This window comes from Ranitomeya variabilis, chromosome 5 (genome assembly GCF_051348905.1).
Source record: "Ranitomeya variabilis isolate aRanVar5 chromosome 5, aRanVar5.hap1, whole genome shotgun sequence".
Taxonomy (NCBI): domain Eukaryota; kingdom Metazoa; phylum Chordata; class Amphibia; order Anura; family Dendrobatidae; genus Ranitomeya; species Ranitomeya variabilis.
In genome coordinates, this window is record NC_135236.1 from 272,019,421 (window position 1) to 272,163,599 (window position 144,179).

General features: G+C 46.1%; 3 protein-coding genes across 10 annotated transcripts in view; 1 reads left to right on the top strand and 2 right to left on the bottom strand.

The window, feature by feature from the left end:
• Nucleotides 1-42,652: 42,652 nt before the first annotated feature.
• Nucleotides 42,653-56,925, bottom strand: RABL2B (RAB, member of RAS oncogene family like 2B). Of its 4 annotated transcripts, none has more exons than XM_077264315.1 (9): nucleotides 56,788-56,925; nucleotides 53,141-53,341; nucleotides 51,328-51,357; nucleotides 47,449-47,528; nucleotides 47,045-47,124; nucleotides 46,230-46,341; nucleotides 44,759-44,856; nucleotides 44,295-44,378; nucleotides 42,653-43,098 (listed from the first exon to the last, which is right to left on the bottom strand). In XM_077264315.1, exons 2-9 carry the CDS (start codon nucleotides 53,245-53,247, stop codon nucleotides 43,018-43,020), a joined length of 672 nt encoding a protein of 223 aa, XP_077120430.1. In that variant the 5' UTR covers nucleotides 53,248-53,341; nucleotides 56,788-56,925; the 3' UTR covers nucleotides 42,653-43,017. The 4 variants fall into 4 exon arrangements, with proteins under 4 accessions (XP_077120430.1, XP_077120428.1, XP_077120429.1 ...); XM_077264313.1 differs by lacking the exon at nucleotides 56,788-56,925 and adding an exon at nucleotides 56,659-56,745; XM_077264314.1 differs by lacking the exon at nucleotides 56,788-56,925 and adding an exon at nucleotides 56,599-56,721.
• On the top strand, nucleotides 56,886-120,261 carry NME6 (NME/NM23 nucleoside diphosphate kinase 6). Of its 4 annotated transcripts, none has more exons than XM_077264316.1 (7): nucleotides 56,886-57,021; nucleotides 85,709-85,801; nucleotides 113,657-113,759; nucleotides 115,169-115,208; nucleotides 117,231-117,391; nucleotides 119,355-119,499; nucleotides 119,577-120,261. In XM_077264316.1, exons 2-7 carry the CDS (start codon nucleotides 85,715-85,717, stop codon nucleotides 119,611-119,613), a joined length of 573 nt encoding a protein of 190 aa, XP_077120431.1. In that variant the 5' UTR covers nucleotides 56,886-57,021; nucleotides 85,709-85,714; the 3' UTR covers nucleotides 119,614-120,261. The 4 variants fall into 4 exon arrangements, with proteins under 4 accessions (XP_077120431.1, XP_077120435.1, XP_077120434.1 ...); XM_077264319.1 differs by lacking the exon at nucleotides 56,886-57,021 and adding an exon at nucleotides 57,086-57,135; XM_077264318.1 differs by lacking the exon at nucleotides 56,886-57,021 and adding an exon at nucleotides 57,093-57,221.
• A 2,175-nt stretch (nucleotides 120,262-122,436) lies between these two features.
• Nucleotides 122,437-144,179, bottom strand: part of CIMAP1B (ciliary microtubule associated protein 1B) — a 22,941-nt gene continuing 1,198 nt past the window's right edge. The window contains exons 1-7 of one of the 2 annotated variants that reach the window (XM_077264311.1): nucleotides 135,282-135,340; nucleotides 133,497-133,654; nucleotides 129,931-130,134; nucleotides 126,034-126,135; nucleotides 125,208-125,329; nucleotides 124,982-125,122; nucleotides 122,661-122,885 (exon numbers count right to left, since the gene is read on the bottom strand). In XM_077264311.1, coding sequence (XP_077120426.1) covers nucleotides 122,793-122,885; nucleotides 124,982-125,122; nucleotides 125,208-125,329; nucleotides 126,034-126,135; nucleotides 129,931-130,134; nucleotides 133,497-133,605 — 771 coding nt within the window. In that variant the 5' untranslated portion in view covers nucleotides 133,606-133,654; nucleotides 135,282-135,340 and the 3' untranslated portion in view covers nucleotides 122,661-122,792. Of the gene's footprint in view, nucleotides 122,886-124,981; nucleotides 125,123-125,207; nucleotides 125,330-126,033; nucleotides 126,136-129,930; nucleotides 130,135-133,496; nucleotides 133,655-135,281; nucleotides 135,341-144,179 lie in introns of those variants that run through there. The other variant, XM_077264310.1, reaches the window with a different exon arrangement.

Here is a 144,179-nt window from a genome sequence, read left to right on the forward strand (position 1 = left end):
GATTACATTTACGGTTGGGATTAGGGGTGTGGTTAGGGTTATGGTTGGGATTAGGGTTAGGGGTGTGTTTGGGTTAGGGTTTCTGTTAGAATTGGAGGGTTTCCATGGTTTAGGCACATCAGGGGCTCTCCAAACACGACATGGCGTCTGATCTCAATTCCAGCCAATTCTGCGTTGAAAAACTAAAACAGTGCTCCTTCCCTTCCGAGCTCTCCCGTGCGCCCAAACGGTGGTTCCTCCCCACATATTGGGTATCAGCGTACTCAGGACAAATTGGACAACAACTTTTGGGGTTCAATTTCAACTGTTACCCTTGGAAAAATACAAAACTGGGGGCTAAAAAATAATTTTTGTGGAAAAAAAAGGATTTTTTATTTTCACGGCTCTGCATTATAAATTGTAGTGAAATACTTGGGGGTTCAAAGTTCTCACAACATCTATATATATAATTGTCTAAGGGTTTTTCTGTCTGTCTGTCTGTCCTGGAAATCCCGCGTCTCTGATTGGTCGAGGCCGCCAGGCACAGCATGGCGACGATGATGTCATAAAGGTTGCCTCGACCAATCAGCGACGGGCACAGTCTGCTGCGAATTTGCCTCGCCCAGTCAACGACAGGCACAGTATCGACTTAGATGTCATAATGGTTGCCATGACGACGATGATGTCATAAAGGTTGCCTCGACCAATCAGCGACGGGCACAGTCTGCCGCGAATTCTGGAATCATCATTGTCCATATACTACGGGGACATGCATATTCTAGAATACCCGATGCGTTAGAATCGGGCCACAATCTAGTATCTAGATAAGTTCCTTGGGGTGTCTAGTTTCCAATATGGGGTCACTTGTGGGGGGTTTCTACTGTTTAGGTTCATCAGAGGCTCTGCAAATGCAACGTGACCCCTGCAGACCAATCCATCTAAGTCTGCATTCCAAACGGCGCTCCTTCCTTTCCAAGCTCTGCCGTGTGCCCAAACAGTGGTCCCCCCCCCACATATGGGCTATCAGCATACTCCGGAGAAATTGGACAATAACTTTAGCATCCAATTTCTCCTGTTACCCTTGGGGAAAAAAAATGCGGGCTAAAAGATCATTTCGTGGAAAGAAAAAATGATTTTTTAATTTTCATGGCTCTACATTCTAAACTTTAGTGAAATAATTGGGGGTTAAAAGTGCTCACCACACATCTAGATAAGTTCCTTAGGGGGTCTTCTGTTGTGGATTCTGTTTGCGGGCTCCCTCTGGTGGTTACTGCTGGTACTGGGTGACTTTGGTGGGTTGCGGCCTTTGGTTTCCATCTGTCCATCAGAGGCTGGGTGTTTCCTATTTTACCTGGCCTTTCTGTCATTTCCCTTGCCGGCTATCAATGTGTTCAGATGTGCTCTGTTTGGTTCCTGCCTACCTGCTCCCAGATCTTTCAGGATAAGCTAAGTGCTGATTTTCAGTTGTTTGGTTTTTTGTCCAGCTTGCTTAGAATGTCTCTTTGTTAGCTGGTTGCTCTAGTGGACTGAGGTTCTCCCCATGTGCCATGAGTTGGCACATGGGTTCTTGTAATCTCAGGATGGTTTTTTTGATTAGGGTTTTTTGCTGACCGCTCAGTCCCCTTTTGTATCGTTCTGCTTTCTAGTTTTTAGCGGGCCTCTATTTGCTAAAGCTATATACATCATCTCTATGTGTGTGCCTTCCTCTCATTTCACCGTCAATACATGTGGGGGGCAACTATACCTTTGGGGTTAATTCCTCTGGAGGCAAGTGAGGTCTTTGTTTTCTCTGCAGTACTAGTTAGCTCTTAGGCTGGTGCGTGGCGTCTAGAACCAACGTAGGCACGCTCCCTGGCTATCTCTAGTTGCGTTTGTCAGGCGTAGGGCAGCGGTCAGCCCAGGTTCCATCACCCTAGAGCTCGTCCGATATTTATTATTCTTTGCTTATCCTGTGCTATCCCTAGCCATTGGGGATTCATGACAGTATAGCCGGCCCACAAAGTGTTAATTGTTTGGGCTGAAGCAGGAGAAAAAGAAGTGTCAAGGGAAATTTTTTTTTTTTTTTTCCTTCAGAGTTTTGCTGCCTAGCCCTTAATTGCTGTCTAGCTGCTTCTTACCTCCTCTTAACCCTTGAATGGCTCTGATCTTAGCTGTTTATCATGGATGTCCAGAGTTTGGCTTCCAGCCTGAGTAATCTCGCGGCAAAGGTTCAAAATATACAGGATTTCGTTGTTCACACTCCCATGTCTGAACCTAGAATTCCTATTCCAGAGTTTTTTTCTGGAGATAGATCTACCTTCCTGAATTTCAGGAACAATTGTAAATTGTTTCTCTCTTTGAAATCTCGCTCCTCTGGAGACCCTGCTCAACAGGTCAAGATTGTTATATCGTTCCTACGGGGCGACCCTCAGAATTGGGCATTTGCATTGGCACCAGGGGATCCTGCATTGCTCAGTGTGGATGCGTTTTTTCTGGCATTGGGATTGCTCTATGAGGAACCTAACCTAGAGATTCAGGCTGAAAAGGCTTTATTAGCCCTCTCTCAGGGGCATGATGAAGCGGAAATATATTGTCAGAAATTTCGGAAATGGTCGGTGCTTACTCAGTGGAATGAGTGCGCCCTGGCTGCAAACTTCAGAAATGGTCTTTCTGAGGCCATTAAGGATATTATGGTGGGGTTCCCTGCGCCTACAAGTCTGAATGAGTCTATGGCTATGGCCATTCAGATTGATCGGCGTTTACGGGAGCGCAAACCCGTGCACCAGTTGGCGGTGTCTTCTGAACAGGCACCTGAGACTATGCAATGTGATAGAATTCAGTCCAGAAGTGAACGGCAAAATTATAGGCGGAAAAATGGTTTGTGTTTTTATTGTGGTGATTCAGCTCATGTTATATCAGCATGCTCTAAACGCACAAAAAGGGTTGATAAATCCTTTGCCATTGATACTCTGCAGTCTAAGTTCATTTTGTCTGTGACTCTGATTTTTTCACTGTCTTCCATTTCCGTCGATGCCTATGTGGATTCAGGCGCTGCCCTGAGTCTTATGGATTGGTCATTTGCTAAACGCTGCGGTTTTAGTCTAGAGCCTCTGGAAGTTCCTATTCCTCTGAAGGGAATTGATTCTACACCATTGGCTATGAATAAACCGCAGTTTTGGACACAAGTGACCATGCGCATGACTCCCGTTCATCAGGAGGTGATTCGCTTCCTTGTACTGTATAATTTACATGATGTACTAGTGCTTGGTCTGCCATGGTTACAAACTCATAATCCTGTCCTGGACTGGAAAACAATGTCTGTGCTAAGCTGGGGATGTCAGGGGGTTCATGATGATGCACCTCCGATTTCTATTGCTTCATCTACTCCTTCGGAGATCCCTGCGTTTTTGTCGGATTATAGGGATGTTTTTGAGGAGCCTAAGCTCAATTCGCTCCCTCCTCATAGAGAGTGTGACTGTGCTATAGAATTGATCCCTGGCAGTAAGTTCCCTAAGGGTCGTTTATTTAATCTGTCACTGCCAGAGCATACTGCTATGCGGAATTATATTAAGGAGTCCTTGGAAAAGGGACATATTCGTCCATCTTCGTCCCCTCTGGGAGCAGGTTTTTTTTTCGTGGCAAAGAAAGATGGTTCCCTGAGGCCTTGTATTGATTATCGCCTTCTGAATAAGATTACAGTCAAATACCAGTATCCATTGCCATTATTTACTGATTTGTTTGCTCGCATTAAGGGGGCTAGGTGGTTCACTAAAATAGATCTTCGTGGTGCGTATAATCTGGTGCGGATAAAACAGGGTGATGAGTGGAAAACCGCATTTAATATGCCTGAGGGCCATTTTGAGTATTTGGTAATGCCTTTTGGACTCTCCAATGCTCCGTCAGTCTTTCAGTCCTTTATGCACAATATTTTCCGTGAATATCTGGATAAGTTTATGATTGTGTATTTGGATGATATTTTGGTGTTTTCTGATGACTGGGAGTCTCATGTTCTACAGGTCAGGAAGGTGTTTCAGGTTTTGCGGGCCAATTCTCTGTTTGTGAAGGGCTCAAAGTGTCTCTTCGGAGTCCAGAAGATTTCTTTTTTGGGGTACATTTTTTCTCCTTCTACTATTGAGATGGATCCCGTTAAGGTTCAGGCTATTTGTGACTGGACACAACCTACATCTGTTAAGAGCCTTCAGAAGTTCTTGGGGTTTGCTAATTTTTATCGTCGGTTCATTGCCAATTTTTCCAGCATTGTTAAACCTTTGACTGATTTGACTAAAAAGGGTGCTGATGTTGCTGATTGGTCTCCTGCGGCCGTGGAGGCCTTTCGGGAACTTAAGCGCCGGTTTTCTTCTGCTCCTGTGTTGTGTCAACCAGATGTTTCACTTCCTTTTCAGGTGGAGGTTGATGCTTCCGAGATTGGAGCGGGGGCGGTTTTGTCACAGAGAAGTTCTAATGGCTCGGTGATGAAGCCATGTGCTTTCTTCTCTAGAAAATTCTCGCCCGCCGAGCGCAATTATGATGTGGGTAATCGGGAGCTTTTGGCCATGAAGTGGGCATTTGAGGAGTGGCGTCATTGGCTTGAGGGTGCTAAACATCGCGTGGTGGTCTTGACTGATCACAAGAATCTCATTTACCTTGAGTCTGCCAGGCGTTTGAATCCTAAACAGGCTCGTTGGTCGTTGTTTTTTTCTCGTTTCAATTTCGTGGTTTCATACCTGCCAGGTTCAAAGAATGTGAAGGCAGATGCTCTTTCCAGGAGTTTTGTGCCTGACTCTCCTGGAGACACTGGGCCTGCTGGTATCCTTAGGGATGGGGTAATATTGTCCGCCGTATCCCCAGACTTGCGACGCGCATTGCAGGAGTTTCAGGTGGATAAACCGGATCGATGTCCACCAGAAAGACTGTTTGTTCCGGATGATTGGACCAGTAGAGTCATCTCCAAGGTCCATTCTTCTGTGTTGGCTGGTCATCCTGGAATATTTGGTACAAGAGACTTGGTGGCCAGGTCTTTTTGGTGGCCTTCCTTGTCTAGGGATGTGCGTACCTTTGTGCAGTCTTGTGAAGTGTGTGCTCGAGCTAAGCCTTGCTGTTCACGGGCTAGTGGGTTGTTGTTATCCTTGCCCATCCCGAAGAGGCCTTGGACGCACATTTCCATGGATTTTATTTCTGATCTCCCGGTTTCACAGAAAATGTCCGTTATCTGGGTTGTGTGTGACCGCTTTTCTAAGATGGTTCATTTGGTGCCCTTGCCTAAGTTGCCCTCCTCCTCTGAGTTGGTTCCTTTGTTTTTTCAGAACGTGGTTCATTTGCATGGGATTCCGGAGAATATCGTTTCTGACAGGGGATCCCAGTTTGTGTCTAGATTTTGGCGGACGTTTTGTGCCAAGATGGGCATTGATTTGTCTTTCTCGTCTGCATTCCATCCTCAGACGAATGGCCAGACGGAGCGAACTAATCAGACCTTGGAAACTTATTTGAGGTGTTTTGTTTCTGCTGATCAGGATGACTGGGTTGCTTTTTTGCCACTGGCCGAATTTGCTCTTAATAATCGGGCTAGTTCGGCCACGTTGGTCTCTCCTTTTTTTTGTAATTCGGGGTTTCATCCTCGTTTTTCCTCTGGTCAGGTGGAGTCTTCGGATTGTCCTGGAGTGGACGTGGTGGTGGACAGGCTACATCACATTTGGAATCAGGTGGTGGACAATTTGAAGTTATCACAGGAGAAGACTCAGCAGTTTGCTAATCGCCGTCGCCGCGTGGGTCCCCGACTTCTTGTTGGGGACTTGGTGTGGTTGTCTTCTCGTTTTGTCCCTATGAAGGTCTCTTCTCCTAAGTTCAAGCCTCGGTTCATCGGTCCTTATAGGATCTCGGAGATTCTTAACCCTGTATCTTTCCGTTTGGATCTCCCAGCATCGTTCGCTATTCATAATGTGTTCCATCGGTCGTTGTTGCGGAGGTATGAGGTGCCTGTTGTTCCTTCGGTCGAGCCTCCTGCTCCGGTGCTGGTGGAGGGAGAATTGGAGTATGTTGTTGAAAAGATCTTGGATTCTCGTGTTTCCAGACGCAAACTCCAGTATTTGGTTAAGTGGAAGGGTTATGGTCAGGAGGACAATTCCTGGGTGGTCGCCTCCGATGTTCATGCGACTGATTTGGTTCGCGCCTTCCATAGAGCTCACCCTGATCGCCCTGGGGGTTCTCGTGAGGGTTCGGTGACCCTCCTCAAGGGGGGGGTACTGTTGTGGATTCTGTTTGCGGGCTCCCTCTGGTGGTTACTGCTGGTACTGGGTGACTTTGGTGGGTTGCGGCCTTTGGTTTCCATCTGTCCATCAGAGGCTGGGTGTTTCCTATTTTACCTGGCCTTTCTGTCATTTCCCTTGCCGGCTATCAATGTGTTCAGATGTGCTCTGTTTGGTTCCTGCCTACCTGCTCCCAGATCTTTCAGGATAAGCTAAGTGCTGATTTTCAGTTGTTTGGTTTTTTGTCCAGCTTGCTTAGAATGTCTCTTTGTTAGCTGGTTGCTCTAGTGGACTGAGGTTCTCCCCATGTGCCATGAGTTGGCACATGGGTTCTTGTAATCTCAGGATGGTTTTTTTGATTAGGGTTTTTTGCTGACCGCTCAGTCCCCTTTTGTATCGTTCTGCTTTCTAGTTTTTAGCGGGCCTCTATTTGCTAAAGCTATATACATCATCTCTATGTGTGTGCCTTCCTCTCATTTCACCGTCAATACATGTGGGGGGCAACTATACCTTTGGGGTTAATTCCTCTGGAGGCAAGTGAGGTCTTTGTTTTCTCTGCAGTACTAGTTAGCTCTTAGGCTGGTGCGTGGCGTCTAGAACCAACGTAGGCACGCTCCCTGGCTATCTCTAGTTGCGTTTGTCAGGCGTAGGGCAGCGGTCAGCCCAGGTTCCATCACCCTAGAGCTCATCCGATATTTATTATTCTTTGCTTATCCTGTGCTATCCCTAGCCATTGGGGATTCATGACAGTCTTCTTTCCAAAATAGTGCCACTTGGGGGTTTCCACTGTTTAGACACATCAAGGGCTCTCCAAACGCTACATGGGTTCCGATTTCAATTCCAGCCAATTTTGCATTGAAAAGTCAAACGGCGCTCCTTCCCTTGCGAGCTCTGCCATGCGCTCAAACAGTGGTTTACCCCCATATATTGGGTATCAGCGTACTCAGGACAAATTGAACAACAGCTTTTGGGGTCCAATTTGTCCTGTTACCCTTGGGAAAATAAAAAATTTGGGGCGAAAAGATCATTTTTGTGAAAAAAAGATTTTTTTTTTTTTACGGCTCTACATTATAAACTTCTTTGAAGTACTTGGGGGTTCAAAGTGCTCACCACACATCTAGATTAGTTCCTTAGGGGGTCTACTTTCCAAAATGGTGTCACTTGTGGGGGATTTCCACTGTTTAGGCACATCAGGGGCTCTCCAAATGCGACATGGGTTCCGATCTCAATTCCAGCCAATTTTGCATTGAAAAGTCAAACGGCGCTCCTTCCCTTCCGAGCTCTGCCATGCGCCCAAACAGTGGTTTACATGCACATACGGGGTATCAGCGTACTCAGGACATATTGCACAACAACTTTTTGGGGGTCCAATTTGTCCTGTTACCCTTGGGAAAGTAAAAAATTTCGGGCGAAAAGATAATTTTTTGTGAAAAAAAATCTGATTTTTATTTTTACATCTCTACATTATAAACTTCTGTGAAGCACTTGGAGGTTCAAAGTGCTCACCACACATCTAGATTATTTCCTTAGGGGGTCTACTTTCCAAAATGGTGTCACTTGTGCGGGTTTTCACTGTTTAGGCACATCAGGGGCTCTGCAAACTCGACATGGTGTCCGATCTCAATTCCAGCAATTTTTGCATTGAAAAGTCAAATGGCGCTCCTTCACTTCCGAGCTCTGCCATGTGCCCAAACAATGGTTTACCCCAACATATGGGGTATCGGCGTACTCAGGACAAATTGTACAACGACTTTTGTCCAATTTTTCCTGTTACCCTTGGTAAAATAAAACAAATTGGATCTGAAGTAAAAATTTTGTGAAAAAAAGTTAAATAGTCAATTTTTTTTAAACATTCCAAAAATTCCTGTGAAGCACCTGAAGGGTTAATTTTTTAATGTGGTTTTGAGTACCTTGAGCGGTGCAGTTTTTAGAATGGTGTCACTTTTAGGCATTTTCTGTCATATAGACCCCTCAAAGTCACTTCAAGTGTAAGGTGGTCCCTAAAAAAAATGGTTTTACAAATTTTGTTGTAAAAATGAGAAATTAGCCAAATTTCCATTTTTTTCATAAATACATGCAAGTCAAATCGAAGAAATGTTACCACTATCATAAAGTACAATATGTCACGAGAAAACAACCACAGAATCACCAGGATCCGTTGAAGCGTTTCAGAGTTATGTCCTCATAAAATGACAGTGGTCAGAATTGAAAAAAATGGCCTGGTCAGGAAGTTGAAAACAGGCTTCGGGGTGAAGGGGTTAACTGGGAAACAGAGACCTGCATAACCCATAAAGGCAACAGGTTTCTGCTAATAACCAAGAAAAATTATCTTTCGCAATTGGTGCAGAATCCAACCAGAGGAGGATCACTTTTAGACCTAATATTATCTAATAGACCTGACAGAATAACAAATCTGCAGGTCGTCGGGCATCTAGGAAATAGCGACCACAATATTGTACAGTTTCACTTGTCTTTCGCTAGGGAGACTTGTCAGGGATTCACAAAAACACTGAACTTTAGCAAGGCAAAATTTGACCAGCTTAGAGATACCCTTAATCTGGTTGACTGGGACAATGTCCTCAGAAATAAGAATACAGATAATAAGGCTGCCGTCACACTAGCAGTATTTGGTCAGTATTTTACATCAGTATTTGTAAGCCAAAACCAGGAGTGGGTGATAAATGCAGAAGTGGTGCATATGTTTCTATTATACTTTTCCTCTATTTGTTCCACTACTGGTTTTGGCTTACAAATACTGACCAAATACTGCTAGTGTGACGACAGCCTAAATGGGAAATGTATAAGAACATCCTAAATAGACACTGTAAGCGGTTTATACCTTGTGGGAATAAAAGGACAAGATATAGGAAAAACCCAATGTGGCTAAACAAAGAAGAGGGGCTATTAACAGTAAAAAGAAAGCATTTAAACTACTAAAGCAGGATGGCACTGTCGAAGCTCTAAAAAACTATAGGGAGAACAATACTTTATCTAAAAAACTAATTAACCCCTTCATGACACCAGCTTTTTTCGGTTTTGCATATTCGTTTTTCGCTCCCCTCCTTCCCAGAGCCATAATTTTTTTTATTTTTCTGTCAATATGGCCATTTGAGGGCTTATTTTTTTGCAGGACAAGTTGTACTTTTAAATGACATCATTGGTTTTAGCATTTTGTGTACTAGAGAACGGGAAAAACATTCCAAGTGTGGTGAAATTTCAAAAATAGTGCAATCCCACACTTGTTTTTTGTTTGGCTTTTTTGCTAGATTCACTAAATGCTAAAACTGACCTGCCATTATGATTCTACAGGTTATTACAAGTTCGTAGCAACAGAAATCCCATATACATATTTGAGAAACAGGGGTAGCGACACAAATTGTCCGCAACCCCTGTTCAAACAACCTTAGCTCCAATAAACATCAGACAAAAATAGGAGAAAAAGGAGCAAACTGATTACATCCGGTGAAAATAGTCATATAACTTTATTAATTCGTAGAAAAGATAAAACATCTCAACAGTACATAAAGAGCCATAAACAATGCAGATTGCTATATACCCCACCCCCCACCTATCACCACCTCACATTGCACATGAGTCCCTGAAAAAATAACATAAAGGTCCAAAGACCATAACCCTGAGGGAGCAGTGCATCCAAAAGTGGACACCTGGAGGTCAGCATGCATCCATAAATGGACTAAGGATAAAGTAACACCTGTCTATCTTTCATATAAAGTGCGGAAGTAACTAGCAAAAGGTGCAATGCTTACCAGCAGATGAGTGGGAACAAGGGGGGTCGGATGGAGGGTCCCGACGCAAGTTTCGCGGCTACTTGGGGCCGCTTTCTCAAGGGAATATACCTCAGGCCCTTACAGAACCTTCAAATAACCCGGTGAACTTGGTCACATGACCAAATGTGGCCAATCAGGATGGCTTTAGTCGGCACATGCACACTGCGGCCGCCAGGTCCTGGAGTGCAGGGAAGGCGTCATGGAAAGTGCGCACGTGCCGGGGAAAGATCCACGGAGTGATGCGCACACCATAAAGACGCCCACCCGCAGACAGGAAACGGCAAGTCACAGCGTGATGCGCACAACCATCCAAACATGCAAGTGAGCAACAGCCAGAATGGCAAACAGAGGAACCACCACACATAATATAGCATCACAGATAACATTAACAGATGGCAAATATTCAGTTCATCCGCAATCGCTGTGGTGGCTGTGCTTTTCCCATATAACATAATGGAAGTCCAGGGTCATTTTCTGGTCCAAAGGAAGGGCTGGATAAAGAAGTATAAGAAAGCGCTATAGATCAGCAGAGTCACAACCACTAGATAAACAAAAAGACAATCATATTAAAATAAAATTAAAATCACGAAAACACATCCGCGGGGTTAATAGACATGGGGGCATGTGAGAACAGGAGGCTGAAAAGCCAAGAGATATGTATTGGGAACACTATAAAAAAGGGGCAAAACTCAAAGATTCATTGAGACCTTTCGGTGTCATGGTATCTAGTTGGACGATTCACCTTGTCTCAATTTGTGCAAGGAGTTTTTTATTGTCACCTCCTCTTATGCCCAAGTGAAGGGCATCGATCCCCCTCACCTTCAAAATTCTTGCGTCACTATTGTGATATAACTTAAAGTGACGGGGGATTCTTTTCAACTCCGAAATATCGGACACTGTCTTGGCCGCGCCAATGTCCCGCACATGCTCACGCACCCATATTCTCAGTTCTCTTGTGGTAAGTCCCACGTATATCTTGGGGCACGAACAAGTGGTGTAATATACAACATTAGAAGTACCACAAGAAATACGTTGTCTGATTTTAAATTTCTTCGACCAATCTGATGAGACAAAGGAAGAGCAGCGTAGAACATTGGCGCAGGCAAGACAGTGCCCGCATGAAAAAGATCCAACCTGAGGACCACTAGTGCCAAAGGGATTGCACGAAGCCGGAACATAGTGGCTCCTAACCAGTAAGTCACCAAGATTTTTGGATTTTTTGGGAGTCATCAGGGGAGAGTTACCCAGGGAGACCCTCAGGGTGGAATCAGCCCCCAAGACGGGCCAGTGTTTATTAAGAATAGCACGCATACTGTGCCATTCATGGTTGTAGGTGGAGATGAACCGGATTGGTCCATCGCCACCCACATCCTTACACCTCTTCACTGGATGTAACAAACTATTATGTGAGGTTTTTCTTGCACGATCATACCCAGTTTTGACACATCTGTGACTATAGCCACAGGCCAAAAAACATTGTTGAAGGTCCGACGCCTGTACCTCAAATTTGGAGTCAGTGGAACATATTCGTCGCATCCTAAAGAACTGTCCCAGGTTATTACAAGTTCATTGACACCAAACACGTCTAGGTTATTTTTCATCTAAGTGGTAAAAAAAAAAAATTGCGCAATTTTCTGATACCCCTAGCATCTCCATTTTTTCGTGATCTGGGGTCGGGTGAGGGCTTATCTTTTGCACGCTGAGCTGTCGTTTTTAATTATACCATTTTGGTGCAGATACATTCTTTTGATCGCCCATTATTGCATTTTAATGCAATATTGCGGCGACCAAAAAACGTAATTCTGGCGTTTTGAATTTTTTTCTCACTACGCCGTTTAGTGCTCTGGTAAATCCTTTTTTTTTTTTATAGATCGGGCGATTCTGAACGTGGCGATACCAAATATGTGTAGGTTTGATTTTTTTATTATTTTATTTTGAATGAGGCGAGTGATTTAAACTTTTTTAGATTTTTTATTTTTTCATATTCTTTCAAACATTTGTTTTTACTTTTGCCATGCTTCAATAGCCTCCATGGGAGGCTAGAAGCTGGCAAAACTCGATCGGCTCTGCTACATAGGAGCGATGCATAGATCGCTCCTATGTAGTAGATTTAGTGCATTGCTATGAGCGCCGACCACAGTGTGGCACTCACAGAAATCCGGCAGCAACAACAACAACTTCAATAGACCTTTGGTTGTCATGCCGACGCATTGCTGACCCCCAATCACGTGAAGGGGGTCAGGGATGCGCTCATTTCCGGCCTGATGGCCGGAAGTGCTAGTTAATAGCAGTGGGTGGATCGCGATTCCACCTACCGCTATTGCGGGCACATGTCAGCTGTACAAAACAGCTGACATGTCCCAGCTTTGATGCGGGCTCACCGCTGGAGCCCGCATCAAAGTGGGGGTTCTGACCTTGGACGTACTATCCCGTCTGAGGTCAGAAAGGGGTTAAGGCTGCCAAAAAGGAAACAGAGAAGCACATTGCTAAGGAGAGTAAAACTAATCCCAAACTGTTCTTCAACTATAGCAATAATAAAAGAATCAAAAGTGAAAGCCCCTTAAAAAATTGTGAGAAAGAATGGTTGTAGATGACGAAGAAAAAGCTAAGATATTAAACACCTTCTTCTTCATGGTATTCACGGTGGAAAATAAAATGCTAGGTGTATTGCTGAGAGACAAAGAAAACCTATATTAAGGGTCACCAATCTAATCCAAGAAGAGGTGCGAAACAGGCTAAATAAGATTAAAATAGATAAATCTCCAAGTCTGGATTGCATACACCCAAGAGTACTAAGAGAACTAAGTAATGTAATAGACAAACCATTATTTCTTATATTTAGGGACTCTATAGTGATGGGGTCTGTTCCACAGGACTGGCGCATAGCAAATGTGGTACCAATATTCCAAAAGGGCTCTAAAAGTGAACCTGGAAATTATAGGCAGAGGCGGAGCAAAGATCAGAACTGCAGGAGGTGGAGCAAAGACCAGCACAGAAAAAGATGGAGGAAAGAGCAGAATCACAAGAGGTGGAGCAAAGAGCAGAGCCACAGGAGGTGGAGCTAAGAGCAGAGCCACAGGAGGCAGAGCTAAGAGCAGAGCCACAGGAGGTGGAGCTAAGAGCAGAGCCACAGGAGGCGGAACTAAGAGCAGAATGAGTGAATAAAGAAACACATAGCAGAATAGGAAAGGCTACAGACAGGGATACAAACGGACACAGGTATAGGACTAGGTTAAGACAGGGTCAGGAATGGGAAAAGGCACAGAAACAAGGACTGGGACCAGGGTACAAAGCCCCACTGGGTGACAGTAACGAGAAACACAGGATACAAGTACAGGCCAGGGTACGAAGCTCCTCTGGGTGGCTGACAGGGCCGGACTGGCCATCGGGTACTTCCGGCAAATGCCAGAAGGGCCGGTGCCAGGAGTGGGCCACTGCCACTATCAACGGCGCCAGGGCCGACTCTTCCCACCAGCGCAGACTCACCCCCCGTGATAGCCCGCCCCGCTGTCGCTCCCTCTCCCATCATTCCCCGCTCTGCCTCGCGCTGACACTGCAGGTGCGCGATGACATCATATCATCGTGCACCTGCTGTGTGGCCGGGCAGAATGCAGCTGCTGAGACCAGAGCCGGGAGCAGTGCGGGGCACGAGAAGAGGTGAGGAGAGTGTTTTGTTTTTTTAAATATATCAGTGAGTGATAACTGGATTGTGGGGCAATTGGGGGGGCTGTATTACATTTTATGGGGGCTGTGCTGTATTACATTCTATGGGGGCTGTGCTGTATTACATTCTATGGGGGCTGGCTGCATTACATTCTATGGGGGCTGGCTGCATTACATTCTATGGGGGCTGGCTGCATTACATTCTATGGGGGTTGGCTGCATTACATTGCTGTATTACATTCTATGAGAGGGCTTTAATACATTCTATGGGGGCTGGCTGCATTACATTTTATGGGGGCTGGCTGCATTACATTCTATGGGGGCTGGCTGCATTACATTCTATGGGGGCTGTGCTGTATTGCATTCTATTGGGGGGCTTTATTACATTTTATGGGGGCTGGCTGCATTACATTCTTATGGGGGGGCTTTATTACATTCTATGGGGGCTGGCTGCATTACATTCAATGGGGGCTGGCTGCATTACATTCTATGGGGGCTGGCTGCATTACATTCTATGGGGGCTGGCTGCATTACATTCTATGGGGGCTGTGCTGTATTACATTCTATTGGGGGGCATTATTACATTCTATGGGGCTGGCTGTGTTACATTCTATTGGGGGCTGGCTGCATTACATTGCTGTATTACATTCTATGGGGGCTGTTCTGTATTACATTCTATGGGGGCTGTGCTGTATTACATTCTATGGGGGGCTGTATAAAATTCTATGGGGGCTACATTATATTCTATGGGGGGCTGTATTATATTCTATGAGGGGTGATTGCATCATATTCTAGGAGGGGCTACATTATATTCTATGGGGAGCTGCATTATACTCTATGAGGGGGCTACCATATATATGCAGGGGCTGCATTATACTATATGAGGGGGCTGCATTATATTCTCTGGGGGGTTACATTATACTCACGGGGCTATAATATATTCTGTGGGGTGGCTGCATTATACTTTGGAGTGGCATCATTATACCATATGTGGGCTGCATTATACTGTATTGAGGACTATGGGGAATACATTATACTATATGAAGAACTATGGGGTGCATTATACTATGGGAAGTGAATTGTACTACATGGATGACAATGGCGGTGCATTATACTATATGGAGCACTATGAGGAGTGTATTATACTATTTGGAGGACTGTGGCAGTACATTATACTATATGGAGGACTGAGGAGTGTATTATACTATATGGAGGACTGATGAGTGTATTATACTATATGGAGGACTGAGGAGTGTATTATACTATATGGAGAACTGAGGAGTGTATTATACTATATGGAGGATTGAGGAGTGTATTATACTATACGGAGGACTGAGGTGCACATTATAATATATGGAGGACTATGGGGTGTATTATACTAAACAAGCAAAATGCTGCCTATTCATCCAGTGATTAGATTGTTTATGTGGGAACAGAAATCCTTATTCTCAGCAGCACATCGCCGGTGTAAACTGTAGATGTGCTGCTGATAACATGATACTGTATGGGGACAGATTGATCTAATTGTGATTGTTCTGTCCCCATCATTCTTTCTCAGTTGGTGTAAAGAGGCCGGGAAACAAGCGAACGACTTCAGTATTGTCGATCACACCCGTTTAGCGGTCTGAGATCAGTGCATGTAAATACAGCAGAAATGTTTCGCAGGCAGATGAGGCAAGGATGATGACAGTTGTAGTTAGCACCCGACGCCTGGGAATAGCGTTAACTCTACTGCTTTTCCCAGCCACCAAAGCATTTAATTCTGGTATGTGTAGTGTTGAGCGATACCGTCCGATACTTAAAAGTATCGGTATCGGATAGTATCGGCCGATACCCGAAAAGTATCAGATATCGCCGATACCGATACCCGATACCAATACAAGTCAATGGGACACCAAGTATCGGAAGGTATCCTGTATGGTTCCCAGGGTCTGAAGGAGAGGAAACTCTCCTTCAGGCCCTGGGATCCATATTAATGTGTAAAATAAAGAATAAAAATAAAAAATATTGATATACTCACCTCTCCGACGCAGCCTGGACCTTACCGATGTAACCAGCAGCTTCCGTTCCTAAGAATGAGCGCTTGAAAGACCTTAGATGACGTCGCGGCCTGTGATTGGTCGCATGAGCGGTCACGTGACCGCCACGTGACCAATCACAAGCCGCGACGTCATCTAAGGTCTTTCAAGCGCTCATTCTTAGGAACGGAAGCTGCCGGTTACATCGGTAAGGTCCAGGCTGCATCGGAGAGGTGAGTATATCAATATTTTTTATTTTTATTCTTTATTTTACACATTAATATCGATCCCGATACCGATTCCCGATATCACAAAAGTATCGGATCTCAGTATCGGAATTCCAATACAGCAAATATCGGCCGATACCCGATACTTGCGGTATCGGAATGCTCAACACTAGGTATGTGTAATGATTTTTAGGGTTGATGTCAGCTGCTATCAATCCCTGGTGTAAGTAATGGGGAGGTGTCTATCAGACACCCCCACTACTAGCCCAGACCTGGTGAGACCCAGCAACTCTGAAGAGCGGTGATGGTAGTAACAGTACCGCTCTTCACAGTCGCCGCGCTCAGCGCAAGACCCGGAATATCTGAAGAGCGGTGATGTTACTGATGTCACCGCTCTTCAGAGTCACCGGGTCTCGTGCTGTGCAGCAGAACCAAAAGTGGCTGTAGGCAAAGTTTATGGAGTATCAGAATGAGGTTCCATAGCCTTTGGTCGTCTCCATCCCTTCATTAGCTACGAGATCCAGTTATGTAGGTAAAGTAGCTGCTTTTCTTGGTACTGCAACTAAAAGCAATAAGTAGGACTGAGCTGTAATGCTGGATACAGCTGTGATTATATGTTATATAGTCGTGTTACACTCCCCTCACTTCTTGTAACCTACAAGTGCACAAAGATATTATACAGTCACAATGTGGCAAGTGGGCCTGTGTAACTTCAGTCGGGAAGGAATTTTTTTCCCCCATGTGGAGCTTACTCTTTGCCACATGGGTTTTTTTTGCCTTCCTCTGGATCAACATGTTAGGGCATGTTAGGTTAGGCTATGGGTTGAACTAGATAGACTTAAAGTCTTCCTTCAACTTTAATAACTATGTAACTATGTAACTATGGAAATGCCAGGGCTGAATTTTAGTCAGCCTGGTGGCTGACACAAGAGAAATAGCAGGACAGGACCTGGCACCTCAGCAGCAAGACACTAACTGAGGAAGGAAGTTGCTCAGGCATTCCCCTAGGGGTGGGAATGCCTTAAGTACCTGATGCCTCTTGGCAATTGGCTGGGGACAACTTAGGATAATGCACACAGTCTCAATAAGAGTCAGGGAGAGCCGGTGCCGCTTCCCTATGCACACAGCCAGGAAGTATACAGAGAGCAGGCAGGAGACAAGAGGCACACAGGATGGAGCTGGCAGAAGACAGAACTCACAGCATGGCCCAGAGTAGTGAGTAAGTTGGTGTGTAAGGCAGGTGGGGGATGGGAGGCCATGCAGTGATGCCGGCAGGGTTGTTACACCATTGTTTCAAAAAGGTTTTAAAAAGTCACTTTTTATGGATTGTGTGTGATTATTGACTGCAAGGAATGATTGCGTGGAAGAAGTTATGGTTGTGCTCCCACATGACCCAAAGTGCGAAAACAAGCAGAAAAGTCCCTTCACTTGAAAACTTTTCAGTATGGGGGGCAACTTCTATCAGCTCTATCCTTAACTTAGAGTTCTATAGACAAAAAATGACAAAAAACCTGGGATATGTGTAACGGCTATAACCTAATGTTCATCTAACTGACCATTCTTGATAGATTCCCATCATCAATGATACCTGGGGTGAATAAATACTTTTGTAGCTCTTGTGTAATCAGTGTTAGAAGTTTTCAGTTAATGAGATGCCCGTGCTCCAAGGTGGGACTGTAAGCAGAGTCTTATCTTTCTGCTGTAAGCCAGAGAAACCAAGGAAAGACCTGCTCACATGCCCCTCCAAAGCACAAACAGTCTGTCTCTATTAGGAACATGTTTGTGCTTCGAGGTGTCCTGTAGTCAGGTCTTTCCTTGGTTTCTCTGGCTTAGAGCAGGAAGATAAAATTCTATAATAAAAATGTAGATCAGCTCACCAATAGACTTGTTTGGGGAAATGGAACGTTGTCCGGATCCTGAAGCAACAAAACAAATGGGAAGAAATTAAGTAGTTCCAGCTTCTATGAAAATTTTTAAAAATTAAATCTTTATTGAAAAAAATGCTAAAATAGCAAGGCACTAGGGCTGTGGTCAGGTACGGATTGAGGATGAAATTCAGCCCTGGCATTTGAAATCACACAGGCCCATGTTGTCCCCGTCCCCAAGCACCAGATGGGATATATTACTAATATTACCCTGGATGGAGGAAAGCAAGATTTACTATAAGGGCTCATACTCACATGCGAGAAACTCGGATGAGTCTTGCACGTCAATACCCGGCACTGCACCCGGCACTCAGGAGCGGAGCGTGCGGCTGCATGTATTGCTATGCGGCCGCACGCTCTGATCTGAGTGGCGGCAGCAGCGCTGGGTATTGACGTGCGAGACTCATCTGAGTTTCTCGCATGTGAGTATGAGCCCTAAGACATATATTTCTAATAATACCCATGGCCTGCTGGGGTAAGTGATTGAGTCAGCGACTTTGTGCTCCGTCACAACTCTTAACAGTATGAGAGTCTTGAGAACACCGATTCTGTTAACAATGTAGAAGTCAAGATGGCCCTTGACCAGACAGGCCCTTCTGGCATTTGCCAGAATTGCCAGATGGCCAATCCGGCCCTGGCTGTGGTAGCTAGTACATGTGGGCAAAAAACGCACAGAGACCAGAGATAAGAGGTAATGCGTTTCAACCAAAACTGCGGCTTTGTCCCAGCTGAGTCAAAATGCATTGCCTCTTCTCTATGGATTCTGTGCATTTTTTGCCAACATGCATTTGCTACCACAGCCCTATTGCCTTGTTATTTTAGCATTTTTTGCAATAAAGAATTCATTTTTTAAGATAAAACTCTGCCTACAGTCCTGCCCCAGAGCACGGGCATCTAATTAAAGGGAACCTATCACCCCCAAAATGGAAGATGAGCTAAGCCCACCAGCATCAAGGGCTTAACTACAGCATTCTTGAATGCTGTAGGTAAGCCCCCGATGTATCCTGAAAGATGAGAAAAAGAGGTTAGATTATACTCACTCAGGGGCCGTCCTGCTGCGGTCCGGTCCGATAGGCGTCGCGGTCCTGTCCGGGGCCTCTCATCTTCTTACGATGACATCCTCTTCTTGTAGTCATGCTCCAGCGCAGGCGTACTTTGTCTGCCCTATTGAGGGCAGAGCAAAGTAATGCAGTGCGCAGGCGCCAGGAAAGGTCAGAGATGCCCGGCGCCTGCGCACTGCAGTACTTTGCTATGCCCTCAACAGGGCAGACAAAGTACGCCTGCGCCGGAGCCGCAGCATGAAGACAAGAAGAGGATGTCATCGTAAGAAGATGGGAGGCCCCGGACGGCCCCTTGGTGAGTATAAGCTAACCTCTTTTTCTCATCTTTCAGGATACATCGGGGGCTTATCTACAGCATTACAGAATGCTGTAGATAAGACCCTGATGCTGGTGGGCTTAGCTCACCTTCGATTTTGAGGGTGACAGGTTCCCTTTAACTAAAAACTTATAACACTGGTTACACGAGAACCACAAGACGAATTTCTTCACCCCAGGTATCATTTTAATCAGTTTAACACTGCCAACCTGACAGTGTCTGTAGTTTACTTAGTAAAATCCTGCTGACGGGTTTGCTTTAAAAATGTTACTGTGACAAAAAAATTATTTAAAAAATTTTCTATTTTATGTAAATTATATAGATCTTGGCAATTTGAATTTAAAGGCAATGGACACAATAATGGCTACATTTAGTTAATAGCTATGAGTTTCAGTCTGCAATCTCATTCATTCATTGATCTTCATACCCCTGAAGCCATATAATAATAATAATAATAATAATAATTATCTTTATTTATATAGCGCCAACATATTCCGCAGCGCTTTACAGTTTAACAGTTTCAAACACAACAGTCATAGGTAACAACGTTAACAATACAGTAATAAAGCAGAATAAAACAAAATACGACGACCCTGCTCGTGAGAGCTTACAATCTACAGTAAAGGTGGGGAGATACAAAGTACAGGTGTGTATTTACAATGATGTATTTACAATGATGGTCCAGCCATCTTCAGGGAGTGGGGTGTAGATGGATATAGCGAATGGGCTACACACACACAAACATAAAATGAGTTTGATTAGGGAACGTGATAGGCCGCTCTGAACAAATGTGCTTTCAGGGAGCGCCTAAAACTATGCAAGTTGTGGATGGTCCTAATATCTTGGGGTAGAGCATTCCAGAGGATTGGTGCAGCACGGGAGAAGTCTTGGAGTCGGGAGTGTGAGGTACAGATTAGTGCAGAGGTTAGTCGAAAGTCGTTTGCAGAGCGCAGCGGTCGGCTAGGCCGATAGAGAGAAATGAGGGAGGAGATGTAAGGCGGTGCCGCACTGTGGAGAGCTTTGTGGGTGAGAACAAGTACTTTGAATTGTATCCTGTAATGAATGGGCAGCCAGTGTAATGACTGGCGAAGAGCTGACACGTCCGAGTAACGATTAGCCAGATGGACGACCCTGGCTGCTGCATTAAGGATAGACTGGAGAGGGGAAAGTCAATTAATAGAGAGTTGCAGTAGTCCAGACGGGAGTGGATTAGGGCGACAGTGAGAGTTTTTGTTGTCTCCATGGTGAGAAAAGGGCGGATTCTAGAGATGTTCTTTAGGTGTAAGCGGCACGAGCGGGCAAGAGATTGTATATGGGATGTGAAGGAGAGATCGGAGTCAAACATAACACCCAGACAGCGCGCCTGCTGCCGGGGTGTTATTATGGTGCCTTCCACGGAGAGGGAAATGCCAGATTTAGGGAGATTAGTAGAAGGCGGGAGCAGAAGAAGTTCAGTTTTGGAGAGGTTGAGTTTCAGGTAGAGAGCGGACATTATGTCAGAGACTGCGGACAGACAGTCAGTGGCGTTCTGTAGTACAGCGGGGGTAAGGTCAGGGGATGACGTGTATAGTTGTGTGTCATCAGCATAAAGATGGTACTGAAAGCCAAATCTGCTGATGGTCTGTCCAATTGGGGCCGTGTAGAGGGAGAAGAGAAGGGGGCCAAGGACTGAGCCCTGAGGTACCCCGACAGTGAGAGGAAGAGGAGATGAAGTGGAGCCGGAGAACAGAACACTGAAGGAGCGTTCAGAAAGATAGGAAGAGAACCAGGAGAGAGCAGTGTCCTTGATGCCTAGTGACTGGAGCCTAGAGAGTAGGAGAGGGTGGTCAACAGTGTCGAAAGCTGCAGAAAGATCGAGGAGAATGAGCAGAGAGTGGTCACCGTTACGTTTTGCTGTCAGAAGGTCATTGGTCACCTTGATGAGTGCAGTTTCTGTCGAATGTAGGGGGCGGAACCCGGACTGTGAAGGGTCTAGGAGGGAATTAGTGGAGAGGTAACGGGTAAGACGGGAGTAGACTAGGCGCTCCAGGAGTTTTGAGATGAAGGGGAGATTGGAGACCGGTCTGTAGTTGTTTGTGCATGATGGGTCAAGGGTTTGTTTTTTTAGTAATGGAGTAATGATAGAGTGTTTGAAGGAGGAGGGAAAAATGCCAGAGGAAAGGGAGAGATTAAAAATTGTAGTTAGGTGAGTTGTGACGACTGGAGAGAGAGACTGGAGGAGGTGTGAGGGAATGGGGTCAGTGGTGCATGTAGTCGGACGAGACTACATATGAAAACTTTTTTATTTCCAACCCTAGCCTAACACTATCCAATCAGCACTGACAGTATCAGATTGCGCAGTAAGGTGACATTAAGCCTAGTTAATAATGGAGAGATGTCAATAAGACACCTATCCATTATTAATCCAATATTAGTAAAGGGTTAAAAATACACACACACACACACACATTAAGAATAAAGTATTTTAATGAAATAAACACATAGGGTTCTATTATTTTTATTGTACACGCAATCCAACTGAAGACCCTCGTTCTCCTGTAATAAAAGGAAAATAAAAAAGCAACAATATCCCATACCTGTCCGCCGTACAGTCATGTCCCACGATGTAAATCCATCTAAAGGGGTTAAATACAGTTACAACCAGGAGCTCTGCTAATGCAGCCGCTCCTGTCTGTAAAAGACTGGGGAATGAATGAAATGAAGGTAGTAGCTTCGGTGACTAGTGGTGCCGTCACCGAAGCTGTGCCCCATGTGGTATAAACTCATTTGAACTGTAGCGTGGGAACTTCTCTGAATATTTTCTCACGCTACAGTTCAAATGAGTTTTTAGATGTAGAATGCAGCAGAGCTGAGAAAGTTAACTTTGCCCACACCAGGCTCTGTATGTACATACTCTGTAGACAGTAAGGTGCTTATCACAGGAGGGGGCCGAGTAGGGCATTCAAGCATGCACCTTCTATTCACAGCAATGATAATGTTCTAGTGATAAAACCTTCGATGTAAGTAAACAACAGCACACAGCTTGATAAGTGAGACATAGTTTAATTCTGTGTTTTAACCCCTACTTCATGGTGTCCTTAGATTACATAGCAAAACCCAGTTGACAGACTCCCTTTAAAAAAACCTCCTGTTATGAAATGTATCACTATTAAATTACCCCTATTGCCATATAGGTTTTGTGACATGTATCCCTAACATGTAATTCTAAATCCACAAAAAAAAATAAAACGGATATATACCACAAGGTAGCTTGACATGCTACATATTTTAAAAATGCACCATGTGACGACACAGGATTTAATCTTAATTATCCAGACCTCTATTTTCAGTAGGCCAGGAGACATAGGCTATTGTCTGAATGTTGACTGTTGAATTTCTGTGTTTTTCTCCGATGGCTCTAGAAACATGGACTATTGTCATATGAATCTGAATGTTGACACTAGAATTAATGTTTGTGAAATTGTTGAATGGCTGCTATTTACCTCTCATATTACATATAATATTGCACTTAGAGCCACAATGTGAGTGATCTCTCTTAATGTCACCGGAGAGGTCAGATTGTTAATGCAATGTGCCTCCTGTGAACTTAATACAGGTAGTGGCACTGGTATTGTATAACTAACCAGAAGTCCGGTATTCTAAAGGTTCTATTTTACATTGCATATATGGAGCATCCTAGCAGAAAATTAGCAAAAACATGAAAAAACTAATTGAAATATAAATAAAATCACATTCACTAAAAACCTCTCAAGTTTCTATTTGAAATCTCCCACGACCCCAATTTCTAAAAACCGCCAAAGATGTCAGCAATAATCTAAAGTAGTTAAATGTATTGAACATATGTAACCATATGAGATATAGATGGAGTTACCATTACTGCTGAAAGTATCCCCTTGTTGAGCAAGCAGTCTGAGCTGCGGATGTATGATGGAAACTTGGTTATGCCGGTAATTAGAAACGATGAGTGATGGCAGCTGCAGGGAAAATGTATCAGGAGGTAATGGACTTGCTCGGCTGTCAGCAAAAATCTGATGGCTAAACTGTGTGGTGGCCTGTGTGTCAGTGCGCCTTCCTGTGCCGCTTTGTGTGAATGAAAGGGCGTGTGAGTGGAGAACACTGCGCGTAAGGAAGTATTGACAGTTGCAAGGAGAGATATGGCAGGAAGTAACAATCTCACTCAGCTGTTAGCTCGGATCCGGTGGTAGGACTAAAGTGCAACATGCACGTCAGTGCGCCTACCTGTATCACTTAATGTGAATGAATGAGCGTACGTGTGAGAGAAGTCAGGCACGAGGAGAGGTGAGATCTACAGGTCTCCGTGAATCTATGTGTAGTAGGTGAATAGTGAATGGAATAAGGTAGAGAAATTAAATACTCAAAACAATGAGATGAGCCCCTTCCACTCCCCCCTGACCTGTGGATGATGCCTGAAGGACAGTTGTGAGCTATAAAAGAGGGACTTTACAAAGCTACAGCCAGGAACACTCTACTGGACAGCTGCCAGGACACCATGGCTCCATCCAGAGGGACACAGATGTAACAGTCTGCAGGATGCCAGCTTAAGGATCGCAGCACTAGCGGAAAGGATACAGATGTGCTCCATTGACCATCACTGAACGCATGGATACATTTGGAGAATCCAGGTTGGGACCCTCCGGTAACCTAGCTCATGGAGATGTATGGAGAAACCAGGTTGTGACACTCCGGTCACCTGGCACCATGGAAATATTTGGATAAACTAGGTTGCAACCCTCCAGTCACCTGGCCACGGGCCTCAATGGAATGTCAGCTTCGTAAGCTGGTTGTTACCACCTCTCTGCTGGTGCCCGCCAAAAGCTGGGTGCCACTGGTGGGAGTAGTCGGCTCTGGAAGCCCCGAAGTCGCAGCTGCTCTAATTCCCGTTAGTCAGAAGAAGGGTGAGACTCTAATTTGGCACCATCTTGGGTATTTGCTGGCACTGTTCTGTATGTTATTGTCTGGCGGTTCAATGAAGTATTGCAACAATGTTTACTCTGTATAGTAGGAATATTACTATGCCCATGGGTAAAGGAGAGTTGGTGTTCAGTGGGATGAGCCCAAGTCCATGCTGTCTTGGGCCAGTGTACGAGAGAACCCACTGATTCCCTGTATCTCCACACAGCCCAGGTCAGTTTATGACTTGTAAAAAGAAAGCAGAGTGGGCATGAGATTTCTATAAATCCCATTCACTTTGCTGAAACTGTAATATTCTACATTTACTGAGCAGTGAAAATACTCATCATGGGAACCTCTCCATGGTATTAAATATTTTTATATTGTTGTTTTCTTTGTTGTGTATGGCATTTCAACAAATAATTCCAATTCATTATATTTTGAGTGATTTCTTCAGTGCAGGTATATTGTTTCTTTTTCCTTTCTAGCTTTTACTCCAGGAGTATTGGAGAACATAATACCACTTTACCTCATTGCGTCTGCCCATTTTACAATACAGTTGTTGTCCTATCCCCTAATTTGTACAATTTTAATATAGAAATGTATTGGTATTAGCTCTGTAAATAATCTATTTCCTTAAATTGTAAGTGTTCTTCCTGAGTACTGCACAAAGCATGGTCTGTTCTGCTTCCTACACTCGCAGATGGAAAGCCAGCATGAAAGGACATTTACATTAAAAATATTCTAGTTTAAGAGAGAACAGATAAGGGAGAAGTTGGAACATTCACATTTTGGAACAGATTCTGACAGTTAATATTTATGGACGAGTGGATATCAGGGTCAATATTTTATTGTGGTGGATACATGTGATTTCATACCAATTGTGTCAATTGTTCAATATTAAAGTGGATCTATCACCAGCATTTTACACTGTTTTAAAAACTGCATTATTTCTCAAATTTGATGAGAATGGTGTATTTACTTAAAAAAAAAATACATGTAACAATGGCTGTAATGACTGATAATTTAAACTAAGTTTCCTCCCAAATAGCTTAATTAGCATCTCTCTAGTGTCCCTCCTCCCCCTGCTGTTCAGATCTCACACTGCTCAGTACATGCTGCGCCTGTCAATCAGGCTGGATGAGCAGAGATTAAATGCGCTTGGACTCATAAACTCCTTTAGCTGAAATGATAAAAAGATCATTTTAATGTCAGGATTTGGGGCATGCTCAGACTGGTGTATAGTCAGCATATAATGTGGACAAGCGCTATCCAATGTTTCAACGGATAGCACTCGCTCTGTTATACTACGGAGGAGTGCCAACTACTGATTATTTTCTCATGCTCAGTCAGCATGATAAAAAATGGCTACATGTCAATAGGTGCGTGTGACACATCGGACTGCACTCAGATGTCATCCGAGTGCAGTGCGATTACCGCGGCCCTGGCAATGGAGGAGATGGAGAAATTACTTTTGCCGTCTTCTCCACACCTGTGCTGCGATTCCCTCATACGAGACTATAGGAGCACAGTAACAAGACACTCGTCTCACGATCACAACAGAGATTAAGCCAAGTGTCATTAGCATATTGCATCTGATTCTCTTGCATCGGATGCTATACGCTAATGTGACCCTGGCCTTATACAGCCATTATGACATGTATTTTCAAGGTAAATACACCAGCCTCATCGGACCCAAGAGCCCCACTTTATAATGCATGCAGTTTGTATTGTAAAGTCTGATGACAGATAATTTTTTAATTTCTTTCAAATTCTTTTAAATTAATTTTTTTTGTAACCAAGGTCTGTAAAGGCCTGGGGCAAGTACGAGGGGTGCTGTGGTCCTTTTTACTAGCAATCTGGCTCTTTTAAAAGTGGATTCTTGGTCCATCGGCATGTGGCTGAGGCATACTTATGGTGGAAATGTTATTACATTTCAAGACCACTAGACGAGGAATTAAATTTAAAAATAAGTACAATCATGTCCCAGTAATTAATTGAGTCCCTTGAAACTTATTATAAAATATGTAGTAGTTTTGTAGATTAATACTTTTTTGAGCCTTCACCATACATGGCAGATATTGGTTGTGTCACGCAGCTATGTAAACAGGAAAATCCATCAGTCCTGGATTTCAGAGTGCTCGGAAAGGGTCCAACTCGTAAGAAAAAATGGCAGGAAATCCGGCAATCCCATAAATGAGCTTACAGTAAGTGAAGTTTATGTAGATCACGCTCTTGGCCTCAATAACGACAGCATTCGCTTTCCTTATTGTGTGATTGAATCTATCCTTTAGATGGCAGGTCCGATACATTTTGTGCTTATTTGATAAAGGTCACATAGACCGAAGCATCACGTTTTTATGCACCTTATTGGACCGTGTGATCTAAGTAAGCTTCACTTAAAGGGAACCTGTCACATTATTTGTGGCATGTAAAGTGGGAAATAAAACCAGCTTCATTGCTCACGTGCCGGGAGCCCCTCGTCACAGCGGATCGCCGATGGACAATGCGCAAGCGCGGGTCAACAATTACATTTTGCAGAAGCTTGACTTCTCCAATAGATACTGAGCAAGCCGGGGTCACACTAGCGTAGAATACGGACGAGTGCTGTGCGATAACACATTTCATAGCACTTGGACCACTGTTAATCTATGGGTAAGTTTACATCACCGTTTTTTTTTGTCGGTCGTATTCAGCGTGCGATTGAATTCGCTGCATGCTGCGATTTTACGCGTATATCAGCCAAGTCTCGCCAATGCAAGTCTATGGATGCAAGAAAAAATCGGACACCACACGGACCATCAGTGTAGCTTGTGAGAAATATGCAACCATTTTCCAGGTGACAGGAAATTGCCTCATCCATTATCAGGAAGCTTTAGCATGCAAATTTCTCTGGAAACCTCTCAAAAAAGCCCGGAACACGCCTCCACAGATACCAGCAACATGGACAGACACATTAATGTGGAAATGCGGATAGTTCTGGTGCAGGAGAGGACGAAAATATGGGACCAACGTGATGCCCATTATGTAGACTGCAATCGAAAGGATGCAGCTTGGAGACGAATATTAAGCCAGACGTTCCCCAATTATGAGGAAAGCCCACATGAGGTGCAGCAGGAAATTAGTAAGTAAAACAAAAAATACACAATTATGATTAAGTAATAATGCAGCAACAAATTAACATACCATCATCATATCTGGCCTGTTTCTCACATTACACTTGGCAAGAAGCATGCACTTTACACTCTAAGGCTGCCGTCACACTAGCAGTATTTGGTCAGTATTTTACATCAGTATTTGTAAGGCAAAACCAGGAGTGGGTGATAAATACAGAAGTGGTGCATATGTTTCTATTATACTTTTCCTCTGATTGTTCCACTCCTGGTTTTGGCTTACAAATACTGATGTAAAATACTGACCAAATACTGCTAGTGTGACGGCAGCCTAACGGTTAGAGTCTAACCTATATTTAGAAAAGCAAACACGCTGATTAAATTTATAAAAATTTATTGTGTTACTTTGCAGTGTGTGATGCCACTAGACGGTGGCGCAGCTGCCGTGTTCAGTACCGCCATGAGTGCCAGCAGTGGACCAGGAATGGTGCAGCAGCCACTAAAAAGCTCAAATATACTGTATCTATAATGACCGATTGAATTTCCTTGCTCCCATTATGGATCTACGTTCATAAGTGCATGTGTGAGCCCACATTTTACACATGGTAAGGTGCAAGATTAATGTTTTTCTCTTTTTTAACTTTGTGAAAATAAACAGAACTGACTCCAACCTTACTGAACGAGAAACAGCATCTGACTCCGAGGTGAACTTGGACCCTGTTGTTGAAGTTGAAGAAGTGGTTGGACCTTCTTCTACAGCATCATCAACAAACCAACCACCACCAGCACGATCTTCTGCTGGACATGAGACCAATCAAGAAGAAGAGGAATGTAGGCATAGTAGTAGTCCTACACTACCCTTTGATACTTCAACACAGGCTGTGGCCATCCCACGGCGGGGCAGGCGCAGGAGGGAGCTTTGCACAACCGGTAACAGGGGCTAAGTTGACACTGGTGTTTCAGATTATCTATCACGCCCTGTCAACGATGATGGTGAGGAGGAATATGCACGGAGTCTTGCACGGTATCTGCGCACAATTCCCCATGAGGTGAGGCTGCGGGCCAGAGGTGCCATACAAATTTTGATAGATTCATGCACTGAACCTAATAATCCTAATCAGCTGTTCTTGTGCCTAGAAAGATGGCAGATGTCCAGCGACAACCACCTACGCATGCCTGGAAGCCAGGATGACCATACAATAGCACTCACAGAACCACCTCCACCACGTTTCCAATCACCACATCAAGTCCCATACCAACAACGACCACAACATGTGCATTTTACACCTCCAGCTGCACCTGCTCAATATGGCCTCTTGAACATATCCAGTGTAGGAGAGTGAGGATCACAATCAGTTAGCCACTAAATACCCAAACCACTCATGCTGGCTTCCCGCCATCACCTCCACCTACATACCAAAATTTGTAAACAAATGTCCCCTAACGAGTATATATATTTTTTTAAGTTTGTTTGCCCTGTAATAGTTGCTAAACTTGCCATATGTTTTCAATAAGTTTTTGAGTGCAACAAACCTTTTATGAGTAAAAAATGTTACTTAAATGTGTGGTTTGTGCTTTAACAAATATGTAGACGATGTGTTTAATTACCCATTTCGAAAATAATTATGCAAAAACATCATACAATTAATTAACATAAGTTTATTTTTTAACAAAAAAAATCACTTTCTCCACAAAAATGGCTTTTAGCCCCAAATTTTGCATTTTCACAAGAGTAACAAGAGAAATTGCACATAAAATTTGTTGTTTAATTTCTCCTGAGTATGCCTAAACCCCATATGTGAGTGAAAACTACTATTTGAGCACACAGCAGGGCTCAGAAAGGAAGGAGTGGCGTTTTGGAATGCAGACTGAGGCTACATGCACACGTTGCGGATTAGGCTTAGGAATTTCTGGTGCGGATTCTGTCTCTCCTGGCAGAAAACGCACCTGCGTTTTTTTGTGCGGTTCCGCAGCGTTTTTTCGTGCGTTTTTGCTGCGGTTTTCTTGTGGATTTGCTGCGGTTTTTACCCCTGCGGTTTTCTATAATGGAGTGGGTACAAAAACGCTGCAGATTCACAAAAAAGAAGAGACATGTTACTTCTTTTAAACCGCAGCGTTTCCTGTTATGACCCCAATGGCGAGGGTCTCAGAGATATCAGCAAGTCTGCGAAGTACAAAAATCCAGCTCATAGGGCAGTGGTAACTGGGTTGACCATATATCTACTCCTAACGCCAACACTAGAAGTAGCCGGGGAACATGCCTACGTTGGTCGCTAGATGTCTCGCGCCAGCCGGAGGACTAACTACCCCTAGAAGAGGAAAACAAAGACCTCTCTTGCCTCCAGAGAATAGACCCCAAAAGTTGGATACAAGCCCCCCACAAATAATAACGGTGAGGTAAGAGGAAATGACAAACACAGAGATGAACTAGGTTTAGCAAAGAGAGGCCCACTCACTAATAGCAGAATGTAGTAAGATAACTTATATGGTCAACAAAAACCCTACAAAAATCCACACTGGAGATTCAAGAACCCCCGAACCGTCTAACGGCCCGGGGGGAGAACTCCAGCCTCCCTAGAGCTTCCAGCAAGGATAGGATACAGATTATGTACAAGCTGGACAAAAATGCAAACAAAAACAATAGCAAAAAGCAAGAAAGCAGACTTAGCTTAATCAAGCAGGAACCAGGATCAGTAGACAAGAGCACTACAGATTAGCTCTGATATCAACGTTGCCAGGCATTGAACTGAAGGTCCAGGGAGCTAATATAGCAACACCCCTGACCTAATGACCCAGGTGAGCATACAAGGGATGATAGACATACCCAGAGTAAAAACACTAGTAGCCACTAGAGGGAGCCAAAAGGTAAATTCACAACAGTACCCCCCCCTTAGTGAGGGGTCACCGAACCCTCACCAAGACCACCAGGGCGATCAGGATGAGCGGCGTGAAAGGCACGAACTAAATCAGCCGCATGCACATCAGAGGCGACCACCCAGGAATTATCCTCCTGACCATAGCCCTTCCACTTGACCAGGTACTGAAGCCTCCGCCTGGAGAGACGAGAATCTAAGATCTTCTCCACCACATACTCCAACTCGCCCTCAACCAACACCGGAGCAGGAGGCTCAGCAGAAGGAACCACAGGCACAACGTACCGCCGCAACAAGGACCTATGAAATACGTTGTGAATGGCAAACGACACCGGAAGATCCAGGCGAAAGGATACAGGATTAAGGATCTCCAATATCTTGTAAGGACCAATGAATCGAGGCTTAAATTTGGGAGAGGAGACCTTCATAGGAACAAATCGAGAAGACAGCCATACCAAATCCCCAACACGAAGTCGGGGACCCACACCGCGGCGGCGATTGGCAAAACGCTGAGCCTTCTCCTGTGACAACTTCAAGTTGTCCACCACATGATTCCAGATCCGCTGCAACCTATCCACCACAGAATCCACTCCAGGACAGTCAGAAGGCTCCACATGTCCCGAGGAAAAATGAGGATGGAAACCGGAGTTGCAGAAAAATGGCGAAACCAAGGTGGCAGAACTAGCCCGATTATTAAGGGCAAATTCAGCCAACGGCAAGAAGGTCACCCAATCATCCTGATCAGAAGAGACAAAACACCTCAAATACGCCTCCAGAGTCTGATTAGTTCGTTCCGTTTGTCCGTTAGTCTGTGGATGAAAAGCGGACGAAAATGACAAATCAATGCCCATCCTACCACAAAAGGATCGCCAGAACCTGGAAACAAACTGGGATCCTCTGTCCGACACAATATTCTCAGGAATGCCGTGCAAACGAACCACGTTCTGGAAGAACACAGGAACCAGATCAGCCGAGGAAGGCAGCTTAGGCAAAGGAACCAGATGGACCATCTTGGAGAAACGATCACATATCACCCAAATGACAGACATGCCTTTAGACACCGGGAGATCCGAAATGAAATCCATAGAGATGTGTGTCCAAGGTCTCTTCGGGACAGGCAAGGGCAAGAGCAACCCGCTGGCACGAGAACAGCAAGGCTTAGCTCGAGCACAAGTACCGCAGGACTGCACAAATGACCGCACATCCCTTGACAAGGAAGGCCACCAAAAGGACCTGGCCACCAGATCTCTGGTGCCAAAAATTCCCGGGTGCCCTGCCAACACTGAGGAATGAACCTCGGAAATGACTCTGCTGGTCCATTTAGCAGGCACAAACAATCTGTCAGGTGGACAAGAGTCAGGCCTACCAGCCTGAAATCTCTGCAACACACGTCGCAGATCTGGAGAAATCGCTGACAAGATAACTCCTTCCTTAAGAATACCCTCAGGTTCAGCGACTCTAGGAGCATCAGGCACAAAGCTCCTAGACAGAGCATCGGCCTTCACATTCTTAGAACCTGGTAAATACGAGACCACAAAGTCAAAACGGGAGAAAAACAATGACCAGCGGGCCTGTCTAGGATTCAGGCGCTTAGCAGACTCGAGATACATCAAATTTTTGTGATCAGTCAAGACCACCACCCGATGCTTAGCACCCTCGAGCCAATGACGCCACTCCTCAAATGCCCACTTCATGGCCAATAACTCCCGATTGCCCACATCATAATTTCGCTCTGCCGGCGAAAACTTCCTAGAGAAAAAGGCACAAGGTCTCATAGTAGAGCAACCAGGGCCTCTCTGCGACAAAACGGCCCCTGCCCCAATCTCCGAAGCATCCACCTCAACCTGAAAGGGAAGTGAGACATCAGGCTGGCACAAAACAGGCGCCGAAGTAAACCGGCGTTTCAACTCCTGGAAAGCCTCCACGGCAGCAGGAGCCCAGTTAGCTACATCAGAGCCTTTCTTGGTCATATCCGTCAGCGGTTTAACAACGCTAGAGAAATTTGCGATAAAACGACGGTAGAAGTTAGCAAAACCCAAGAACTTCTGAAGACTCTTAACTGACGAGGGTTGAGTCCAATCATGAATAGCTCGGACCTTGACTGGATCCATCTCCACAGCAGAAGGGGAAAAAAATGAACCCCAAAAAGGGAACCTTCTGTACACCAAAGAGACACTTTGAGCCCTTTACAAACAAAGAATTCTCACGCAAAATCTCAAAAACCATCCTGACCTGCTCCACATGCGAGTCCCAGTCATCAGAAAAAACCAGAATATCATCCAGATAAACAATCAAAAATTTATCCAGATACTTCCGGAAAATGTCATGCATGAAGGACTGAAAAACTGAAGGTGCATTAGAGAGCCCAAATGGCATCACCAAGTACTCAAAATGACCTTCGGGCGTATTGAATGCGGTTTTCCATTTATCGCCCTGCCTAATGCGCACAAGGTTGTACGCACCACGAAGGTCTATCTTGGTGAACCACTTGGCACCTTTAATCCGGGCAAACAAATCAGACAACAACGGCAAAGGATACTGAAATTTGACAGTGATCTTATTTAAAAGCCGATAGTCAATACAAGGCCTCAAAGATCCGTCCTTTTTGGCCACAAAAAAGAATCCCGCACCAAGAGGGGAAGAAGAAGGACGGATATGCCCCTTCTCAAGAGACTCCTTGATATATGAACGCATCGCGGTATGTTCAGGTACCGACAGATTAAACAGTCTCCCCTTAGGAAACTTACTGCCAGGGATCAAATCTATTGCACAGTCACATTCCCTATGAGGAGGCAGTGCACTGGACTTAGACTCGCTGAAGACATCCTGATAATCAGACAAATACGCTGGAACTTCCGAAGGCGTAGAAGAAGCAATAGACAAGGGCAGGGAATCTCCATGAATTCCATGGCAGCCCCAACTTGACACTGACATAGCCTTCCAGTCCAAGACTGGATTATGGGTCTGTAACCATGGCAAACCCAAAACAACCAAATCATGCATTTTATGCAGAACAAGAAAACGTATTACCTCCCGATGTTCGGGAGTCATGCACATGGTAACCTGTGTCCAAAACTGCGGTTTATTTTTTGCCAATGGCGTAGAATCAATACCCCTAAGAGGGATAGGATTTTCCAATGGCTCAAGAACAAATCCGCAGCGCTTGGCAAATGACAGATCCATAAGGCTCAGGGCCGCACCTGAGTCCACAAACGCCATGACAGGATACGATGACAGTGAGCAAATCAAAGTTACAGATAGAATAAATTTAGGTTGCAAATTACCAATGACGACCGGACTAACAACCTTAGTAAGACGTTTAGAGCATGCTGAGATAACATGTGTAGAATCACCACAGTAGTAACACAAGCCATTCTGGCGTCTATGAATTTTCCGCTCATTTCTAGTCAGGATTCTATCACATTGCATTAATTCAGGTGCCTGTTCAGACAACACCATGAGGGAATTTGCGGTTTTGCGCTCCCGCAACCGCCGGTCGATTTGAATAGCCAGGGCCATAGAATCATTCAGACCTGTGGGAATGGGAAAACCCACCATCACATTCTTAATGGCTTCAGAAAGACCATTTCTAAAATTTGCAGCCAATGCACACTCGTTCCACTGGGTCAGCACGGACCATTTCCGAAATTTTTGGCAATACACTTCAGCCTCGTCCTGGCCCTGAGACATAGCCAGCAAGGCTTTTTCTGCCTGAATCTCAAGATTGGGTTCCTCATAAAGCAACCCGAGCGCCAGAAAAAACGCATCAATATCAGCCAATGCCGGATCTCCTGGCGCCAGCGAGAAAGCCCAATCCTGAGGGTCGCCCCGTAAAAAAGAAATAACAATTTTCACTTGCTGAGCGGAGTCTCCAGAGGAACAGGGTCTCAAGGACAAAAACAATTTACAATTATTCCTGAAATTTCTAAACTTAAATCGGTCTCCGGAAAACAGTTCAGGAATCGGTATCTTAGGTTCTGACATAGGATTTCTGGTAACATAATCTTGTATGCCCTGCACACGAGCAGCAAGCTGGTCCACACTTGTAATCAAGGTCTGGACATTCATGTCTGCAGCAATCACAAGCCACTCAGAGGTAAAGGGGAAAAGAAAAAAAAAATGAGAGAGAGAAAAAAAAAACTCAGAACTTTCTTTCTTATAATCCCGCTTCTGCAATGCATTTAACATTTAATACTGGCCTGGCAAACTGTTATGACCCCAATGGCGAGGGTCTCAGAGATATCAGCAAGTCTGCAAAGTACAAAAATCCAGCTCATAGGGCAGTGGTAACTGGGTTGACCATATATCTACTCCTAACGTCAACACTAGAAGTAGCCGGGGAACATGCCTACGTTGGTCGCTAGATGTCTCGCGCCAGCCGGAGGACTAACTACCCCTAGAAGAGGAAAACAAAGACCTCTCTTGCCTCCAGAGAATAGACCCCAAAAGTTGGATACAAGCCCCCCACAAATAATAACGGTGAGGTAAGAGGAAATGACAAACACAGAGATGAACTAGGTTTAGCAAAGAGAGGCCCACTCACTAATAGCAGAATGTAGTAAGATAACTTATATGGTCAACAAAAACCCTACAAAAATCCACACTGGAGATTCAAGAACCCCCGAACCGTCTAACGGCCCGGGGGGAGAACTCCAGCCTCCCTAGAGCTTCCAGCAAGGATAGGATACAGATTATGTACAAGCTGGACAAAAATGCAAACAAAAACAATAGCAAAAAGCAAGAAAGCAGATTTAGCTTAATCAAGCAGGAACCAGGATCAGTAGACAAGAGCACTACAGATTAGCTCTGATATCAACGTTGCCAGGCATTGAACTGAAGGTCCAGGGAGCTAATATAGCAACACCCCTGACCTAACGACCCAGGTGAGCATACAAGGGATGATAGACATACCCAGAGTAAAAACACTAGTAGCCACTAGAGGGAGCCAAAAGGTAAATTCACAACAGTTTCCGCGGCGGATTTTCCGTAAAGTGTGCACAGCATTTTTTTTTTTCTCATTGATTTACATTGTACTGTAAATCAATTGCGGATCTGCAGCGTTTCTGCACCTCAAAAAAACGCTGCGGATCCGCAGCAAATCTGCAATGTGTGCACATACCCTGATGGAATGGCTTGCAAGAGTTATGTTGCATTTGGAGAGCCCCTGATGTGCTTAAACAGTGGAAACTCCCTACAAGTGACACTATTTTGGAAACTATACCCCTTAAAGATTTTATCTAGATGTGTGGTGAGCACATTGAACCCCCAGATGCTTTACAGAAGTTTACAGCATAAAGCTGTGAAAATAAAAAAACATTTTCCCCACAAATATTACTTTAGCCCCAATGTTTTTTTTTATTTTCACAATTCACAAGGGTAACAGGAGAAAATGGAACCCAAAATTTGTTGTGCAATTTCTCCTGAGTACACTGATAACCCATTTGTGGTTGAAAATTACATTTGAGGCACAGTGTAAAGTTCAGAAGGGAAGACGCGCCATATTGGAGTTCAGCTTTTGCGGGCGCCATGTCACATTGGCAGAGCCCTTGAGGTGCGAGAACAGCAGAACCCCACCCCCCATAAGAGACCCCATTTTACAAATTACACCTCAATTAATTCATCTAGGGGTTCAGTTATCATATTAACACAACAGGTGTGTCACAGAATGTTATACCTTTTGGCCAGTGAAGAAAAAAAATTACATTTTTTACAATCAAAATTTTTGTTTTAGCCCCAGATTTTATATTTTCACACTGGGGAACGAATAGAAAATGGCACCAAAACTTGTCTTACAATTTCTGCTGAATGTGGAAATACCCCATGGCTGTACAGTCCTGCTTAGCCATATGTCGGGATTCGGGAGGGATGGAGCGCTATTTGCCTCCTGGAGCGCAGATTTTCCTATACTAGTTTGCGGTTTCTATATTAAGAGACCCTAAGTGCTAGAAGAGCAGAATCCCCCCTCAAATGACCCCATTTTGAAAATTATACCCTTTTGGGAATTTATCTACAGGTGTAGTGACGATTATGACTTTATGGGTGTTTTCCAGAAACAAGAAACAGTGGATATCGCCGAGTGAAAATTGCAAACTACCGTTGTACTGACCAGTACGCTGTAGTGACCAAAACGTTGTAGTGCCCTGTACGTTATGCCCAGCTCATGCTTCCGGAGACACAAACCCGTAAATTAGGTGGGCTCTCATCGCTACAGAAATGCGAAACATGTGGACACTAAATGTGGTTTAGGCAAAGTGTGACGCTCAGAAGGGAGGGTGGCACTTGAATGTGGGAGTGCAGAATTAGTTGAATTTCTTTTGGGGGGCTAGGGCTTTTTTGCTTTTCCAGAGCCTTTGTGCTACCAGTAACATGGAAGCCCCCCTAGATTTCCATTGACAGATGAAGGACCTGAATGGGGACTTGATTTTTTTTTGCACTGACGTGACGCTTTTGTTAGGGCCATGTTGCATAACATTTGGGATCACGTTTATCTGGCGCTCTACGCTGAGGTTTCCATCTAAATCTCCAAGTGACATGATTCAGAGGAGGGATCCATTCACTATAATGAGGCAGAAGTTACTCTGGATTCTGTCTGGCCTCTCTTAAGTGGGGTCCTTTTTTTCAGAAGTGCACAAAACTGTAGTGGATCACGCTTTTATGAACACTTGTGTAAGTGCTCAACATAGAGCACAGGATAAATGTGAACTGAGCCTCACTGCGATTTTTGGGAGGCAGAATGAACAAATCAACTGCAGGTGAAGAATTGGTTTTATTTTTTTACACCGTTTCTCGTGCGGTATAAGTGATTAGATGACTTAATTCTTGCGTCGATTTGATTACAGTGATACCAGACTTATATTTTTTCATGTTTGGCTGCTGTCACACACCAAAAGATGCTTTTTTTGTTGTTGCAAAAAATAGTTTTTGCACTGCCATATTTTGAGAGCTATAATTTTTTCATATATCAGCTAACAGAGTCATATGACGGCTTGTTTTTTGCAGGACAAGTTGACTGTTTTATTGGTATCATTTTCAGGCACACAACAATTTTTTTTATCACTTTATATTTAAACTTTTGGGAGGCAGAATGAACAAAAACCAGCAATTCAGGATTGTTTTTCTTTTTGTCATCCCTTGTTTGGTAAAATTGATAAGGCAGCTTTATTCTTCAGGTCAGTACATTAGTGATTCCCCATTTATATTGTTAATTTATGGTTTAGTGCTTTAACGCAATAAAAACTATTTCATAGTAAAAAATTATTAGTTTCGCATCACTTTATTCTGAGAGCTATAACTTTATTTTTCCGTGGACAGAGCAGTATGGCAGCTTGTTTTTTGCAGGACAAGATGACATTTTCAGTTAAACCAAATGTATTTATATTTTTTTTTTTATAGCGTTTTATTCCACCTTTTGGTCAACAGTATGATAAAAAAAGTAAGCATAAAACAATTTTTTTTTTTATGGTGTTCGCTAAAGATAACGCTTCCCTTTGTCCCATATTGTCAGCTGGAAGTTGTATATTTAGGAAAAGGTTAATTGCAGATTAATTAGCCATGAAACCTGGTCCGGGTGGACTATTATAAATTTAATTCCGGAAAGTCTGTTAGATAAAACTATGGCTAAGATTTTTTTAATGTCCACTGTTAATTAAATAAGCCTGTATGGCTCAGATAATTGAGGTATTTTGCCTTTGTTTTGGGAAGTACAGTAATTATCGCCTCTTGCTTAGAAGGTGGAAGGGAACCCTCCAAATAAAGAATATTAATAGTAAGTTAGGAAGCAATATATTACTGTAGCGTTTATAGACTTCAGCTGGGATTCTATCTACTCCAGGAGCTTTATCTCCTGGCATATCTGATGAGGCTTTCTCTAATTCCAAGAGTTAGGGTACTGTCACACAGTGCAATTTTGATCGCTACGACGGTACGATTCGTGACGTTCTAGCGATATCGTTACGATATCGCAGTGTCTGACACGCAGCAGCGATCAGGGACCCTGCTGAGAATCGTACGTCGTAGCAGATCGTTTGGAACTTTCTTTCGTCGCTGGATCTCCCGCTGACATCGCTGGATCGTTGTGTGTGACAGCGATCCAGCGATGTGTTCGCTTGTAACCAGGGTAAACATCGGGTAACTAAGCGCAGGGCCGCGCTTAGTAACCCGATGTTTACCCTGGTTACCAGCGTAAACGTAAAAAACCCAAACACTACATACTCACATTCCGGTGTCTGTCCTCCGGCGTCTCAGCTTCTCTGCACTGTGAGCGCCTGCTGGCCGGAAAGCGAGCACAGCGGTGACGCGGTGACGTCACCGCTGTGCTTTCCGGCTATGGCGCTTACACAGTGGAGAGAAGCAGAACGCCGGGGGACAGACACCGGAATGTAAGTATGTACTGTTTGTTTTTTTTACGTTTACGCTGGTAACCAGGGTAAACATCGGGTTACTAAGCGCGGCCCTGCGCTTAGTAACCCGATGTTTACCCTGGTTACCCGGGGACTTCGGCATCGCTCCAGCGCCGTGATTGCAACGTGTGACCGCAGTCTACGACGCTGGAGCGATAATCATACGACGCTGCGACGTCACGAATAGTGCCGTCGTAGCGATCAAAATTGCACTGTGTGACAGTACCCTAAGGCCATGTGCACACGTTCAGTAATTTTCGCATTTTTTCGCTATAAAAACGTGATAAAAACGCGAAAAAAAACGCTTACATATGCCTCCCATTATTTTCAGTGTATTCCGCATTTCTTGTGCAAATGTTGCATTTTTTTCCGCGAAAAAAATCGCATCGCGGAAAAAAAAAAGCAACATGTTCATTAAATTTGCGGAATTGCGGGGATTCCGCACACCTAGGAATGCATTGATCTGCTTACTTCCCGCACGGGGCTGTGCCCACCATGCGGGAAGTAAGCGGATCATGTGCGGTTGGTACCCAGGGTGGAGGAGAGGAGACTCTCCTCCACGGACTGGGCACCATATAATTGGTAAAAAAAAAAAAGAATTAAAATAAAAAAGTCATATACTCACCTTCGATGGCCCCCGGAGTCTTCCCGCCTCTCATCGGTGCATGTTGCCGCTTCCGTTCCTATAGATGGTGTGTGAAGGACCTGCGATGACGTCGCGGTCACGACCGCGATGACGTCGCGGTCACGTGACCGCGACGTCATCGAAGGTCCTGCACACACCATCTATAGGAACGGACGCCGCTGAGGAGATGGGCTGTCTGCAGGTGAGTATAACCATTTTTTTATTATTTTTAACATGATATCTTTATACTATTGATGCTGCATAAGCAGCATCTATAGTAAAAAGTTGGTCACACTTGTCAAACAGTATGCTTGACAAGAGTGACCAACCTGGCAGTTTTCCAAGCGATGCTACAGATCGCTTGGAAAACTTTAGCATTCTGCAAGCTAATTTCGCTTGCAAAATGCTAAAAAAACCGCAAAAAAACCCGGAAAAAAAACGCAAAAAAAAATGCGGATTTCTTGCAGAAAATTTCCGGTTTTCTTCAGGAAATTTCTGCAAGAAATCCTGACGTGTGCACATACCCTAAAGGTCTATCTAGAGAACATTTATCATCTTCAGACAATAAGCGCAATTTGGCTAAATCCAGAGATTTCCATCTGCAGATTGAGTCTCTGCACATGGCCTTACTGTCATGCTCTTAATCTTCACACGTTGCGGTTTTTACCGCGGAACCGCAGCGATTTTAATGCTGCGGGTCCGCAGCAGTTTCCATTGCGTTTACAGTAAACATGTAAACCAATGGGAAACCGCAAACCGCTGTGCACATGCTGCGGGAAAAACCGCGCAGAAGTTTACAACCCGCAGCATGTCACTTCTTTGTGCAGAATCGCAGCGATTCTGCACACATAGAAATGCATTGATCCGCTTACTTCCCGCATGGGGCTGTGCCCACGATGCGGGAAGTAAGTGGATAATGTGCGGTTGCTACCCGGGGTGGAGGAGAGGAAACTCTCCTCCAGGCCCTGGTAACCATATTTGTGGTAAAAAAAAAAGAATTAAAATAAAAAATAATGCTATACTCACCTCTCAGAGCTGCACGCGGCCGTCAGGTCTCAGGTTTGCTGTGCGAGCAGGACCTGCGGTGACGTCGCGGTCACATGACCGTGACGTCGTGGTCACATGACCGTGACGTCACGAAGGTCCTTCTCGCACAGCATCTTTGGAAACGGACCGCCACGTGCAGCGCCGAGGAGATCGGGACGTCAGAGGGTGAGTATAAACCATTTTTTTTTATTTTTAACATTACTATTGATGCTGCATATGCAGCATCAATAGTAAAACCAAAACCCGCAGCGGAAACCGCAAGACAAAACGTGATAAATCTGCAGGGATAACCGCAGCGGTTTTGCCCTGCAGATTTATCAAATCCGCTGCGGGAGAACCCGCACCTACGTGTGCACATGGCCTAAACTTCTAAAATCTCACCTGTAGATGTTACCAGTACACCATTATCCAAACATAAACTAGAGATATGGGAGGAATCCCTTTGGGAAGCTTTTACAAGCGATAATAAAATGCCCAGTCTTTCCCTGCATACTCGTACTTACCTGGGTAATCATATTGCCAGGTCACAATTAGCATATAGTGAACATGGTAAATAAAGAAAATTGTGGAATTCCACTTTTTTGCAATTTCAATCAGTGTTGTGGAAACAATGTCCATTTTGTTGGAGTCGGTATAAAATGGCCCTACTCCAAAAATATATAATAAATTGGGTGCAGTAGTACAATGTAGGATGTACTGTAAATGTGTTCCTATGAATTTGGGAAAGTTATGAAATGTCCTAAAAATATCTGTTCTGTATCTAAGGATCTCGGCTTTTAGTGGAGCTGAGCTGTGCTGCACTTTATGTACATGACCAGTAGTGAGTCAGTGCTGTGGAGTCAGATATTGAGGAATCAGAGATTTTGCTTACTGACTACACAGCCCCGATTTCAACACACTTGGAATTTTTTCTCCCTTGTTTTCCAGTACACTATGTGGTTAAAAATAATGATGGTGCATTCAAAAGTACAACTCATCCTGCCAAAAAAAAAAAAAAGTCGAATGAGGGCTTTTTACGGAATAATTTAAGAAAGTTACTGCTCCAGAAAGAAGGGGTGGGGTGGGGGTGGAGTCGAAGAAAAATATAAAAAACCCAAAACTCAGCTTTTCTACATGTATCTAGCACGGCCCAATTTAGCAGTTGTTATACATAGTATTTATTGTAGCTTCAGAAATTGTCATTATGCACCAGTGATCGACATCAATCTAAACCTTCATGCAAAGATGTCATCTAATCCTCTAGATATTAGCAGTAAAGTGTTAAGGCAACTTAACCCCTACATTTCCCTAGACCATCAATAATTCCTACGAATTCCCCACCACCGGTTTTCTGCTATTTATATCTGGGTGCACTAGTCCAGTACGGCTCCTTCCCATCTACTATATAATTGTCTAAGGGTCACTTCCGTCTTTCTGTCTGTCTTTCTGTCACGGAAATCCCAAGTCGCTGATTGGTCGTGGCAAAACAGCCACGACCAATCAGCGACGGGCACAGTCCGGCGGCAAAATGGCCGCTCCTTACTCCCCGTAGTCAGTGCCCACTCCATACTCCCCTCCAGTCAACGCTCACACAGGGTTAATGGCAGCGTTAAAGGACCGCGTTATGCCACGGTGTAACGCACTCCGTTAACGCTGCTATTAACCCTGTGTGACCAACTTTTTTTACTATTGATGCTGCCTATGCAGAATCAATAGTAAAAAGATCTAATGTTAAAAATAAAAAAAATAGTTATATACTCACCGTCTGTCGGCCCCTCAGATCCAGAACAGGCCTTTTCCGCTCCTCGTGACGCCCTCATGACCGCTCCATGCATTGCGGTCTCGCAAGATGATGATGATGATGTAGCGGTCTCGCGAGACCGCTACGTCATCATCTCGCAAGACTGCAATGCACTCTTGGGACCGGAGCGCGCGAGGAGCATCGGTAAACGCTTCGCCTGGATCCGGGGGCCAACGGAAGGTGAGTATATCAGTATTTTTTATTTTCTTTTTTTTTTTTTTTTTTTTTTTTTTTTTTTTAACAGGGATATTATGCCCACATTTCTATATACTCCATGGGCTGTGCTATATACTACATGGGCTGTGCTATATACACTATGTGGCTGTGCCCGAACAATCAGCGACAGGCGCAGTCCGGCCGCGAACTGGCGCGGGATTTGAACCACGCTTCGCTAATTGGTCGCGGTTAGCCGAATCCTGTGTATTCAATGTATTATTCTAAAATCTTCATAAATAAACTACATACATATTCTAGAATACCCGATGCGTTAGAATCGGGCTACCATCTAGTAATGGTATAAGCACAATGTGGTCTTTCATGTGGTCCAAGTCCTTGAACTGTGGTTTTCCAGGAGGACAGCAGAGGTCAAGAAATACTGTGTGTTGTATGGACACACTACCACCTACAGGTGTCTGACAGCAGTGCCAAAGAAGCGAACCATACCAAAAACCACTGCAAGTGCAAAATACTAAAGAGACACGACAGGTTATGAATAATAATTTAATAAGATGCCTAAAGATCTAATAAATGCAGATACAATATCAAATACAGAAATCAGATAAAGCATCACATTTCTGAAAGTCTAAAATGTTACATTCTAATGTGATCACATTGTAGGTCATGGAGCAGATTGTCGAGTCACTGGTATAATGTAAGTCTAATGTGATCAGCAGCTACCGCTGCTCACAGGAGGTAAAGTGACCAAGCTTCAGAGTATTTGGTTCCAGTTGTCTATTATGTCTCCCATTATTATTCCAAATAACATTGTAAAAAAAGCGCAGGAGGCTCAGTTTCCTCAGATTCTCATAAATAAGTGGTAAAAAGTTTTTTTGCGTCAAAACTGGTGTTAGCTCAGACAGTTTTTGGTGACTCTGTGCCCTCAGATATTTCCTCTTTATCGGATGCATCCTCAGGTTTCTCCAGCTCAAAGTTCTGTTCAGAAAAGAAGAGATGTTCAGTTTAAGATCATATACTGTAAATCAATAACCAAGCACCATAAGACTAGTCCAAGAGGCAGGTCCTCAGCAGCTTCTCTCACCCCCTCCCCGAATGACAGATGTAGGGAGAGAAAGTCAGTCTAGCTCAGTGGGCAGACACCTGCCTCTTGGACTAGTCACCTCATCCCCGGCTGCTTCTTCAATTATCACATTCTGTGGAGCTTCAAAGGAAAACAGAGGTCTGTAATACACAAGATGTTCTCTGATTCATGGTTCGGGCAGCATGAATGACATGAGGTTTCCTTGAAAAGATAAAAAGTAAATAGCCGGACAAAACATAGTCATGCAACAATGACAGGACTGGAAATAAGTTAAAATGTGATACTTTATGGAGTTGGTTACAGTAACTCAGTCTTCATATGCACTATTAGAATGCTCCTACGTCTGGAGGAAAGAAGGTTTAAGCATAATAACAGACGCGGATTCTTTACTGTAAGAGCAGTGAGACTATGGAACTCTCTGCCGTATGATGTTGTAATGAGTGATTCATTACTTAAATTTAAGAGGGGACTGGATACCTTTCTGGAAAAGTATAATGTTACAGGGTATATACACTAGATTCCTTGATAGGGCGTTGATCCAGGGAACTAGTCTGATTGCCGTATGTGGAGTCGGGAAGGAAGTTTTTTCCCCAATGTGGAGATTACTCTTTGCCACATGGTTTTTTTTTGCCTTCCTCTGGATCAATTTTTCTGGACTCCACATTTGGGTGAGACAGTTCCATTTATTATCATTTTCTGAATATTGGGACCCATTTACATAACCAACTAGGTTTGATATGTCCGACCAATTTATGGTATATATAAATGAATATGCATAGCTTATGAACACATTATATTGCATTGGGGCATTTAGGAGACCTGTTATCCTACATATCCATATACCACCAATGCATATGAATTGTTATGCGTTTTTCTGTTTTATGTATTGTGTGTCTTATTGTTCACCATTATTTTAAATAATATTATTATTATTATTATTATTAAGAGTTACTTTTTAACGATTACCTCTAGCTTGCTTCATACAATAATTGATTGGTAGCCCTACACCTTTTTTCAAAAAATGGATTTACACACATGCCCAAGCAAACAGGAGTAGCAGGGACCACATTAATACATCGGGGGCCCATACCTCTAACTCTCGCATCACTTCATCCAAAAAGTCCCTGGAGTTCTGCTTGTACGATACAGCTAGCCTTATAGCATCTGAAAATAGCTGCATAGTAGAAGGAACAGTATAGTTAACAGAAAGCATAACTGGTCAATAGAAGAAAAAAAAAAAAAAAAAAAAAAAAAAAAAAAGGGGGGAGGGAGAGGGAGATATACACACTTCCCCTCCTGCAATCATTAATGCTACTGTACTGAAGTGGCAATGTGTTAAAAAGATCTTAGTAAGTCGGTGTGTTATTAGGTTAATCACGTAAATTAGGTAGAGGTAGGAGGAACAAGAAAACCCATAGCAAAAAAAAAAAAAAAAAACAATCAGTGCAAGGTATTTCTTGGTGTCATAGGTGGTACAAACTGCGCTCAAATTAGATCTGGTCATCCCTGGTATAAATACATATAATAAAAAAAAGTTAACATTTTGTATATTACCTTTACTACGTTAGTGCCATCAGCAGCAGAAACAAAGTAAAATGGCAGGCTATGCTTCTTGGCGAAATTAAAGCCCTTCTGTGTCACTCGATGATCAGCTAGAACGAGAATGAACACAAATGACAATATCAGCATGAACTAGTAGTGGGCAGGACGGACAGAGATACAATAAAACGTTTACAGGGACAGAGTTGAAGTGGTTTAAAATAGACAGAGCAATTGTTCACTCCGAGTCCAGTGCTGCCTCTTTGATCAGTTCTTTGTTTACATGCTGAAGCGGTGATGCCACAACGACAGAGTAACTGCTGCAGCCAATCAATGGCGCCGCCGCTGTTCTGGCCATTGGTTAAGAACCACTGAGCCCAGCGATTGGCTGCAGATGCGATGTCACTGCTGCAGACAGTAAACAAAGACCAGAGACCTGGACCCAAGTAGGGCAAGCTTCATTTTAAACCTTTGCAACCCTAAAGATACAACATTTTAAAAAAAAGGACAATCCCTTTAAGAGCATTTCTGCTTTGCTGAATCAACATATATTTGTTTAAGGAAGATCAGTGACAAAATGCACTTGATACTTTTTTTTTGCGCACATTTGTGCAGAAGTATCAGATGGTAGTAGAGCTTTATAAAGGGCTGTTTTCTACAATGAACCATGAACAATAATTTTTTGCAACCCTGACTAATGGCCGGCGTTTGTAGCAGACAGACACTGCTCGGGCCTGAACGCTGAACACAGACTTTCTGCTGAAGTTCGGTGCAGCGTTTGTCCGTTGGAGAGACAGACAGAATTCGTCTTGTTTTTTTCAGCAGTTCAGGAAGCCATTATTTTCAATGGGGTTCAAGTTTTGATGAAGCTCGGATACCCGAACCAAACTTGTTAAAAAGTTCAGGTACCAGAACATCCACCGGTCTGCCCATCACTGATCATAAATGATAATCCTTTCAATATACTAACACTGTAAAAAGAAGTTAAACTCTTTAATTGAGTATTCCCATTGCCAGGAAGGTAATACCTGCTTCTAAGTCCTGGCCACAAGAAGTTGCAGAAAAAGCCTAGCAACATGAGCTACAGTTGATGTAACTCTTGGGTTGCGGTAACAAAGTAGCCAGCTGTGCTAAGCAGTTTATGTAACCCCCATTTATCGCTACAGCAGAGCACAGTTGAGCTCTACACACTTCTGGTGGCCGAGACCTAAATTTAATCTTGGCATGTGAGGCAGGAATGGGAATAGTCCTTTAATCTTTGGTCCCCTTTCTATGTTTCTTTTCATCCCACAATTTCTCAAATTACCCTCATTCCCAAGAATATTGGGAGATGATCTTGGAGCTTCTCTATCATGGGGGACCATAGGGAATTCCAATAGCAGGATCTCTTATAGTAGTCTCCTTTTCCACCATATATTAGGAACACTTGTTGTTATACTCTTTTATAATTCTCACTTTCCAAAAAATAAAAATGTAATTGCCTCACCGTCAATCTTATTTGCCACAACAATACAGGGGATTTCTGGTCGGTACTCCCGCAGCTCTTGGTACCAGTTAGACAGGTTTTTATATGTAACTTTTCGCTGCACATCAAACACCTTTAAAAAAATAAAGACATAAAAGAAGTTGAGGCTAGAACACACACACAAAAAAGTTATGTCTAGAGACTAAAGCTGCCGTCACACTAGCAGTATTTGGTCAGTATTTTACATCAGTATTTGTAAGCCAAAACCAGGAGTGGAACAATTAGAGGAAAAGTATAATAGAAACATATGCTCCACTTCTGTATTATCACCCACTCCTGGTTTTGGCTTACAAATACTGATGTAAAATACTGACCAAATACTGCTAGTGTGACGGCAGCCTAATAAGGCCACGTTTTGTAATCCAAAACCAGGAGAGGAACAATCAGTGAAAAAGTATAATAGAAACTCCTCACCACTTCTGTATTTATCACCCACTCCTGGTTTTGGATTAGAAATACTGATGTAGAAAAAACCCTCAAATACAGAACATGTGAATGTGGCCTAAGAGTGTTCTCCCTATAATAGTAAATAATATTCTTAAAGCATGTAATACAGTTTAGCATTTTCCTACTAGAATACATTACTGCGCCAGTCATTCAGGGGTCTTGGCAGGATGCGTGATAATATTACAGCGCAGTGGCGGCCATAATGACTGTCACACAGATGTCACCCAATTGGCTACAGATTCAAGACACCTGAACAAAAGGCTCCACAGTAGGTCAATTTCAAGAAGTGCATGGTAGGGTTAGAGCCAAGTGTGATCGGTGATCCATACCATGATACAAGCATGCGCCTTGTGGTAGTAAGAGGCATGCATGCTCTGGAATCGCTCCTGCCCCGCTGTATCCCAGAAATCTGAAACACACAAGAAGTAGATCAGCTGACAGAGCTTTAGACGAGACTTTCCACATTTGCGCTTGGCTGTTTGTCAGCCCCATAGACATCCAATAGGGTGCCATGCTTGAGTGCAGCGAGGAAGAGCAGGGACTCGGGACCTCTGTTCTAGCATATAATGGGGATCCCAGTGATCATACATTTATCACTCGTCCTGTGGATACAGAAGAAATCTTATTTATCAGAAAACCCATTTAATTAAATAAATACAGGTTCTATATTAACCAGTCCAGCATTAACCCATCAGGCTCTGAAACTAGAGTAAGATTCTTAGGCGTTACTCACCAACCAAGATGGTCTTGTCATCCACAGTCGTGGTGTATTTATACAGGGTTAGAGCAAAAGTTGAAAGCTGCTGAGGACGACTGAGAAAGGTTAAGGTTTCAACACATTGCATCTCATAAATAAAAGTTCTGGAAGTATCCAAAGGGTCTACCGAGACAGAACCAAAGCAATGTCATCAATTAAAATACAGAGAAATTTATATATATATATATATATATATATATATATATATATATATATATATATATATATATATATATATATATATATATATATATATATATACACACACACACACATACATACACACACACTGTATAATCTCCTGAAACTATTTTTTAGGCATGTGTTGATTTTGTTGAGGACTTGAGCAGATTTCACTATTGAATTGCAATTTTCATACCTACATCGTGGCTAAAAGTTGTAGGGATTTTCCACTCTAGTTGTATAATCAGATTTCATAGTGCAAACTGCATAAATTGCTGAATAGATTATTTACACCTGGTGAGGTTGATATATTTAACCCCTTTCTGCCAGCTGACGGAATAGTACGTCAGCTGGCAGATCCCCTGCTTTAAGGTGGGCTCCGGCGGTGAGCCCACCTTAAAGCCACGACATGTCAGCTGTTCTGTACAGCTGACATGTTCGCGCAATGAGCGCGAGCGGAATCGCGATCCGCCCGCGCCCATTAACTAGTTAAATGCCGCCGTCAAGCGCTGACAGCGGCATTTAACTAGCGCTCCCGGCCGGAAGTGCTCGCACCGCTGACCCCCGATGCATTGCCATAACAACCAGAGGTCTCCTTGAGACCTCTATGGTTGTTGATGGCCGATTGCTTTGAGCGCCACCCTGTGGTCGGCGCTCAAAGTACACCTGGATTTCTGCTACATAGAGGTGATCTGTACTTCACCTCTATGTAGCAGGGCCGATCGAGTTGTGCATGCTTCTAGCCTCCTATGGAGGCTATTGAAGCATGCCAAAATAAAAATAAAAAGTGTTTAAAAATATAAAAAAAATAAAAAATATATAAAAGTTCAAATCACCCCCCTTTCGCCCCAATCAAAATAAAACAATTAAAAAAAAATTAAACATACACATATTTGGTATCGCTGCGTTCAGAATCGCCCGATCTATCAATTAAAACAAAGGATTAACCTGACCGCTAAATGGCGTAGCGAGAAAAAAAATCAAAACGCCAAAATTACGTTTTTTTTGGTCGCCAAGACATTGCATTAAAATGCAATAACGGGCGATCAAAAGAACGTATCTGCACCAAAATGGTATCATTAAAAACGCCAGCTCGGCACGCAAAAAATAAGCCCTCACCTGACTCCAGATCATGAAAATTGGAGACGCTACGGGTATCGGAAAATCGCGCAATTTTTTTTTTTTTTTTAGCAAAGTTTGGAATTTTTTTTCACCACTTAGATAAAAAATAACCTAGACATGTTAGGTGTCTATGAACTCGTAATGACCTGGAGAATCATAATGGCAGGTTAGTTTTAGCATTTGGTGAACCTAGCAAAAAAGTCAAACAAAAAACAAGTGTGAGATAGCACTTTTTTTGCAATTTCATCACACTTGGAATTTTTTTCCCGTTTTCTGTTACACGGCATGGTAAAACCAATGGTATCATTCAAAAGTACATCTCGTCCCGCAAAAAATAAGCCCTCACATAGCCCTTCAGTCGCGGTGATGCGCCCCCTGGTGGATGTCCTCATATGACCTGGAGCGTGGGAAAAAGTTCCCAGGCTGCAGTTCATGAGAACATCCACCAGAGGGCGCCTCACCGCGACTGAAGGAAATGTAGGTCAATGACCTACATTTCATTTATTCGCTGGGGGATTACAGGCACGGAGCACAGCTGCATTTAGCAGGGCTCCTGCCTGTAATATTAGTTAACCCCTTCAGATGGATTACTTCGTGGGACGAGACGGTTCACCAGAAGGTATGTATCTTGTGCGTTTATTATTTTTCCAAGCGAGGGTGTTCCTGATGGATTGCGAGAACAATAAATTATTACAACAACCGCTGTGTTTATTTCATTAAACTACTTTTAAATCATGTGTGTGTGTGTTTTTTAACCCTTTCCAACAATTGGATTAATAATGGATAGGTGTCATAATTGACGCCTCTCCATTATTAATCTGGCTTAATGTCACCTTCCAATAGCAAGGTGGCATTAACCCTTCATTACCCCATAGCCCACCGCTACAGGGAGTGGGAAGAGAGTGGCCAAGTGCCAGAATAGGCGCATCTTCCAGATGTGCCTTCTCTGGGGTGGCTGGGGGCAGATGTTTTTAGCCACGGGGGGGGCCAATAACCATGGTACCTCCCTAGGCTATTAATATCTGCCCTCAGTCACTGGCTTTACCATTCTGGCGGAGAAAATTGCGCGGGAGCCCACGCCAATTTTTTCCGCCATTTAACCCTTTATTTTAGCAGCTACAGCGCTGAAATTTTGCATACACACACTACTAACATTAGTAGTGTGGAATATGCAAAAAAAAGGGGGATATGAGATGGTTTACTGTATGAAAACCATGTCTCATATCCTGTCGGGTTTGTGCAGGAGAAATGAGAAGCCGGCAATTGAATTACCGACTTTTCACTAACAGCGCTGCGTATTTCTCGCAAGTCACACTGCTGGTCCGTGTGGAATCCGTATTTTTCTCGCCCCCATAGACTTTCATTAGCGATTTTTTTGCGCAATACGCTGACAAACGCAGCATGCTGCGATTTTGTACGGCCGTAGAAAGCCGTATAATACTGAACCGTAATATACGGCTAATAGGAGCAGCCCCATTGAGAATAATTGTGCCGTATGTAATGCGAGTTTTACGGACGTAGTTTCTGCGCTCTTACGTCCGTAAAACTCGCCAGTGTGACGCCGGCCTTAGAAGTTTGCAGCTAATGAGATGCCTGTGCTCTGGGGAAGGACTGTAGGCAGTCTTTTCTTTCTGCCAGAGAAACCAAGGAAAGACCTGCATACAGGCTGCCTCAAAGTGTGACTACACAAGAACTTCTTGTGTGTTTCATTTTATTCCGTTTAACATTGTCAAACTGACACTGAGCACAATCCTGCTGACAGGTTCACTTTAAGGGTGGTTGTATAATCCAGATATTAAACCAAGTATAGAGAGCTCAAGAGTCCAGGTGTATTCAGCCTCTGCCTTCCCAGCCAGACAGAGCTGCAGCTTGAAGTCTCTGCAGCAGCAGGAAGGAGGGACACTTAGGTGCTATCGATTAGGCTAGTTGGGAAGAAACTGGGTTTAAAAGGGGGTTATCTGGAGCTGACAGGTAGGTAGTTGCCAAGTACCTTTTCTTTCTGCACGGCGCCAATCTATGCTAGTTCAGAGGGGTCACAGAACAGCTCCTATGGCTTCAGGTGACATCACATTTACAAAGCAGTGGTTTCTCTTCAGCTCTGTACAGTTGATGCTATATGATTGCCGATGTCATGCTGATAGATAACAGGCTCCCTGAATCTTAACTGCGGAGAGACACCTGTCAATCACCATGATGTCGGCAGTCATATCCTGTTGACAGAGCAGCCCATATAGCTGCTCCATTCATGCAAGATCAAATGAGACAACAGAATCACAGGCGGAAGTGTTCTACCTGTCACCAGCTTACAGCGGTCACAGAACAGGCCAGTACTGTAGTTAGCATCTACTTGCCTGACAGTTCTTAGCAAACATCCGCCATCCCTCCCAATGACACCCACTAACCTTAGATTCTCATGTTTTGTTCTCTTCACTGAGCCACTGCCTGGTGATTACTATAGACCGGTCTTTGGTGTGGTAATAATGGGCTAGCCACAGGCTACATGTCACATTATATCATGAATGTAGGAAAGACACTATTCAAAAAGGATACAATCCATCCATTAGGAAACGTTCCATTAATCTGTAATCACAACATGGAATAAATTATGAGAGTGTGCAGTTTTATCTATACTATAATTATCTTCATCTACTTCTGTAGTTTAAACTTTCAGATTAATGTCGCACTCCAGCGTGATTTTTTTTTGGGAGGTGCCACTAATGCTGACTCCCTGCACCCAGTCTTATACATACCAACTGTCATCTTCCTCTTTTATTGGCACTGCTCCGGTTGGTCTTCTGTCTGTAGTGACCACTACAGCGTGTGATCGGCGATCCGGCAGTCACTACTCAATTTAAGTCCGAGCCAGGATGAGGGTCCCAGGCTTACACTGAGTGATGGTGAGCCAAACGATGGGATCACAAAATGGCAGAGCAGGACCGGAGCAGCACGGGAAGAGGTGAAGACTCCTGCTGTTAAGTATATTACTGAGGCAGAACACTTACTATTTGACACCACTCAAACTGTGAAATTATAAAGAAAGAACACTCCCACAGATTTTATGTACTGAAATCCCTAATGTTTGAACACCTAAGTGAAGCGAGTGGTTCTACCAGTGATTGACAGCCGTCTCTGTACACACTGTCATACAGGGAAGGCTGTTAAGCACTGATTAGGTTCACCCACAACCACCAGGGATTTCAATGAATAAAACACAAGTTTTACTGAAACTTTTCCCAGAAAAAATGTATATCAAGTGGATCACCTCCTCCCATTGTATAATATACCGCCTGCAGATCAGAAATCATTTTCTACATGACAGGTTCTCCAACACATCCAAGATTCAGCCCAACAAACTTATACCAGTATAGATCCATGAGTGGTGGTATATCCGGAATATAAGAGGGCCTATACTGCAGTCAGACGGTCAATGCAAGGCTACGAATGTGATCTGACCATTTGCCAAAAACAGACACAGCATAGTCACTTTCCATTGGGTTCCAATAGTGATGAGCAAACGTGCTCGGATGTTATCAGACCATCTGGGAGTGCTCGTATATTATGTTCGAGTCGCTGTGGCTGCATGACTTGCGGCTATTAGACAGCCACAACATATGTGGGGACTGCCTGTTTGTTATGCAATCCCCACGTGTTGAGGTTGACTAACAGCCACAAACCATGCAGCTTCAGGGACTCGAACATAATGTACGAGCATGCCCAAGATGTTATCGGAGCACGTCTGCTCAGCACTAGTTCCCATACTTTGCGCAGACACAATGATTAGCTCCAGCACAGAGACATTTGTTCTGCTCATTGGGTTCATCAGTACGTCAAACTGCCCGCCATGCCAGTCTAGAGATCACAGCCCGTACATGGACCATGACACATGGAGTGTGAATGCAGCCTTAGGCCTCAGATGTCTGAAGTTATTTTGTGTATGGGAAAGTTTATATTTTGTTTCTCGATAAAAATAAACTATTAACACTTCTATTTCTGAAGCATTCTTACTTTGCAGCATTGTTTCTCACAACCGTCTAAAACATTTGCAAAGTACTGTATGTCCACCATTTTCCTACACATTAAACAGTAATCACTCAGATGACATCTTTATGGGTTTTCTTTCCCACCCTCAAAAGACCCCACTGACTTTCCTTGGGTCTAGAAACTGGTGTCTTTACAGACATGTGAAAAACACCATAAACTACACTGGGTACCTGAAGGAGTTTGTGACACACGGACGTCTGAATTGTGTGTAACCATAATATGGGACCCTGGTGTACAATACCTTCCCTGCTCGCAGATTTCCCATTACATGCCGATTTTCAGGACCATCGCAGACCTCCGAGATTTAACTACCAGGACTCACTTTGACTTTCCGACCGCGCTGTCCCCGAGGCAGATGATTTTGACATTTTCATCTGCGTCATATTTCTCTTGGTCGACCTCGGTGACTCCTGGATCATCTCCGGCCATACCGATGAGGGTGAGCCTCAAAATGTACAGGTATCAGACTCACAGCCGAACATGACAGTATGTGAGTGCCAGAAAGTTTGCTCCAACTGTGGCCCTGAAGGAGGAAAGCACAGACACTACAGGTTACGGCATCTACTGGGGTACACAGAATCACAATAAGGGGCACAACCCCCAGCCCCATTATGTCCCTCTGTAACGTCTCATCAGGGGAGTGACATTACTCAAGTCATCATGACTCATCAACCATCATAGTATGTTCAAATGGAAGTGACAACATGGCTGTAGCCCGGCATCACCGCCATAGTCAGGACAGCGCAGCTGTAGCCCGGCATCACCGCCATAATCAGGACAGCGCAGCTGTAGCCAGTCATAACCGCCATAATCAGGACACTGCACGTGTTGCCCGTCATCACCGCCATAATCAGGACAGCGCAGGAGTAGCCCATCATCACAGCCATAATCAGGACAGCGCAGGACTAGCCAGTCATCACCGCCATAATAAGGACACTGCAAGTGTAGCCCGTCATCACCGCCATAATCAGGACAGCGCAGGAGTAGCCAGTCATCACTGCCATAATCAGGACACCGCAACTGTAGCCCGGCATCACCGCCATAATCAGGACATAGCAGCTGTAGCCCGGCATCACCGCCATAATCAGGACAGCGTAGCTGGAGCCCGGCATCACCGCCATAATCAGGACACCGTAGCTGTAGCCCGGCATCACCGCCATAATCAGGACACCGAAGCTGTAGCCCGTCATCACCGCTATAATCAGGACAGAACAGATATAGCTCGTCATCACCGCCTTATCAGGACAGTGGAGGTGTAGCGCAGCATCACCGCCATAACCAGGACACCGTAGCTGTACCCCAGCATCACCGCCATAATCAGGACACCGTAGCTGTAGCCCGGCATCACCGCCATAATCAGGACACAGTAGCTGTAGCCCAGCATCACCGCCATAATCAGGACACAGTAGCTGTAGCCCGGCATCACCGCCATAATCAGGACACAGTAGCTGTAGCCCGGCATCACCGCCATAATCAGGACACAGTAGCTGTAGCCCGGCATCACCGCCATAATCAGGACACAGTAGCTGTAGCCCGGCATCACCGCCATAATCAGAACACCGTAGCTATAGCCCGGCATCACCGCCATAATCAGGACACCGTAGCTATAGCCCGGCATCACCGCCATAATCAGAACACCGTAGCTATAGCCCGGCATCACCGCCATAATCAGAACACCGTAGCTGTAGCCCGGCATCACCGCCATAATCAGGACACCGTAGCTGTAGCCCGGCATCACCGTCATAATCAGGACACAGTAGCTGTAGCCCGGCATCACCGCCATAATCAGGACACAGTAGCTGTAGCCCGGCATCACCGCCATAATCAGAACACCGTAGCTGTAGCACGGCATCACCGCCATAATCAGGACACAGTAGCTGTAGCCCGGCATCACCGTCATAATCAGGACACAGTAGCTGTAGCCCGGCATCACCGCCATAATCAGGACACAGTAGCTGTAGCCCGGCATCACCGCCATAATCAGAACACCGTAGCTGTAGCCCGGCATCACCGCCATAATCAGGACACCGTAGCTGTAGCCCAGCATCACCGCCATAATCAGGACACAGTAGCTGTAGCCCGGCATCACCGCCATAATCAGGACACAGTAGCTGTAGCCCGGCATCACCGCCATAATCAGGACACAGTAGCTGTAGCCCGGCATCACCGCCATAATCAGAACACCGTAGCTATAGCCCGGCATCACCGCCATAATCAGGACACCGTAGCTATAGCCCGGCATCACCGCCATAATCAGAACACCGTAGCTATAGCCCGGCATCACCGCCATAATCAGAACACCGTAGCTGTAGCCCGGCATCACCGCCATAATCAGGACACCGTAGCTGTAGCCCGGCATCACCGTCATAATCAGGACACAGTAGCTGTAGCCCGGCATCACCGCCATAATCAGGACACAGTAGCTGTAGCCCGGCATCACCGCCATAATCAGAACACCATAGCTGTAGCCCGGCATCACCGCCATAATCAGGACACCGTAGCTGTAGCCCAGCATCACCGCCATAATCAGGACACAGTAGCTGTAGCCCGGCATCACCGCCATAATCAGGACACAGTAGCTGTAGCCCGGCATCACCGCCATAATCAGGACACAGTAGCTGTAGCCCGGCATCACCGCCATAATCAGAACACCGTAGCTATAGCCCGGCATCACCGCCATAATCAGGACACCGTAGCTATAGCCCGGCATCACCGCCATAATCAGAACACCGTAGCTATAGCCCGGCATCACCGCCATAATCAGAACACCGTAGCTGTAGCCCGGCATCACCGCCATAATCAGGACACCGTAGCTGTAGCCCGGCATCACCGTCATAATCAGGACACAGTAGCTGTAGCCCGGCATCACCGCCATAATCAGGACACAGTAGCTGTAGCCCGGCATCACCGCCATAATCAGAACACCGTAGCTGTAGCACGGCATCACCGCCATAATCAGAACACCGTAGCTGTAGCCCGGCATCACCGCCATAATCAGGACACCGTAGCTGTAGCCCGGCATCACCGTCATAATCAGGACACAGTAGCTGTAGCCCGGCATCACCGCCATAATCAGGACACAGTAGCTGTAGCCCGGCATCACCGCCATAATCAGAACACCGTAGCTGTAGCACGGCATCACCGCCATAATCAGGACACCGTAGTTGTAGCCCGGCATCACCGCCATAATCAGAACACCGTAGCTGTAGCCCGGCATCACCGCCATAATCAAGACACCGTAGCTGTAGCCCGGCATGACCGCCATAATCAGAACACCTTAGCTGTAGCCCGGCATCACCGCCATAATCAGGACACCGTAGCTGTAGCCCGGCATCACCGTCATAATCAGGACACATTAGCTGTAGCCCGGCATCACCGCCATAATCAGGACACCGTAGCTATAGCCCGGCATCACCGCCATAATCAGAACACCGTAGCTGTAGCCCGGCATCACCGCCATAATCAGAACACCGTAGCTGTAGCCCGGCATCACCGCCATAATCAGGACACCACAGCTGTAGCCCGGCATCACCGCCATAATCAGGACACCGTAGCTGTAGCCCGGCATCACCGCCATAATCAGAACACCGTAGCTGTAGCCCGGCATCACCGCCATAACCAGGACACCGTAGCTATAGCCCGGCATCACCGCCATAATCAGGACACCGTAGCTGTAATCCGGCATCACCACTGTACCCTGCAGAACACCCACTGGCCACTACACTAATCCCCTGTGAGACAAAACGTAGATATCTGACCACTTACACGAGGGGAACCTACACACTGACGGAATCATTAGCTGATCATCCTGGAAGCCCCCCACATCCCGGTGTCACCGACCTGCCTCCACTTCCCTGTGCTTAGCAACGGATGCTCCTGGCGTACAACTGTTAGTACTCCGCGCATGCGCTTTTAGCCACCTCCCACGCTACACTCTTTGCATTTTCTAGAAGATGTATTAGCTCTTACTGTGCAGAGCCATAATGTCTTCGGTACTCTGCGGTTGTGTGTTATGCCTGGTATCAATAATAAGAACTTCTCTAGACGTCAACAAAATGGCGTCATCTATCGGCAGTGCCGACCTCTAGGTGCAGCACAGAGCACTGGTGCCGCAGCCGCGGGTCCGTAGCGCTCTAATCACACAGGGAGGGAAGTTGTGCGAGGACGCCTCCTGCGTTGCCATAGAGAAGTCGGTGCTGTGAGGTGAGGAGCGGACGTAACCCGAGAAGTGCCACGTGTATTCACCACGGCCGCCCTGATACGGCTCACATAGACTGGCCTGCAGGGTGCGCTGTCACCACGTGATGGGATTAGTAGGTGCGGGTGGGGGCATCTTGTAGTAAGAACACACTGCAGCCTTCTGTACCGGAATTATCCTAGCTAACACCTCGCCCTCACTATTGGTAATACCGCCGCTTCTCTATTCAGTTGCTATGACGCCGCTCAGAGACTGCGGAACTTCTCTTGTCCTTTATTTCCGGGTGGCGGCTATTAACCTGGAGCCCACAAATAAGTTCCAGCTCCTCTGTGCTGCTGCTCGTGCTCCCTCCACAGACCGGTCACCGCTGCCTCATCTGTCACTGCCTCCACAGACCGGTCACTGCTGCCTCATCTGTCACTGCCTCCACAGACCGGTCACTGCTGTCATATCTGTCACTGCCTCCACAGACCGGTCACCGCTGCCTCATCTGTCACTGCCTCCACAGACCGGTCACCGCTGCCTCATCTGTCACTGCCTCCACAGACCGGTCACTGCTGCCTCATCTGTCACTGCCTCCACAGACAGGTCACCGCTGCCTCATCTGTCACTGCCTCCACAGACCGGTCACTGCTGTCATATCTGTCACTGCCTCCACAGACAGGTCATTGCTGCCTCATCTGTCTCTTCCTCCACAGACAGGTCACTGCTGCCTCATCTGTCACTGACTCCACAGACCGGTCACTGCTGTCATATCTGTCACTGCCTCCAAAGACAGGTCACTGCTGCCTCATCTGTCACTGCCTCCACAGACAGGTCACTGCTGTCATATCTGTCACTGCCTCCAAAGACAGGTCACTGCTGCCTTATCTGTCACTGCCTCCACAGACAGGTCACTGCTGCCTTATCTGTCACTGCCTCCACAGACAGGTCACCGCTGCCTCATCTGTCACTGCCTCCACAGACCGGTCACTGCTGCCTCATCTGTCACTGACTCCACAGACAGGTCACTGCTGCCTCATCTGTCACTGCCTCCACAGACCGGTCACTGCTGTCATATCTGTCACTGACTCCACAGACAGGTCACTGCTGCCTCATCTGTCACTGCCTCCACAGACAGGTCACCGCTGCCTCATCTGTCACTGCCTCCACAGACCGGTCACTGCTGTCATATCTGTCACTGACTCCACAGACAGGTCACTGCTGCCTCATCTGTCACTGCCTCCACAGACAGGTCACCGCTGCCTCATCTGTCACTGCCTCCACAGACCGGTCACTGCTGTCATATCTGTCACTGACTCCACAGACAGGTCACTGCTGCCTCATCTGTCACTGCCTCCACAGACCGGTCACTGCTGCCTCATCTGTCACTGCCTCCACAGACCGGTCACTGCTGCCTCATCTGTCACTGACTCCACAGACAGGTCACTGCTGCCTCATCTGTCACTGCCTCCACAGACAGGTCACCGCTGCCTCATCTGTCACTGCCTCCACAGACCGGTCACTGCTGTCATATCTGTCACTGCCTCCACAAACAGGTCATTGCTGCCTCATCTGTCTCTTCCTCCACAGACCGGTCACTGCTGCCTCATCTGTCACTGCCTCCACAGACCGGTCACTGCTGTCATATCTGTCACTGCCTCCACAAACAGGTCATTGCTGCCTCATCTGTCTCTTCCTCCACAGACAGGTCACCGCTGCCTCATCTGTCACTGCCTCCACAGACCGGTCACTGCTGCCTCATCTGTCACTGACTCCACAGACCGGTCACTGCTGTCATATCTGTCACTGCCTCCACAAACAGGTCATTGCTGCCTCATCTGTCTCTTCCTCCACAGACCGGTCACTGCTGCCTCATCTGTCACTGCCTCCACAGACCGGTCACCGCTGCCTCATCTGTCACTGCCTCCACAGACCGGTCACTGCTGCCTCATCTGTCACTGACTCCACAGACCGGTCACTGCTGTCATATCTGTCACTGCCTCCAAAGACAGGTCACTGCTGCCTCATCTGTCACTGCCTCCACAGACAGGTCACTGCTGTCATATCTGTCACTGCCTCCAAAGACAGGTCACTGCTGCCTTATCTGTCACTGCCTCCACAGACAGGTCACTGCTGCCTCATCTGTCACTGCCTCCACAGACAGGTCACTGCTGTCATATCTGTCACTGCCTCCAAAGACAGGTCACTGCTGCCTTATCTGTCACTGCCTCCACAGACAGGTCACTGCTGCCTTATCTGTCACTGCCTCCACAGACAGGTCACCGCTGCCTCATCTGTCACTGCCTCCACAGACCGGTCACTGCTGCCTCATCTGTCACTGACTCCACAGACAGGTCACTGCTGCCTCATCTGTCACTGCCTCCACAGACAGGTCACCGCTGCCTCATCTGTCACTGCCTCCACAGACCGGTCACTGCTGTCATATCTGTCACTGTCTCCACAGACCGGTCACTGCTGCCTCATATGTCACTGACTCCACAGACCGGTCACTGCTGTCATATCTGTCACTGCCTCCACAGACCGGTCACTGCTGTCATATCTGTCACTGCCTCCACAGACCGGTCACTGCTGTCATATCTGTCACTGTCTCCACAGACCGGTCACTGCTGCCTCATCTGTCACTGACTCCACAGACCGGTCACTGCTGTCATATCTGTCACTGCCTCCAAAGACAGGTCACTGCTGCCTCATCTGTCACTGCCTCCACAGACAGGTCACTGCTGTCATATCTGTCACTGCCTCCAAAGACAGGTCACTGCTGCCTTATCTGTCACTGCCTCCACAGACAGGTCACTGCTGCCTTATCTGTCACTGCCTCCACAGACAGGTCACCGCTGCCTCATCTGTCACTGCCTCCACAGACCGGTCACTGCAGCCTCATCTGTCACTGACTCCACAGACAGGTCACTGCTGCCTCATCTGTCACTGCCTCCACAGACAGGTCACTGCTGCCTCATCTGTCACTGCCTCCACAGACAGGTCACTGCTGCCTCATCTGTCACTGCCTCCACAGACAGGTCACTGCTGTCATATCTGTCACTGCCTCCACAGACCGGTCACCGCTGCCTCATCTGTCACTGCCTCCACAGACCGGTCACTGCTGTCATATCTGTCACTGCCTCCACAGACCGGTCACCGCTGCCTCATCTGTCACTGCCTCCACAGACCGGTCGCTGCTGTCATATCTGTCACTGCCTCCAAAGACAGGTCACTGCTGCCTCATCTGTCACTGCCTCCACAGACCGGTCACTGCTGTCATATCTGTCACTGCCTCCAAAGACAGGTCACTGCTGCCTTAACTGTCACTGCCTCCACAGACCGGTCACTGCTGCCTCATCTGTCACTGCCTCCACAGACAGGTCACTGCTGCCTCATCTGTCACTGCCTCCACAGACAGGTCACCGCTGCCTCATCTGTCACTGCCTCCACAGACCGGTCACTGCTGTCATATCTGTCACTGCCTCCACAGACAGGTCATTGCTGCCTCATCTGTCTCTTCCTCCACAGACAGGTCACTGCTGCCTCATCTGTCACTGACTCCACAGACCGGTCACTGCTGTCATATCTGTCACTGCCTCCACAGACCGGTCACTGCTGTCATATCTGTCACTGCCTCCACAAACCGGTCACTGCTGTCATATCTGTCACTGTCTCCACAGACCGGTCACTTCTTCCTCATCTGTCTCTTCCTCCACAGACCGGTCACTGCTGCCTCATCTGTCACTGACTCCACAGACCGGTCACTGCTGTCATATCTGTCACTGCCTCCAAAGACAGGTCACTGCTGCCTGTCACTGCCTCCACAGACAGGTCACTGCTGTCATATCTGTCACTGCCTCCAAAGACAGGTCACTGCTGCCTTATCTGTCACTGCCTCCACAGACAGGTCACTGCTGCCTTATCTGTCACTGCCTCCACAGACAGGTCACCGCTGCCTCATCTGTCACTGCCTCCACAGACCGGTCACTGCTGCCTCATCTGTCACTGACTCCACAGACAGGTCACTGCTGCCTCATCTGTCACTGCCTCCACAGACAGGTCACCGCTGCCTCATCTGTCAATGCCTCCACAGACCGGTCACTGCTGTCATATCTGTCACTGACTCCACAGACAGGTCACTGCTGCCTCATCTGTCACTGCCTCCACAGACAGGTCACCGCTGCCTCATCTGTCACTGCCTCCACAGACCGGTCACTGCTGTCATATCTGTCACTGACTCCACAGACAGGTCACTGCTGCCTCATCTGTCACTGCCTCCACAGACCGGTCACTGCTGCCTCATCTGTCACTGCCTCCACAGACCGGTCACTGCTGCCTCATCTGTCACTGACTCCACAGACAGGTCACTGCTGCCTCATCTGTCACTGCCTCCACAGACAGGTCACCGCTGCCTCATCTGTCACTGCCTCCACAGACCGGTCACTGCTGTCATATCTGTCACTGCCTCCACAAACAGGTCATTGCTGCCTCATCTGTCTCTTCCTCCACAGACCGGTCACTGCTGCCTCATCTGTCACTGCCTCCACAGACCGGTCACCGCTGCCTCATCTGTCACTGCCTCCACAGACCGGTCACCGCTGCCTCATCTGTCACTGCCTCCACAGACAGGTCACCGCTGCCTCATCTGTCACTGCCTCCACAGACCGGTCACCGCTGCCTCATCTGTCACTGCCTCCACAGACCGGTCACCGCTGCCTCATCTGTCACTGCCTCCAAAGACAGGTCACTGCTGCCTCATCTGTCACTGACTCCACAGACCGGTCACTGCTGTCATATCTGTCACTGCCTCCACAGACCGGTCACTGCTGTCATATCTGTCACTGCCTCCACAGACCGGTCACTGCTGTCATATCTGTCACTGCCTCCACAGACCGGTCACTGCTGCCTCATCTGTCACTGACTCCACAGACAGGTCACTGCTGCCTCATCTGTCACTGACTCCACAGACCGGTCACTGCTGTCATATCTGTCACTGCCTCCACAGACCGGTCACTGCTGTCATATCTGTCACTGCTTCCACAGACCGGTCACTGCTGTCATATCTGTCACTGCCTCCACAGACCGGTCACTGCTGCCTCATCTGTCACTGACTCCACAGACAGGTCACTGCTGCCTCATCTGTCACTGCCTCCACAGACCGGTCACTGCTTCCTCATCTGTCTCTTCCTCCACAGACCGGTGACTGCTGCCTCATCTGTCACTGACTCCACAGACAGGTGACTGCTGCCTCATCTGTCACTGACTCCACAGACAGGTGACTGCTGCCTCATCTGTCACTGACTCCACAGACAGGTGACTGCTGCCTCATCTGTCACTGACTCCACAGACAGGTCACTGCTGCCTCATCTGTCACTGCCTCCACAGACCGGTCACTGCTGCCTCATCTGTCACTGCCTCCACAGACAGGTGACTGCTGCCTCATCTGTCACTGCCTCCACAGACCGGTCACTGCTGCCTCATCTGTCACTGCCTCCACAGACAGGTGACTGCTGCCTCATCTGTCACTGCTGCCTCATCTGTCACTGCTGCCTCATCTGTCACTGCTGCCTCATCTGTCACTGCCTCCACAGACAGGTCACTGCTGCCTCATCTGTCACTGACTCCACAGACCAGTCACTGCTGCCTCATCTGTCACTGCCTCCACAGACAGGTCACTGCTGCCTCATCTGTCACTGTTGCGTCATCTGTCAGTGCCTCCACAGACAGGTCACTGCTGCCTCATCTGTCACTGCTGCCTCATCTGTCACTGCTGCCTCATCTGTCACTGCCTCCACAGACAGGTCACTGCTGCCTCATCTGTCACTGCCTCCACAGACAGGTCACTGCTGCCTCATCTGTCACTGCCTCCACAGACCGGTCACCGCTGCCTCATCTGTCACTGCCTCCAAAGACAGGTCACTGCTGCCTCATCTGTCACTGACTCCACAGACCGGTCACTGCTGTCATATCTGTCACTGCCTCCACAGACCGGTCACTGCTGTCATATCTGTCACTGCCTCCACAGACCGGTCACTGCTGTCATATCTGTCACTGTCTCCACAGACCGGTCACTGCTGCCTCATCTGTCACTGACTCCACAGACCGGTCACTGCTGTCATATCTGTCACTGCCTCCACAGACCGGTCACTGCTGTCATATCTGTCACTGCCTCCACAGACCGGTCACTGCTGTCATATCTGTCACTGTCTCCACAGACCGGTCACTGCTGCCTCATCTGTCACTGACTCCACAGACCGGTCACTGCTGTCATATCTGTCACTGCCTCCAAAGACAGGTCACTGCTGCCTCATCTGTCACTGCCTCCACAGACAGGTCACTGCTGTCATATCTGTCACTGCCTCCAAAGACAGGTCACTGCTGCCTTATCTGTCACTGCCTCCACAGACAGGTCACTGCTGCCTTATCTGTCACTGCCTCCACAGACAGGTCACCGCTGCCTCATCTGTCACTGCCTCCACAGACCGGTCACTGCTGCCTCATCTGTCACTGACTCCACAGACAGGTCACTGCTGCCTCATCTGTCACTGCCTCCACAGACAGGTCACTGCTGCCTCATCTGTCACTGCCTCCACAGACAGGTCACTGCTGTCATATCTGTCACTGCCTCCACAGACCGGTCACCGCTGCCTCATCTGTCACTGCCTCCACAGACCGGTCACTGCTGTCATATCTGTCACTGCCTCCACAGACCGGTCACCGCTGCCTCATCTGTCACTGCCTCCACAGACCGGTCGCTGCTGTCATATCTGTCACTGCCTCCAAAGACAGGTCACTGCTGCCTCATCTGTCACTGCCTCCACAGACCGGTCACTGCTGTCATATCTGTCACTGCCTCCAAAGACAGGTCACTGCTGCCTTAACTGTCACTGCCTCCACAGACCGGTCACTGCTGCCTCATCTGTCACTGCCTCCACAGACAGGTCACTGCTGCCTCATCTGTCACTGCCTCCACAGACAGGTCACCGCTGCCTCATCTGTCACTGCCTCCACAGACCGGTCACTGCTGTCATATCTGTCACTGCCTCCACAGACAGGTCATTGCTGCCTCATCTGTCTCTTCCTCCACAGACAGGTCACTGCTGCCTCATCTGTCACTGCCTCCACAGACCGGTCACTGCTGTCATATCTGTCACTGCCTCCACAGACCGGTCACTGCTGTCATATCTGTCACTGCCTCCACAGACCGGTCACTGCTGTCATATCTGTCACTGTCTCCACAGACCGGTCACTTCTTCCTCATCTGTCTCTTCCTCCACAGACCGGTCACTGCTGCCTCATCTGTCACTGACTCCACAGACCGGTCACTGCTGTCATATCTGTCACTGCCTCCAAAGACAGGTCACTGCTGCCTGTCACTGCCTCCACAGACAGGTCACTGCTGTCATATCTGTCACTGCCTCCAAAGACAGGTCACTGCTGCCTTATCTGTCACTGCCTCCACAGACAGGTCACTGCTGCCTTATCTGTCACTGCCTCCACAGACAGGTCACCGCTGCCTCATCTGTCACTGCCTCCACAGACCGGTCACTGCTGCCTCATCTGTCACTGACTCCACAGACAGGTCACTGCTGCCTCATCTGTCACTGCCTCCACAGACAGGTCACCGCTGCCTCATCTGTCACTGCCTCCACAGACCGGTCACTGCTGTCATATCTGTCACTGACTCCACAGACAGGTCACTGCTGCCTCATCTGTCACTGCCTCCACAGACAGGTCACCGCTGCCTCATCTGTCACTGCCTCCACAGACCGGTCACTGCTGTCATATCTGTCACTGACTCCACAGACAGGTCACTGCTGCCTCATCTGTCACTGCCTCCACAGACCGGTCACTGCTGCCTCATCTGTCACTGCCTCCACAGACCGGTCACTGCTGCCTCATCTGTCACTGACTCCACAGACAGGTCACTGCTGCCTCATCTGTCACTGCCTCCACAGACAGGTCACCGCTGCCTCATCTGTCACTGCCTCCACAGACCGGTCACTGCTGTCATATCTGTCACTGCCTCCACAAACAGGTCATTGCTGCCTCATCTGTCTCTTCCTCCACAGACCGGTCACTGCTGCCTCATCTGTCACTGCCTCCACAGACCGGTCACCGCTGCCTCATCTGTCACTGCCTCCACAGACCGGTCACCGCTGCCTCATCTGTCACTGCCTCCACAGACAGGTCACCGCTGCCTCATCTGTCACTGCCTCCACAGACCGGTCACCGCTGCCTCATCTGTCACTGCCTCCACAGACCGGTCACCGCTGCCTCATCTGTCACTGCCTCCAAAGACAGGTCACTGCTGCCTCATCTGTCACTGACTCCACAGACCGGTCACTGCTGTCATATCTGTCACTGCCTCCACAGACCGGTCACTGCTGTCATATCTGTCACTGCCTCCACAGACCGGTCACTGCTGTCATATCTGTCACTGCCTCCACAGACCGGTCACTGCTGCCTCATCTGTCACTGACTCCACAGACAGGTCACTGCTGCCTCATCTGTCACTGACTCCACAGACCGGTCACTGCTGTCATATCTGTCACTGCCTCCACAGACCGGTCACTGCTGTCATATCTGTCACTGCTTCCACAGACCGGTCACTGCTGTCATATCTGTCACTGCCTCCACAGACCGGTCACTGCTGCCTCATCTGTCACTGACTCCACAGACAGGTCACTGCTGCCTCATCTGTCACTGCCTCCACAGACCGGTCACTGCTTCCTCATCTGTCTCTTCCTCCACAGACCGGTGACTGCTGCCTCATCTGTCACTGACTCCACAGACAGGTGACTGCTGCCTCATCTGTCACTGACTCCACAGACAGGTGACTGCTGCCTCATCTGTCACTGACTCCACAGACAGGTGACTGCTGCCTCATCTGTCACTGACTCCACAGACAGGTCACTGCTGCCTCATCTGTCACTGCCTCCACAGACCGGTCACTGCTGCCTCATCTGTCACTGCCTCCACAGACAGGTGACTGCTGCCTCATCTGTCACTGCCTCCACAGACCGGTCACTGCTGCCTCATCTGTCACTGCCTCCACAGACAGGTGACTGCTGCCTCATCTGTCACTGCTGCCTCATCTGTCACTGCTGCCTCATCTGTCACTGCCTCCACAGACAGGTCACCGCTGCCTCATCTGTCACTGCCTCCACAGACCGGTCACTGCTGTCATATCTGTCACTGCCTCCACAGACAGGTCATTGCTGCCTCATCTGTCTCTTCCTCCACAGACAGGTCACTGCTGCCTCATCTGTCACTGACTCCACAGACCGGTCACTGCTGTCATATCTGTCACTGCCTCCACAGACCGGTCACTGCTGTCATATCTGTCACTGCCTCCACAGACCGGTCACTGCTGTCATATCTGTCACTGTCTCCACAGACCGGTCACTTCTTCCTCATCTGTCTCTTCCTCCACAGACCGGTCACTGCTGCCTCATCTGTCACTGACTCCACAGACCGGTCACTGCTGTCATATCTGTCACTGCCTCCAAAGACAGGTCACTGCTGCCTCATCTGTCACTGCCTCCACAGACAGGTCACTGCTGTCATATCTGTCACTGCCTCCAAAGACAGGTCACTGCTGCCTTATCTGTCACTGCCTCCACAGACAGGTCACTGCTGCCTTATCTGTCACTGCCTCCACAGACAGGTCACCGCTGCCTCATCTGTCACTGCCTCCACAGACCGGTCACTGCTGCCTCATCTGTCACTGACTCCACAGACAGGTCACTGCTGCCTCATCTGTCACTGCCTCCACAGACCGGTCACTGCTGTCATATCTGTCACTGACTCCACAGACAGGTCACTGCTGCCTCATCTGTCACTGCCTCCACAGACAGGTCACCGCTGCCTCATCTGTCACTGCCTCCACAGACCGGTCACTGCTGTCATATCTGTCACTGACTCCACAGACAGGTCACTGCTGCCTCATCTGTCACTGCCTCCACAGACAGGTCACCGCTGCCTCATCTGTCACTGCCTCCACAGACCGGTCACTGCTGTCATATCTGTCACTGACTCCACAGACAGGTCACTGCTGCCTCATCTGTCACTGCCTCCACAGACCGGTCACTGCTGCCTCATCTGTCACTGCCTCCACAGACCGGTCACTGCTGCCTCATCTGTCACTGACTCCACAGACAGGTCACTGCTGCCTCATCTGTCACTGCCTCCACAGACAGGTCACCGCTGCCTCATCTGTCACTGCCTCCACAGACCGGTCACTGCTGTCATATCTGTCACTGCCTCCACAAACAGGTCATTGCTGCCTCATCTGTCTCTTCCTCCACAGACCGGTCACTGCTGCCTCATCTGTCACTGCCTCCACAGACCGGTCACCGCTGCCTCATCTGTCACTGCCTCCACAGACCGGTCACTGCTGCCTCATCTGTCACTGACTCCACAGACCGGTCACTGCTGTCATATCTGTCACTGCCTCCACAAACAGGTCATTGCTGCCTCATCTGTCTCTTCCTCCACAGACCGGTCACTGCTGCCTCATCTGTCACTGCCTCCACAGACCGGTCACCGCTGCCTCATCTGTCACTGCCTCCACAGACCGGTCACTGCTGCCTCATCTGTCACTGACTCCACAGACCGGTCACTGCTGTCATATCTGTCACTGCCTCCAAAGACAGGTCACTGCTGCCTCATCTGTCACTGCCTCCACAGACAGGTCACTGCTGTCATATCTGTCACTGCCTCCAAAGACAGGTCACTGCTGCCTTATCTGTCACTGCCTCCACAGACAGGTCACTGCTGCCTCATCTGTCACTGCCTCCACAGACAGGTCACTGCTGTCATATCTGTCACTGCCTCCAAAGACAGGTCACTGCTGCCTTATCTGTCACTGCCTCCACAGACAGGTCACTGCTGCCTTATCTGTCACTGCCTCCACAGACAGGTCACCGCTGCCTCATCTGTCACTGCCTCCACAGACCGGTCACTGCTGCCTCATCTGTCACTGACTCCACAGACAGGTCACTGCTGCCTCATCTGTCACTGCCTCCACAGACAGGTCACCGCTGCCTCATCTGTCACTGCCTCCACAGACCGGTCACTGCTGTCATATCTGTCACTGTCTCCACAGACCGGTCACTGCTGCCTCATATGTCACTGACTCCACAGACCGGTCACTGCTGTCATATCTGTCACTGCCTCCACAGACCGGTCACTGCTGTCATATCTGTCACTGCCTCCACAGACCGGTCACTGCTGTCATATCTGTCACTGTCTCCACAGACCGGTCACTGCTGCCTCATCTGTCACTGACTCCACAGACCGGTCACTGCTGTCATATCTGTCACTGCCTCCAAAGACAGGTCACTGCTGCCTCATCTGTCACTGCCTCCACAGACAGGTCACTGCTGTCATATCTGTCACTGCCTCCAAAGACAGGTCACTGCTGCCTTATCTGTCACTGCCTCCACAGACAGGTCACTGCTGCCTTATCTGTCACTGCCTCCACAGACAGGTCACCGCTGCCTCATCTGTCACTGCCTCCACAGACCGGTCACTGCAGCCTCATCTGTCACTGACTCCACAGACAGGTCACTGCTGCCTCATCTGTCACTGCCTCCACAGACAGGTCACTGCTGCCTCATCTGTCACTGCCTCCACAGACAGGTCACTGCTGTCATATCTGTCACTGCCTCCACAGACCGGTCACCGCTGCCTCATCTGTCACTGCCTCCACAGACCGGTCACTGCTGTCATATCTGTCACTGCCTCCACAGACCGGTCACCGCTGCCTCATCTGTCACTGCCTCCACAGACCGGTCGCTGCTGTCATATCTGTCACTGCCTCCAAAGACAGGTCACTGCTGCCTCATCTGTCACTGCCTCCACAGACCGGTCACTGCTGTCATATCTGTCACTGCCTCCAAAGACAGGTCACTGCTGCCTTAACTGTCACTGCCTCCACAGACCGGTCACTGCTGCCTCATCTGTCACTGCCTCCACAGACAGGTCACTGCTGCCTCATCTGTCACTGCCTCCACAGACAGGTCACCGCTGCCTCATCTGTCACTGCCTCCACAGACCGGTCACTGCTGTCATATCTGTCACTGCCTCCACAGACAGGTCATTGCTGCCTCATCTGTCTCTTCCTCCACAGACAGGTCACTGCTGCCTCATCTGTCACTGACTCCACAGACCGGTCACTGCTGTCATATCTGTCACTGCCTCCACAGACCGGTCACTGCTGTCATATCTGTCACTGCCTCCACAGACCGGTCACTGCTGTCATATCTGTCACTGTCTCCACAGACCGGTCACTTCTTCCTCATCTGTCTCTTCCTCCACAGACCGGTCACTGCTGCCTCATCTGTCACTGACTCCACAGACCGGTCACTGCTGTCATATCTGTCACTGCCTCCAAAGACAGGTCACTGCTGCCTGTCACTGCCTCCACAGACAGGTCACTGCTGTCATATCTGTCACTGCCTCCAAAGACAGGTCACTGCTGCCTTATCTGTCACTGCCTCCACAGACAGGTCACTGCTGCCTTATCTGTCACTGCCTCCACAGACAGGTCACCGCTGCCTCATCTGTCACTGCCTCCACAGACCGGTCACTGCTGCCTCATCTGTCACTGACTCCACAGACAGGTCACTGCTGCCTCATCTGTCACTGCCTCCACAGACAGGTCACCGCTGCCTCATCTGTCAATGCCTCCACAGACCGGTCACTGCTGTCATATCTGTCACTGACTCCACAGACAGGTCACTGCTGCCTCATCTGTCACTGCCTCCACAGACAGGTCACCGCTGCCTCATCTGTCACTGCCTCCACAGACCGGTCACTGCTGTCATATCTGTCACTGACTCCACAGACAGGTCACTGCTGCCTCATCTGTCACTGCCTCCACAGACCGGTCACTGCTGCCTCATCTGTCACTGCCTCCACAGACCGGTCACTGCTGCCTCATCTGTCACTGACTCCACAGACAGGTCACTGCTGCCTCATCTGTCACTGACTCCACAGACCGGTCACTGCTGTCATATCTGTCACTGCCTCCACAGACCGGTCACTGCTGTCATATCTGTCACTGCTTCCACAGACCGGTCACTGCTGTCATATCTGTCACTGCCTCCACAGACCGGTCACTGCTGCCTCATCTGTCACTGACTCCACAGACAGGTCACTGCTGCCTCATCTGTCACTGACTCCACAGACAGGTGACTGCTGCCTCATCTGTCACTGACTCCACAGACAGGTGACTGCTGCCTCATCTGTCACTGACTCCACAGACAGGTGACTGCTGCCTCATCTGTCACTGACTCCACAGACAGGTCACTGCTGCCTCATCTGTCACTGCCTCCACAGACCGGTCACTGCTGCCTCATCTGTCACTGCCTCCACAGACAGGTGACTGCTGCCTCATCTGTCACTGCCTCCACAGACCGGTCACTGCTGCCTCATCTGTCACTGCCTCCACAGACAGGTGACTGCTGCCTCATCTGTCACTGCTGCCTCATCTGTCACTGCTGCCTCATCTGTCACTGCCTCCACAGACAGGTCACCGCTGCCTCATCTGTCACTGCCTCCACAGACCGGTCACTGCTGTCATATCTGTCACTGCCTCCACAGACAGGTCATTGCTGCCTCATCTGTCTCTTCCTCCACAGACAGGTCACTGCTGCCTCATCTGTCACTGACTCCACAGACCGGTCACTGCTGTCATATCTGTCACTGCCTCCACAGACCGGTCACTGCTGTCATATCTGTCACTGCCTCCACAGACCGGTCACTGCTGTCATATCTGTCACTGTCTCCACAGACCGGTCACTTCTTCCTCATCTGTCTCTTCCTCCACAGACCGGTCACTGCTGCCTCATCTGTCACTGACTCCACAGACCGGTCACTGCTGTCATATCTGTCACTGCCTCCAAAGACAGGTCACTGCTGCCTCATCTGTCACTGCCTCCACAGACAGGTCACTGCTGTCATATCTGTCACTGCCTCCAAAGACAGGTCACTGCTGCCTTATCTGTCACTGCCTCCACAGACAGGTCACTGCTGCCTTATCTGTCACTGCCTCCACAGACAGGTCACCGCTGCCTCATCTGTCACTGCCTCCACAGACCGGTCACTGCTGCCTCATCTGTCACTGACTCCACAGACAGGTCACTGCTGCCTCATCTGTCACTGCCTCCACAGACCGGTCACTGCTGTCATATCTGTCACTGACTCCACAGACAGGTCACTGCTGCCTCATCTGTCACTGCCTCCACAGACAGGTCACCGCTGCCTCATCTGTCACTGCCTCCACAGACCGGTCACTGCTGTCATATCTGTCACTGACTCCACAGACAGGTCACTGCTGCCTCATCTGTCACTGCCTCCACAGACAGGTCACCGCTGCCTCATCTGTCACTGCCTCCACAGACCGGTCACTGCTGTCATATCTGTCACTGACTCCACAGACAGGTCACTGCTGCCTCATCTGTCACTGCCTCCACAGACCGGTCACTGCTGCCTCATCTGTCACTGCCTCCACAGACCGGTCACTGCTGCCTCATCTGTCACTGACTCCACAGACAGGTCACTGCTGCCTCATCTGTCACTGCCTCCACAGACAGGTCACCGCTGCCTCATCTGTCACTGCCTCCACAGACCGGTCACTGCTGTCATATCTGTCACTGCCTCCACAAACAGGTCATTGCTGCCTCATCTGTCTCTTCCTCCACAGACCGGTCACTGCTGCCTCATCTGTCACTGCCTCCACAGACCGGTCACCGCTGCCTCATCTGTCACTGCCTCCACAGACCGGTCACTGCTGCCTCATCTGTCACTGACTCCACAGACCGGTCACTGCTGTCATATCTGTCACTGCCTCCACAAACAGGTCATTGCTGCCTCATCTGTCTCTTCCTCCACAGACCGGTCACTGCTGCCTCATCTGTCACTGCCTCCACAGACCGGTCACCGCTGCCTCATCTGTCACTGCCTCCACAGACCGGTCACTGCTGCCTCATCTGTCACTGACTCCACAGACCGGTCACTGCTGTCATATCTGTCACTGCCTCCAAAGACAGGTCACTGCTGCCTCATCTGTCACTGCCTCCACAGACAGGTCACTGCTGTCATATCTGTCACTGCCTCCAAAGACAGGTCACTGCTGCCTTATCTGTCACTGCCTCCACAGACAGGTCACTGCTGCCTCATCTGTCACTGCCTCCACAGACAGGTCACTGCTGTCATATCTGTCACTGCCTCCAAAGACAGGTCACTGCTGCCTTATCTGTCACTGCCTCCACAGACAGGTCACTGCTGCCTTATCTGTCACTGCCTCCACAGACAGGTCACCGCTGCCTCATCTGTCACTGCCTCCACAGACCGGTCACTGCTGCCTCATCTGTCACTGACTCCACAGACAGGTCACTGCTGCCTCATCTGTCACTGCCTCCACAGACAGGTCACCGCTGCCTCATCTGTCACTGCCTCCACAGACCGGTCACTGCTGTCATATCTGTCACTGTCTCCACAGACCGGTCACTGCTGCCTCATATGTCACTGACTCCACAGACCGGTCACTGCTGTCATATCTGTCACTGCCTCCACAGACCGGTCACTGCTGTCATATCTGTCACTGCCTCCACAGACCGGTCACTGCTGTCATATCTGTCACTGTCTCCACAGACCGGTCACTGCTGCCTCATCTGTCACTGACTCCACAGACCGGTCACTGCTGTCATATCTGTCACTGCCTCCAAAGACAGGTCACTGCTGCCTCATCTGTCACTGCCTCCACAGACAGGTCACTGCTGTCATATCTGTCACTGCCTCCAAAGACAGGTCACTGCTGCCTTATCTGTCACTGCCTCCACAGACAGGTCACTGCTGCCTTATCTGTCACTGCCTCCACAGACAGGTCACCGCTGCCTCATCTGTCACTGCCTCCACAGACCGGTCACTGCAGCCTCATCTGTCACTGACTCCACAGACAGGTCACTGCTGCCTCATCTGTCACTGCCTCCACAGACAGGTCACTGCTGCCTCATCTGTCACTGCCTCCACAGACAGGTCACTGCTGTCATATCTGTCACTGCCTCCACAGACCGGTCACCGCTGCCTCATCTGTCACTGCCTCCACAGACCGGTCACTGCTGTCATATCTGTCACTGCCTCCACAGACCGGTCACCGCTGCCTCATCTGTCACTGCCTCCACAGACCGGTCGCTGCTGTCATATCTGTCACTGCCTCCAAAGACAGGTCACTGCTGCCTCATCTGTCACTGCCTCCACAGACCGGTCACTGCTGTCATATCTGTCACTGCCTCCAAAGACAGGTCACTGCTGCCTTAACTGTCACTGCCTCCACAGACCGGTCACTGCTGCCTCATCTGTCACTGCCTCCACAGACAGGTCACTGCTGCCTCATCTGTCACTGCCTCCACAGACAGGTCACCGCTGCCTCATCTGTCACTGCCTCCACAGACCGGTCACTGCTGTCATATCTGTCACTGCCTCCACAGACAGGTCATTGCTGCCTCATCTGTCTCTTCCTCCACAGACAGGTCACTGCTGCCTCATCTGTCACTGACTCCACAGACCGGTCACTGCTGTCATATCTGTCACTGCCTCCACAGACCGGTCACTGCTGTCATATCTGTCACTGCCTCCACAGACCGGTCACTGCTGTCATATCTGTCACTGTCTCCACAGACCGGTCACTTCTTCCTCATCTGTCTCTTCCTCCACAGACCGGTCACTGCTGCCTCATCTGTCACTGACTCCACAGACCGGTCACTGCTGTCATATCTGTCACTGCCTCCAAAGACAGGTCACTGCTGCCTGTCACTGCCTCCACAGACAGGTCACTGCTGTCATATCTGTCACTGCCTCCAAAGACAGGTCACTGCTGCCTTATCTGTCACTGCCTCCACAGACAGGTCACTGCTGCCTTATCTGTCACTGCCTCCACAGACAGGTCACCGCTGCCTCATCTGTCACTGCCTCCACAGACCGGTCACTGCTGCCTCATCTGTCACTGACTCCACAGACAGGTCACTGCTGCCTCATCTGTCACTGCCTCCACAGACAGGTCACCGCTGCCTCATCTGTCAATGCCTCCACAGACCGGTCACTGCTGTCATATCTGTCACTGACTCCACAGACAGGTCACTGCTGCCTCATCTGTCACTGCCTCCACAGACAGGTCACCGCTGCCTCATCTGTCACTGCCTCCACAGACCGGTCACTGCTGTCATATCTGTCACTGACTCCACAGACAGGTCACTGCTGCCTCATCTGTCACTGCCTCCACAGACCGGTCACTGCTGCCTCATCTGTCACTGCCTCCACAGACCGGTCACTGCTGCCTCATCTGTCACTGACTCCACAGACAGGTCACTGCTGCCTCATCTGTCACTGCCTCCACAGACAGGTCACCGCTGCCTCATCTGTCACTGCCTCCACAGACCGGTCACTGCTGTCATATCTGTCACTGCCTCCACAAACAGGTCATTGCTGCCTCATCTGTCTCTTCCTCCACAGACCGGTCACTGCTGCCTCATCTGTCACTGCCTCCACAGACCGGTCACCGCTGCCTCATCTGTCACTGCCTCCACAGACCGGTCACCGCTGCCTCATCTGTCACTGCCTCCACAGACAGGTCACCGCTGCCTCATCTGTCACTGCCTCCACAGACCGGTCACCGCTGCCTCATCTGTCACTGCCTCCACAGACCGGTCACCGCTGCCTCATCTGTCACTGCCTCCACAGACAGGTGACTGCTGCCTCATCTGTCACTGCTGCCTCATCTGTCACTGCCTCCACAGACAGGTGACTGCTGCCTCATCTGTCACTGCCTCCACAGACCGGTCACTGCTGCCTCATCTGTCACTGCCTCCACAGACAGGTGACTGCTGCCTCATCTGTCACTGCTGCCTCATCTGTCACTGCTGCCTCATCTGTCACTGCCTCCACAGACAGGTCACTGCTGCCTCATCTGTCACTGACTCCACAGACCAGTCACTGCTGCCTCATCTGTCACTGCCTCCACAGACAGGTCACTGCTGCCTCATCTGTCACTGTTGCGTCATCTGTCAGTGCCTCCACAGACAGGTCACTGCTGCCTCATCTGTCACTGCTGCCTCATCTGTCACTGCTGCCTCATCTGTCACTGCCTCCACAGACAGGTCACTGCTGCCTCATCTGTCACTGCCTCCACAGACAGGTCACTGCTGCCTCATCTGTCACTGCCTCCACAGACCGGTCACCGCTGCCTCATCTGTCACTGCCTCCAAAGACAGGTCACTGCTGCCTCATCTGTCACTGACTCCACAGACCGGTCACTGCTGTCATATCTGTCACTGCCTCCACAGACCGGTCACTGCTGTCATATCTGTCACTGCCTCCACAGACCGGTCACTGCTGTCATATCTGTCACTGTCTCCACAGACCGGTCACTGCTGCCTCATCTGTCACTGACTCCACAGACCGGTCACTGCTGTCATATCTGTCACTGCCTCCACAGACCGGTCACTGCTGTCATATCTGTCACTGCCTCCACAGACCGGTCACTGCTGTCATATCTGTCACTGTCTCCACAGACCGGTCACTGCTGCCTCATCTGTCACTGACTCCACAGACCGGTCACTGCTGTCATATCTGTCACTGCCTCCAAAGACAGGTCACTGCTGCCTCATCTGTCACTGCCTCCACAGACAGGTCACTGCTGTCATATCTGTCACTGCCTCCAAAGACAGGTCACTGCTGCCTTATCTGTCACTGCCTCCACAGACAGGTCACTGCTGCCTTATCTGTCACTGCCTCCACAGACAGGTCACCGCTGCCTCATCTGTCACTGCCTCCACAGACCGGTCACTGCTGCCTCATCTGTCACTGACTCCACAGACAGGTCACTGCTGCCTCATCTGTCACTGCCTCCACAGACAGGTCACTGCTGCCTCATCTGTCACTGCCTCCACAGACAGGTCACTGCTGTCATATCTGTCACTGCCTCCACAGACCGGTCACCGCTGCCTCATCTGTCACTGCCTCCACAGACCGGTCACTGCTGTCATATCTGTCACTGCCTCCACAGACCGGTCACCGCTGCCTCATCTGTCACTGCCTCCACAGACCGGTCGCTGCTGTCATATCTGTCACTGCCTCCAAAGACAGGTCACTGCTGCCTCATCTGTCACTGCCTCCACAGACCGGTCACTGCTGTCATATCTGTCACTGCCTCCAAAGACAGGTCACTGCTGCCTTAACTGTCACTGCCTCCACAGACCGGTCACTGCTGCCTCATCTGTCACTGCCTCCACAGACAGGTCACTGCTGCCTCATCTGTCACTGCCTCCACAGACAGGTCACCGCTGCCTCATCTGTCACTGCCTCCACAGACCGGTCACTGCTGTCATATCTGTCACTGCCTCCACAGACAGGTCATTGCTGCCTCATCTGTCTCTTCCTCCACAGACAGGTCACTGCTGCCTCATCTGTCACTGCCTCCACAGACCGGTCACTGCTGTCATATCTGTCACTGCCTCCACAGACCGGTCACTGCTGTCATATCTGTCACTGCCTCCACAGACCGGTCACTGCTGTCATATCTGTCACTGTCTCCACAGACCGGTCACTTCTTCCTCATCTGTCTCTTCCTCCACAGACCGGTCACTGCTGCCTCATCTGTCACTGACTCCACAGACCGGTCACTGCTGTCATATCTGTCACTGCCTCCAAAGACAGGTCACTGCTGCCTGTCACTGCCTCCACAGACAGGTCACTGCTGTCATATCTGTCACTGCCTCCAAAGACAGGTCACTGCTGCCTTATCTGTCACTGCCTCCACAGACAGGTCACTGCTGCCTTATCTGTCACTGCCTCCACAGACAGGTCACCGCTGCCTCATCTGTCACTGCCTCCACAGACCGGTCACTGCTGCCTCATCTGTCACTGACTCCACAGACAGGTCACTGCTGCCTCATCTGTCACTGCCTCCACAGACAGGTCACCGCTGCCTCATCTGTCACTGCCTCCACAGACCGGTCACTGCTGTCATATCTGTCACTGACTCCACAGACAGGTCACTGCTGCCTCATCTGTCACTGCCTCCACAGACAGGTCACCGCTGCCTCATCTGTCACTGCCTCCACAGACCGGTCACTGCTGTCATATCTGTCACTGACTCCACAGACAGGTCACTGCTGCCTCATCTGTCACTGCCTCCACAGACCGGTCACTGCTGCCTCATCTGTCACTGCCTCCACAGACCGGTCACTGCTGCCTCATCTGTCACTGACTCCACAGACAGGTCACTGCTGCCTCATCTGTCACTGCCTCCACAGACAGGTCACCGCTGCCTCATCTGTCACTGCCTCCACAGACCGGTCACTGCTGTCATATCTGTCACTGCCTCCACAAACAGGTCATTGCTGCCTCATCTGTCTCTTCCTCCACAGACCGGTCACTGCTGCCTCATCTGTCACTGCCTCCACAGACCGGTCACCGCTGCCTCATCTGTCACTGCCTCCACAGACCGGTCACCGCTGCCTCATCTGTCACTGCCTCCACAGACAGGTCACCGCTGCCTCATCTGTCACTGCCTCCACAGACCGGTCACCGCTGCCTCATCTGTCACTGCCTCCACAGACCGGTCACCGCTGCCTCATCTGTCACTGCCTCCAAAGACAGGTCACTGCTGCCTCATCTGTCACTGACTCCACAGACCGGTCACTGCTGTCATATCTGTCACTGCCTCCACAGACCGGTCACTGCTGTCATATCTGTCACTGCCTCCACAGACCGGTCACTGCTGTCATATCTGTCACTGCCTCCACAGACCGGTCACTGCTGCCTCATCTGTCACTGACTCCACAGACAGGTCACTGCTGCCTCATCTGTCACTGACTCCACAGACCGGTCACTGCTGTCATATCTGTCACTGCCTCCACAGACCGGTCACTGCTGTCATATCTGTCACTGCTTCCACAGACCGGTCACTGCTGTCATATCTGTCACTGCCTCCACAGACCGGTCACTGCTGCCTCATCTGTCACTGACTCCACAGACAGGTCACTGCTGCCTCATCTGTCACTGCCTCCACAGACCGGTCACTGCTTCCTCATCTGTCTCTTCCTCCACAGACCGGTGACTGCTGCCTCATCTGTCACTGACTCCACAGACAGGTGACTGCTGCCTCATCTGTCACTGACTCCACAGACAGGTGACTGCTGCCTCCTCTGTCACTGACTCCACAGACAGGTGACTACTGCCTCATCTGTCACTGACTCCACAGACAGGTCACTGCTGCCTCATCTGTCACTGCCTCCACAGACCGGTCACTGCTGCCTCATCTGTCACTGCCTCCACAGACAGGTGACTGCTGCCTCATCTGTCACTGCCTCCACAGACCGGTCACTGCTGCCTCATCTGTCACTGCCTCCACAGACAGGTGACTGCTGCCTCATCTGTCACTGCTGCCTCATCTGTCACTGCTGCCTCATCTGTCACTGCTGCCTCATCTGTCACTGCCTCCACAGACAGGTCACTGCTGCCTCATCTGTCACTGACTCCACAGACCAGTCACTGCTGCCTCATCTGTCACTGCCTCCACAGACAGGTCACTGCTGCCTCATCTGTCACTGTTGCGTCATGTGTCAGTGCCTCCACAGACAGGTCACTGCTGCCTCATCTGTCACTGCTGCCTCATCTGTCACTGCCTCCACAGACAGGTCACTGCTGCCTCATCTGTCACTGCCTCCACAGACAGGTCACTGCTGCCTCATCTGTCACTGACTCCACAGACAGGTCACTGCTGCCTCATCTGTCACTGCCTCCACAGACCGGTCACTGCTGCCTCATCTGTCACTGCCTCCACAGACAGGTGACTGCTGCTTCATCTGTCACTGCCTCCACAGACAGGTCACTGCTGCCTCATCTGTCACTGCTGCCTCATCTGTCACTGCTGCGTCATCTGTCAGTGCCTCCACAGACAGGTCATTGCTGCGTCATCTGTCACTGCCTCCACAGACAGGTCACTGCTGCCTCATCTGTCACTGCCTCCACAGACAGGTCATTGCTGCCTCATCTGTCACTGCCTCCACAGACAGGTCACTGCTGCCTCATCTGTCACTGCTGCCTCATCTGTCACTGCCTCCACAGACAGGTCACTCCTGCCTCATCTGTCACTGCCTCCACAGACAGGTCACTCCTGCCTCATCTCTCACTGCCTCCACAGACAGGTCACTCCTGCCTCATCTGTCACTGCCTCCACAGACAGGTCACTCCTGCCTCATCTGTCACTGCCTCCACAGACAGGTCACTGCTTCCTCATCTGTCACTGCCTCCACAGACAGGTCACTGCTTCCTCATCTGTCACTGCCTCCACAGACAGGTCACTGCTTCCTCATCTGTCACTGCCTCCACAGACAGGTCACTGCTGCCTCATCTGTCACTGCTGCCTCATCTGTCACTGCCTCCACAGACAGGTCACCGCTGCCTCATCTGTCACTGCCTCCACAGACAGGTCACTGCTTCTTCATCTGTCACTGCCTCCACAGACAGAACACTGCTGTCATATCTGTCACTGCCTCCACAGACAGGTCACTGCTTCCTCATCTGTCACTGCCTCCACAGACAGGTCACTGCTTCCTCATCTGTCACTGCCTCCACAGACAGGTCACTGCTTCCTCATCTGTCACTGCCTCCCCAGACAGGTCACTGCTGCCTCATCTGTCACTGCCTCCACAGACAGGTCACTCCTGGCTCATCTGTCACTGCCTCCATAGACAGGCCACTGCTTCCTCAACTATCTCTGCCTCCACAGACAGGTCACTGCTTCCTCATCTGTCACTGCCTCCACAGAAAGGTCACTGCTTCCTCATCTGTCACTGCCTCCACAGACAGGTCACTGCTGCACATCTGTCACTGCCTCCACAGACAGGTGACTCCTGGCTCATCTGTCACTGCCTCCATAGACAGGTCACTGCTTCCTCAACTATCTCTGCCTCCACAGACAGGTCACTGCTTCCTCATCTGTCACTGCCTCCACAGAAAGGTCACTGCTTCCTCATCTGTCACTGCCTCCACAGACAGGTCACTGCTGCCTCATCTGTCACTGCCTCCACAGACAGGTCACTCCTGGCTCATCTGTCACTGCCTCCATAGACAGGCCACTGCTTCCTCAACTATCTCTGCCTCCACAGACAGGTCACTGCTTCCTCATCTGTCACTGCCTCCACAGAAAGGTCACTGCTTCCTCATCTGTCACTGCCTCCACAGACAGGTCGCTGCTGCCTCATCTGTCACTGCCTCCACAGACAGGTCACTCCTGGCTCATCTGTCACTGCCTCCATAGACAGGCCACTGCTTCCTCAACTATCTCTGCCTCCACAGACAGGTCACTGCTTCCTCATCTGTCACTGCCTCCACAGAAAGGTCACTGCTTCCTCATCTGTCACTGCCTCCACAGACAGGTCACTGCTGCCTCATCTGTCACTGCCTCCACAGACAGGTCACTGCTTCCTCATCTGTCACTGCCTCCCCAGACAGGTCACTGCTGCCTCATCTGTCACTGCCTCCACAGACAGGTCACTCCTGGCTCATCTGTCACTGCCTCCATAGACAGGCCACTGCTTCCTCAACTATCTCTGCCTCCACAGACAGGTCACTGCTTCCTCATCTGTCACTGCCTCCACAGACAGGTCACTGCTTCCTCATCTGTCACTGCCTCCACAGACAGGTCACTGCTGCCTCATCTGTCACTGCCTCCACAGACAGGTCACTCCTGGCTCATCTGTCACTGCCTCCATAGACAGGCCACTGCTTCCTCAACTATCTCTGCCTCCACAGACAGGTCACTGCTGTCTCATCTGTCACTGCCTCCACAGACAGGTCACTGCTGCCTCATCTGTCACTGCCTCCACAGACAGGTCACTCCTGGCTCATCTGTCACTGCCTCCATAGACAGGCCACTGCTTCCTCAACTATCTCTGCCTCCACAGACAGGTCACTGCTTCCTCATCTGTCACTGCCTCCACAGAAAGGTCACTGCTTCCTCATCTGTCACTGCCTCCACAGACAGGTCACTGCTGCCTCATCTGTCACTGCCTCCACAGACAGGTCACTGCTTCCTCATCTGTCACTGCCTCCCCAGACAGGTCACTGCTGCCTCATCTGTCACTGCCTCCACAGACAGGTCACTCCTGGCTCATCTGTCACTGCCTCCATAGACAGGTCACTGCTTCCTCAACTATCTCTGCCTCCACAGACAGGTCACTGCTGTCTCATCTGTCACTGCCTCCACAGACAGGTCACTGCTGCCTCATCTGTCACTGCGTCCACAGACAGGTCACCGCTGCCTTATGTTACTCATGTCCCCATTTGAATGAATGGGACTCCTTTCATTACCAGACACCTGAGGGCATCAGTGTGCTTAGCTCTGTGTGAAATCTGTCATGGGCTGCTAAACATATATTGGCCCTCAAGTATATTGCCCATCAGATGACTGCACACTGCTGATCACATCCAAGGTATAGCCCTCTCCAGCGTGGCTATGCTGGGATGACAAAGGGCTCAGGGTAGTCCTCACCTTTTCTTCATTATTCCAGAAGTCATAAATAATCTGAAGGGGGCTTGATCAGAGAAAATAACTTTGCAGGAATTACAGATATTGTAGAGAGGAGCGGTAATATAAACCTGCAGCTAGTGGATGCAGAGTCGTGGCGAAAGGTTCTGACACTGACACATTTGTTTATCCCACAATTTGCTACTTCAGTGTTTTTAGATCTTTTACGCCTATGTTTCTATGGTTACTGAAGTACAATTCTCAGCATATCATAAGTTTCTATGCTTTTATTGAGATATACATCAGGTGTATGTAACGGCCCCATATTTACAGTGTTGACCGCTATTGTTCACACTGGCTGCTGGATATCCACTTCTGGGCCAAAGGCTGCCGTCACACTATCAGTATTTGGTCAGTATTTTACATCAGTATTTGTAAGCCAAAACCAGGAGTGGAACAATCAAAGGAAAAGTATAATAGAAACATTCACCACTTCTGTATCTATCATTCACTCCTGGTTTTGGCTTATAAATACTGATGTGAAATACTGGCCAAATCCTGACTGATGGCAACCCAGTGTTACCTAATCAGTGCTTGGAACTTATCACAATTTCTTTGATTTCCTTTGTTCACTGAGCCACTTTGTTATCACTTTTGCCTTGTGACATGGTCTCCATATGCTGGAGAAAGCTTTGTTCATCACCACATTGCTCCTGGATGGTTGGGAGAAGTTGCTCTTGTAGGATGTTTAGATACCAATCTACCGTTTTTTGCCGACTATAAGATGCATCGGACCATAAGACACACCTGACATTTTGGGGACAAAATAGTAAAAAAATGTTTTAATAAAATGATGGTGCGTGTCATAGTTCACTTTTACTTTTAGCTTACTGGGGGGTGAGCGGCAGTGGTGGAGCGGGGTCTCAGGAGGTAGGGTTGCTGCTGTAGGAAGCTGGCGGCGGCGGCAGGAGTGGGGCGAAGCTGCGAGCCCCCGGCTGGGAGGAGGTGGTGTTGGCAGTGCGAGGCTGCGACTTGCTTCGTGCTTGTAGAAAATGTTGGCGTATTCCCGCATTTCCCATTTTTTTTCACTGTAGTGGACTTTGGGAAAATGGCCTCCGCAGGTGGCGCATGCGCATATTGAGATCTCGGGAGACGGTATATTCATGGCTGTGTATTTAGGCAAAATTGTGAGCCCACTCTGATGTAAAGTGACCTCACATGAATGTTCTCGGGAAGCTTTCCTGCTGGGATGACACAGGACTCATGGTAGCGCTCACCTTTTCTTTTCTGGAGAATCATTCTTCCATATGTGGCAAACAGTCTGAAGGGGCTTAATCAGGAAAAACTGTGCTGTCTGCTCTTGTAGGGTTAGGGTGCACACAGCTGTTTTAATAAGAAGGGCACAATGGTGCAGAGTTTTGGCTGGGCCAAGGGGGTTTGAAGCATTCACATTGTATATGGCTTAAATATAATTTTATACATAATTAAAGTAAAACAAGAGACGTTATTTTTTTTTATAGGGGCTATGTCTCCTATATGACCATCTGATTAGTTGAAACTGAGTTTTGGGGGTGTCAGACTCCCTTTAAATCTTAGGTTTGCCAGGGTCTCTTCGGTTGGATCAGCAAAAAGTGATGGTATTTCCTAGCTAAAAAGCCACTTTGTGTAAGGCAATAACCCTTTAATGACCAAGGAGACAATTTTAATTGTGTTTTTCCATTTTTGCCTTACACAATATGCATGCTTTACGTTAAGTTTAATTTTATATCTAGTTAGGTGTTTAAGGCCTTGTTTACTGCAAAACAAGTTTTATATTTTTTTAGTCGTTGGGGGCCTTAAAATTAGAAATACAAATTACATTTTAACTTTTATCTATAACGCTTCTGACATTGGCTGTTTATCCTATTACACCATATAATCTACTTAAAGGGGTTGTCCACTACTTTAATATTGAGGAATGAACCTTATTCGATTGAATAGAAGCTGATCTGCTGCTTTCGGCATCAGACACTTCTCATACATTTTGTACATCCGGCTGGAGCTTATAGGTATCAAAGTAGCAGACAACCCCATTAATTACCCAAATATTTTTATTATACAAGTCACTATGACTGCAAGGTGGCGAATATTGTATTCAATAAATATTATTTGATAAAAATAATTTATTTTTATTATTCCAAATAGGAGACAATTTGACCACCCTCCAGCAGGTGATCACTGCGGCACACACAAAACCCTCTAATCAATCTCCATCACATACAGTACAGACCAAAAGTTTGGACACACCTTCTCATTTAAAGATTTTTCTGTATTTTCATGACTGTGAAAACTGTAAATTAACACTGAAGGCATCAAAACTATGAATTAACACATGTGGAATTATATACTTAACAAAAAGTGTGAAACAACTTAAAATATGTCTTATATTCTAGGTTCTTCAAAGTAGCCACCTTTTGCTTTTGATGACTGCTTTGCACACTCTTGGCATTCTCTTGATGAGCTTCAAGAGGTAGTCACCGGGGATGGTTTTCACTTCACAGGTGTGCCCTGTCAGGTTTAATAAGTGGGATTTCTTGCCTTATAAATGGGGTTGGGACCATTTGTTGTGTTGAGCAAAAGTCTGGTGGATACACAGCTGATAGTCCTACTGAATAGACTGTTAGAATTTGTATTATGGCAAGAAAAAAGCAGCCAAGTAAAGAAAAACGAGTGGCCATCATTACTTTAAGAAATGAAGGTCAGTCAGTCCAAAAAATTGGGAAAACTTTGAAAGTGTCCCCAAGTGCAGTTGCAAAACCATCAAGCACTACAAAGAAACTGGCTCACATGAGGACTGCCGCAGGAAAGGAAGACCAAGAGTCACCTCTGCTTCTGAGGATAAGTTTATCCGAGTCACCAGCCTCAGAAATCGCAGGTTAACAGCAGTTCAGATTAGAGACCAGGTCAATGCCACACAGAGTTCTAGCAGCAGACACATCTCTACAACAACTGTTAAGAGGTGACTTTGTGCAGCAGGCCTTCATGGTAAAATAGCTGCTAGGAAACCACTGCCAAGGACAGGCAACAAGCAGAAGAGACTTGTTTGGGCTAAAGAACACACGGAATGGACATTAGACCAGTGGAAATCTGTGCTTTGGTCTGATGAGTCCAAATTTGAGATCTTTGATTCCAACCACCGTGTCTTTGTGCGACGCTGAAAAGGTTAACGGATGGACTCTACATGCCTGGTTCCCACCGTGAAGCATGGAGGAGGAGGAGGTGTGATGGTGTGGGGGTGCTTTGCCGGTGACACTGTTGGGGATTTATTCAAAATTGAAGGCATACTGAACCAGCATGGCTACCACAGCATCTTGCAGTGACTTGTTATTCCATCCGGTTTGCGTTTAGTTGGACCATCATTTATTTTTCAACAGGACAATGACCCCAAACACACCTCCAGGCTGTGTAAGGGCTTTTTGACCAAGAAGGAGAGTGATGGGGTTCTACGCCAGATGACCTGGCCTCCAGTCACCAGACCTGAACCCAATCGAGATGGTTTGGGGTGAGCTGGACCGCGGAGTGAAGGCAAAAGGACCAAAAGTGCTGAGCATCTCTGGGAACTCCTTCAAGATTGTTGGAAGACCATTCCCGGTGACTACCTCTTGAAGCTCATCAAGAGAATACCAAGAGTGTGCAAAGCAGTCATCAAAGCAAAAGGTGGCTACTTTGAAGAACCTAGAATATAAGACATATTTTCAGTTGTTTCACACTTTTTTGTTAGGTTTATAATTCCACATTCATAATTTTGATGCCTTCAGTGTGAATTTACAATTGTCATAGTAATAAAAATACAGAAAAATCTTTAAATGAGAAGGTGTATCCAAACTTTTGGTCTGTACTGTACATGTAAGTTCGAATGTGGGAAAAGGTCTCTTACCATTACCTACAAATACTGAATATCATTTTGTCATTATTTGTTATTGATCAGTAGGTGACATCAAACATATTTAATACATTTAATGCTATCTTCCAACTTCATGGGATTGTATCCACTGCTGCATCTGCCCCAGAATGGACACCACTGACTCCCCGGAGCCCACTGACTTATAATGTGATTTGTCACCTCTGTAGTAATTTTTCTATGCTTTTCATTGTATATGATGTTGTGTCTCTACACCTTGTTCCTGTAGGTGATCATGTCCACATTTCGCTGGACTCGTTCTCTTCAGCTCACATTGGCTGTAGTTAAGCCAGACGCAGTGGCACATCCCATTATATCTGACGTAAGTATTTTATTGGATAAATGTACTACTGTACCAATTATAAATTGGTGAATGATTCGAAAAATGATCCAGTAATGAAAAGGTATGCCATGAGATAATGTCACTTATTAAATACAATTGAGACTCCATCAAGTATAAATCCTCTCTAAGATAACAGTAGACCTGTGCATTTTGATGTATAGCCTTAAAGGGGTTGTCTGGTCTTGACCCCTTTGCGACCTTTAACATATATTTGCATCAAGTCATGCTCCTGCATTGCATGTTGAGCTCACATTTTTCCCCGCACATGTGTCTTTAACAGCCGCGGGTGGAGCAGTGCCCTAATGTGGCTACCAGGTACACATAAATTAGCCATTTTATGCTCTAAACGCTCTAATTTTTTCATATTTCTAGTGCAGTAATGCAGTTCATGTTTGCATGTTTTTGTGCCGCAGTGTGCTGCCTTATTTATTTGACTGTATGCGAGTTGGTGACTCTAGGTTCAGCACCTGTTCACACTTGGTTCATGTTTGGATGTGACGGTCAGTTTTTTAGATTTGTATCCATTAGCCTTCTGACCGAGCACTCCGCCTCTTAGCCACAGGTGTTTTAATCGCAGCAGGTCCATTACCCCTCCACAGAGAGAGAGAAATTTAGTCTAAGGCCGGCGTCACACTGGCGTTTTAAACGGCCGAGTGCAATGCGATAAAAAATCGCATTGCACTCGGACCAATGTTAGGCTATGGGCAGCTCCCACCAGCCGACTTTTTGTCGGCCGTTTTCCTCGGTCCGAGACAATCGCAGCATGCTGCGATTGTCTCGGACCGAGGAAAAATCTCGGCTCACTCGCACCCATATAAACCTATGGGTGCGAGTGAGACAGCGCACACCACTCGGATATCATCCGAGTGATGTGCGTTATAAGCGGACCCCAGCAATGGAGGAGATGGAGAAATTCATTTCTCCACCTCCTCCGCAGCTGTGCTCCGATCCTCCCTGTGCGAGAGAATCGGAGCACAGACGCATGACACTCGGCTCCTGCTCTGCTGCGAGCAGGAGCCGAGGGTCATTAGCATATCGCATCCGATGATCTCGCATCGGATGCAATACGCCTGTGTGACGCCGGCCTAAGAAGAGGTTTCACAGGTACCCATTCAGATGAAGACGTTTAGTCTCAGCGAGGAAAGGAAAGTGTAGGACCTGGTATACGAGAGATGCCCTAATGTGGCTACCAGGTACACATAAATTGGCCATTTTATGCGCTAAACGCTCTCATTTTTTCATATTTCTAGTGCAGCAATGCAGTTCATTTTTCATGTTTCATGTTTGCATGTTTTAGCGCCGCAGTGTGCTGCCTTATTTATTTGACTGTAGTTCTGGAACATGACAGCACTAGAGGATAATGGGTTCCTGGTCGCTTCATGTTTGATTCTTCTCAAATCTTTGGCTGTTAATGTGGTCTTATTACCTCCACACGTATTTGGAATGCTAATGACTATTTGCAATAAAATTTTTGATTCTGTGGTCACAGTTACAGGAGTGCTGCATCCCTCGTAAGACTTCTAACAATTTTTTACTTTTCAGGGTCAGGTAAATGTCTATTTTTGCCTGAGAAAAATAAGCTGCCTAATAATTATGCACATCTTGATAAAGGGTCAAAATAAAGCGAGGAAGGAGGAAAAGGAGAAATCCTCAGCTTACCTGTGAAGGAGGAATGCCACATAGGGCGCGGTGCACGGATCGCTCCAGGGCGGTTTCTGCCTTGAATATGTTGGAGAAAAGGGTGTTCATCCAGCAGCCACTGTACCAAAGCATGGCAGTAGGCATCCAGACATCTGGTCTACGCAGGTCTTAATCATGACTGTGAGGGGTTTTGCTCAAAATGCGTACACCAGTTGTCTGGACACCTACTGCCCTGACTTTGTTTCCTCTAGTTTTTAATGCTTTTATCCTAAAAAATGTGAAGTTTTAGACTTTTTTGATATCCTGTTGATATCATTGGGCCACACCTCCCTCATTACACAAATACCCATCACCTGATATGCTTAATCCGACCAACTATCAAGTTTATGCAGCTTGGAGTTGGAGAAGAATGTTGAAAAATGATGACATTGTCAGAGTACTCAATTGCCTAATAATTCTGCACGTGGTGTGCTTTTACTCTGGGGAGCGAGGAAAATGGGGAGAGGAATGGAGCGATCCAGTGGGCAAGACAAACCTGGGGCACCCCACATATAACTAGAAGAAATATGACATCTGAATAGATGGTTGTGTACAGGAGATGTAGTATGTCTATGCAGTGTGCTGGATTCTGTCCTATCCAGTCAAATTCAAATACACTTAAGTTATCTCTCCCATAACCCAGGCCATAGATAAAAAAACAAAATGTGAATACCAAAGTACCAACAATAAACTATAAGGCCAATAAAAATTTCAAAACTTTATTTAAACAATCATAAAAACTGTGAAAATCTACATATAAAAAGAGGGAAATAACCACAAATGACGCAATTGGTGATTATTGACAAGATACAAAGAATAATATAGATTCCATGTAAGTCATATCTGCAAAAAATGTAAATACAGCCTAGTGAGAATGTATACATTCTTGCACATAGGAACAAGAACACATGAAATAATGATCTATACCAGGTTTAAATATAAAAAACATATATGTGTAGCTTTGAGCAAAAAAAGCAGAAAATTCATACACACATGTTACAAGATGAATAATAATATACTCATGGCCACATACAATGTCATGTCAGGGTAAATTAGTATCAGAATGTAGAAGCTCTTGTTTATAACTCAGCCATCATGTAGAAAATATGTAGTAATGAGATATGAGGCTATACAAAAATGTCCACAGCTAAGTTATTTATTATTAGGAGATAAGTGAAAAATAAGCACAAGCGTGTCAAAAAGAGTAACTATAAACCAAAGCTATGGCATCAGTGTAACCCCTTATGTTTATCACATAGGATCAAATGACACATGTATATTAAATTAAGCATAAATATTCCAAAAGGAGAAACAAAATGAAGACTTGGGATGTTTTGGGGAGAGTAAAACAATCCGTTTCTTTAGAAGCGCCTCCTGATGCTTACATTTTGACCTTAAATTTTATGCGAACACTGAATATTTCTTGCGGGCTCTGCCGCTAGAGATTGTCAGGGAATGTATGGTATGATGGCACTGATTGCGGGGGAAGGAATTGGAACAAACTTGCTTGCCTTGGCCTGTGTAAGAAGCGCTGCAGCATTTCTGTTCAGTGACTCATTAAATGCTCTGATCTCAGTGCACCATGGGGGTTATACAAAACTGCTAATGGGAAATTGCCAGAAACCATTGGACTGTAGGAGGCAATCTTTTTACATATCCGCAGCAGAGTTTAATTTTTTTTATTTTTTCAATCAAGTGTTTTTTATTGAAACATTTGAAAATGAAGAACAGTACATAAAAAGATGCCCTAACCCTGCCCGCCCTCCACATAATACAAGATATGTCCGTTACAAAGGATATTTCACAGTTCGGAAGAGAAAAAGGATTCCAAATTGGGACAGGGCCACATCATATGCAGTAGATTACCTGAATGCACTTTACATCTAGCATATAAAGGATTTGACCAAAGCTCTATGTCAAATAAGAATTGAGGAGTTCTGTGTGGCTGGCGCGATATGTACAGTGCACGAGATATGTGGGATTCACCTGGGGACAGTTGGGGAACTCTCTCCAAAATTTGCCTTCTGTGGGACCAGCTACATCCTGACATTTTTCTTTTGAATGAATCTGATATTTAGCTAAAACCAGGTCCAGTAGAGCGCTATATAATTTTGAGATCAGACCACCAGAGCCATGTGAGGATGTTATCCTGTGTATTATCAAGTTCTTGAGTACACAACCATCATGAATGATCCCCTCTGCCTGACATGCATGCCGTATCTGGATGTATTTATTAAATTCAGAGTGCGGTATTCCAAATTCTCATTGCAGTTGAGAGAAATTCTTAATAGAGTCGCCCATTACAATATATGAAAACCTAATCATCCCCCTTGGGTTCCAGCATTTGAACTCCTTTAGTTTATATAAATTACAGAGCCACGAGGTTCCCATAGGTGAGTTGTGTGATCCCATACAGGCCCTGCAATTCTCTCACATTCACATTCCACCAAAGCCAGTGCATTAGTAGTAAAGTTGGGGTTTTGTCAGAAGAGGCTTAGAACCTTTTTCCTAGATGACTGAATATGATGTTGACACTATGCACCCCCACACCCCAGGAGATCATCCCAGCCACAAATACGTTGAAGTTGAGCTGACATGTAGTAGACCCACGGGTTTGGGACTGCTGAATCACCTGCACTTTTGTTTCTTTGTATAGTTTTCAGCTTAATCTGTGGAGTCTACTTTCCCCAAAATCAATTCCCTGAACAGACAGTTAATTTAAGAAAAAATATCTCTGGTGTAATCAAATTGGGCAGTTGTGCAAACCCTATAGCAACTGAGGCATCTAAATAATTTTAATTAGGTTGATGTGCCCCACCACTGACAATGATAGCTTAGACCATGTACCCATCTGGTGTTTGAACTTGGTAAGGATTTGGGGTAAGATTTAATCTTTCATAGACATTTACTTGTGCTAATATGTTAGTTCAGAGACCACTTGTACAACTGAATTATCAAATGGGAGCAAGGCCGATTTGCCCTTCTGTAATCAGCAAGCCTAAATATTCCCCAAGTCTCTCAACAGTATCCATCACTATGGGTAGAGTGGTGGAAGCTCCCTCCAGAAACTACAGAGTATCATCAGCATAGCGTGCCACCTTCTCCTCTAAATTCCCTCTGTGAAGACTTTCTATACCTGGTGACTCCTAATAATTACATCGAGGTTCAGTGACCAATATGAACAGTAGGGGAGACGGAGCAACCCTACCTCGTGCTTCTTAAGGCAAAGTTATAGGAAAGTTGTCAATTTACTCTTAACCTGGCTGTCCCCCATATAGCAACTTTATCCATGGAGTGAACCTAAAACCCAAGCCAAATTTTAACAACACTTCCCGCAAGAATTCTCACTCAGTGGAGTCAAACGCTTTGGTGGCATCGAGTGAACATATGACTCTTGCCTCATTATCTACTGGAAGTTGAAGATTAAAGGGGATGTCCACTACTAGGACAACCTCTTCTCATACCCCATGCTTGGCCCTCATAAAATAATAAAACCTATACTCCCATTCCGGCGTCGTTCCCATTGTGTCGGCACTCGCTCTCATGCGGTGTTGTGACATGTGATGCCGGCACAGGAGGTGAGTAAGAAGAGGGGGTTGTTGTCGCCTTCCTCAAAGAACCGTTGATGAGAGAACATATGTTTATGTTTAGTCTTTTCTTTAAGATGTGAGTTGTATGCCGCTTGTCTTTGCAGGCCAACAAGTCCCCCACTTTGCCTGTAAAGACAAATTTATCTTCCGAAGATTTAACTCTGTCTTGGAGGAACTCCCCAAACTGCCCTGACTTATTCTTAGATCAGCTAATTGCTTGTATCAGTACACCCCTTAAGCAGGGCTTCATGGTGTCTCATATTATGTATTGTGGAACAGAATTAATATTTTCATTGAAATAATGTTGAAGAGTGGATGTAAACAGTTAAACATCTATAATATAGAGCCAGAAGGCGTTCATAAAACATAAAGTTAGTGATAATTTCGGTCTACGGAGGATACATTGGCTCGTCAGTAAAGGTGAATAGTCTGATAGGGCTATAGGTAGGTAATTCACCGATTCTACAAGGGGCAAGGATATGTTCTGTGTCCAGAGCTAAATCTACGGTATATGCGATAGCGTTTCATGAGATTTGAAATAGCTAGAAAATTGCTGAACCCTTGGATATCTAATTTGCCACAGGTCTGATGATACTTCAGACAGTAGCTCAACAAATTTAGAGATAGGAGAAAACTCTGTGGCAAGATCTGGTTTAAAGAGAACCTGTCAGCAGTATTTTGCCAATTAAAGTAAAGGCATTGTTATTATTTGCACCTTTAGGCTATGTGCACACGTTCAGGATTTTTAGCGGTTTTTTTTGGCAGTTTTCCGCCGAAAAAAAACGCATACATTAAGCATCCCATCATTTTTAACCCCTTCATGACCCAGCCTATTTTGACCTTAATGACCTGGCCATTTTTTGAAATTCTGACCAGTGTCCCTTTATGAGGTAATAAGTCAAGAACGCTTCAACGGATCCTAGCGATTCTGAGATTGTTTTTTCGTGACATATTGAGCTTCATGTTAGTGGTAAATTTAGGTCGATAATTTTTGCGTTTATTTGTGAAAAAAATGGAAATTTGGTGAAAATTTAGCAATTTTCAAATTTGAATTTTTATTCTGTTAAACCAGAGAGTTATGTGACACAAACTAGTTAATAAATAACATTTCCCACATTTCTACTTTACATCAGCATAATTTTGGAAACAAAATTTTTTTTTGCTAGGAAGTTGTAAGGGTTAAAATTTGACCAGCGATTTCTCATTTTTACTACAAAATGTACAAAAACATTTTTTTTAGGGACCACCTCACATTTGAAGTCAGTTTGAGGGGTCTATATGGCTGACAATACCCAAAAGTGACACCATTTTAAAAACTGCACCCCTCAAGGTGCTCAAAACCACATTCAAGAAGTTTATTAACCCTTCAGGTGTTTCACAGCAGCAGGAGCAACATGGAAGGAAAAAATGAACATTTAACTTTTTAGTCACAAAAATTAACTTTTAGCAATAATTTTTTTATTTTCCCAAGGGTAAAAGGAGAAACTAGACCCTGAAAGTTGTTATATAATTTGTCCTGAGTACGACGATACCCCATATGTGGGGGGGAATCACTGTTTGGGCGCACGACAGGGCTCGGAAGGGAAGGAGCGCCATTTGACTTTTTGAATGAAAAATTGGCTCCAATCTTTAGCGGACACCAAGTCGCGTTTGGAGAGCCCCTGTGTGCCTAAAGATTGGAGCTCCCTTTATCTTAAAAAGTTCAAACCTTTATTATATCTTAGTTAAAAAACCGCATTGAAATGGGAGATTGTCCCGACCACTTGATCTCATCGAACTCACTCACCTTGGGCGTATACATGCTACAATGAGATAAGTACTCTGGTTTATATCTTCCTCCTGATGAACCTCGGCAGAGGGGAAACGCGTCGAGAATATTGTAACCTGGTACAAGAATTAATGGGCCTGCATGATTTGGGAGTCAGCATCTGACTCAAACAATTTAATCTTATGCACGGCCGAATGGCTATATATACTAGGAGTCGTCATTTGACTCATGTGATATTTTATTGCTTTTAGGTGTTGGTTTTTTGGGTTGTTTGACTTATGATTTATTCTCTGGCCTATATCTGGGCAATAGTCCTCTTTAAGCTTCAAATTATTATTGGTTTATGCCATAGTCAACTGGTGGTGGGTAAACCAAATCTAGGACACTAAGTACTCTAGCATTATCTGGCTTGTGTCCACATATGTGCCATTTAAGAGGGGGCTATATTTCCCATATTTTGAGTATATAGAGGGATAGGTTAGTGTGCAGTGTTTTCTTTATGCTATAGACTATATACACATGGTTTATATCTAGCTTGGTGAGAGTATGAATAATTGAGTATTTGAAAGTTATCATCTATTACACTATGACATCTAGCTAGCTAAAATAGTATAAATTACAGATATACTCAAATAGTTGAATGCGGTTATAATACAACTTAAGACAGTTGCAGATAGGCATAGTGAACTGTAGCTTTCTGTCAACATTACCAGAGCATCTACCTAGCTATAACAAGCCAAGGAGAACCGTCTCAGTAAATCATAACACTGCACACACATCTCCTTTTCTTTCTCACCTGCCTATTCATCATCTTCCTCACTCCCTGCCACCACAGGGCCCAACAGGGATAGCAGGGTCAGCCATCGAGGAGCGGGGGCGCCACTGCGCAGGTCTAGGGTGCCAACCTCCGCAAGTAGGTAGGTTGAGATAGGCCAGTTTAGGGGTAGACACCCACCCCTGGTTATCTTTTTCTTTCTTTTTGTGGTGTTGGTGTGATGTATAATTATTGTACAGTATGTATTAAGGTTTTTTAACTAAGATATAATAAAGGTTTGAACTTTTTAAGATAAAGGGAAATTTTCTGTGAGCTAAATACGAGTAAATCCCTTCAATATATTTACGCATAAATTTGATAAAGATTGGAGCTCCCTCACAAGTGACCCCATTTTGGAAGATAGACCCCCCAAGGAACTTATCTAGATGGGTGGTGAGCACTTAGAACCCGCAAGTGCTTCTCAAAAGTTTATAACGCAGAGCCGTGAAAATAAAAAATCATTTTTTTCCTCAAAAATGATCTTTTTAGCCCGCAATTTTTTATTTTCACAAGGGTAACAGAGGAAACTGAACCACAATAGTTGTTGTCCCGTTTGTCCTGAGTACGCTGATATCCCATATGTGGGGGTAAACCACTGTTTGGGCACACGTCGGGGCTCGGAAAGGAAGTAGTGATGTTTTGAAATGCAGACTTTGATGGAATGGTCTGCGAGCGTCACGTTGCGTTTGCAGAGCCCCTGATGTACCTAAACAGTAGAAACCCCCACAAGTGACCCTTTTGTAAACTAGACCCCCCAAGGAACTTATGTAGATGTGTGTTGAGCACTTTTTACCCCCAAGTGCTTCACCGAAGTTTATAACGCAGAGCCGTGAAAATAAAAAATCATTTTTTTCCTCAAAAATGATTTTTTAGCCGCAATTTTTTATTTTCACAAGGGTAACAGGAGAAACTGAACCCCAATAGTTGTTGTCCAGTTTGTCCTGAGTACGCTGATACCCCATATGTAGGGGTAAACCACTGTTTGGGCACACGTCGGGGCTCGGAAAGGAAGTAGTGACGTTTTGAAATGCAGACTTTGATGGAATGGTCTGCAGGGCGTCACGTTGAGTTTGCAGAACCCCTGATGTACCAAAACAGTAGAAACCCACCACAAGTGACCCCATTTTGGAAACTAGACCCCCCCAAGGAACTTATCTAGATGTGTGGTGAGCACTTTGAACTCCCAAGTGCTTCACAGAATTTTATAACGCGGAGCCGTGAAAATAAAAAATCATTTTTTTCCCCGCAAAAATAATTTTTTAGCCCCCAATTTTTTATTTTTCCAAGGGTAACAGGAGAAATTAGACACCCAAAATTGTTGTACAATTTTTCCTAAGTACGCCGATACCCCATATGTTTGGGTAAACCACTGGACGCACGTCAGGGCTCGGAAGGGCGGGAGCACCATTTGACTTTTTGAATGCAAGATTGGCTGGAATCAATGGTGGCACCATGTCGTGATTGGAGACCCCCTGATGTGCCTAAACAGTAAAATCCCCTCAATTCTAACTTCAACACTAACCCCAACACACCCTTAACCTAATCCCAACTCTGACCATAACTGTAATCACAACCCTAACCCCAACACACCCCTAACGCTAATCCTAACCCTAACCACAACCCTAACCCCAACACACAACCAACCCTAATCCCATCTCTAACCATAACCCTAACCTCAACACTCCCCTAACCCTAATCATAACCCTAATTCCAACCCTAACCCTAATTCCAACCCTAACTCTAGTTCCAGCCCTAACCCTAAGTGTTATGGACTGGTAATTTAGGAGCGACATGCGACTAGCTCTGAGCAGGTGGTAACTATACAGACCGCAGTTCCTGATCTTAACACAACACTAGAAGTAGCCGTGGGATGTTCCTCTCACTCCCTGGACACCTCGTCACAGCCGGAGAACTAGCTACCCCTAAAGGTAGAAACAGGAAAGCTATCTTGCCTCAGAGAAAATCCCCAAAGGATAGGATAGCCCCCACAAATATTGACTGTGAGAGGAGAAGGAAATGACATACGTAGTATGAAACAAGATTTAGCAAAGGAGGCCACTTCTAACTATATACATAGTAAGGAAAGAACACTGTGCGGTCAGTAATAAAAACTAGAAAAAGTCCACCGCAGAGATATGCAAAAATCTCCGCACCTGACTAAAGGTGTGGAGGGCAAAATCTGCAGCCCAGAGCTTCCAGCTTAGCTAAATAGATCCATACTGATAAGCTGGACAAATGAGCAAAACATAGAATGTGCTGAACAATAAAGTCCACAACAAATGGACTGCAAAAGGACAAGCAAGGACTTATCTTTGCTGAACTGGACAGAGTGTCAGGGAAATCCAAAAGAGCAGTGGCTCCAAGCAGGAACAATTGACAACTGGCATTGATTGAGGGCTAAGGCCAGACTAAAATAGCAGAGCCAGAAAGATGATCAGTGGAAGCAGCTGCTAATGCTAAATCCAAGAAGCAGCTATAACACTCAAAACCACGGGAGGGAGCCCAAGAGCAGAACTCACAAAAGTGCTACTCACAACCACCGGAGGGAGCCCAAGAGCGGAATTCACAACAGTACCCCCCCTTGAGGAGGGGTCACCGAACCCTCACCAGAGCCCCCAGGCCGATCAGGACGAGCCAAGTGAAAAGCACGAACCAAATCGGCAGCATGGACATCGGAGGCAACCACCCAAGAATTATCCTCCTGGCCATAACCCTTCCACTTAACAAGATACTGAAGCCTCCGCCTCGAAAAACGAGAATCCAAAATTTTCTCAACCACATATTCCAACTCCCCCTCAACCAACACCGGGGCAGGAGGATCAACAGAGGGAACAACGGGCACCACATATCTCCGCAACAAAGATCTATGGAAAACATTGTGGATGGCAAAAGAGGCTGGAAGGGCCAAGCGAAAAGACACTGGATTGATAATCTCAGAGATCTTATAAGGACCAACAAACCGAGGCTTGAACTTAGGGGAAGAAACCTTCATAGGAACATGACGAGAAGATAACCAGACTAAATCCCCCACACGAAGCCGAGGACCAACACACCGACGGCGGTTAGCAAAACGCTGAGCCTTTTCCTGAGACAACGTCAAATTGTCTACCACATGAGTCCAAATCTGCTGTAACCTGTCCATCACAGAATCTACACCAGGACAATCAGAAGGCTCAACCTGCCCTGAAGAAAAACGAGGATGGAAACCAAAATTACAAAAAAAAAGGCGAAACCAAAGTAGCCGAACTGGCCTGATTATTAAGGGCAAACTCGGCCAACGGCAAGAAAGCCACCCAATCATCCTGATTAGCAGACACAAAGCATCTCAAATAGGTTTCCAAGGTTTGATTAGTTCGCTCAGTTTGGCCATTTGTCTGAGGATGGAACGCCGAAGAAAAAGACAAATTAATGCCCATCCTAGCACAAAAGGCCCGCCAAAACCTGGAAACAAACTGGGAACCTCTGTCAGACACAATATTTTCCGGAATGCCATGCAAACGAACCACATGCTGAAAAAACAATGGAACCAAATCAGAGGAGGAAGGCAATTTAGGCAAATGTACCAAATGGACCATTTTAGAGAACCGGTCACAAACCACCCAGATAACAGACATCCTCTGGGACACAGGAAGATCCGAAATAAAATCCATGGAAATATGCATTCAGGGCCTCTCAGGGACAGGCAAAGGCAAAAGCAACCCACTAGCGTGGGAACAGCAAGGCTTAGCCCGGGCACAAGTCCCACAGGACTGCACAAAAGAACGCACATCCCGCGACAAGGAAGGCCACCAAAAGGACCTAGCCACCAAATGTCTGGTACCAAAAATCCCAGGATGACCGGCCAACACCAAACAATGGACCTCAGAAATTACCTTACTTGTCCATCTATCAGGAACAAACAGCTTCCCCACAGGACAGCGGTCAGGTTTATCAGCCTGAAATTCCTGAAGCACCCGCCGTAAATCAGGGGAGATGGCAGAAAGAATCACCCCTTCCCTAAGAATGCCAACCGGCTCAAGAACTCCAGGAGAATCAGGCAAAAAACTCCTAGAGAGGGCATCCGCTTTAACATTCTTAGATCCCGGAAGATATGAAACCACAAAATCGAAACGGGAGAAAAACAGGGACCATCGAGCCTGTCTAGGGTTCAGCCGCTTGGCCGACTCGAGGTAAATCAGATTCTTATGATCGGTCAAGACCACAATACGGTGCTTGGCCCCCTCAAGCCAATGTTGCCACTCCTCAAATGCCCACTTCATAGCCAACAACTCCCGATTGCCGACATCATAATTGCGTTCCGCAGGCGAAAACTATCGGGAAAAGAAGGCACATGGTTTCATCAAGGAACCATCAGAATTCCTCTGTGACAAAACGGCCCCTGCCCCAATCTCAGAAGCGTAAACCTCAACCTGAAAAGGAAGAGACACATCCGGCTGACGCAAGACAGGGGCAGAAGTAAATCGGCGCTTAAGCTCCTGAAAGGCCTCAACAGCCTCAGAGGACCAATTTGTAACATCAGCGCCTTTCTTCGTCAAATCGGTCAGGGGCTTAACCACACTAGAGAAGTTGGCAATGAAACGGCAATAAAAATTAGCAAAGCCCAAAAATTTCTGAAGGCTCTTCACAGATGTGGGTTGAATCCAGTCATGAATGGCTTGGACCTTAACAGGATCCATTGCTATAGACGAAGGAGAAAAAATAAACCCCAAAAAAGAGACCTTCTGAACTCCAAATAGGCACTTAGACCCCTTCACAAATAGAGCATTATCACGAAGGATCTGGAATACCATCTTGACCTGCTTCACATGAGACTCCCAATCATTGGAAAAAATCAAAATATCATCCAAATACACAATCAAGAATTTATCAAGATAATTGCGGAAAATGTCATGCATGAAGGACTGAAATACAGAAGGAGCATTAGAAAGCCCGAAAGGCATCACCAGGTATTCAAAATGGCCTTTGGGCGTATTAAATGCAGTTTTCCATTCGTCACCCTGTTTAATACGAACAAGATTATATGCCCCTCGAAGGTCAATCTTGGTAAACCAACTAGCCCCCTTAATCCGAGCAAACAAATCAGAGAGGAAAGGTAAAGGGTATTGGAATTTGACCGTGATCTTATTAAGAAGGCGATAATCAATACAGGGTCTCAAGGAGCCATCCTTCTTGGCAACAAAAAAGAATCCCGCTCCCAATGGTGACGAAGACGGACGAATATGCCCCTTCTCCAAGGACTCCTTAACATAGCTCCGCATAGCGGTATGTTCTGGCACAGACAGATTGAAAAGTCGGCCCTTAGGGAACTTAGAGCCTGGAATCAAGTCAATAGCACAATCACAGTCCCTATGTGGAGGAAGGGAACTTGACTTGGGCTCATCGAATGCATCCTGGAAATCTGACAAAAATTCAGGAACATCAGAAGAGGGGGAAGAGGAAATTGACATTAAAGGAACGTCACTATGTACCCCTTGACAACCCCAACTAGTCACAGACATCGATTTCCAATCCAACACTGGATTGTGTACTTGTAACCATGGAAAACCCAGTACAACAACATCATGTAAATTATGCAACACCAGAAAACGACAATCTTCCTGATGTGCTGGAGCCATGCACATAGTCAACTGAGTCCAATACTGAGGTTTATTCTTGGCCAACGGTGTAGCATCAATACCCCTCAAAGGAATAGGGCTCTGCAAAGGTTGCAAAGAAAAACCACAGCGCCTGGCAAATTCTAAGTCCATTAAGTTCCGCAGCGCCTGAATCCACAAATGCCATGACAGAGAAAAATGACAATGAGCAAATCAGGGTCACAGACAGGAGAAACATAGGCTGTACAGTACTAATGGTAACAGATTTAGCAACCCTCTTAATACGCTTAGGGCAATCAGATAGTATGAGCTGAATCACCACAGTAAAAACACAGCCCATTCTGACGTCTGTATCCCCTCTATTCCGCTCTAGTCAGAATCCTATCACATTGCATAGGCTCAGGACTCCGTTCAGAGGATGCTGCCATATGGTGCACCACTTTGGGCTCACGCAGGCGCCGATCGATCTGAATGGCTAGAGACATAGATTCGCTCAGACCAACAGGCGTGGGGAACCCCACCATAACATCTTTAACCCCTTCCTGACATCTGACGTACTATCCCGTCGAGGTGGGGTGGGCCCGTATGACCACCGACGGGATAGTACGTCATCACCGATCAGCGGCGCTCACGGGGGGAGCGCGGCCGATCGCGGCAGGGTGTCAGCTGCATATCGCAGCTGACATCCGGCACTATGTGCCAGGAGCGGTCACGGACCGCCCCCGGCACACCGCGATCAAACATGATCGCGGTGTACCGGCGGTATAGGGAAGCATCACGCAGGGAGGGGGCTCCCTGCGGGCTTCCCTAAGACCCCCGGAGCAACGCGATGTGATCGCGTTGCTCCGAGGGTCTCCTACCTCCCTCCTCGCCGCAGGTCCCGGATCCAAGATGGCCGCGGCATCCGGGTCCTGCATGGAGGGAGGTGGCTTACCGAGTGTCTGCTCAGAGCAGACACTTGGTAAGCCTGCAGCCCTGCACAGTAGATCGCAGATCTGGCAGAGTGCTGTGCACACTGCCAGATCAATGATCTGTGATGTCCCCCCCTGGGACAAAGTAAAAAAGTTAAAAAAAAATTCCCCACATGTGTAAAAAAATAAATAAAAAAAATATCCTAAATAAAGAAAAAATATATATATATTATTCCCATAAATACATTTCTTTTGCTAAATAAAATAAAAAAAACAATAAAAGTACACATATTTAGTATCGCCGCGTCCGTAACGACCCAACCTACAAAACTGCCCCACTAGTTAACCCCTTCAGTAAACACCGTAAGAAAAAAAAAAAAAAAAAACGAGGCAAAAAACAACGCTTTATTATCATACCGCCGAACATAAAGTGGAATAACACGCGATCAAAAAGACTGATATAAATAACCATGGTACCGCTGAAAACGTCATCTTGTCCCGCAAAAAACGAGCCGCCATACAGCATCATCAGCAAAAAAATAAAAAAGTTATAGTCCTGAGAATAAAGCGATACCAAAATAATTATTTTTTCTATAAAATAGTTTTTATCGTATAAAAGCGCCAAAACATAAAAAAATGATATAAATGAGATATCGCTGTAATCGTACTGACCCGACGAATAAAACTGCTTTATCAATTTTACCAAATGCGGAACGGTATAAACGCCTCCCCCAAAAGAAATTCATGAATAGCTGGTTTTTGATCACTCTGCCTCACAAAAATCGGAATAAAAAGCGATCAAAAAATGTCACGTGTCCGAAAATGTTACCAATAAAAACGTCAACTCGTCCCACAAAAAACAAGATCTCACATGACTCTGTGGACTCAAATATGGAAAAATTACAGCTCTCAAAATGTGGTAACGCAAAAAATATTTTTTGCAATGAAAAGCGTCTTTCAGTGTGTGACGGCTGCCAATCATAAAAATCCGCTAAAAAACCCGCTATAAAAGTAAATAAAACCCCCTTCATCACCCCCTTAGTTAGGGAAAAATTAAAAAATTAAAAAATGTATTTATTTCCATTTTTCCATTAGGGTTAGGGTTAGGGCTAGAGTTAGGACTAGAGTTAGGACTAGAGTTAGGGCTAGGGTTAGAGCTAGGGTTAGGGCTAGGGTTAGGGCAAGGGCTAGGGTTAGGGTTGGGGCTAGGGTTGGGGCTAGGGTTAGGGTTAGGGCTAGGGTTGGGGCTAGTGTTACGGCTAGTGTTAGGGCTAGTGATAGGGCTAGGGTTATTGCTCGGGCTAGGGTTGGGGCTAGGGTTGGGGCTACAGTTAGGGTTGGGGCTAAAGATAGGGTTTGGATTACATTTACGGTTGGGAATAGGGTTGGGTGTGTCTGGGTTAGAGGAGTGGTTAGGGTTACTGTTGGGATTAGGGTAAGGGGTGTGTTTGGATTAGGGTTTCAGTTATAATTGGGGGGTTTCCACTGTTTAGGCACATCAGGGGCTCTCCAAACGGGACATGGCATCCGATCTGAATTCCAGCCAATTCTGCGTTGAAAAAGGAAAACAGTGCTCCTTCCCTTCAGAGCTCTCCCGTGTGCCCAAACAGGGGTTTACCCCAACATATGGGGTATCAGCGTACTCAGGACAAATTGGACACCATCTTTTGGGGTCCAAGTTCTCCTGCTAACCTTGGGAAAATACAAAACTGGGGGCCAAAAAATAAGTTTTGTGGGAAAAAAAGGATTTTTTATTTTCACGGCTCTGCGTTGTAAACTGTAGTGAAACACTTGGGGGTTCAAAGTTCTCACAACACATCTAGATAAGTTCCTTGGGGGGTCTAGTTTCCGATATGGGGTCACTTGTCGGGGGTTTGTACTGTTTGGGTACATCAGGGGCTCTGCAAATGCAACGTGACGCCTGCAGACCAATCCATTTAAGTCTGCATTCCAAATGGCGCTCCTTCCCTTCCGAGCTCTGTCATGCGCCCAAACAGTGGTCCCCCCCCACATATGGGGTATCAGCGTACTCAGGACAAACTGGACAACAACTTTTGGGGTCCAATTTATCCTGATACCCTTGTGAAAATACAAAACTGGGGGCTAAAAATAATTTTTTGAAAAAAAAAAAAGAATTTTTATTTTCACGGCTCTGCGTTATAAACTGTAGTGAAACACTTGGGGGTTCAAAGCTCTCAAAACACATCTAGATAAGTTCCTTAGGGGGTCTACTTTCCAAAATGGTGTCACTTGTGGGGGTTTTTAATGTTTAGGCACATCAGGGGCTCTCCAAACGCAACATGGCATCCCATCTTAATTCCAGTCAATTTTGCATTGAAAAGTAAAATAGCGCTCCTTCCCTTCCGAGCTCTGCTATGCGCCCAAACAGTGGTTTACCCCCACATATGGGGTATCGTTGTACTCAGGACAAATTGCACAACAACTTTTGTGGTCTAATTTCTTCTCTTACCCTTGGGGAAATAAAAAAATGGGGGCGAAAAGATCATTTTTGTGAAAAAATATGATTTTTTATTTTTACGGCTCTGCATTATAAACTTCTGTGAAGCACTTGTTGGGTCAAAGTGCTCAACACACATCTAGATAAGTTCCTTAAGGGGTCTACTTTCCAAAATGGTGTCACTTGTACAGGGTTTCAATGTTTAGGCACATCAGGGGCTCTCCAAACGCAACATGGCGTCCCATCTCAATTCCAGTCAATTTTGCATTGAAAAGTCAAATGGCGCTCCTTCCCTTCCGAGCTCTGCCCTGCGCCCAAGCAATGGTTTACACCCACATATGGGGTATCAGCGTACTCAGGACAAATTGTACAACAAATTTTGGGGTCTATTTTCTCCTGTTACCCTTGGTAAAATAAAACAAATTGGAGCTGAAATAAATTTTGTGTGAAAAAAAGTTAAATGTTTATTTTTATTTAAACATTCCAAAAATTCCTGTGAAACACCTGAAGGGTTAATAAACTTTTTGAAAGTGGTTTTGAGTACCTTGAGGGGTGCAGTTTTTAGAATGGTGTCACACTTGGGTATTTTCTATCATATAGACCCCTCAAAATTACTTCAAATGAGATGTGGTCCCTAAAAAAAAATGGTGTTGTAAAAATGAGAAATTGCTGGTCAACTTTTAACCCTTATAACTCCGTCACAAAAAAAAATTTTGGTTCCAAAATTGTGCTGATGTAAAGTAGACATATGGGAAATGTTACTTATTAAGTATTTTGCGTGACATATGTCTGTGATTTAAGGGCATAAAAATTCAAAGTTGGAAAATTGCAAAATTTTCAAAATTTTCGCCAAATATTCATTTTTTTCACAAATAAACGCAAGTTATATCGAATAAATTTTACCACTATCATGAAGTACAATATGTCACGAGAAAACTATGTCTGAATCGCCAAGATCCGTTGAAGCGTTCCAGAGTTATAACCTCATAAAGGGACAGTGGTCAGAATTGTAAAAATTGGCCCGGTCATTAACGTGCAAACCACCCTTGGGGGTGAAGGGGTTAAGGGCTTCAGAAAGACCCTTTCTGAAAATTGCTGCCAGAGCGTCCTCATTCCATTTAGTGAGCACAGACCATTTTCTAAATTTCTGGCAGTATAATTCTGCCGCTTCCTGACCCTGACACAGGGCCAACAGTGTTTTCTCAGCATGCTCTACAGAGTTAGGTTTGTCATACAATAATCCAAGCGATTGAAAAAATGCATCTACATTAACCCCTTAAGCCCCGAGGGTGGTTTGCACGTTAATGACCAGGCCAATTTTTACAATTCTGACCACTGTCCCTTTATGAGGTTATAACTCTGGAACGCTTCAACGGATCTTGGCGATTCTGACATTGTTTTCTCGTGACATATTGTACTTCATGTTAGTGGTAAAATTTCTTCGATATAACTTGCGTTTATTTGTGAAAAAAACGAATATTTGGCGAAAATTTTGAAAATTTCGCAATTTTCCAACTTTGAATTTTTATGCCCTTAAATCACAGACATATGTCACACAAAATACTTAATAAATAACATTTCCCACATGTCTACTTTACATCAGCACAATTTTGGAACCAAAATTTTTTTTTTGTGACGGAGTTATAAGGGTTAAAAGTTGACCAGCAATTTCTCATTTTTACAACACCATTTTTTTTTAGGGACCACATCTCATTTGAAGTCATTTTGACGGGTCTATATGATAGAAAATACCCAAGTGTGACACCATTCTAAAAACTGCACCCCTCAAGGTACTCAAAACCACTTTCAAGAAGTTTATTAACCCTTCAGGTGTTTCACAGGAATTTTCGGAATGTTTAAATAAAAATGAACATTTAACTTTTTTTCACACAAAATTTATTTCAGCTCCAATTTGTTTTATTTTACCAAGGGTAACAGGAAAAAATAGACCCCAAAAGTTGTTGTACAATTTGTCCTGAGTACGCTGATACCCCATATGTGGGGGTAAACCACAGTTTGGGCGCATGGCAGAGCTTGGAAGCAAAGGAGCGCCATTTGACTTTTCAATGCAAAATTGACTGGAATTGAGATGGGACGCCATGTTGCATTTGGAGAGCCCCTGATGTGCCTAAACATTGAAACCCCTAACAAGTGACACCATTTTGGAAAGTAGACCCCCTAAGGAACTTATCTAGATGTGTGGTGAGCACTTTGACCCAACAAGTGCTTTACAGAAGTTTATAATGCAGAGCCGTAAAAATAAAAAATCATATTTTTTCACAAAAATGATCTTTTCACCCCCAATTTTTTATTTTCCCAAGGGTGAGAGAAGAAATTGGACCCCAAAAATTGTTGTGCAATTTGTCCTGAGTACGCTGATACCCCATATGTGGGTGTAAACCATTGTTTGGGCGCAGGGCAGAGCTCGGAAGGGAAGGAGCGCCATTTGACTTTTCAATGCAAAATTGACTGGAATTGAGATGGGACGCCATGTTGCATTTAGAGAGCCCTTGATGTGCCTAAACATTGAAACCCCTAACAAGTGACACCATTTTGGAAAGTAGACCCCCTAAGGAACTTATCTAGATGTGTGTTGAGCACTTTGACCCAACAAGTGCTTTACAGAAGTTTATAATGCAGAGCCGTAAAAATAAAAAATCATATTTTTTCACAAAAATGATCTTTTCACCCCCATTTTTTTATTTCCCCAAGGGTAAGAGAAGAAATTAGACCACAAAAGTTGTTGTGCAATTTGTCCTGAGTACGACGATACCCCATATGTGGGTGTAAACCATTGTTTGGGCGCATAGCAGAGCTCAGAAGGGAAGAAGCGCTATTTTACTTTTCAATGCAAAATTGACTGGAATTAAGATGGGATGCCATGTTGCGTTTGGAGAGCCCCTGATGTGCCTAAACATTAAACCCCCCCACAAGTGACACCATTTTGGAAAGTAGACCCCCTAAGGAACTTATCTAGATGTGTTTTGAGAGCTTTGAACCCCCAATGTTTCACTACAGTTTATAACGCAGAGCCGTGAAAATAAAAATTATTTTTTTTTTCACAAAAATGATTTTTTAGCCCCCAGTTTTGTATTTTCACAAGGGTATCAGGATAAATTGGACCCCAAAAGTTGTTGTCCAATTTGTCTGGAGTACGCTGATACCCCATTTGTGGGGGGGGACCACTGTTTGGGCGCATGACAGAGCTCGGAAGGGAAGGAGCGCCATTTGGAATGCAGACTTAAATGGATTGGTCTGCAGGCGTCACGTTGCATTTGCAGAGCCCCTGATGTACCCAAACAGTACAAACCCCCCACAAGTGACCCCATATTGGAAACTAGACCCCCCAAGGAACTTATCTAGATGTGTTGTGAGAACTTTGAACCCCCAAGTGTTTCACTACAGTTTATAACGCAGAGCCGTGAAAATAATTTTTTTTTTTTTCACAAAAATGAAATTTAGCCCCCAGTTTTGTATTTTCACAAGGGTATCAGGATAAATTGGACCCTAAAAGTTGTTGTCCAATTTGTCCTGAGTACGCTGATACCCCCTATGTGGGGGGGAACCACTGTTTGGGCGCATGACAGAGCTCGGAAGGGAAGGAGCGCCATTTGGAATGCAGACTTAAATGGATTGGTCTGCAGGCGTCACGTTGCATTTGCAGAGCCCCTGATGTACCCAAACAGTACAAACCCCCCACAAGTGACCCCATATTGGAAACTAGACCTCCCATGGAACTTATCTAGATGTGTTGTGAGAACTTTGAACCCCCAAGTGTTTCACTACAGTTTACAACGCAGAGCCGTGAAAATAAAACATATTTTTTTTCCCACAAAAATGATTTTTAGCCCCCCAAATTTTTATTTTCCCAAGGATAACAAGAGAACTTGGACCCCAGAAGTTGTTGTTCAATTTGTCCCTAGTACGCTGATACCCCATATGTTGGGGTAAACCCCTTTTTGGACGCACGGGAGAGCTCGGAAGGGAAGGAGCACTGTTTTACTTTTTCAACGCAGAATTGGCTGGAATTGAGATTGGACGCCATGTCGCGTTTGGAGAGCCCCTGATGTGCCTGAACAGTGGAAACTCCCCAATTCTACCTGAAACCCTACCCCTAACCTCACCCCTAACCGTTTACTGAACATTTTCTGACAGTCATAAGTGCCACGTATATAAGTGCCACGTATGTAAGAGCCACGTATTTAAGTGCCACGTATTTAAGAGCCACGTATTTAAGTGCCACGTATTTAAGTGCCACGTATTTAAGTGCCACGTATTTCAGTGCCACGATATTTCAGTGCCACGATATTTCAGTGCCACGTATTTCAGTGCCACGTATTTCAGTGCCACGTATTTCAGGCACTGAAAAATACGTGGCACGTAAATACTTCAGTGCCACGATATTTCAGTGCCACGATATTTCAGTGCCACGATATTTCAGTGCCACGTATTTCAGTGCCACGTATTTCAGGCACTGAAAAATACGTGGCACGTAAATACGTGGCACTGAAATATGTGGCACTGAAATACGTGGCACTGAAATACGTGGCACTGAAATACGTGGCACTGAAATACGTGGCACTTAAATACGTGGCACTTAAATACGTGGCACTTAAATACGTGGCCACTGAAATATCGTGGCACTTATATACGTATATACGTATATAAACGTATATTTCAGTGCCACGTATTTCAGGTTAGGGGTAGGGTTAGGGGTAGGGTTAGGGTTTTTTGTTTTTTTCTTGTTTTCTTGTGTTTTTCTATAAAAACGCATGCGTTTTACCGCGTTTACATGCATTTTTTCACACATGCGGTTTTTTAAAAAAACGCATGCAGATAAAAACGCAAGTGTGAAACCAGACTAAAAGACGCTTTTTATAGCAAAAAAGTTTTTGCGTCTCCATATTTTGAGACCTATAATTTTTCCACATTTTGGTCCACAGAGTCATGTGAGGTCTTGTTTTTTGCGGGACGAGTTGACGTTTTTATTGGTAACATTTTCGGACACGTGACCATTTTTTATCACTTTTTATTCCGATTTTTGTGAGGCAGAATAACCAAAAACCAGCTATTCATGAATTTCTTTTGGGAGAGGCGTTTATACCGTTCTGCGCTTGGTAAAATTGATAAAGCAGTTTTATTCGTCGGGTCAGTACGATTACAGCGATACCTCATTTATATCATTTTTTTATGTTTTGACGCTTTTATACGATAAAAACTATTTTATAGAAAAAATAATTATTTTGGCATCGCTTTATTCTGAGGACTATAACTTTTTTATTTTTTTGCTGATGATGCTGTATGGCGGCTCGTTTTTTGCGGGACAAGATGACGTTTTCAGCGGTAACATGGTTATTTATATCCGTCTTTTTGATCGCGTGTTATTCCACTTTTTGTTCGGCGGTATGATAATAAAGCGTTGTTTTTTGCCTCGTTTTTTTTTTTTTTTCTTACGGTGTTTACTGAAGGGGTTAACTAGTGGGCCAGTTTTATAGGTTGGGTCGTTACGGACGCGGCGATACTAAATATGTGTACTTTTATTGTTTTTGTTTGTTTTTTTTAGATAAAGAAATGTATTTATGGGAATAATATTTTTTTTTTTATTATTTATTTAGGAATTTTTTTTTTTTTTTTTTACACATGTGGAAATTTTTTTTTTTACTTTTTTACTTTGTCCCAGGGGGGACATCACAGATCGCAGATCTGATAGTGTGCACAGCACTCTATCAGATCCGCGATCATACTTTCATCGGAGCAGGCTGCAGCTTTCATCTGCAGCCTGCTCCGACCCGGAAGTGCTCCCTGCAGGACCCGGATACAGCCCCTCGGCCATTTTGGATCCGGGGCCTGCAGGGAGAAGACGTTCGGTACGAGGTGAGTACATCACCTTGTACCGATCGTCTCAGGGAAGCACGCAGGGAGCCCCCTCCCTGCGCGATGCTTCCCTGTACCGCCGGCACACCGCGATCATGTTTGATCGCGGTGTGCCGGGGGTTAATGTGCCGGGGGCGGTCCGTGACCGCTCCTGGCACATAGTGCCGGATGTCAGCTGCGATATGCAGCCGACACCCGGCCGCGATCGGCCGCGCTCCCCCCGTGATCGCGGCCGATCGCGTATGACGTACTATCCCGTCACCGGGAATTAAGGCCCACCCCACCTCGACGGTATAGTACGTCATACGGGCTTAAGGGGTTAAGCAATGCCGGATCCCTTGACTCAAGGGAGAATGCCCAGTCCTGAGGGTCACCACGCAGCAGAGAAATAACTATTTTAACTTGCTGAGTGGGGTCACCAGAGCAACGGGGTTTCAGAGTAAAAAACAATTTGCAGTTATTTTTAAAGTTCAAAAACTTAGATCTACCCCCGTAAAACAAATCTGGAGTAGGAATTCTAGGCTCTAAGGCTGGAGTCTGAACAACATAATCTTGGATACTCTGAACTCTTGCAGCAAGCTGATCCGCACGAGAAAACGGACCCTGAACATCCATGTCCGCACCCAAATCCAGTCAGAGATTAAGAGGAAGGAAAAAGACAAAACAGACTAAAGAAAAAAAAAGTGGCTCAGAACTCTTTTTCTTTTTCTTCTTTTGAGATGCATTCAACTCATTTTTGGCCAGTTGTACTGTTATGGACTGGTAATTTAGGAGCGACATGCGACTAGCTCTGAGCAGGTGGTAACTATACAGACCGCAGTTCCTGATCTTAACACAACACTAGAAGTAGCCGTGGGATGTTCCTCTCACTCCCTGGACACCTCGTCACAGCCGGAGAACTAGCTACCCCTAAAGGTAGAAACAGGAAAGCTATCTTGCCTCAGAGAAAATCCCCAAAGGATAGGATAGCCCCCCACAAATATTGACTGTGAGAGGAGAAGGAAATGACATACGTAGTATGAAACAAGATTTAGCAAAGGAGGCCACTTCTAGCTATATACATAGTAAGGAAAGAACACTGTGCGGTCAGTAATAAAAACTAAAAAAAAGTCCACCGCAGAGATATGCAAAAATCTCCACACCTGACTAAAGGTGTGGAGGGCAAAATCTGCAGCCCAGAGCTTCCAGCTTAGCTAAATAGATCCATACTGATAAGCTGGACAAATGAGCAAAACATAGAAGTGCTGAACAATAAAGTCCACAACAAATGGACTGCAAAAGGACAAGCAAGGACTTATCTTTGCTGAACTGGACAGAGTGTCAGGGAAATCCAAAAGAGCAGTGGCTCCAAGCAGGAACAATTGACAGCTGGCATTGATTGAGGGCTAAGGCCAGACTAAAATAGCCGAGCCAGAAAGACGATCAGTGGAAGCAGCTGCTAATGCTAAATCCAAGAAGCAGCTATACCACTCAAAACCACAGGAGGGAGCCCAAGAGCAGAACTCACAAAAGTGCTACTCACAACCACCGGAGGGAGCCCAAGAGCGGAATTCACAACATCGAAGGCTATGTGCCCACGTTGCGGATTCGGACTGCGTTTTACTTGCGGATTTCCAGTGTTTTTTGTGCGGATTCCTATTGAGGAACAGGTGTGAAACGCTGCGGATTCCACACAAAGAATTGACATGCTGCGGAAATACAACGCAGCGTTTCCGCACGGTATTTTCCACTCCATGGGCACAGCGGATTTGGTTTTCCATAGGTTTACATGGTACTGTACGTGATGGAAAACTGCCACGAATCCGCAGCGGCCAATCCGCTGCGGATCCGCAGCTAAATCCGCACCGTGTGCACATATAATAATTCTAACCCTAATTGCAATCCTAACCCTAATTGCAACCCTATCCCAATTCTAACCCTAGCCCTAACCATAGCCCTAACCCTAGTTCTAACCCTAACCCTAGTGGAAAAATAAAAATAAATATATTTTATTTATTTCATTATTTTCCCTACCTTTGGGGGTGATAAGGGGGGGTTTCATTTACTATTTTTTTTATTTTGATCTCTGCGATATAACCTATCACAGTGATCAAAATGTACCTGGAACGGTATCTGCTGGCCAGCAGATTCGGCGGGCGCACTGCGCATGCGCCCCCCGATTTTGGAAGATGGCGGCGCCCATCGCTGAAGACGGACGGACACCGGGACTTGGTAAGTATGGGTGGGTGGGATCGGACAGCGGGGGGCAGGCGAAGGGGAGAGGAGGGCAGCGGAGCACAGAATGGAGGGGAGGAAAGACTGACAGCGGCGGCAGATCGCTGCTGTCAGTCGGTGGGGGGGTCAGATTGCGGTCTCCAGCCATGGCTGATGGTATTGCAGCATCGGCCATGGCTGGATTGTAATATTTTACCAAGTTTCATAGGTGAAATATTACAAATTGCTCTGATTGGCTGTTTCACTTTCAACAGCCAATCAGAGCGATCGTAGCCACGTAGGGGCAAAGTCACCCCCACTGGGCTGAAGTACCACTCCCCCTGTCCCTGCAGATAGGGTGAAATTGGAGTTAACCCTTTCACCCGATCTACAGGGACGCGATCCCTCCATGATGCCACATAGGCGTCACAGGTCGGATTGGCACCGACTTTCATGATGCCTACGTGGCGTCACAGGTCAGGAAGGGGTTAATGCATTCCGCATTTTTTGTGCACATACTGCGTTTTTTCCCACGGCGGAATCGCATTACGGAAAAAAACGCAGCATGTTCATTCTTTGTGGGGATTCCACACACATAGGAATGCATTCATCCGCTTACTTCCCGCATGGGGCTATGCCCACCATGCGCAAAGTAAGCGGATCATGTGCGGATGGAACCCAGGGTTTGGGAGAGGAGACTCTCCTCCAGGCCCTGGGTACCAAAATCTGGATATTCTCACCTTCCGGCGCCCCCTGCAGCCTTCCCGCTCCTCACGATGCTCCCGTTCCCAGTAATGCCTTGCGACAATGACCTGTGATGACGTAGTGGTCTCGCGTGATGCTACGTCATCTGGAGTCATTGCCGCAAGGCATTACTGGGAACAGGAGCTGCCGGCAGCGTCGCGAGGAGCGGGAAGACTGCGGGGGACGCCGGAAGGCGAGAATACCACGATTTTTTATTTTTAACATTCTATCTTTTACTATTGATGCTGCATAGGCAACATCAATAGTAAAAAGTTGGTCACACTTGTTAAACACTATGTTTGACAAGTGTGACCAACCTGTCAATCAGTTTTCCAAGCGATGCCACAGATCGCTTGGAAAACGCTAGCATTCTGCAAGCTAATTACGCTTGCAAAACGCTAGTGTTTAGCGGGAATATGCATGCCAATTCCGCATGCATATTACCCGCGGCAGGGAGTTGCAAAATTGCCGCAGAAATTTCCTCAGCAATTCTGCAACGTGTGCACATACCCTTACACCGATTAGAATGATACCTGAGGTAAATAAATCAGTTTTGTGTTTTTTTGCTAATCTTTGTGTGAAGTTTGCATTTAATGATATCTTTGTACATCGGGGCGTGCCTATGACCAGGGTCTTATTTTGGTGCTCTGGTCCCTTATTCATCTTACCGTGTGAATGCACCCACCTTTCATTTTGTTTTAAAGTGCTGTTCCAATTTCTAAAGATATTTAGGGGAATTATATTTTTGGTGTTGTAACAAAGGGACGAACATAATGCATTCACTCGCATCACCATAAGACCAACCGAACGCCTCCAACTTGGTAGCAGACAGATGATGCTATCCATATGCTATAATTCATAATATATAATTCATAGATAAATAGATAATGGCTAATATATCATTCATAGATAGATGAATAGGTAATGGACATATACCGTACATTGATGGATAGATAATAATCGACAGATAAATAGGTATATAATTCAGAGATAAATAGCTAATGGATACATACATACAGTGGCATGTAAAAGTTTGGGCACCACTGGTTAAAATTGTTTTGAACAGTTAAACAAGTTGAAGATGAAATGATCTCTAAAAGGGCTTTTACAAACATTTTAAAAATTACAAAAAGGAAAATGGGCTGATGCAAAGGTTTGGGCACCCTTGGATATTTGTGTGCTTGGACAACTTTAACCAAGGTTTCAGACCTTCATTAGCCTGTTAGGGTTATGGCTTGTCCAAGATCATCATTAGCAAAGGCCAGGTGATGCAGATTTCCCAGTTTTATAAAAGCACAGCCTCTTCTAACCTCATGCCAAAAAAAACAGCATCCTTGGGGTCTTCTAAGCAGGTGCCTAGCACTCTGAAAATGAAAATGGTGGATGCCAACAAAGCAGGAAAAGACTATAAGAAGCAGAGCCTTTTCAGGTTGCCCTTTCCTTGGTTCGAAACATAATTAAGAAATGGCAGTTAACAGGAACAGTGGAGGTCAAGATAAGGTCTAGAAGATCAAGCAAAATTGCAGTGAGAGTTGCTCGTAGGATTGCTAGAGAGGCAATCTTTGAACCCCCACTTGACTGCAAAAGTCCTTCAGAAACATTTAGCAGACTCTGGAGTTGTTCTGCTGTTCAGAGACACATGCACAAATATGGCCTTCATGACATTGTCATCAGAAGAAACACTCTCCTTTGCCCTCACCATAAAATTGAGCATCAGAACTATGCAAAAGAACATCTAAACAAGCCTGAACAAGCTTACAAGCTCTTTTCGGTTCATCTTGTAAACACTGTTTTGAAACTAGAAGGACTGCTGGAGCCCACAGTTCTCTCCTAACCTTGGCCAACTTCTGTTGCAGTGCAAGCTGGACAGCAGCGGTGGTCGGTCTCCTAGGCAATGAGCTGTAAACATTGATAAACAGTGAATTAAAAAATGCCTTTCCTTTTTTTTTTTTTTTAAAAGCACTATCAGTAATACTCATCTATGAAGACATAAAATAAGCATTTAAACCAATGGAACGTTAGTTTAATAAGCTGCATACAGGTTGACCTAAATGTTGACGTTGGCTCACCTCACGATACCAAAGAGTAGAGTAGAGCAGAAATAACCCTTTAAATTTACCTCTTTCTTAGATCAAATGCACATTGACATGTATTGTTTCCAGTCCATGGTTTGTGTCCTGTACAGTGATTTTCTTTTATATTCCATAGGCTGTACATCAGAGGATTCTAGACAACAAATTTCTTATAGTAAGAAATAAGGAACTTCAATGGACAGCAAACGATTCTCAGCGATTTTACCATGAACATGCAGGTGAAATATGTCTCTAACCCAGTTGCTGTGGGGTGACAGAGAGGTATCCGGACTGCTCAACCTCAACGCGGTGCACTATGACTGTTATCACTGCAGAAAAATCATATAAATTAGGACTGTTACATTCATTGGGGCTTTGATTTGTGTGGCCGAGTCTGGGCATTTACCGGGGAGTTCTGGGCTTTCCAGTCTAACTAGACTTGAACTTCTCTTGGGCCATGTAAACCGAATTGGAGCATAAGTGTAGACAAAGTTGAACGTGTCTTTGGCCTCTTTCCATTTTCTAATACTCATTGAAGAGATGGAAAGTGGCTGGAAAATGTATAGAAGTTATTGTAAAAACTACTAAATGTAAAACTAAATGAATAGAAACCTAATATTACTAATAGTAAATTTATAGAGGTCCCTGAAGTTACAATATTACGGTAATTAATTCTGGAATAACCATTGTAATCTGTAAATATTGTAACCTGAGGCCATATCTATATGGAAAAATAAATATTCTCATTGTGGAGAGCTCCAAGGAGTAAACCCAAGTTCAAATCCACCCCCCTTTTGTCCCACTGATATTAAAACAAATTAAAAATACACAAATGTCTGATCTATCAAAATATAAAGTAAATCCAATCAGTAAACAGCGTAACGAAAAAAAATCGAAACACCAGAATTAAAAAAATTTTTGGCTCCTGCAATACTGCAATAAAATGCAGTGAAACGGCGATCAAAATAACAGATCTACTCAAAAAATGGTACCAGTAAAAATGTCTGCTCAGGGTGCAAATAAGCCATCACAAAAAATCCCGAAAGACGGAAATGTTCCAGGTTTCAGAAAATGGCAACACAAGCAAAATGATCATTTATTTATTTATTTATTTTTAATAAATTTCCAAACTTTTTTTCACCACTTAAAAAAAAAACAAAACCGTATACATGTTTAGTATCTGCATAGTCGTACTGACATGGAGAAACATATTGCCAGGTCAATTTTACCATCTAAGTAAAAAATTTTAAAAAGCTATTGTGTAATTGCACTTTTTTGTGCAGATTTGGCTCACTTGGAATTTTTTACCGTTTTTCAGTACACTGTGGTAGAATGAATGCTGTAACTCAAAAGTACAATTTGTCCCACAAAAACAAGCCCTGATACGGCTGTATGGGTGGGGAAAAAATAAGTTATTTCATGAAGGAAAGGAAAAAACTGAGAGAAAAAAAAAAGTAAAATCATCCAGGTGTGAAGGGGTTAAAGCGTTGATGAATTGCCGCCCAAATTTTTAAAATACTGTATTTTTTTTGTTTCCTCTAGTACATTTCTAGAAGCATGTAATGTGCCGCATGAGGTTAATTATAGCAATTACTGAAGCTGGTCTTTTTATTATTTGTTCACGCTGATTTGAATTCTGTCTTTGTAGGACGCTTCTTCTATCAGCGGTTGGTCGAGTTCATGTCAAGGTAAAACCGTAATGAATGACATACTTAAAGGGAATGTGTAATCAGAAAATTAATTATTGTTTAAATCCCATTTTTGTGTTACATGTATTTTCTTTTAAATGTTGACTTTTTTTTAAAGATTCTATATTAAAAATAAAAATTGCTATTTTCATAGTGTCCATTAAGGCTTTTGTAGACCTTAAAGGGAACCAGGTTTCACTGATATGACATAAGACTACCACCTTTCAGGCCTGATATACATCATTCTAGAATACTATATATCAGCCCCCCAACCCGAACTGCAGACAAGAAAAAGACCTTTTATTATCCTCACCTGTAGGGCGGTCCGGCCTGAGGGGCGTCGCTGATTTTGATATGGTTCCTCCCTTCTTCTTGCGATGCCGTTCTCCTGCTCGCCTCGTTTGATTGACGCGTCCCTACATCATACGCACAGTCTCCCCGGCATCGCGCTCCTGCACAGGCGTACTTCTCTACCCTGACTAGGGCAGAGTAAAGTACTGCAGTGTGCATACACCGAAGCACTTTGACCTTTCCCGATCTCTGCGCACTGTAGTACTTTACTATGCCCTAGTCCTGGCAGAGAAGTACGCCTGCGCAAGCGCGCGATGCCGGGAGACTGTGGATGACGTAGGGACATGTCAGCCACACGAAGGAAGAAGGAGGGTGGTAAGAAGATGGGAGGCGCCGGACCAGTCCACCCCTCCCCTCAGGTGAGTATAATAAAAGTTATTTTCCTTGTCTTGCAGGTCGGGTTGGGGGAAGATATACAGCATTATAGAATTCTGTGTATCAGGCCTGAAAGGTGATAGACGTATATCATCAGTCAAACCTTGTGACAGGTTCCCTTTTAAAGTCTAAAAAAGCCCCAGTGGCTACTATGAAAAATGCAATTTTTATTATTAATACAGAATCTGTAAAAAAAACCAAAAAAACCCTTTCCTTTATTTCAGGAAACAATGCATGTACTGTAGCGACAGTGCCTGAAAAATACCTATAGCCCATAGAAACGTCGCCTCTATAGCAGAATAAATGGAACCTTGAAGTTTTTTTCACCTGACTTGGACACGTACTCTTTCTGCTATTGAATTTTTTCCAAGTGGACCCCTTGGAACTTTTTTGATGGTGCATCCTTTTTGTGCCTATGTGCCCTATGTAATTGTCCAAAATTGGCTGTGAACCGACTTAAATTTTTATGCTCTCGGGAAGAATATGTCCTGCCAGAGATCTTAGAAGGATCTGTCAATAGAATCAACCCTCCTATGCCATCTAAATGGGCATGTAGGTCATAACATTTGAATAAAATGATACCTTGATATTTCCTATCCGATGTCTTATAAAAAAAAACAACCTTGAATTTCTTAGGAATGTGTAAATGAGCTGTTAAGATCTATGGGCCAGACATAGATCTTCCTGAGAATTTGCTTTCAGAGCTTAATGTAAATGAAAAGGGCTGTTACCAGTGTGAAACATATAATGTCTGCTCTCCTGATCTAAATGTCTATTACTTGAAACATCCCTTTCATTTATGATAATTTCTGGAGGCAGATTCTCAGGGAGATCTGTGTCTGACCTATAGATCTTAACAGCTCATTTACATATTAAGAAAAACATGGATTTCTTCTGGAATAAAACATCAGATCACAGATATCAAGGTATCATTTTATTTATCTTTCTATGACCTACATGCCAATATAACCTGCTTAGGAGAGTTGATCCTACTGACAGATTCCTTTTAGCTCATTTACATATTAAGGAAAAAGGATTTTTTTTTACCATGTCATCGCATCACAGATAACAAGGTATAAGTTAATTCACCTTTCTATGACCTACATGCCCAATATAGATGGCTTAGGATGATTGAACCTACTGACAGATTCCCTTTAAGTGGATCTGATCCATATGTTGCAATTGAACTTCTTTAAAAACTTCATAAGTTGATAATGTTGCCCATGTAGGATCAGACAAATTTGTAAATGGTTTCTTAAACTTCCCAGTTTTATTTAAATTCCTTTATTGTTGCAGTGGCCCTATGCGTGCATATATATTAGCTCATGAGGATGCAATTCAACTGTGGAGGAAAATAATGGGTCCAACAAAAGTGTTCAAGGCCCGGATTACAGCACCTGAAACAATCCGAGGTCATTTGGGATTGACGGACACACGTAACACAACTCATGGCTCAGGTAAGACTGTGGTTTATGTACCAAAGGACACATGAAATAACGAGCCTGCATGATGCCAATATTATAGAGAATGTGCCTACAATCTCCTCCAACACATATAGTCGCACGTCAACTTGCGTGAGTTGGAATGATGGGGACTTGGTACCCGTAAGGTCTTCACCCCTAGCAATCATACATTTATTACGAATTCTGTGTATAAATATCCTTAAAAGGGAAAACCACTTTAACGTTTGATGGGAGGTTAGACCTCTGTTGCCTTTACCATTTCTGAGAACCGAGGGCACCAAATCCCTTTACTAAGTCAGATGGCATGAGGGACCCCTGGGAGTTATGGGAACAGAATTGGAAAAGAATACTTCCAGAAAGGTCAACTTTTAAAACGAGTTGGGCATCATGGAGAACTGTTCGTCTAACTTCACTTGATTGACAGGTAAAGTTCCATATTTGCTTTTGGGGAGAAACCTGTCACTCAAGTCAAACCAGGCTGGGAGAAGTTGGAGGAGAGCCTCTTCTCCCTGTGGCCAGCCCATTCTTCAAATGATGTTTTTTCTAGAACATTATAGCATTTTGGAGTAAAACATAAGGAAGCCCATCAGGATTTCATACTCCCTGTGGTTCGAACAGTCTGAAACTGATAGTAGATCCCCTTTAAATATACCGTATATACTCAAGTATAAGCCGAGATTTTCAGCCCTTTTTTTTGGGCTGAAAGTCCCCCTCTCGGCTTATACTCGAGTCATACCCAGGGGGCGGCAAGGGAGGGGGAGCAGGGGCTGTCTAATTATACTCACCTGCTCCTGGCGCAGTCCCTGCAGGTCTCTGCTTCCCCGGCGCTCCAGCTTCTTCCTGTAGTGAGCAGTCACATGGTACCGCTCATTACAGTAATGAATATGCGGCTCCGCCTCCCATAGGGGTGGAGCCGCATATTCATTACTGTAATGAGCGGTAACGGTGACCGCTCAATACAGGAAGAAGCTGCAGCGCCGGGGAAGCAGAGACCTGCAGGGACCGCGCCAGGAGCAGGTGAGTAAAATGAGGAGGGGGAGCGCTGCGCGATAGTCCCCTGCTCCTCGTTCCGGCGCCGCTTCGTCTTCAGCGTCTTCTGCAGTGATGCCCAGGTCAGAGGGCGCGGTGAGGTGATTAGTGCTCGCCCTCTGCCTGAACGTCAGTGCAGAAGATGCTGAAGATGGAGCGGCGCCGGAACTAAGTCAGGTGAATATTTAAAGTGCCGGGGGCCTGAGCGACCGAGAGGTGAGTATGTGGTTTTTATTTTTTTATCTCAGCAACAGCAAATGGGGCAAGTGTCTGTATGGAGCATCTTATGGGGCCATAACGTTTGTGCAGCACTATATGGCGCAAGTGTCTGTATGGAGCATATTATGGGGCCATAATTAACGTTTGTGCAGCATTATATGGGGCAAATGTGTCTATGGAGCATCTTATGGGGCCATTATTAACCTTTATGCAGGATTATATGGGGCATATTTTAATATGGAGCATCTTATGGGGCCATCATAAACTTTATGGAGCATTATATGGGGCTCCTGATTCAATATGGATATTCAGAAACACTTAACCTACTGATGTCTCAATTAATTTTACTTTTATTGGTATCTATTTTTACTTTTGACATTTACCGATAGCTGCTGCATTTCTCACCCTAGGCTTATACTCGAGTCATTAAGTTTTCCCTGTTTTTTTGTGGCAAAATTAGGGGGGGTCGGCTTATACTCGGGTCGGCTTATACTCGAGTATATACGGTATATATTTTTTGTTCCTGAATAGCGGTCAGAATTTTTTCTTTTCACCCTAGAAAGAGGTGTTAACAAATTAGTCACACAGAATTGTAGGACTAAAATGACACTGTGTTAAATGATAGACAAAATATTCTTCCATGTTCTTCCTTTACTTGCCATCTCATTTATATTCTAATTTTCCATATGATTATTTCCCCCTGAAATAGACTCCATGGAGTCTGCCTGCAGAGAAATCTCCTTCTTCTTCCCGGAATTTGACGTTTCGCGCTGGTATGAGGAGCAGGAGCCTTTATATCGTGCCGGACCTATATGCTATGATGAAGAGACGCTTGAGCACCGACTTGTGGAAAAGTGAGCTGGGCACTGGGCTAGTGTGCTGCCTGTGGTCCAAAGCCAAAGTGGTCTGCAAATTATTTGTTACACTGCAGGAAGGAAGTCACTACACTCAAAAGTAGAAGAACGTAAAGGAGAGCGATAGCCCAAAACCTCAAACTCTACTTCATGCAGCCAGAATGGAAGCGAGCCATGAAAATATAAATCGCCACTTCACAGTTTCATTTTTGTGTTGGTAAACGCTTTATGCATTTCAATGGAATGAATATTGCTGGAGGTTATATAACAATAGGTTTTGAGCAACCTTCACTATTGCAAACATATTGACTTGTGCATGTGTTTATAGACCATCCTGTACTTTGCTCGTAAGGTTATATGGGCAAGTGACTATTGAACACATCCAATACAGGGTTAAGAAGGTCAGATTTAATATTGGCACATTGCTTACATGAAATACAGACACAAAGATGTCGTGAAAAATTTAGGAAGATATCCAAAGTTAAAAGATGGCTTTGGCACTCTAGAAGGTTCTGGGAATGGTAGAAGGTAACCGGATGCAGCAGTACGTGGATTATTACATGATCCCTGAGAACTTAGACTTTGGATGTTGTACTAGTGGGGTCTTGTCTGGCGGTGCAATCTCTCAATTTAATTACACCAGAAAGATTTACAATTCATTGACTTGAATGATTCCTACAGATATTGCTGTAAATCCAGCGCTAATTATCAGGCGGTTATAGAAAAGTATACAAGATTTACTAAAAAGCATAGAAAACTTTCCTTATGCAATGCACTGGTTTATAATCCTCAGGGTGACCACACACACTACGTGTCTGCTAAACCGGACAATTTCCACAGGACCATTGATTCTCTATGTGTACAGGGCTGTTATGATTCTCCCTCAGTGGAAGATAGGGAAAGAAGAGCTATGAATGTTGGATTTCAACCTGTCCAAACCTTTCTTCAATTTCAATTTCAAACGCATACAACACTGGTTTTAGCTAAAAAAAAAATCTCTTTGTTCTTAACTTTTGTGGCTTTGGTAAATAGGAAGTCCTCTAAATGGGTTTCATGATAACGAATGTGTACGTTCTGACATATAGTAGGTTAATAATTCTCTTAAAAGGTGTCTCCAAGAATGTGAAAAAATGGCTCCTGTCACAAAATTCAAACTGCAGTCAATCCTAGTCACAAGGACAAGCTGCAGCCTGAAGAAACTAAGCTCCCGAGACACGTGTCTCAACTAACAAAAGCAAAATCATAAGGTTTGTTTACAATACAGCGCCTCTGTCAATTGAGACACATGTCTTGGGAGCTATGTTTCCTCATATTGCAGCCCATCTTGACACGTGACTAGAACGGGCTGCCTCATGAATTATGTGAAGGGGGTGGGGTGGCATTTTATTACATTCCTAGAGAACCCCTTTAGGCTATGTGCACACGTCAGGATTTCTTGCAGAAATTTTCCTGACAAAAACCGGACATTTCTGCCAGAAATCCGCATGTGTTTTTTTCGCGTTTTTTGACACGTTTGTCATGCGTTTTTTCCAAATGCATAGAATTGAAGGAAAAACGCAGAAAATCCGCAAAATTAATGAACATGCTGCTTTTTTCACCGCAATGCTTTTTTTTTTCGCGGAAAAAAACGCACCATGTGCACAAAACATGCAGAATGCATTCTAAATGATAGAATGCATAATGCATGCGTTTTTAATTAGTTTTTATAGCATTTTTTTCGCGAAAAAACCTGAACGTGTGCACATACCCTTATGGTACCGTCTCACAGTGGCACTTTTGTCGCTACGACAGTACGATCCGTGACGTTCCAGCGATATCCATACGATATCGCAGTGTCTGACATGCAGCAGCGATCAGGGACCCTGCTGAGAATCGTACGTCGTAGCAGATCGTTTGGAACTTTATTTCGTCGCTGGATCTCCCGCTGTCATCGCTGGATCGTTGTGTGTGACAGCGATCCAGCGATGCGTTCGCTTGTAACCAGGGTAAACATCGGGTTACTAAGCGCAGGGCCGCACTTAGTAACCCGATGTTTACCGTGGTTACCAGCGTAAAAGTAAAAAAAAAAAAACGTACATACTCACATTCCGGTGTCCTTCAGGTCCCTTGCCGTCTGACTGACTGCCGGCCGGAGCAGAGCACAGCGGTGACGTCACCGCTGTGATCTGCTTTCACTTTACGGCGGCACTCAGTCAGAGCGGGAAGCAGACGGCAAGGGACCTGAAGGACACCGAAATGTGAGTATGTACGGTTTGTTTTTCTTTACTTTTACGCTGGTAACCAGGGTAAACATCGGGTTACTAAGCGCGGCCCTGCGCTTAGTAACCCGATGTTTACCCTGGTTACCCGGGACCTCGGCATCGTTGGTCGCTGGAGAGCGGTCTGTGTGACAGCTCCCCAGCGACCACACAATGACTTTCCAACGATCACGGCCAGGTCGTATCGCTGGTCGTGATCGTTGGAAAGTTGCAGAGTGTGACAGTACCCTTAAGGTGCATTTATGCTACCCACTTGTAGTGTTAAACAACTGTTGATCATGTTTGGTGATCAGTGCTGGCTGAATAACCTGTTTACTTAAGCTGACCATGCTTCTGATGTGCACAGCACGATCAGTAATTGATCATTCTGTACACATTGGCTATCATTGTTCTCCGCTGCACAGGTTCACTTTACAATATGCTGCCGAGAATGATGACTTTTTTTTTTTAAGCAAGCTTAAAAATCATTAACCAATGAACAAGCACTTTGCTCATTCATCAGTTGATAATAAGCCTGCTGAGACAGCTGAATTATTGTGAAACGAGTGGTCCTAGGAAAGCTGACAGTCACTCACCTTTGATTGGCCAAATATAGGATAGCTGTTATTTCACATGACACCATAGACAAGTATTGAACCTGTCAAGACGTGCATGGTATTTTAATAGAAGGATACAGATAAATGGTTGCCAGACATCATTCATTTCTAGCAAACACAAAGACAGGTTATAATCCATGGCAAAATCCATAGATTGTTAAAAAAATATTCCATGTGATGCAATTGGCATGATCTGCTTTAGTCTATTTCTAAAAGTGTATGATCCCTAGTTCTGAATAATAATTTTTGTGTTTTTTGCTTTAACAATCACAACTTCACCAGCAAAATATGTTTGTTTTTGTAATCGCATCCCCAGTGACCTAACAACAAAGTATAATCAGACCAATATGTTTGCATCTGAAGTGACTATATGTTTATAGCCATTGTCCCCCACTGGTTATGAAGGTAGGTCCCCGCTGGTCTGATTTTCATCCACTTGTTAATCTGCTACTTCCACAATCAAGGGAGCAACATATTCCGAGTGTCGGATTCCAAAGGAAAAGTTAGGTGCTTGAGGCCGGGACAAGACAACCTAGAGGGAAATAACCAATACAGGCTTAGGTTAGGATCAGTGTTTAATTAAATGGCAGCAAAGCCTTTCTCTCATGCTCTTATGGTATTTTTGAATTGGGCGCAATCATGGAAAGTCTTTTATTTACTGATTGAAAAGCACTTAGAGGAACTTCTCCATAAAACAAAATCTGTGTTTATGAGCCAGCCTTAGAATAGGTTGATAATATCAGATAGATGGAGACCAGCACCTGGCATACCACAGTACACAAGAGCAAGACCATTCACTAATAGTATAATTGCAGGTGCAGTACCCAAGAGCGGCCACTAATAGTGTGACTGGAGGTGCAGTACCTGAAAGCGGCCACTAATAGTGTGACTGGACGTGCAGTACCCAAAAGCGGCCACTAAATAGTGTGACTGGAGGTGCAGTACCCAAAAGCGGCCACTAAATAGTGTGACTGGAGGTGCAGTACCCAAGAGCGGCCACTAAATAGTGTGACTGGAGGTGCAGTACCCAAGAGCGGCCACTAAATAGTGTGACTAGAGGTGCAGTACCCAAGAGCGGCCACTAAATAGTGTGACTGGAGGTGCAGTACCCAAGAGCGGCCACTAAATAATGTGACTGGAGGTGCAGTACCCAAGAGTGGCCACTGAATAGTGTGACTGAGTAGCGCAGTAGTGGGAATGTAGCTGGGGTGTAGTGCCCAAAAGTGGCCACTAAATAGTGTGACTGGAAGTGCAGTACCCAAGAGCGGCCACTAACTAGTATTACTGGAGGTGCAGTACCCAAGAGCGGCCACTGAATAGTGTGACTGAGTAGCGCAGTAGTGGGAATGTAGCTGGGGTGTAGTGCCCAAAAGTGGCCACTAAATAGTGTGACTGGAGGTGCAGTACCTAAGAGCGGCCACTAACTAGTGTTACTGGAGGTGCAGTACCCAAGAGCAGCCACTAACTAGTGTGACTGGAGATGCAGTACCCAAGAGCGGCCACTAACTAGTGTGACTGGAGGTGCAGTACCCAAGAGCAGCCACTAACTAGTGTGACTGGAGATGCAGTACCCAAGAGCGGCCTCTAAATAGTGTGACTGGAGGTGCAGTACCCAAGAGCGACCACTGAATAGTGTGACTGAGTAGCGCAGTAGTGGGAATGTAGCTGGGGTGTAGTGCCCAAAAGTGGCCACTAAATAGTGTGACTGGAAGTGCAGTACCCAAGAGCGGCCACTGAATAGTGTAACTGAGTAGCGCAGCAGTGGGAATGTAGCTGGGGTGTAGTGCCCAAAAGTGGCCACTAAATAGTGTGACTGGAAGTGCAGTACCCAAGAGCGGCCACTAACTAGTGTGACTGGAGGTGCAGTACCCAAGAGCGGCCACTAACTAGTGTGACTGAGCAGTGCAGTAGTGAGAATGTAGCTGGGGTGCAGTACCCAAGTGTGGCCACTAATAGTGTGACCGGAGGTGCAGTACCTGAGAGTGGTCACCTAATAGTGTGACTCAGCAATGCAGTAGTGGGAATGGAGCTGAGGTGCAGTACCCGAGAGTGGGCGCTAAACAATGATGGAGCGTTGGGGGTGCTCCACTACATCTCACTGTTTACATCCGGCTACTGACGGAGCCCCTACCAGCTGCCTAGAGTCGGCACCACATCAATCGGATATTGATAACATCAATATAGGTCAATATCGGTGTAGTGGTCCTTTAAGATTGCGGTAAACAGCAACATTAGCATCATGCAGGCCTAATATTAGCAGCAGGGTAAGTTGCTTGTGTTGTTTTTGGAGTTGTGTCTACTACGTAGTAAACTGTGCCACACCATGCTGCTATGTGCTGACATTGTGACTTCTGTATACAGCTACAGCGTTTTTTTCTAGTGTCAGAATATGGATGGGCTATCGTGATAAGCCATCAATATGAGATCAGCAGGGGTCTGACTCTCTGCACGTTCACCGATCAGTTATTTTGAAGGCATCTCCAATGTTTGCTGAGTAGTGGCGCTGCAGGGTGTTATAGAATTGTCCCATTGGAGTAAATGGAACAGTGTGACAACTATGAAAAGTAATAGTACTACCACTGTGGCCCCTTCCATGACTCTAAAGTGAATCTGGAGTCTCATGATTACCTTTTCGGGACTGTAGGCCCCAGGTCCTGGCTTCTGTGTGGTATCTCCAGGCAGGGAGTTCCTGGCGGTCATACTGTATTGAGGAGGTTTGTATTTGTATGTTATTGGATCAATCACACGATATGTTCCTGGACCTGGTGTCTAAAAGAAATACAGGGCCAGAGAACAATGTTAACATGGGATAACTGAGACCTGTTTGCTATGTGTTAATAAGACAGATACTCACTTTTTGCAAATCTTCATGGAAGCTTCCGATTTTGCTCCTTCCAGTCATGGAGTAGTTTGGTGCTGATGATCTATTAACAATTCTTGGTCCCAGCACTGATGGAAGCAGGTATGCCGCTGGACCTGGGGAGATACAACACATGACCTGTGCTACCGTAGAATTACTATATGTATGCGGTCTGATAGAGGCAATGGAAAGCATACAGAAAAAGAGATGGCAACGTCCTATAGTTAGTGAGGTGGTGAGTTCTCCTTCAATGGACGGCTTCAAACAGAGGCTGGATAGACATCAGTCTGAGATGGTTTAGTGAATCCTGCTTTGAGCAGGGGGTTGGACACGATGACCCCGAATGTCCCTTCCAACTCTACCATCCTATGATTCTAGGCTTAGTTTAGCTGGATTGATGGATCTCTTACTTGTTACACAAATGGGGAGTGAGCTCTCAATCACAAAAAGCTGAGTGTGGAGAATCACTTGGCGGGTACTTCTCCTCAAGGCTGGCTCCTTCTTAGGCTATATTGTTTCTGAAATGTCACAGCACTTCAGTGCAAACATAATCTGTAATGAAGAAGCCTGCCTAGATTTATGCTGGCATGATTCAGGCTACATTAGGGCCAGAAATTATGCTGCTTATGGCTCGGGCTGTATGAAACAGTCAAGAACTGGAAGCCAAAGTTTCACTATATATGCTATAACCACATTTTGGGTACCCCTTTGACTTGAGCATGCATAAGAAATGTGAACTTACAAAGTATATAACATTGCTTTCTATTTTGCACAAAGTGTGACTTGATAAGACAGATATGCTGGTGGCCTGCACGTTTACCTGGAGTTTGGTCATTGTTGAATGTCTTAGTTCTTGCTCCTAATGAATAAATCGGTGCTGATCGATAGGCTGACTTCCCAGCACGCTCAGGAGAGTAGCTGCCTATGTGGAGACACAGACAGAAGTGTTAGTATGATAACATTGAGCATAAACTAAAACATTCCTGTGCATTCTATACCAATTCACAGGACACGGGATGGTACCAGTGTACAGTCCGTGTTTAACATTGCAAAGTATAGGAGAAGCTTTATAATTTATTTATCTATACCAGAAAAACACTGATGACACACTGATGGTAAAAAGGATACACGGATGACACACTGATGGTAAAAAGGGACACGCTGATGACACTTATGGTAAAAAGGGACACGAATGACAGTGATGATAAAAAGGGACACGCGGATGACACTTATGGTAAAAAGGGACACGGATGACACTGATGGTAAAAAGGGACATACGGATGACATACTGATGGTAAAAAGGGACACAGATGACAGTGATGGTAAAAAGGGACATACGGATGACACACTGATGGTAAAAAGGGACACGCTGATGACACACTGAGGGTACGTGTCCACCTTCAGGATGGCCGGCGGTTTGGACGGAGCGGCAAACCTGCTCCGCCCTAAGCTCCGCCCCTTTCTGTGACGCGATGATGCCGGATGTGTTCATTGCACACATCTGGCATCATCGCACCCCACACATAGGGCCCTGTGTTTTACCTTGCAGCGTCGCCGCAAGGTAAACGGACATGCTGCGATCTTAAAAGACGCGCCGCATGTCCGGAATCGCAGGGCCGCCGGGTGCGTATTACCACGCATAGTGGAGACGGGATTTGATAAAATCCCCTCCACTATGCTGTAACCTCTGGACGCTGCGTGTTTGATGCTGCGGCTCTACGCAGCGTCAAACACGCAGCGTTTAATGAACTTGGAAACATACCCTAATGGTAAAAAGGGACACACGGATGACACACTGATGGTAAAAAGGGACACGCGGATGACACTGGTAAGAAGGGACACACTGATGGTCAAAAGGGACATGGATGACACACTGATGATAAAAAGGGACACACGGATGACACACTGATGGTAAGAAGGGACACGCGGATGACACATGGTAAAAAGGGACACATTGATGGTAAGGATACACGGATGACACGCTGATGGTAAGAAGGGACACGGATGACACAGTGATGGTAAAAAGGGACACACGGATTATACACTGATGGTAAAAAAGGGACACGGATGACAGTGATGGTAAAAAGGAACATGCGGATGACAAACATGGTAAAAAGGGACACACTGATGACACACTGATGGTAAGAAGGGACACACTGATGGTAAGAAGGGACACGGATGACAAACTGATGGTGAAAAGGGACACACTGATGACACACTGATGGTAAAAAGGGACACGGATGACACTGATGGTAAAAAGGGACACGTATGACACACTGATGGTAAAAAGGGACACACTGATGGTAAAAAGGAACACACTAATGACACTGATGGTAAAAAGGGACACGCGGATGACACACTGATGGTAAAAAAAGGGACACGCGGATGACACACTGATGGTAAGAAGGGACACGGATGACAAACTGATGGTGAAAAGGGACACACTGATGACACACTGATGGTAAGAAGGGACACGGATGACACACTGATGGTAAAAAGGGACACGGATGACACTGATGGTAAAAAGGGACACGGATGACACTGATGGTAAAAAGGGACACACTGATGGTAAAAAGGAACACTGATGACACACTGATGGTAAGAAGGGACACGGATGACACACTGATGGTAAAAAGGGACACGCGGATGACACACTGATGGTAAAAAAAGGGACACACGGATGACTTATGGTAAAAAGGGACGCACGGATGACACTGATGGTAAAAAGGGACACGGATGACACTGACGATAAGGGACGCACGGATGACACACTGATGGTAAGAAGGGACACACGGATGACACACTGATGGTAAAAAGGGACACGCGGATGACACTGATGGTAAAAAGAGACACATGTATGACACTTATGGTCAAAAGGGACACACGGATGAAACTGACGGTTAGAAGGGACACACAGATGGCACACTAATGGTAAAAAGGGACACACTGATGACACACTGGTAAAAAGGGACACACAGATGAAACACTGATGGTAAAGAGACACTGATGGTAAGAAGGGACACACGGATGACACTGATGGTAAAAAGGGACACACGAATGACACCGGTACTGGTTTTACACATATGTGTTTTATACACACGTGTGAAGGAGGCCTAGGATATACAGCTGACATAGTCGTCACAGACGCTAAATACACAACCAGGTTGAGTGTAGGTTGGATGTACGGATTTCGCTTAAGATGGTTGTCAAAGCAGTTAAAAAAGAGGAGCAGCAAATGTTCAAAAATAACAAAGTATGATGCATTAGTCTCTTAAAGGGAACCTGTCACCATTTTTGTCATACCAGCTAAAAATATCATCTTACTCAGCGTCTGCGCTGCATTCCCTAAATATTCATGTAACCCCCTGACTCCCCATGTATAGCCTTGAAAAACCTCTTTTGATTTCTCCCGCGCCTGTATTCTAATCAGGTCTGTCTGGCACATGAGCACTTCTGCTTTTCGGTTTTGCGCGCAGTTGGGCAAAGCTTACTGCGCATGCGCGAGACACTTTGCGCAGGTGCAAAATTTCTCAAAGCGATGAAGATGACACAGTTGATGATATTTTTAGCTGGTATGACACAAAAATGGTGAGAGGTTCCCTTTAAATTCCAACGGCCAATCCAGCACGGATGATTTGGTAGCTGGCAATGACATGCCACATGAGCATGTACCTGCAGTAGGCATTTAGTGGCCTCAATGGTCACATGTTGTACTATTGGGAGCACCGCTGATAAATGCAGAACGTGAGCAGTGAAGTCCCTGATTGACGACCGTGGCCATGGGCTAGTGCAGCGCGTTGGCGCTAATAGCCTGTAGACCGGCGAAGGATCACTAGAAAATCTGTGTTAAATCAGCAAAGGATTAAAGAGGTAAGTACATTTTCTTTTGACATTTTAGAACGTGCTGCCAATAAAAAAGTTTTGCTTATTGTCCAGAGAGCACGCCACTCTTGTTTATGGGCCATGTCTGGTACTGCGGGTCAGCCCCATTCGGACACCCTTTCTTTTTTAATGTTATACAACACCCCTAAAGTAGAAATCATATTGTACACTACAAGGACATTGTATTCTGTAGCCAAAGACATTTATCACATCGATCTGCAAACAGATGAGGTAATGTGGCTGTGACAGAAAGGAACAATAGGGCACATTTACAAATAGTGCCAGAAAGGGCCTAAAAGTAGACTAAATGCCCCAAAGACATAACATGGCTCACACTAGACAACACATTATTAATCACTCCTGTCTAACTAGGCCACTTCTTGGCTAGTTTACATAGACCAAATTTTGGTGTAAAATTTGAGTACAATGTGGGGCATGTTGAGTTATGGCCCTTTCCCACTACGCCAGCACCTTGTGAGTGAGGCATAAATACATCTAATATACCTAGCATAGGTAAAATCAGGTGACCTAATATATAACTGCACCCTGCCGATGTGACAGCAGTAAAAGCTCCATGGGGCTGCAGGTGATAATACCATGTAGTAGGGGTATATGTAGATGCCACTCTATCAAGCTGCCCAGGGCACGTGTCCATCTGACCTATACTGTTCTGTAGGATGCATACCAGCAGTGCTCAAAATGGACCTTAAATTGAAAGCATGCACCTTATTTTAGGGGGGATGGAGGGAGGGGGGTGAGGGTACCTCTCTAGACATATTACTGTACAAATTCTGAACCTCTATTAAATCAGTCACTATTTGGGCAGAGTCTATACCTGGTCCTGGAGTCTGGAACATATTGAGATCCCTGGGTCTGCCATAGAGAGAATATGCAGGTGTGCCATCTTTTCCCCTCATGGTGATGTTAGCTGGCACCAAGTACCCTGGGCCCGGAGAACAGTCATCAACAAACTTGAAGCGCCGACTTCCAAAGCTGTATGCCGGTGCTCGATATTTAGATGGATCATGCTGTACAAAGCCTGTATGGGTAAAATATAGGGGGTACATAACATTCTGAAGACAAGGAACGGAGGTTTTCCCACGAAATACATGTATCACCTACTCATGGAGCAGGGTCCCCAATCTGTGGCTCGCAGGCCCATATTGCGTGGCTTGCGGCTCTCTGCCAACTTGGTGCATTAGCACCAGGTGTAGCAAACACCTAAGAAGAGCAGGCTTCTCAGTCCACCATGTACTCTCCTATATAAACCTTCACATAAAAGATTGTGTAGGAAAAAGATCAACCTACCCATAAGCTGAAGAAATTATTTTTTAACCAGTTCAAGACTGGACCTTTTCCCATTGTTCTTGACCAAGCACATTTTGTGGTTTAACCCATTATCTACCAATGTCCTTTTTTTGGGACGCCTAATCTTTAGCTTCTAGCAACTAAGATGTTATAATTTTTATAATTAGGTCCAATTTTTTTGTGCTGTGTTTGTAAGGCTACTTTCACACTTCCGTTGGTAAGGGGCCGTCGCAAACCGTCGGCCTGACGGACGTTGTGCTAAATTTAGCACAATTTTACAACACATCCACTGCCCATTGTGATGAGCGGGGAGGAGGGGGCGGAGTTTCGGCCGCGCATGCGCGGATGGAAATGGCGGACACGTCGCACAAAAAAACTTTAAATTGAACTTTTTTTGTGCGTCGCGACCGCCAAAACACGACGGATCCGTCGCAAGACGGATACGACGTGTGCCCATCCGTCGCGATCCGTCGCTAATACAAGTCTATGGGCAAAAAACGCATCCTACAAGCACATTTGCAGGATCCGTTTTTTGCCCATAACGACGGATTGCGACGGAGCCAAGAAGACGGAAGTGTGAAAGTAGCCTAAAATGAATGTTTTCAAAATAGGAAATCATGTCATTGTCATTTTTAATTGAATATTGGGATGCCCTTTTCTGAAAAATCCGTACTTGAAAAAATTTAGCAAATTATGTTTCTGATTCATTAGGACCCAAATCATTAAAAATCTGTCATTAAAAAAAAAAAATGAAAATTGCTAATTTGGCAAGTAATGGGTTAAAGAGCTTGTACAGATATTGAAGTAATTTTTGTTTTTTTTGTTTTTTCGTGATACATGGGTCTTAATTTTTATTTCACCGTCATATTCTCTCTGATATCAGGCGATATTGGGGAAATTGGCATTGCCCACATTTATAAAAGGTTAAAGGGCTTGTCCACTACGTTGTTATTGATGATATATCCTTGGATAGGTCATACAGTGCGAGTCTGAAGCTCGGTACCCTCACTGATGAGCTATTGTCAGCTGTATCGATGGCCAGGTATATACAATGTACAATTACACAGTTACAGCTTCCGTGACCTTGACAGACTCATTGGGCTCAGCGGTTTGTGCCATCTACAATGGCTGAGTCGCTGAGACTAGTAATTGGTTACAGCGGTTTTGTGCATAGAAGTCGTGACGTCATCGCTGTGGCTTGTAACTAAAGACGGGCAATGCTGGAAATGCATCTCTGGACCTAGGAAGGGTGAGTAACACCTGTTTTTGTATTTTTAGATGGCTGCAAGCCTCCAATTAAATACAAACTTATCACAATAAACAATTTAAATCATGTCTGTTTTTCACTCAATTTTTGCAACTTAACTTGAAAATAGATTTAAATGTTGATACAAATGGTTAATATACACTGCTCAAAAAAATAAAGGGAACACTAAAATTCCACATCCTAGATATCACTGAATTAAATATTCCAGTTGTAAATCTTTATTCATTACATAGTGGAATGTGTTGAGAACAATAAAACCTAAAAATGATCAACGTAAATCACAACTAATATCCCACGGAGGTCTGAAGTTGGAATGATGCTCAAAATCAAAGTGGAAAACGAAGTTACAGGCTGATCCATCTTCAGTGGAAATGCCTTATTACAAGGAAATGATGCTCAGTAGTGTGTGTGGCCTCCACATGCCTGTATGACCTCCCTACAACGCCTGGGCATGCTACTGATGAGGCGGCGGATGTTCTCCAGAGGGATCTCCTCCCAGATCTGGACTAAAGCATCCGCCAACTCCTGGACAGTCTGTGGTGCAACGTGACATTGGTGGATGGAGCGAGACATGATGTCCCAGATGTGTTCAATCGGATTTAGGTCTGGGGAACGGGCGAGCCAGTCCATAGTTTCAATGCCTTCATCTTGCAGGAACTGCTGACACACTCCAGCCACATGAGGTCTGGCATTGTCCTGCATTAGGAGGAACCCAGGGCCAACCACACCAGCATATGGTCTCACAAGGGGTCTGAGGATCTCATCTCGGTACCTAATGGCAGTCAGGCTACCTCTGGCGAGCACATGGAGGGCTGTGCGGCCCTCCAAAGAAATGCCACCCCACACCATTACTGACCCACTGCCAAACCGGTCATACTGAAGGATGTTGCAGGCAGCAGATCGCTCTCCATGGCATCTCCAGCCTCTGTCACGTCTGTCACATGTGCTCGGTGTGAACCTGCTTTTATCTGTGAAGAGCCAGTGGCGAATTTGCCAATCCTGGTGTTCTGTGGCAAGAGTCCTGTATGGTGTTGGGTTGTGAGCACAACCCCCCTCTGTGGACGTCGGGCACTCAGACATAATGGAGTCAGTTTCTAACCATTTGTGCAGACACATGCACATTTGTGGCATGCTGGTGGTCATTTTGCAGGGCTCTGGCAGTGCTCCTCCTGTTCCTCCTTGCACAAAGGCTGAGGTAGTGGTCCTGCTGCTGGGTTGTTGCTCTCCTACGGCCCCCTCCACGTCTCCTGATGTACTGGCCTGTCTCCTGGTAGCACCTCCAGCCTCTGGACACTACGCTGACAGACACAGCAAACCTTGCCACAGCTCACAATGACGTGCCATCCAGGATGGGCTGCACTATCTGAGCCATTTGTGTGGGTTGTAGAGTCCGTCTCATGCTACCACGAGTGTGAAAGCACAACCAACATTCAAAAGTGACCAAAACATCAGCCAGAAAGCATAGGTACCGAGACGTGGTCTGTGGTCCCCACCTGCAAAACCACTCCTTTATTGAGGGTGTCTTGATAATTGCCAATAATTTCCATCTGTTGTCTATTCCATTTGCGCAACATGTGAAATTGATTGTCAATCAGTGTTGCTTCCTAAGTGGACAGTTTGATTTCACAGAAGTTTGATGTACTTGGAGTTATATTCTGTTGTTTAAGTGTTCCCTTTATTTTTTTGAGCAGTGTATATATCACACAGCAAATAAGACATTATTGCGGAGTACAATGCATAAAAAGGCGAAAATACATTGATAAACATGGCCCTATGTATTCTTGGCCTAATTGTGATAATACCCTATATACACAGGAGGAATTTACCTGTGTTCCCCGGTAATGCGTACTTAGGTCCTGGGCTGCTGTATAAAGCTGCAATTGGCCCCCGTGGCCTGTGTGGTCTCCAAGGGCCGATCTGCACCTCAGTAGTCATGATGTACTAATGCTGGATTGCCACAACCATACACAGGGATGGAGAACGGCTGGAAAAGAGAGTAAAACACATGTCTGGTCACTCAGCTCCCTAATGTACAGCACTCTATAATACACCTCACCATTACCGAGGGACTAGCTATATTACTAGAAATGTTCTAGAAAAAGTTTAGCTACTAATAACAGTATAACGAGTATGATTTGGCACACGTGTATTCCAATTTTCTTTCAAGCTGGTGGTATAGACAGTTTTAGGGCTCATTCAGAGGTCAAATTTTTGCGTTCGAGTATTATCCCTATTTTTTTAGGGATAGCTCCTGTGATAGTCAAAGGATCCATTTACATGTCCAAGATTTTTCACAGCCTGCTCCATCCGTGGAAGACTTGTCCGATATTGATCCAAGGGTCGGATCAAAATCGGTAATGCAAGTCTATAGGTCCGTGAAAAAAAACAAAAAAAACCCACTGTACACGGATGCCATCAGAGTGCGGTCCAATTTTCACTGACTGTCACATAGGAGAAGGACTTTTTGTTTTCTCCATGTACGAGAAAAACTGATGACACTCGGACCACAATTTGATCAAAATAATCGGTCCATTCTTCTCATACGTGATGTCTGAATGAGGCCTTAGGGTATGTGCATCCATTAAGTATTTGCTGCGCTTTTGTCTCGTTTTACCACCATAACACAAGAATTTCGCAGTACTAGCAAAGTGAATGAGATTCCTGAGGTCTCATGCACACGCTGCTTATTTTTTCCTTGCAGATTTGAAGCTGTTACAAATCTGCAGCATGTCAATTATATCAGGCCATGTTCACACTAGCAGTATTTGATCAGTATTTTACCTCAGTATTTATACGCCAAAACCAGGAGTGGGTGAGAAATACTGAAGTGGTGACGTGTTTCTATTATATTTTTCCTCTGATTGTTCCTCTCCTGGTTTTGGCTTACACATACTGAGGTAAAAAACTGACCAAATACTGAGCGTGTAAACATGGCCTCAGCGTTTTTCACCGATTCTAATGCTTGGAAAAAACGTGGTAAAAACATGAATATTTTACAGTGCGTTTTTCCTGACATGTTTGTGGTGCAGAAATGTCCACAACCAATACATAACTTGTGCACAAACCCTAACTATGATTTTCAGTCAGGAATCAAACAGATGAACGTCGATGGACTTGGTGACAGCATTTATGCTCTTTTTATTCACAGAATACAGGCTGCCATCCACACTGACTGTATTCTGCTGTTACATATACATTTGTTCAAATGGACAGAAAAATGTTACCCTAATTAAATTATTAAAATAATATTGGTGGACCACGTCCCTAATGGGTGGATGTTTCAGAATTGAGAGCGCTGTACCTCAATAGTTATGTTGGTGGCGTGTCGGCGGTACTAGCGCCAGGGACAGCCACCACAATGGTTAAGACCTAAAACACAAGACCCCTCCCCTCCATCCTAACATGTTTCGCCACTAATGGCTTCATCAGAAGACAAGGGGCTTAGAGTGTATTCTGCTGTTGATGCCTATAAGGGAATTTCACTTTAATGTATTATTGTTGTTGTAGAAAGAACTATCTTGGTTTTATTATTGTATGACATTGCTTATAATATTCTCTGTCATATGTACAGTGGCTCAAGATGTTTAGTATAGATATGGATATAGGAATACCTTTAAAAAGGGGAGATTCAGGAAAACCGTCCAACAGAAAAACTGCCTTTGTTGCCTATAGCAACCAATGACAGTGTAGCTTTCACTTCCCACTACCCATTTTATAAATGAAAGCCTGGCTGTGATTGGTTGATATGGGCAACAAGGACAATTTTCTTATTAGACAGGTTTTTGGCCCACATTTATTACTATTGATGTATTGTGCCACTCTATGAAAAAAAAATTGGTATAGAACGAGCCCAAAAAAGTCAGCAATGATCTAGCAACATTTTGGCACAAGGCAAATTTTATATGTACTCATGCAGAAAACTGCAGATGAAGCAGCCCTGGTGTAGATTTATGCTGTTTTCTGGCCCTAGTATTAGATTGGTTTTCCCCTTCTTGGACATTCCCTTGTTAAATGCTGTAGTCCCCCATGAGCAAAAAAAAAAAATTATACTCACCTCCCACACAGACACTGTTCGAGCGCTGCAACCCATCAGCTGCTACTGACAGACTGCAGTGCTGATGTGGCATAACAATGTTCACAATCGATGGCAGACCTAGCGCTGATATCATTTAAAGGGATTAAAGATACAAGAAAAAACAACCTAAATAAGAACATACTAATGGTAATAAAGATTGTAACTGTATATAATATATGTATACACCACAAATGTGCAGATTTACACATAGTGACAGTCAAAACGATGTCTGAGATAAACAAGAACACTTATTAATTAAAATAATTAAAATGACAACTAAAAAACTGGGATCACAAAACGGCCACATATAGTAATGCACGTATTTAAAAATATGTACAGTGAATAATATTCATGGTTTGCAGGCTAAAGCACAAATATTATAATATGCAAAAGTGCTGAGTAAATACTGTATATGCACACACACTACTGAGCCGTGTGTTCCCAGCCCCAAAGCGGTTTCACGCTCCTTTGTCAGGAGATGTTCCGTTCCTCTTTTACTAATAAAGCAGTGTTTGCATTGATATTCAACTGAGGCTGTAGATCTAATGCCTCTGTCACTCCAGCTCTATTCTTCACTCAGCATCGCCTCCTCCTGCTTTACTAATAACCTCTATGTATGTGTGACTTCAGGCAAAGGAGCTGTCAGTCAAGCAGGAGGAGGCGACACTGGGTGGGGAATAGAGCTGGAGTGACAGAGGTTTCACATCTTCCATAGTTCTTCAGCCTCATTTGCAAATCAATTCAAATGCTGATTTCTTAGTAATAATGGAACAGTCTGGCCATGTAAAAGTATTGCTGGTAGTGATGTGCGAATATACTCGTTACTCGAGATTTCCCGAGCATGCTCGGGGGTCCTCCGAGTATTTTTAGTGCTCGGAAATTTAGTTTTCCTCACCTCAGCTGAATGATTTACATCTGTTAGCCAGCTTGATTACATGTGGGGATTCCCTAGCAACCAGACAACCCCCACATGTACTTATGCTGGCTAACAGATGGAAATCATTCAGCTGTGGCGAAGAAAACTAAATCTCCGAGCACTAAAAAATACTCGGAGGTCACCCGAGCATGCTGGGGAAATCACGAGTAACGAGTATATTCACTCATCACTAATTGCTGGACATGTCTGTGAAAGAGCTACATGTGCCTGTAAATAGTTTGGGGGCTTGAATTCCTGCTGACAGATTCCCTTTAGGGCTGTCCCACACGTCCAGATAATTCCGGTACCGGAATAAATCGGTACCGGAGTTATCCGTGTCCGTGTGCCTGGGAACTCACGTAGGCCATACGTGCGGCACACGTGTGCTGCCCGTATGGCGAGTGGGTACCACACGGAGCGTGTGGTACCCACGCGTGTGGTACCCTGCATCGCGGATTCATATGTTCCCTGCAGCAGCGTTTGCTGCAGAGAAAATATGAAGAATAGTGTTTAAAATAAAGATCTATGTGTGAGTATTTTCAGGACAGCGGGGGGGCGCACAGGGGGTGGGGGGGGCGGCGGACACATAGGTCTTTATTTTAAACACTATTATTCATATTTTCTCTGCAGCAAACGCTGCTGCAGGGAACATATGAATCGCGGCTTCAGCACCAGTGGGGGGGACAGCGCTTACTGTAGCGCTGTCTCCTGCACGCACACGTACCCCAGACGGAGAACGTCCGTGTGAGGTCCGTGTTTTACACGGACCCATTGACTCTATTGGGTCCGTGTAATCCGGGCGCTCCCACGAACACTGACATGTCTCCGTCTTTGGCACACGGAGACACGGTCTGCAAAAAATCAATGACATCTGAACAGATGCATTGATTTTTATGGGTCTACGCGTGTCAGTGTCTCCGGTACGTGAGGAAACTGTCACCTCACATACCGGAGCCACTGACGTGTGAAACCGGCCTTAGGAAGGGGTTGTCCAACTAAGGGACAACTCTAACAGTAGCGTGCTAGAATAACACGTTCGAGTCCCCGCAGCTGCATGTCTCGCAGCTGTCTAACAAACAGGCAATCCCTGCATGTGTTGAGGCTGTGTAACAGCCAGGAGACATGCAGCCGTAAGGACTTGAACATATTATGCGATCAAGTCAAAGACACTGGGTTAGCACAGAGCATGCTCAGATAACACCTTATACCAGCACGTTCGCTCATCACTTGTGATAACTTATTGAACTGGGGTGTCCAACCACTGGGACCAGCAAAGAAAGGCAGAAAACGGCAGCAGTGCACAAACCTGATCGCCAATCAGTTCTATAGGGGCTGTCGGAAAAAGAGAATTGGCGCGAGTCCCAGTTGTCAGATCCCCCACCAATCAATAAATTACAACCTGACAACCCATTTAATTATGCCCTAACGGGAAGAATCAGGGACAGCCCTACGGACCCACTGGGTGGTCTGTGTTGAGTATAGGGGGTTATCCTGAGACATAATGGGGATCCGTCCTTTGCTTTCACCTTGTATGCAGCAATCTGCTCTGATCAGGACATACAAGGAATAAAGCACCATTAATGTCCGTTGCCATAGGCAGACCATGACTACATATAACAGATGGGGTCCTGCTCCTGGTTTTCAGGGCACAGTGCCTGCACAAGGTGGTCTGCAGATTACCTGCCCAATACCGCTATGACGAATTTCTGCGGTTATTGTCATGCTTTATATATATACAGCATATAAATCGTGCGTCCCTCCATCCCAGCACAAATCAGTGTGGAGCGCATGCTACAATCCCAGTGCCGGTATCCAGCATCGTCACCAGACTATGTGTCCCCGGTTACCAGGAAATCTGTACGGCTGTTACTAAAACAAACTGTATTCACCACATTCACTCAAGAAGCAAAAAGGCGCGTAGCAACATGGCTCAACACAAAGAGCAGCAGCGTCCACACCGGCAACCAAAGGATTTCAGAGCGAAACCGACACCATTAATTAGTGACAACATGAACCGTGCTATCCCTGCCCCCTCCATGTTGTAACGTCAGCGAGGAAAGTCACTTCCATCCACATCATCCCTGACTTTGAGGCTTCCCGTATGGATTTTGATCGGTGATTCTAAACAAAAACTGACAAGTTTCCATGATTTTTTGCAAATCACTTGGGCTGAAAAAACTCACCCAGCTCTGAGGGTCCGCTCACAAGGACTTTGGGATGTGGATTTTAGAGCTCATCGTGCTCCGAAATCCACCAAAAAAAGTCTTATTCATCTCAACGGGAAACCGCGCAAATAATGCCCATGGTGATATATACTAATGTAGGAAAAAAGCAACATGTCTGTTCTTTACGTGTCTCTGCTTGAAAACAAAATCTAAATTTTACCACGGAGTCATTGAAGCAGAAAGAAAATGCCCCATACACAAAACAACATTAAAATAAAACAAAACTGGTTTTTCTTATATGCATTTTTCAGCTTTCGAAAAAGTTGTGACCACATTCCATTGTAAAGAGTCTAGACCACAGAATTCTTTAACAATGTGTCTACGGCGCCCGTCCAGACCTGTGTGTCTTATGGGAACAGGCGACAACCATATAATAATGTCATCCTGTGGTCATTGTCCCTTCCGTCTGTCCCTATTTTGCAGTGGCCCCCGGTAAGGCAGCGAGTGCTACAACAGAGGCCAGACAGACCCCTCTGACTTCCAGCAGGTGAATGGTGGGCTATAGCGACACTCACTGTATGTACGAGGAGCGTCCTGATGCAAATGCGGAACCACTGTGTCCACAGCCACTGGACCTGTACACAGCATTCAGCCTAATAACCCTTACTACTTGGTCATGTATCTGTAATTTGTGTCTGATGGCAATCGTCTAGATTCCAGCCGCTCATAACATGAAAGAAAGAGTGGACAGTGGGGGAATTAGGGGACTGGGGGGCTCCATGTCTGTACCCTTCACCAGCGCAGCAGTACGTCACATACAGCCCTGGTACCGATACCCTACTAACACTGGTTTAGGGGGTAAGCGCTGAAGTGAAGCTCAATCAGAGGGCTGCACTATATTCTGGTGGTCCCTTGTGTGGTCCCATGGGAATTCTGCTGGAGCCACATGACGGGCAGCTGTCTACAGACCACACAGTATACAAATAAAGATATACCTTTTATTCTTCACCTTCTGGACTCTTTAATTCGGTTTGTTCCTTTGCGTATATATATATATATATATATATATATATATATACTGTACACAAACAGTACATTGTAGAGCTTTTCACAAGGGCCGGAGATACAGATTATTGCCTTTTGCTTGTCCTTTAACCTGCTCAGTACACAGTTCCAATTATAACCCAAAATAAGGCAGAATCCTTAGCATCGCCCATGTCCCATCACTACTATTTGTAACATCCCCACCTACCATCACTACTATTCATAACATCCTCCACCACCCATCACACGGAGGGCAGCCGGAGGAAAAGCACTACAGTAAGCGCTGTTCCCTGGAAGTGGGTGCTGAAGACGGCTCTTATCATTCTCCCCTACTCTCGAGCAGAGGAGAATGTTGTCTGAACGATGACAGCAGGTGGGGTTTTTTGGGACTATTACCCCCATCAACTGACACCTGCTGTCGCTAATAACAGTGACAGTAGGTGCAGACGATCGGGATATTCCTCTGCTGCCACCTGCGATCTAACGAAATAAATGAATGAAAAATCCGGCGTGGGTTCCTCCTTATTTACTTGAACCAACCAGGCAAAACTCACAGCTGGGGGCTGCAACTCTCAGCTGTCAGCTTCTGCAAGGTTGGTTATCAAGAATAGAGGGGTCCCCATGCTGTTTTTTTAAATTATTTAAATAAATAATTTTAAAAAACGGCGTGGGGTTCCCCCCATTTTTGACAACCAGCCTTGCTAAAGCTCACAGCTGGGGGCTAGTATTCTCAGGCTGGTGAGGGGCCATTGACATTGGCCCCCCAGCCTAAAAACAGCAGCCCGCAGCTGCCCAGAAAAGGCACATCTATTAGATGCCCCTATTCTGGTGCTTTCCAGGCTCTTCCCACTTGCCCTGTAGCGGTAGCAAGTGTAGTTCATATATGTGGGGTTGATGTCACCTTTCTATTGTCAGGTGACATCAAACCCACGGCTTAGTAATGGAGAGGCGTCTATAAGACACCTCTCCATTACTAATCCTATAGTTATATGATAAATAAAGACACAGCCAGAATAAAATCCTATAATTGAAAAAATGACACAGACTCCTTTATTAATCTCAATTAAACCATACTTACTGCAACACCTAATTCCCCGACGCCCTCGATCTCCTGTAATAAAAGTAAAATAAAAACACAACAATATACCATACCTGTCCGACGTTCTGTACCATGCTGTAATCCATATCTGGGGGCTATATAGTTTTCAACTTGGACGGTGCCAAGATGCGACTGTCCCGGCTGAAAACCACTAGTGAATGAGCTGCTGAGAGAGCAGCATCATTCATCAGCGGTGACATCATCGAGGCCGGGCTGAACTGCGGTGACCTCAGGACTGTGGGAAAATGCCAGTCATGATGTCACCGCTGGTGAATGATGCTGTGCTCTCAGGATCTCATTCACCAGTGATTTTCAGCCAGGACAGTCACATCTTGGCACCATCCAAGTTGAAAACTATTTAGCTCCCAGACATGGATTACAGCGTGGGACACGACGACGGACAAGTATGGGTATATTGTTGTTTTTTTATTTTACTTTTATTACAGGAGATCGAGGGCATTAGGGAATTAGGTGTTGCAGTAAGTATGGTTTAATTGAGATTAATAAAGGAGTCTGTGTCATTTTTTCAATTAAAGGATTTTATTCTGGCTGTGTCTTTATATCATATACCTATAGGGTTAGTAATGGATAGGTGTCTTATAGACGCCTCTCCATTACTACGCCGTGGGCTTGATGTCACCTGACAATACAAAGGTGACACCAACCCCACAAATATGAAACTCACTTGCCACCGCTACAGGGCAAGTGGGAAGAGCCGGGCAAAGTGCCAGAATTTAAGCATCTAATAGATGTGCCTTTTCTGGGCAGTTGCGGGCTGCTGCTTTTAGGCTGGGGAGCCTGTATCAATTGCCCCTCACCAGCCTGAGAATAATAGCCCCCGGCTGTGAGCTTTAGCAAGGCTGGTTGTCAAAAATGAGGGGGACCCCACGTCGTTTTTTTTTTATTATTTACATAATTAAAAAAACAGTGTGGGCACCCCTCTATTCTTGATACCAACCTTGCTGAAGCTGACAGCTGAGGGTTGCAGCCCCCAGCTGTGAGTTTTGCCTAGTTGGTTCAAGAAAATAGGGGGGAAATAACATTCAGTCATTTTCATTAATTTATTTCATTAGATTGCAGGCGGCAGCTGAGGAATACCCCGATCATCTGCTCCTGTCACAGTTATTAGTGGCAGCAGGTGTCGGATGATGGGGTAAGAGTCCCAAAAGCCCCCACCTGCTGTCATTGTTCGGACTTTAATATGACTTTCATCATTCTCCTCTGCTCGCGATGATCGCTGGATGAGCAGGGGGGAATGATGAGAGACGTCTTCTGCACCTGCCGCCAGGGAACAGCGCTTACTGTATCGCTTCTTCCCCGCTGCCGATGCGTGTCACACAGATGACATCAATGTATGTTCTCCATGTGCACATGTGCGGGATGTTTTGCTGTCCGTGTTGACGGTTAAAAAAAAAGGACATGTCTATGTGTGGGGCACACGGACACACGGTCTGTGGAAACACACGGACATGCCTCCAATCTGGCTTCTGCACCCACCACTCCACCGAAACTGCACTGACAAAAATTACTAATGACTTACAGCCAAAGCTAACAGACAGTTCTCCATCCTCCTCCTTCTCGACCTGTCCTCTGCTTTCGACACAGTCGACCACTACCTACTGCTACAGATTCTTTCTTCCCCTGACATCAAAGGCCTTGCCCTGTCCTGGATTGCCTCATACCTTTGCGACCGCACATTCAGCATCTCCCACTCCCACACTACCTCCTCATCCCACCCTCTCTCTGTTGCTCAAGGCTCTGTCCTGGGGACCCTACTTTTTTCCATCTATACCCTTGGCCTAGGACAACTCATAAAGTCCCATGGCTTCCAGTACCACTTGTATGCGGACAACACTCAGATCTACCTTTCTGGCCCAGATGTCACCTCTCTGCTGTCCAGAATCCCGGAGTGTCTGTCAGCCATATCCTCCTTCTTCACCTCTCGCTTGCTAAAACTCAATGTAGACAAAACCGAACTCATCATCTTTCCCCCATCTCACGTATCCCCCCTACCTGATCTATCTATTATGGTAAAAGGCATCACGCTCTCCCGCACCTGAAATCCACTGCCTCGGGGTAACTCTCGACTCTGCCCTGTCCTTCAAACCGCATGTCCAAACTCTTGCCACCTCCTGTCGCCTCCAACTCAAAAATATTGCCAGAATCCGTCCCTTCCTCAGCCCACAATCTACCAAAACTCTTGTGCATGCCCTCATCATCTCCCGCCTCGATTACTCCAACACCCTCATCTGTGGCCGCCCCGCTAACTCCCTTGCACCGCTCCAGTCTGTCCTCAACTCTGCTGCCCAGCTATTCCACCTCTCTCCTCACTACTCCCCTGCAATTCCCTCCACTGGCTCTCAATTCCCCAACGAATCCAGTTCAAACTACTAACACTGATCTACCTGTCCCCTCCCTATACCTCTGAACTAATCTCCCAATATCTTCCCTCATGTAATCTCCGATCCTCCCAAGACCTTCTACTCTCCTCCACACTTATTCGTTCCTCACACAACCGCCTCCAAGATTTCTCCCGGATATCCCCCATCCTCTGGAATTCCACGCCTCAACATGTCCGATTATCCACCACCCTCGGATCCTTCAGATGGAACCTGAAAACCCATCTCTTCAGGAAAGCTTGCAATAACCATTCTGCCGCCTCACCATCACCGAAGCTGCCGCCTCACCACCACCCGACTCACCACCACCAGAGCTGCCGCACCCTCGACCTTCTGTCTCTTCCCCATTATCCCATAGAATGTAAGTCTGCAAGGACAGGGTCCTCTCCCCTCTGTACCAGTCTGTCACTGTAAATTTGTTTACTGTAAACGATATCTGTAACTGTGTATGTAACCCCTTTCTCATGTACAGCACCATGGAATTAATGGTGCTATATAAATAATAATAATAATAATGTGCACAGATCGAATGGGTCTACGTGTGTGTGTCTCCGGTACGTGTGAAAACTGTCACCACACATACCAGGGAGACATGGACATGTGAAAGAGGCCTTATTCCTAATATCCCCCCACCCACCACTACTATTCCTAACATCCCCCACCTCCCACCACTACTATTCCTAACATCCCCCACCTCCCACCACTACTATTCCTATCATCCATCCCCACCTCCCATCACTACTATTCCTATCATCCCCCACCACCAATCACTACTATTCCTAACATCCCCACCTCCAACCACTACTATTTC

Coding starts and splice junctions, on each gene's coding strand:
- RABL2B (XM_077264315.1), bottom strand. CDS start 53,247: ATGGCCGGAGATGATCCAGGAGTCACCGAGGTCGACCAAGAGAAATAT. Junction 51,358..53,140: donor AGCGCGGTCGGAAAGTCAAA/GTGAGTCCTGGT, acceptor TTGTGATTACAG/ATTAATGGAACGTTTCCTAA. Junction 43,099..44,294: donor AAGTGATGCGAGAGTTAGAG/GTATGGGCCCCC, acceptor TTTTCTGAACAG/AACTTTGAGCTGGAGAAACC.
- NME6 (XM_077264316.1), top strand. CDS start 85,715: ATGTCCACATTTCGCTGGACTCGTTCTCTTCAGCTCACATTGGCTGTA. Junction 85,802..113,656: donor CACATCCCATTATATCTGAC/GTAAGTATTTTA, acceptor TATATTCCATAG/GCTGTACATCAGAGGATTCT. Junction 117,392..119,354: donor TAACACAACTCATGGCTCAG/GTAAGACTGTGG, acceptor CCCCTGAAATAG/ACTCCATGGAGTCTGCCTGC.